The sequence below is a fragment of the Sturnus vulgaris genome, chromosome 8 (genome assembly GCF_052056855.1).
Source record: "Sturnus vulgaris isolate bStuVul1 chromosome 8, bStuVul1.hap1, whole genome shotgun sequence".
In the NCBI taxonomy this organism is placed as follows: Eukaryota; Metazoa; Chordata; class Aves; order Passeriformes; family Sturnidae; genus Sturnus; species Sturnus vulgaris.
In genome coordinates this window covers 30,213,547-30,332,893 of record NC_142250.1, presented here as the reverse complement: position 1 = coordinate 30,332,893, position 119,347 = coordinate 30,213,547, and the positions used below count along the sequence as shown (strand labels likewise).

At 42.9% G+C, this 119,347-nt stretch overlaps 2 protein-coding genes across 5 annotated transcripts; one reads left to right on the top strand and one right to left on the bottom strand.

Annotated features, from left to right (window-relative positions):
* The first annotated feature begins 4,731 nt into the window (after nucleotides 1–4,731).
* On the top strand, nucleotides 4,732–40,294 carry CCDC186 (coiled-coil domain containing 186). The gene is made up of 16 exons (XM_014872532.2): nucleotides 4,732–4,843; nucleotides 18,531–19,221; nucleotides 21,474–21,600; nucleotides 23,610–23,738; nucleotides 24,664–24,876; nucleotides 25,735–25,854; nucleotides 26,398–26,502; nucleotides 26,835–26,933; nucleotides 27,684–27,770; nucleotides 28,522–28,664; nucleotides 31,041–31,296; nucleotides 31,881–32,070; nucleotides 33,120–33,200; nucleotides 34,211–34,421; nucleotides 35,473–35,692; nucleotides 36,390–40,294. Exons 2-16 carry the CDS (start codon nucleotides 18,548–18,550, stop codon nucleotides 36,471–36,473), a joined length of 2,739 nt encoding a protein of 912 aa, XP_014728018.2. The 5' UTR covers nucleotides 4,732–4,843; nucleotides 18,531–18,547; the 3' UTR covers nucleotides 36,474–40,294.
* On the bottom strand, nucleotides 39,085–69,440 carry ADRB1 (adrenoceptor beta 1). 4 transcript variants are annotated; one of them, XR_015805195.1, is made up of 4 exons: nucleotides 68,033–69,440; nucleotides 62,845–65,045; nucleotides 58,764–58,818; nucleotides 39,085–44,909 (listed from the first exon to the last, which is right to left on the bottom strand). XR_015805195.1 is itself a non-coding variant. In XM_088169353.1 (1 exon), the coding sequence occupies exon 1, from the start codon at nucleotides 69,401–69,403 to the stop codon at nucleotides 68,027–68,029; it is 1,377 nt and encodes a 458-aa protein (XP_088025479.1). In that variant the 5' UTR covers nucleotides 69,404–69,440; the 3' UTR covers nucleotides 66,646–68,026. The 4 variants fall into 4 exon arrangements, 1 of the variants encoding a protein (XP_088025479.1); XR_015805194.1 differs by having other exon boundaries at nucleotides 58,764–65,045; XR_001402808.2 differs by lacking the exons at nucleotides 39,085–44,909; nucleotides 58,764–58,818 and having other exon boundaries at nucleotides 63,285–64,613; nucleotides 64,942–65,045.
* Nucleotides 69,441–119,347: the final 49,907 nt, after the last annotated feature.

Sequence of the window (119,347 nt, the reverse complement as noted above, 5' to 3'; positions counted from 1 at the left end):
CTTCTCTTCTGACAGCAGAACAAGCCCATTTCTCTCTGCAATTATTTCTATGTCAAGCTTCTCAAACCTTGATGTTCTTTGTGGCTCTTCTCTGGTGCCTCTCCAGCCTGTCCACATCTCTGTTGTGTAGCAGGGACCAAAAGTGAACACAGCATTTCAGGTGTAGCCTGGCAAGCACTGAGTGGGGCAAATGCTTCTTTATCTGTGTTGGTGATGCCCTTGTTGAAGCCCAGCGTCCTGTTGGCTTTCTTTGCTGCAGCAGCATCCTGTTCACTCATGGTGAGCTGCTTGTCCACCAGCTGCTTGATACACAGAGCTGCTCCTCAGATGGGTAGATACCAGCCTGTGCTGCACTTCTGGATTACATTTTCCTAGGTGCAAGACATTACACTTGACCTTGTTGAACTTAATAAGGTTCTTGTTAGCTCACTCTTCCAGCCTATCCAGGTCTCCCTGCAGGGTAACTGAGTGTCAGAGGTAACTGAGGAGAGTGCTCTTAGCATGGAGGCTGATCAGGAGTGACATCCCAGGAGCTGCACGAGGCTGGTGTGACTTGCCTGCAATTGTTAGCAAGAGCTTTTGGTTTACCTACGTGTAGGTTCTGTAATAACTGTACCAATGTGTCACAGCTCTAGGATCTAAATGCCTAGGAACCAGCTGAGACACCACTGTACTACATGCTGAAAAAGGACAGTCCAAGCAACATATAATGAAAATAATTTTTTCCAATTGTAACTTACTCAGAGCACTTGAGTGATCACACTTGGGATTTACCTTTTATAGATCAGATGTGATGATGGTGGCAAGCAGCTTCAGCAGAGATGCTGTCCTTACCTGACACGTGGAGGGAAGATGGCGCTTTGTGAATTGTGCTCCCTGAAGACCCCAGCAAACTGTGCTTGCTCAGAATAAAATAGTTACACAATGAAAGCAATTCCCAATGAAGAAAATAATAACTCTTTATGTAATTTTGCCACAGTGTGAAATGCAGGAATCAATTCAGCCCGCAGTTATTACGTTACAACAGACCAGCCCTCTGACAAATACAGAAGATGGGATTCGGGCAAGCTGGACTCTGCTGCCAGCTCCTCCTTGGCAGTGCCAGACATGGCTCTTGTACCCCAGTGGTCTCAGAGGAGTGTGGGGTATTGCCCAGCACATCTGCTGTTTGAGCCACCTCACTGTTTCTCTCTTAAAGTGGATTTGCTAACACTTCTTTAGCTGAAGGCGAAAACATAGGCATGTAAGCCCTTTCAGTGGGAAAAGCTATAGAAATACTCTGGATAATTAACAAATGTCTTCTGGAAACTGCGTAATTAGATGAACACTTCCTTTCCTTTTTCTTATATAACAAAGCATGATCCAAAAGCCAGAACTACAACCTTTTGAATATGTGGGCCAAATTCTTCTTCTGCCTCTGCAATGCAGAGCTTGTCTGCAGCAGACAAGTCTGTTGTAGGACTGTCTGTCTTTCAGATGATAAGTTCTCTCACTCAGGAATTGTTTTCCTCAGCATTTGTACATGCCAAATAAGAGCTATGGCTGGCTAATTAAGAGGTACAGTAATTCATTCTGATTTAACAGGCATGCAAGTTGCCTGGGGAAGGATTCTCTCTGTGACCTATCATTGCCATTCCCTAAGTATCTGTGGCTGCCTCCTGGGGATAAGATACTCTTCAGATGAAAATTTGGCTTAAGCACAGGTATTATAAGAGTCAGAACTGTCAGCATCAGTTCTGGGACTAGAGCTGTGGGGGGTCCAGCTGAGTACAAAAAAATCCTTTTCTTCTGCCTTTAAGGAAGAACTTCACTAACCGGCTCTATTTTCTTAACCTGATTTTAATCCTTCTCTAAAAAAAAATGTCAAGAATAAAAGGCAAAAATCAGATTAAATTCTACACACTAAACCACATACAGGTAACATCAGTGGGACTGCAGACAAAGTGTACGGCAAGGTAAAAGCACAAATCTTAAAAAGACTGGGACCACAGTATACTAATGTCTCTGCAGTTGTCTTTAAAGAACTAGAAGACCAAATATGAAAAGCAGGATTTGGATACTGAAGTGACTGTGTTACAGAGCAGCAGTGTGAACTTTGCAGCTCAGCTGCAGAACAGCAGCAGTATTGGCAAAGAACCCTTTCTGAAAGCAAAGCTTAGACTTGTGCTGCATGGCAATTAGCAAGTGAGTGTTGCATGGCACTGCTTTCTGAAGAGACAATTTTTACTTATCTCTGTTCCACACCTTATTTTTAGCAAGATGGAATACACAGCATAATTTGAGCAAAGCAAGGGCTAGACACTTGCCTTTGAAGTGTTATTTGGAGGTTAAAGTTGAGGGCACGAGTGTTCTCTGCAACCTACTTCCATTTGTGCTTGCAACTTAATGTTTTTAAAGACATATGGCTTCACATGACTGACTCCTTTGCTGCTTTAGAGGTGATGACTAGGACATTGTTTAGTTATCTGAAACAGTATCATCTTTCCCAAAACAATGGACATTGAAAGATTTATAGTTATGATGGCACTGAAAGGTTTGCAGCTTGATTTTCTCTAAGATCCTACTGTTTTAAGGATAGTTAAAATGTTTTGTCCTGGTTTTGGCTGGAATAGTTAATTTTCTTCCTAGTAGCTGGTACAGAGCTGTGCTTTGGATTTAGGATGGGAACAATGTTGATAACACACTCATGTTTTTAGTTGTTTCTAAATAGTGTTTACACTATTGTCAAGGACTTTTCAGCTTCTCATACCCTGGCAGCAAGAAGCTGGGGTGGGAGGGGAAACACAGCTGGGACAGCTGATCCCAGCTGGCCAAAGATTTTTCCATACCAGGTGGCATCATCCTCAGTAAATAAACTGAGGAAAAGGTGACCAGGGGCCACAGTTTGGGAACTGTCTGGGCATCAGTCAGTAAGTGGTGAAAAATTGCATTGTGCATCACTGGGTTTGTATATATTACCATGATTATTATTTTATTTTCTGTCATATTAAACTGTCTTTATCTCGACTCATAAGTTTGAGTCTTCAGTTCTATCTCTTGCCCTGCTGGAAACAGGAGTGAGCCAGCAGCTTTGGGGGGTCTAGTTGCTGGCTGGGTATCTTGGATTGCAAACACTGGAGTTAAACAACAGTTTTCAAGGAGCATTTTCTAGGACCAAATTTGCAGTTGCAGCTCTGAAATTCCAAATACCTAGGAAGAATATGGAGAAAAATAACTTGCTCTGAAATAAGGCTATTAATGTTTGTAAGTGAAGCTATGCAGCACATTCTACTTTGAAGGTCATCCATGAAACAAACTGAAGAAATTATCACTGGGTAGGTGATGATTTCATACATGCAGGTATGTGTATGCTTTTATACGTATATAAAAATAAATTAGCCAAAATAAAGGAACCATCTGATCTAATATCAAAGTTAGCCTTGCTATGAGTAGGGGATTGGACTAGATCATTTACTGAGGTCCCTTCCAACCTGAATTATTCAGTAATTCTAACTTGCTTTTCTATTGTTATGTTTAAGATGTTACTGCAGGAGAGATGCCAGTGTTCATTTTAGCTGAGCTGCTATAGCAAATACAACTGCTTTCACTTACCAGCTTGTCTGCTAAGGTATTTTTTCAATTTATCTTTTATTAAATAAAATGGCATTTATGCCGTGCTCTGGATTCCAAAAAGCTTTGTGTTCCACTGAAAAACAGCTGATCCCAGCACTGAAATATAGTCCAGATTTTTGATGCTCACCAATTTTTTTTTAATTTTTTTTTTTTAATCCAATCAGACTAAGAGACTAAGGAATGAAGTCCCGCAGGTGCTAAGTGAAGCTGTTTATTAGCATTACTGGATTGACTCTTGCATGGCATGTGGGTGGAGAAGGTTTTGACACTATGTCCAGGGGTTGGTCATGGAGAATGAGATGCTGTTTACTTAAGGGAAAATATTCTATTAGTCATTACTTAGATTACTTGTGCACTGGATCTTGCAAAAAGGAGAGGCATTTTCGTAACCATTTCTCTGAAGACTGCTGGGGTGAAGAATCCCTCCTCCTGTAAGGCAACTGCTCAGGGCTGTGGTTTTAGATAGTGCCATGAATACCTGACATGAGATCCCTTATTTAACATAATCATATGTTTAAATGAGAAGAGAAAAAACCCCACATAGATTGAAAAATTATCTTGTGTGAAATCATAGCATCAGTTACGTTGGAAAACACCTCTGAGATCATCGAGTCCAACCTATGACCCAACACCACCTTATGAAGGGGACTAAGCGTCACGTCCAGGCTTTCCTTAAAACACCTCCAGGGACGGTGACTCCACCACCCTCCTGGGCTGTCCGTTCCAGTGTCTAATCACCCTTTGTGTGAAGAAATTCTTCCTGCAGTCCACCCTAAATGTCCCCTGGCGCAGAGTGCACTAATAGCCCAGCATTGTGTCCTGTATCCAGCCGCTCGGAGGTTTTAGCACCGTCCGTGCATCGCGGGCTTCGGGCGGCGCGGGTGGGATCGCGGCAGCAGCACGGGGCCGAGGGAAGGCGGCGAGATGGGTCCCGCGCCACCTGCTGGGCCCGGCGGCTGCCGCGACCGTCCGCTCTCCCCCGGCCCGTCCCGAGCGGCACCGCAGGGACTACAAGGACCGCAAGCACCGCGACCCCCGCGGGGCTGGGCTGGGCCGGGCCGGCCCCGCCGCCCGGGGCTGCCCCGATCCCGCCCCGCCGCCGGCCCCGCCCGCCGCCGCCATCTTTGTTGATGTGTCAGCGCGCCGGGCCGGGCGGCCGGCGGGGAGCGGGACGGCGCTGTGCCCGCCATGGCCGCGCTGTCCTCGCTCCTGCCGCACGAGTAGCCACCGGGTGAGGGCCCGCGCCACAGCAAGGGCGGCCGGACAGGGTGGGTGGGGTGGATACTCGGAGGCGGCGTCCCTCAGCTGCGAGGGCACTGCCGGGCTCCTCGAGGGGCCGGCGCGGCCGAGGGCGCCGGCGCTCGACGGGACGGGACGGGACGGGACGGGACGGGACGGGACGGGACGGGACGGGACGGGACGGGAGGGGAGGGGACGGGCGCTGCCCGGCGGGCTCGGGAGGGGCCGCGGGGCCGCTGATCCGCTTCGCTGTCAGCGGGCGATAAAGCCTGGGGGACGCGGCCGCGGGGGCGGGGGAAGGACGGGAGGGAGGCAGAAGTCCCCCGGGTGGCGAGGGGCTCTCCCCGTACAGGTGGGGGCACTGGGCTGGCAGAGGTCGCGCCAGGGCCGTGGGCGAGGCGCAGGAGGAGGGAGCGAGGTGACAGCAGGGCCGGGGGTGAGGTCCTGCCATGGCAACACCTTCCCGGTCAGACTCCGAGCGGGCAGCGCAGGCTCCTGTGCTGGCTCGCAGCCTCTTTGTTTCTGTACAGCTTTCTTCTCCGCGGTATTAATTAGGTTGTGCTGTTTCACTGGCTGCGTGTCGATTTTGCTGTATGGGTAAATAACCAGATAACAAAGCCCAGCAACTGTTACGAAGGTTATTTTTTAGAGCCGGCTGCGGTGTTGGCAGCAGGGTACGTGTCCTTGTTTTTGCAGATGGCATTTGTAAAAGCTGCTTGACCTTCTAGGTTTGAAAGAACTTCAGCAAAATGATTATGATGTAGGCTTGCAGATTTTGGCTCTTATCCTGGAAAATAGTCTGCACAGGTCAGTCTGATACATGTATACTTCTAGTGAGACTCTGTGCAGACCAGAAGAGGATTTCTTAGGGCATCGAAATCTGTGTGTAAGATGAGAAGTATGGCATTCCGGCTTTAGTGCTGGTTTGCTTTATATTCTTGCAGAGCTGCTTTTCAGAAGTTAAAATGTTGTAAGTAGACTGCACTAAAAATCCAGGTACGGCCACTGTCCCAGTATGTATAAGGAAGTTGTTGAAACTGTGGGCCACAGCTGTGTTTCTCTGTGGGCAAGGAAAGGTAATCACTGACTGCTATGAATGCTTATGTTGACACTGACTTTAGGGAGGAGATGGTTAAGCTCTGGAGTTACGAGAAACTGGAAGTATGAAGATGTTTCAGGAGGCTGTTAGATGACATTTGAAATGTCATTTGTTTTATATAAAGAAAATAACTAGTTCTAATTGCCTTTGAGCTTATCTTTTGAAAATCTTCAGTCAATTCTTGTCTGGTTTTAAAATAGTAGTTTTCTATCATTTTATAAGACTCAATTTGGAGTTGTTGACAGTTGCTTGTTGGCATTGTGACGTTCACTGTTTCAAACTGTTGAGAAAAGGACTGAAGAACCAAATACAGAGAGTGGTTAATTTGGTCCTAATTAGCAGCTCTGTTGCTTAATGCTACCTGAAGTTAATACTGAATTTCCTGAAGCTCGCTTTTTAAAGAGCTATTAAAAATAGAAAGGCAATGTTTTTCTGGACTTAATAGTGTTATTAGGCATGTTAAATTAGTAGATGTGGGCTCCAGGAAGTAATATCGTGTACTTAGTTTATGAATTTATTTTCCAATTGCCAAAGACAATATTGGATAACCTTATGGATAATACTTACCTTCAAGTCATAGTCTAAGGCCCTGCTGCCTCAAATTGAGGGTGAAAATAAAATCCCATCAGAAGCAAGTCAGTGTCAGACTAAAGGGGAAAATCATGACCCTAATTTCAAGAAGTGCATGGAATACTGATACTGTAATAATGTTGTATATAATACTACTTCTTAGATTAATTAAGAAAAGTCAGTATTTTGTAGAGCTCACAGTTGACTTTTTCACATCCTTAAAGGTTTGAAGTGTTTACATACTTGTTTCCAGGGATACTAGAGGAACTCTAGGAAAGTCAGGTTTGAAAACAGTAGAACTCTACTATCCCCACAGATAATATTTTTCAGTGTGTAGTGACCATACAGACAGTAATTCTGTGGCTGAATTTTACAGCCTTTTGCATGTTCTGGAAACAACATTTGAAAAGCAAACATGCTGCAATCTGCAGTGCCAAATATGCCAAGATCCATATCTTACCAATGCCATGACACTGCAGGTTGCTAAGAAGGTCTGCCAGAGCTCTGGCTTCTGAAGTGTGAGCAAAAGTTATGGCTCTGTTACAGGTGTAGAGAACCTGTCATAGAATGTGTGCTTTGCCCAGGTTGTGCAGTCAGTCATAAATTTGATTTCTTCCCCTCCCTTAAGCCATTCTTCTTTGCACAGGTGATGTTATCAGTGTCAGAAGGTGACTATAAGCAGGTTCTAGTAAGGACAGAGCTGCTCCTGGCCTTGTTGTAAGCAGAGCTAAAGGCAGGGTGCTAAAACCTGTAAGGGCACAGTAGTGGTATTGCTGTCATTGGTTGCTGAGGTGGAGACTCATTTTATTGACTTGGAAGAGAAAGAGTTGTTCTGTGATGAAGACACACAGAAGATTGCAAGTCTGTCTGTAAACCCTGAAGTATCCAAGCCTTGTGTGATGTTCACAGTAAAAGGATGCTGTTGCTACCATGTTGTTTTCCCCTCGTACAGGACCTTCCAATGTTGGGGCTCCTATGACAAAAAATTACACTCTCAAGGTTACCCCATGACTTGTGTTATGATAGGAACAAATCCAGTCTCACTTGTTAAACCTTAACCGATGAACTTTATTTTGAAGTTGTGCTGTTGACTCCAGATATGGAGTTAATATGACTGTAGTATTAACCATGTGCATGAGTTTGATAGAAAATCTGGTGCTGCCTTGAAGTAATTGTACATTTCTGTTCAACTATCTAACTTGTGATGTAAGCAAAGGAAAGCAGATACAAAGTTTGAGTAAACCTTGTCTTCTAAAGTACTTGTCTAATGTTCGAAGAATTAATAGAAGTGCTGAGCTCTGCACCTTGGCACTGTCATTGGTATTTAATGAAGTCACATTAAAAACCTGAGAAGAATAACTGAGTTGAAGTGTTAAACTGATAAAAACAAGGAAATTCTGCAAGTACCCAGTGTGTATAGTCACTGTTCCACTCCTTGCCTTTGAGCACAGGCATCAAAGCAGGTTTTTGTGTAAATTGAGTCAGAAGCTGTGTCAAGTTCTGCCTGGGCTGGAGGACTTCATGTCCCAGTGACAGCTAGTTTTTCCACTTTTATTTGATCTTGGACAAAAGTGAATTAATATTGGGACACCTAGTGTGGGTGAGACTCTGGTATGTTTCTTTTGCTTCCTATATGTGCTGTCTGTAAATACAGGATGACTGAGAGTGTGAGACCTCATGGCCACCTTCATTTTTCTATGGAGTACAAGCAATGGTGATCATCATCATCTCTTCTTCAGCTCAACAATTCTGTCTTTTTTCTTAGGCAGTGTGATGCTTTCCAATCCAGTTCATCTCCTTTTAGTGTGTTTCATAACTTGGGTGGCTTGATGCTCTGATTAATCTTGGATGTAAGCAAATATAAATATATCTTGGAATTGTAAGTAGATATATAAACCTGGAGCCAGAAGGACTTTGAAATTCATCTCACATTAGATTATGTAAAATACCTGTGTTTTGGACCTTTTTATCCCAATCTCTTTCAATTTAGTTCAAACCTTTAATTTCTCTCTCTACACAGCTGCTAAACAGTAGAGCTGCATTTTGTATCTTATGTAAACCACAACTTCTTTAGTAGAATCCTTTTTTTTTTTTTAACAAACTTCAGTTGAAAACAGAGCTCTCTCTAGTACTTGAGCTTCCCTGTTTTGCAGTGTTACCTGGTGATGTAGTGCTTAGTCTGAGAAAGCCATTTGTGACAGTTCTTGGGAAAGATACCATACAAAACACAGGTAAGCTGGGTATTAACTGGAAACAATAGGAAGGTGTGTTTTGCTGATCACTATGTTGACTAGTAGACAGTAGCTATGGAAAAAGTAGCCTTAGGAAAAAGAAACCAAAAACTTCACCCACTAAGTGAAGTAGAAAGGTGTGGTCAGTCTGTCCAGATTAGTTTAGGTAAAAGTATTATTAGGATTACGGTGAGCTAAAACAAACTATAAAATTTCTCTTCAATTTTGTTTTTAGTCTTATTGTCATGTAAAATTGTTACCAAGCGTTCTGATGCAATGATAGGTTGGCACTGACTTGGAAAAGCATTTTAGTTTGCTGAAGTAATGATTATTGTGTAAAAGTTCGTGAAGAGAGGCATTTAGGTTTTGCAATGAGCAACCCGACTTGTAAGAAGCTAGAAATCTTTTCATACCCCAGAATTATTGTTTAGCAGTCTTGTTGGGTTGTCATTATACACATGGTAGCATATAAACTGTCTAAGAGGTTCATCTCTTACCTGAGAGTAATAGGTTGGAAATTGAATTTAAATGGCAGCTGATTATAACACGTGTCTGGCTGTTAATGGTTACTTTAATATCTCTGGCTTAGGATAATGTCTTTAAAGATAATAGAAAATACTTTATTTTTCAGTTGTGATTCTTCTAAGATTGTATTTCTAATGGAATATTTTATAGCATGTTAGCTAAAAGAGACGAACAGACCTTTGTGGAAAAAACTGTTCAGGCAGTTATTCTTTCTAATAAATGCTGGGTATTTGTGAAGCTTTTTTATATTGGGTTGCTGGTTGCTTCGTCTGTGTGTGACTTATCAAGAAAACTCTACAAATCATTATTCTCTTCAGTATTTTTCAGCCAATAAATTGTACCTAAGTCTTTGAAATACAAAGTCCATCTCTGGTGTTACACTGGATTATACTGCATCTCATATTAACTCTTGAATTTGCATTTGACCTGGCTAAAGCACTTGTACTCTCTTTTTGTTGCTCAGGAACCTGCAAGAGGGAAATGGGTCTGTAACTGTTCAAATTGTGCTCATGTGCAGCTTTTGCTTTTAGTGAGGTCTTCTGATGAGCATCAGAGCTTTATCACGAAAATCTTTTGACTGTTGACATTCAGTCATATGTCACTTCTAATGCATGAGTGGAAATGGAAGGCAGTACAAAAAATCTCTTTAGCATAGCCTTTAGTCTGTGCTGCAGTGATTGGGAAAAGAACCAACCAGTTATTGCACTATAAATGATAAATGTGCTTTTGGTAAAGTTATGTATTTATCTTTGCTTCATGAGCTTCAGTAGCTGCATACATGAAAAGAGGTGCTTCCAAGATGGGATTCTGCTTAAGTGTAATGAACCATGTTTAAAAATCAATCTGTGGATTGGGATTTAATATTATATGTTCTTTGATGTGAATGAATAGGAGACAGAGTAGTTTAAATGGTGGAGTGTATATTGATTCTGAGTTGGTATGTACGCTAGCCTCCTTTTAAAAACCATAATTATTGTTGAACAACAACTTCCAAGGGTTAAATGTAAAACTGCTCTCTCAGGGTAGATTTAGGGCATTGCTGATCTTTGTAAGAATTTTTGAAAATCATGTCAGAAGAAAGGTATGTTTTGAAACACTGCTCAGTATTACTGAGTAAAAGACAGCCCTTGCTTGCATGTGAAATAAATGTTAGATTCCATTCCAGCAGAGAGAGCCGAAGTCTCAGCTCACCTCCGAGTTGTTGCTAAGATGGAGAACTACTTGTTCTGGGTGCTTTTACAGGTCAGAACGCTATAAGACATAGTGGACGTTTCATTTGTAGCTGAGTCCAGTCCACAGGTGTGTCTGGGCAGGTTGCTGAGAGCTTGAACTGGTAGTTGAGGGCTGGAGTAATGGGAGAGTGATTTACAATGTGACTTGAGGTGTAAGTGTAAATCTTCAAAGTAGCTGTAAAATGCACGTAACTTCCTCTTGCAAATTCACACGGCTGCATTTTAATTTGCTATTGGATGATGCAGGAAAAAAAAAATCCATGTTTTCTTTGCAGTTAAAATTTTATGAGGATAATGCTTTTTATTGTAAAAACCCAAATCTGTCTTCCAGTTTTAGATTTAGCTGGTGGTTTGGAGTTTTTTAGTCGTGTGTGTGTATCTTGGCTTTTTAACATTTATTATTTTATTATTGGATAATTGTTAAAAGATTGTACAGCTAAATTAAAAGTATTTCTTTTTTTCAGCTATAACACATATCAGTGAACAGGCCTCTTGATTGGAGGGCTGTTAGAAAGCCAGAGTAATAAAAGTGAACAGTTCCTGGTATCTCTTTAGACTAGCTACAATTTCAGGTGCTTCAGTGCTCTACTTTGGTTTCTGAAGTATTGCAGGTGAACAAACAGGGCAGTCACTGTGAAAGCATTACATTTCTACCTGGTTTAGCTAGGGTATAGAATTTTCTGTTCATCTAGTACTGGGCTATGTAGAGAGAAACCCCACAACTTTATATGTAGGCAAGCTGTATGTCTGCTTTCCTAAATTCAGTTTTACTAAAACTGGAGTGATTCATCCATGTCTGAATCCAGCACCTTCAGTATCAAAATGGAGCTGTCTTTACCCTTCTTGCTCCCATACACAGGGATCAGCCAGCAAACAAAAATCTCTGTAAACCCATGAACAGGAAATTTTGGTGGAATTGGAGAGAATGACGCAGAAAAGAGCAGAGATGTTTGTAAGATCAGTTGGAATGTGTTACAGAGAGCAGTAACAGTGCCTGGGACAGACAGCTGGTTATTTGAGCTATGTGTTGCTGCCCAGACGTTTGGCGTGGTACTAGGGAAAAAAAGTCAGTTTGCTCTCACTGGGGAGTCTGAAGGTGTTGAAAATAAACCCCTTTTCTAGTTGTCTCCATAAGAAACTCTCCAAAGGACAAGCATCCTTTCTCCTGGTTGCTGACACTAGACACTAAACCTGAACTGCAGAGTTCAGAAACCAGAACCAATATGGAATGATAGTGAGTGTTAACAGAGCATTTGAAGAGATGACTGCTTAAGGATGTATGCTTGGATTTTTATAATGAATTTCCAGTGGAACTTATCTTCAGAATATGCCATCTTGGAAAACAAAGAGTAACAGCAGCAATTTTGTGAGTTATAATCCAATTCTTGACAAAGAACCAGGAAGTACAGATCACGAATTACAGCATTAAGAGAATTGCTCTGAAGCAGTTCCAAAGGCCTTATTTTCTAGGTAGGTTTTTCCTGTAAATACCTGGACTTTGTTTAGAGGTGTGCAGTGATTCCTTAGCAAGTTTACAGCACACACTGCAGTGACCGAGCAACTCTTGAATCCTGAGGTGACATCAGTGTAGGAGCAGTAGGGACTTGTGGGAACTCGGGCTGCTTATGTTGGTGTCACCAGGCTTTTCTGTCACTGAGCTGCTTGCCAGGCTGTGTCAGGGTCCTTAGGGGACACTGCTGAGTGTTGGAGTCATCTGCTGTGACTGATGGAGCACTGCATCACTCCTTTCCTTGTCCCCCACCTGCTCTCTGAAATGCATCACAACTCTATGGCAGCTTTGAGTAGTTTTGAGACTTCAGTCTATTGCTAAAGGAAATGTGAGTACTCTGTGTGACTGATATGAAATGGAAAGCTACTTTGTACTTCTGTTTAAAAATGAACTTGCTTCATATCGTATAAAACCTGTCTGGATGCTTTTTACATATCCTGAGGTAAAGAGGTCTGAGCTGATGTGAGAACTGCTTTTTCACAGTTTTATGGATTGCACATGTAGATTTTTGGAGAGTAGATGATTCCCTCTTCATCTGTGACAGTGCTACAAGGCCTTTCTTAGGAGCACAGCCAGGTGTGGAAAACATCTGTCCAAAGATGATGCAAAAGCCTTTCTTGTTGAAAGGAGCTAAAATAATTGACTGCTACTGGCCATTATATTATGTAATATGTAGTTGCATGTGTCTGGTATCCAGTAAACTGCATTTGCTGTATTAAGTTCTTATTACTCCCCTTTCAGAAGGTTTTGTTCCTCAGAGTCACTTATCTCAATGCTCCTCACTTTGATTTCAAGCCTGGGTTGAATAAGGTTTTGTATATGCACACACCCGTGAAGCATTATTCCTTCCTGCCCTTTTTGCCCTTCTCTCTGCAGTACGCTTAGGCATTGCAGTATAAATATATCTTTTTTTTCTCTTGAAGCAGTGATTTTTGTTTCTCAGGACCTTGACCTTAAGTTTGCTTACAGAACCACCCCAGGCACACACTTCTGTCATTCTTTCTCTGCTTATTGTAAAGAGCCCCATTGTGATAGTTACTAGGTGACAAGGCACACTTTCTTTTTTTCCATTATTAGTGGAGTCTTCTAGACAGCCGCACCTCAGAGAAAGTTTCCTATAGTTACCATTTAATGTGTTTCTTTAGCTGTCATCTCACATGTATTTTGAAATTGGCTGAAACAAAATAATTTCCTCCTTCTTGAATATTTACAATATAAGTGTTGAGAGTTTGGATAAAATTCTATCCATTTTATGAAATTAAATGCTACTATTAGTAGTGCATCCGCTTAGGAAAGGCTTTTGCAGTCAAGAATTTAAAAGAATCACATTTGCATTCAATAGGAAGATTGAAAAGACGGGCTGTTTGAAATGCAATTATATTGAATTAAAACACACCAGAACCTTGGCATTGGCCTGTACTCATTGGATAGCAGGCTAGAGCTGGGAAAGATGGTGTTCCTAATTGGAATTAACAGTACTGCCACGGTGGGAAGGATTTTCAGGCAGTACAGTGGATGAACAGGCAAGGGATGACGGTGCCAACATCTTCCTTAAAAAGTTAGGAGTGTACGTACTTCCAGCAGAGGAAAGAGGAGGACTGAGTGTTAGAGAAACTGCTTTTCTCTGTGCATGGACTCTGAAGTGAGAATTTGCTGTTACAGCATAAGCTTTTCTGGGCTGCTGCTGAAGGCAACTACAGGAAATATATATTTTTTCTTCCTTTTGTTGGCATGTTACAGGAGTATGTATTGAGATTTTTGATGTTCTCCCAGGATAATCGATACTTTCATTGTGTCAGATACTTCCTTGAAGAGCTTAAATGACTCATTGTTGCATTTGTTCTTATTTTTATCATTTGGTTAGCAGTTAATAGATGATGTTTCTGTTGTGTAACAGAAAGTGAATTTAAAAATTGCTATTTCCTGAGTCTCTGCATTCCCTGACACACCTGGGAGACATTTGTATTCAAAAGCTGGTGGTGCTCCATTGGCAGGCTCTCTGCTCCCTGCCTCTGATTCCAGCCAGTTGTGCTATCAGCAATTTAGCAGATAAGCACATCTTAGTTTAAGTAGTGTGATAAATGGTTTGTGATCCTTGCCAGTACCAGCCTTTAATGTTGTGTGTCCAGCTATTTAACTACTTACTCATTTTTAGATGTTACATTGGAACTGATGCTGATGCAGATTTAAACTTAGTTTTGTGAATAATGATGAAAAGTATGCATGCTCTTTGTGTCTTTGAAGAGCACATCTGACGAGAATAAACAGTGGCTGTTAAAAAAAACAAAGGCAGTCTTGGTTTTGAAGGGTACAACTTGTATAGGGAGATGTTTGGAAACGTGGCTGAGCTGTGCTCCTGTTCCTCATTCCTGCTGCTCTCATCACCAGGATCTGAATTGATGCATTTCCACTTGCATGGCTTTGTGTCACTGCACTGGGTGAGAATACAGCCAGCTGTCTCCTCTGCTATGGAACAGGAGCAGGAGCATGGGGGGATGTGTTTGAGTGTCAGAATAATTCTGAGCTGTAAAGCGGAGGAGGCCGACTGGTCAGACCAGTTATGTGAGTCCAGTCACAGCAGAGTCCTGTCACAGCTGCACAAAGTGTCACAAGGCAGTGACAGAGCTTTTCACGTGCTGCCCTAAAGGGAAGGCAGTCATTAATGGCATGTGGGCAAGCAGGCTTGGGCTGGACCACTCCGAGTGCTGCCTTGAGAAGTTCCTGTGGCACGGGCAGCAGGAAGCACTCACGTTGCGGGTGAGACACACATCACAATATCACACTTCTGCCTTATGGTCGAGATGATCAGGCCTAAGGAAGGAGCAGAGCAGGTGGTTGAAGGTGGAAGCTTTGCTAAACACTGCAAGAACCCAGCACTTCGCTGTCACTCAACACACTGTCTGCTTGTTTGATGTTTAAGCATATCATTACATAAACCAGTTCACTTGCTTCAGTCAAGATTTGCTTTTTTTGATTGTTTTTGATGCCTTCTGAAGACATCATAAGAAGCACTAAACACTTTTGTTTCCTTAGCACAACATACATAACTTTAGTACATCGCTGATTTTGAAACAGTAATTTGTTAGGATGAGTAGGGTAATACAAGATGGATATTAAACCTGGAAAGGCGTGGAGCTCCTATCAGGTGGTGGTCCAATATTAGCTGGAGCTTGATGGACTTGTATGTTTGATGTGCAACAATCGAATATTAGCACGTTTCATCTCAACTGGCACCTGCTAGACTGGCAGCATTGATTCTTTTATCACACAAAATGTTTTGTTTACAAACCATGAGCCTTTTCTTTAGTGACATCACTGCAGTTTTCTGTCTCTGGCATTATATAGGAAGTATGTTATATTCAGTAGACAGAACAAACTTTGAATATTCAAGAGACATTTGAATATCAGTATGAATTTGCATTGACAGCTGCTCTGAATGAGTTCTTTGGACATTTCTGGTGTGAAAATAAACTGTGATCTTGTGATCAATTATTTAATTTCTGTTTAAGAGTTAGTAATTAGAATGTAAAAGCTAATATTATTCAGTGACAGTAGGGGGCAAAAAATCTGTGTCTGTCATGAACAGGTGCACATCAGTGAAAGTAGAAGACTTGGGCAGATAAGGCTAAAATCCAGTGTATTGGAATCATAAGGACTGTGAACTTAATGTGGCAAATTATATTCTAGGTACCACTGAAAATTAAAGTATGTCTGCAGGGAACACTGAATCATCATAATTTACTTTTCATGCTTTAACTGATTTGTATAATCATTACTCAAATTCCTCATGTATTTGATATAAAACCTACACTTTATGATTAATAATAACTAAGTTATTATGGATATGGAGTTAATGGCTTTTTTTTCTTTGTGACTGAGTTGTGCAAATAATTGTGTTTCTGCTTCCATGTAGATTAGTCTTTGTAATACTAACTCACAGTATTATTTACAGAAGGAAGTAACATAATAAAAAGAAAATGTAGTGACCTTCCTAATGTACTCACTTAACAGGGCTGTATTTTTCACTTGTTGCTCCCATATGGAGATAAATACCCTCCAGTTTGCTGTCTGGACTGGAAATCGTACGTATAACAACCAGCATGGAAGTTCATATACCTGATTTTACCACTCCGTTTCTTGTGGTAAACGTGAACTGCAGCAGTTGGGCAGTCACAAGCAGGTTTGAGGCAGTAGTACATCAAACAACTGCACATTTTGAAGTTCTGTAACACTTCAGAAGGTACTTTAATAATAAAGGCTTAAAATGAGGTAAAAAACCCCTCTGATTGTTCCAGAGAAAGCATCATCAAGAACTTGGACTGGAGTAACTACTAGAGAAAAAAAACAGTTCCTCAGCTTTATACTGATACAGTGTCTTTTACAGCTGAGTGTGTGGATTATAAACTACTTTTGACGAGAGGGAACCCGTACTAGAAGGTGAATTTTTTCGTCCATCTTAACTGCATCATTTGCAGATTATCTTACAGTTATTGTTTAAAGTGCTAGTCTGAAAGCACTGGTTTTTAAGAGCATTTTAATTAAGTAGGAGCTAATGTGTTCTGCTACTATCAAACTGAATACTTTTTCTTGCAGTTATTTTCACTTTTACTTTCACATTGAGACATTGTTTTATTTCAGAATAACACTAGTACATTGTGAACTTTTATTACTAGCAGAAGTTATCAAAGGGTAGATGGGTTCCAAAAGAGAATTTGTTTGTACTGCACAAACCAAGCGGTGGGATTTGCTGGTTTCAGTGTTGACCTAGACATAAATCTTTTGAAGCAAAGGGTAATCAGGGATTTTATTAATACCAGAGAAGATATTTTTGTAGAATGGGGAATCCTTGTCACATTGTAGAGACTCTCTCATTCCTCATCTCTCTGCTTGTTTGTACCTGTCCTTTACCACTTGTGTTCTGGTTCCCACTGATTTGTACTGGGTTAGAGGCTGTAGCTTTGAGGAATTTTTTTTTTTTTTTTTTTTTGGAAACAAAAAAAGGAAAAGTTGCTTGCTTTTACTTAAAAAATGTGTGATGCTTATTTGTGGCTCTTGTCCAGTTGTGATATGTTGCCTTCCATACTCTAAGATGAATGCTCAGTTTCCCATGTGCTTCCCTTTTGCTGATTAAACGCCAGTTACAGCCCAGCTGAGGGTTTCAGGTACTTGCAGGAGGAGTTTTGTAGGATGGTGTTTCCTGGTAGAAAGGTCTGGGCTGGAGCTGCTTTTTGTGCCTAGCAGTGAAAGGTGACAGTGGTAACAGTTGGTGACAGGTGTAATGGGATTCATAAACCCCTCTGTTTTGACAGTGTGAGTCTCAGTAGGAAATGTTGGTTAATAAGGCAGCATTCTGGGGGAGTGGAGGGGAGCCAAGCAGCACAAAGGGTTTTCCTTTCAGGCTGAGGCAGAGGGAGGAGCATGGAGCAAGTACCTGAGTGGCTCAGATGGTGTGGCTGTGCAAGGGAGAGCTGAACAAGTCAGAAAGCAAGGATGGAAACAGGCTTAATGTGGCAAGTAAGCACTTCCTTTGAGATAGCTCTTGGAATAGCAGAGAAGAAATTATAAATGAAAAGTTTGCCTTGTTTATAAATAGCTTAAATTACCTGGAGTAGGAGGACAGGGTTGCATATAAAAGTTAGGACTGCTGTAATGAATTTCTTCTAATGGAAATAAGGGCTTCCTGTGCATGCTAGAAATGCCAGTAGTCTTTTCAGATGCAGGACCATCTGGGATTCCTCAAAAAGAAGATACATTATTATACCCAGGCTCTTCCATAATTATTCTGGCTTTTTGGATCTCAATATGGTGTCCTTTCTAGTGCTTCTAGAGAGGTTTTACTGAGCTTTTTAAGTCCTTGCTCTGCAAGCTACTGTTTGAGACAGCAGATCTGCCACAGACCATCTGTGCTCTTCAACAGGGGATTTTGGTTGCTTGAAAACAGATGCAAAAAGAGGATCTCACCCCCATCCTCCCCCAGTCCCTTCCCTTAGTTTCCTGGGTACAGATGCATCTTACTGTATAGATGCTCAGTGAGGACATGACAGTAAGGAATTGGATATTCTGACTGGACCAGGGAGTCACCCTATGTTGTAAAAATGAGTAAGTCAAGACATACTGTTGCTTTCAAATCGTGTAGGGAAGTGGAAGGTGTAAGGCCCTGGATGCTTAATGTTTTTATTGTCACGAAGTATTTTTTAGAAGTGATTATTTGGAATTTTTGTGGATTAAAATGGCAGAATTATTGATTCTAAAAAGTTCTGCCTTTTTATTGTCTTGGCATTTACTATCTCTCTGCTTCCTGTTCGCTGTCCCTGATTTCTCACCTTCTCTTAGAAAAACTTTGTATTTTGAAGCGTTTTCTTAAAAGTTGGGCTGAACAATCAACAAATTCTGTATAACATGTATCTAAATAATTTTGCACTTTTAATTTTACTTTCTAGTAGCCTTCATTTCCCCTATCTCAATGTCTTGATATTATATATAATATGTTGTAATATGAATTTTCTATCTAGATTTCCAAAGGAAGATTATGGAGGAGTATTCACCAGACATGCAGAGCACACTGGAGCCAGCCAATCTGTCAGATGATGCCTCTTTCAAGTCCCCAGATAATGAGAAGGCTGATAAAACACCTGGAATGGAGGAGTGCCCAAGCATCAGTTGCACTGGGGGTGATGCTGGTGTCTTGGAAAGGGAATTGAGTTCCTTGCCTTCAGATCAGGATGCAGCAGCTGTTGGCATCAGCAGCAGTGGGGCCCCAGAAGAAGGACAGCAGCAGTGTGGAGGAGCAGATTCCTCTGCCAATGCCTACTGTGAAAGAAAGGCAGAAGGCTCCACAAAACCAGAACATCTACCTAGTGAAGAACTTGAACAACACAATCCAAAATCTGTTCAGACAGAACAATCATTAATGGAAATATTACAGAACCTAAGGGAGGAATCTGACTTCGTGAAAAAATCGAGTGATAAAATCTATTCAGAAAGCCCTTATGACACAGACTGCACAAAAAAGCTTATTTCCACAATACATCAGACTTCCTCACAGGAGGATTTGCTACAGGAAATAGAGTCTGAACTCTTATCCACGGATTTTTCAAAGGAACCAAAGCTCCCCAATGGTGTACAGAAGGGTGAACGTGCCTTGGCTGTGTTTGAAAAATGTGTCCAAGATAAATACCTGCAGCAAGAGCAAACTATTACAAAGTGAGTATTTGAGTATGTGTATCACAGCTGGGGGTGTGTGCTGCATGTTGTGTGCACCTGCATACAATATTTTGGTATGAAGCAAGTTGTCTGAAGTTGGTATGAGGATAGTTAATGAGCTTTTAAAATTGTTTTTTAAGCGAGGAATCATTTTTATTTGTGATACTGTAAACAAAAGCGTGCTTAGATGTCTGAATTCTTGCAGGATTTGGCAGGAGCTGAATAGCCAACTGTGTCATTCAATAGCTTGCCAATGTCTAGAATTACTTAAATACTGCAGCAGTAATGGAGATTTAAAAATAGTCCAGGATTCATTCAGTCCATATGTGTCTGTGGAGAAATTAATTTCTGAAAGTACTAACTCCCACAATGGACATTTTATTTATGGTTAAAATTGCTTGTTTCTTTTACAAGTAGTATTCAATCTCCTGTCGTCATCCAGCAAAGTTGTTCATCAGATTAGAGTATTGTTTGAGTTGGAAGTTTCATATACAGATAAACTACTCTTTGCACATTTTATAGGAGGACTTCTGAAATGCATGGCTTATAAGTTGTTATAATGAACTGGGTTTAATAGTTCTACCAGGCAGTATTCAACATTAATATTTCTCTTCATCAAATGCCAATTCATTGCTTGATGTCATGATTGCTTACTTGGCATTTAATACTTTGTTGCCTCTTTAAAAATGTTTTTTTTTTTTGCTAACAAAATGTAGCCTCTAACTTAATATTTATTCGTTTTTGCAGAGCTGGAAATGAGTGTCCTACTTTTCATGTAAGGCTCTCCAATACCATGATACAGGAGGACATCAAAGGAAGGGAAACCAGATAGAGGGAGAGTCCCAGTAGGGAAAGTATTCTCTTGCACTTCACTAGTTAACCTTTGACAGAAACCATCCATGTGAGGAAAGTCAGTTGATGACAGGAAAGCTCAAGAATGCAGTTAGATGTTCAGAAGTTACAGAGGAGTGGGGATCTGAAATGGTGGGTGTGTAGAGAGGAGTAATTCCAGGAGATCTGAGGTAAAGAGTTTTACTTATTCATGGTAAACTCAGAGGCAATGCAGTGTTTTCAGTCATGGACCAATTACTTCCGTAGAGACAAGTGTTTTTGTATGTGTTACATATATGTAAGAAGGCTTTATGTAAAAACATATCTCTTTTTTTGGCCAGCTGCAACCATTTGACACTTGGGGACTCACCTCAGGAGTGTGAAACTGCTGTGGAACATTTTGTTTGGTCCAAAGGGTATTCTGGGTTGTGTTTGTTTTGTCCCTTTATGATCAGCAGAATTTCTTGTAACATCATCTGAAAATAGCCCAGTTGTCTCCTGTGATCAGATCTAAATAAATACGTCAGCAGCTGTGGCGTGAATTAAGAGTTTGTAATCCTGGAATATTCCTTAATACATTAAAAAACAGATCACAAGTGCTAAGCTCTCTGTAACTGATGGTTTTGAATTACTTATAATTTAGGAGACTAGTTTGTTCAGAGATTTTTTTTTTTCAACAAAGAGGAGGAGATAAAGGGATATTTAAGTATCTTTTTCAGGTAAATGCATGCCTCCCACAAATTCTGCAATTAGTGGCCTTAAATACCCACCATGTAATAGTATCTGAAAACATGTGAATACATTTGAGACTGTTTATTCAGGAGTCACTTCTGAGTTTTATGCTAGAATGACGAACTAGGTCCGAGTTGGCTTCAAGCAGCTTAACTGGAACTATTGCTAAAAATTGAACTTTATAAGGAGTCAGGGCATGGATACCTGTTACCTACTTAGCACTTAAAAATCAGGATTCTGTTTCTTACCGGGTTGTGAACTTCCATGGGTACTCTGAGAAATCCATGAAATTAATAAAACCTCTGTAATTTGTGATAAATGACTGGTGAAACTATCTGACTGGAAGTTACTGTCTTACATTACCTTACAATTATTAACATCTATAGTTTTGTAGTTTCATAAGATTACCAAATGTTCCATGTTATTATGAACCACAACAACCCTAAAAAGCTGGAAACAAGGAGTTTCCTCACAAGGAGGTGGCTCCTTACTGTTTTGGAGTTAAGTTCCCCATGCACGTTATTCTTTTTTTTTTTCTTGTTAAGGTTTTAATGGATTTTTTTAGGGTTTCTGGCTTCCAATAAAACTTGGCAGATCAAAGAGCAAAAACCATGTATCTCAAGATTGAAAACAAGCAACCAAAAAATCCAGTACTGATATACCTTGTTGATAATTTTTTTTCTTTACAGATTGATTAAAGAAAATAAAAAGCATCAGGAACTGATTTTGGAAATTTGCTCAGAAAAGGACAACTTAAAAGATGAGTTGAAAAAACGAACAGAAACAGAAAAGCAGCACCTCAGCATTATTAAACAGGTACAGATAAAAGAGAAGTGCTGGTTAGTATTTCACCTGTGTATAATGTCACTGTTGCCACTGTTGAGCAGGACATCATCCCTGGTAGCACAGAAAAGGTGGGGATGCCAATGCTTATTATCCTAAGCTTTTTAAGAGGATAAATCCACTCTTGTATTCCTATAAATTGTCTAAAAGCTTTTAGTGAATTTGGATAAACCAACTTTGTAGATTCACATCCCTTGAGTGTTCTGTATCTGGAAATCTCTGCTGTGTAATAGCAGCTACTAAATACAGGCCTTTTCTCAGGGGACTGTTAGAACCACAAGGAGAACCATGGTGTGTGCATGGTGTAGGCTGGTTTTAGTGTGGGAGGAAAATATTTCACACCAGGTGTCATTGCTTGGCTGCTCTCAGCCATATGCTGATGTCCCTTCAGCTGGCTGGCCAGCTTTATAAACTGATTACAGGTTATATCTTGGAAATCTGGCAAGAGAAACATTTAAAATACTAATCTCTGTTTGTCCAAGTGCTGGTGACTAGCCTGCTTGTCAGGTTTCTTTGTTGGTGGCTGCATCACGGAGAAATCTGTTCACAGAGCAGGGTGTCAGGCTTGAAGTTTTCTAGAGGAATATATTCATGTAATATATTCATATATTCATGGTTGATTTCAGAGAATATTTGAAAATCCATGATGTGCTTGAAAATTGAATTGGAAAGTGTTATTTTTAGGCTACAAATTGGAATTGCTTGTGCCTGAATAAACCAGTATGAGCAGCTCCCCCATTCATTCTTGTCTGTATTTCCATGATAGCTCTGTCATGAGTCATGTATGATTTCATGAAGCTCTGTCATGCAGCAATTGCTTTATTCCATTCTGAAAAAGTATTTGAGAGGGTGTTAGTGATACTAAAAGAAGCTTGCAAGTGATTTCAGAAAGTGTTTTTTTGGACTGTAATAGTTCTGTATGGCTGTTGATAGCACCTGGAGCTGTAAGAGAGATTGCAGTGAAACACTTGTATTTTTTCATTTGTGATGGTAGTGTTTTATTGTTGGAATTTCTGTATTAGTGCCTTATGGTAACTTTTAAAAAAAGGAAGCTTGGCTGCACTCACAGCTCTGAACAAGCTGTACCTGCCTGCTTGTACATGTGAAGCTTTTTCTTTGGCAAGTGATGCATTTGCAGGGCTGAGCAGAGTGTGGTCAAATCATGGTGTGGTAACAGAAGTAAATTGGGTGATTCGATTCTTGCCTCTTACACAGCAGCTTGAGATTGCAGAATTTACAGTACTGATCATGAGCTCCTGCCCCTTCTCCCCCAAAGCAAACAAAACCCCCTAACCTGGGTGAGTTGGCTTTCCCCTGGGACAAGGAGAGTCGTGAGGCACAGTTTGAACAATGTTTGGGCAGTGTCACAGCCTTTGTGGCCACTGTGCTGCTCCTGCTGGACTTGCATGACTTGGCAGGGAATACACTCTGGGAAGTGTTCCAGTTAACACTGGGGATTATTCTTCAGTTGGATCAGGTCTCTGACTTGCTTCACTAGGTGGCTAAAAAAAGTGCCAGCACAATGACTTAAGCTCATCTTTATTTGCTGAGTGATTTTTCAATGAATTAATTCCCAGTCCAGTTCAGTATGGATGCATGGCTGCTTTGCTGGCATGGTGAAGGATATGGGACAAGGATAGAAACAAAAGGGTGGAAGGTGGAGCAACCTCAGATAACAGCCAGCTCTGCTCTGGCACCTCAGTATTGCTGTCAGTCTGTTATTTGTGTAGTAAATTACTGTGCCTTGTGTTTTACTTGAATTGAAGCATCTTCACTCTCACTGAAGATGAGAATTGACATCTTTCATGCTTTTACTAGTCATGCAAAGCTAGATTTTGATATGGGTGGTTGCAGCTTGACAAGTGTAAAATGCAGGTAAATATCTATTGAAGCATGTAATTTAATGTGAAATAGGCCTGCCTCTATGAAACATGACCAAAGAGTTATTTTCCTTATAATTATATCATGATGTTGTATTTTAGCTGGAAGCAAGAATAGAAGAGCTTAATAAAGAAGTGAAAACTAGCAAAGACAGACTTGCAACTCAAGATGCAGCAGCCAAAAATACTATTCAGCAGTTGCATAAAGAGATGGCCTTTCGAATGGAACAGGTAATATGGAAAAACTTACACTATTGAACATCTGCATTATTGAGCATTATTGGTTCTTGTAGGAAACATATTGGATTGCTACGTAACACAAAATTTTCCAAAACTGGAATTCCCAGTGTGCAGTTATATATGCATTTTTGATAACTGTCAGAATTTCCAAATAGCTGTTAATGCTTCAGAGTGTCTGATAACTCTTTTAAAAAACCCCTTTTTTAATATGTATTGAATTCAGCCCTCAAGGAAATCTCTTTTTTTTTACCTGTATGCTGAACTTGATTCAAAAGGAGCTAAAAGCTGGCAGTAGCTTTTTTTCGTCAGGCTGTCAGAAAATTAATATTTTTTCTCAATTCCAGCACAAAGCTCTTACTTTTTCTTTATGTATTACTGAAATCTGGGATTATTTTTTTTTCTTTTTAGTATCATATTATGTCAAGTATTTTCTCTGTTGCATGTATTCTAAAGCTTAGTGGCTGATTTTACTTTTTTTTCTAATATGAAGCAGGAGTTGTTAGTGCTGGCTTGGGGGGGAATCTGTAAAAGTAAGCTACTGAAAGGGAGCCAACTGAAAAAAAAGCTACTGGATAATGATTATGCAGTTGGCATGTGAATGAAGGAAGACAGAGTACCAGTACTGAGTATTTGCAAAATTATTTTGTTCCTAAACTTCTTTCCTTCTAAACAAGAAATTACTAATGTATTGATAACTCATTTGAGATGTTCAGCTGTGAAGATGCAGCTGCTTAGATACATATTTGCTGTTAGGAGTAGGAATAATTTCAGTGCTTAAGAGGGATTGAGTGTTAGTCTTTGTCAAACTGGAGCTTTTGAGTCTTGCCCTTGCTATGCTACTCTACTTCAATACTAAAAATATCCAGTAAATTATGTAATATAAGGTTTGATTCATTGTGTTTTGATCTTTTCCAAGGCAAACAAGAAATGTGAGGAGGCTCGCCATGAAAAGGAGACGATGGTGATGAAATATGTCCGGGGGGAGAAGGAGTCACTTGACCTCCGAAAGGAAAAGGAGGTCCTTGAGAGAAGACTCAGAGATGCAAACAAAGAAATGGAAAAGCTTACAAATAAAATCAAACAACTTTCTCAGGAAAAAGGAAGATTGCACCAGCTCTATGAAACTAAGGTACTCCAAGTACTGCTGTGTGATTTCATTAAAAGCACTGTCAGAACAGCCTTATCACTTGTTTGCTGTTGTACTTGGTAAAAGAAACCTATTCTCATTCAGCTTTTGCTGCACAGCTGTGAAAGCCCCTTTCTTCTAAGGGAAGGGGCAAAAGTTACTCAGTTCTCATTGCAATCTTTTTGAAGTTCCTTTAAATATTTCCCTGAATATTAGTTTGTGAAACAAAACATTAGGGATTTTCTTTTTTTTTTACAAAATTGAGAAGACAGCTTGTTGCAGATGTCTAGATTTTGAAGTAATTTCTAGCTTCATATTTATCTTAAAGACTGCAATGGCATTACATTACTGCAGTCTTTTTAAAATTGTTTTTCTGATTTTCTCTTTTGTGCTACTGAAAATTGGTGATAGAGTTTTTAATCCAAAGCAATACAATTTTTCATCCAGAATTTTGCCACTCGTTTTTAGAAAGCAGTAGGAGATTAAGTGATCCAAGTATTTTTGTATAGTTCTTCACAGCTGTATTTTACAATCCTATGTCATGTGGAAGATGCAAAATTAATAAATTACTAGAAACTACACCTCTGAAACAAAAATCACCTCTGTGATGCTTTGTCTTTTCACAGATATGTAACATTAACATATACTAACAGTAATGCAACCTTACCTTGCTATTCAAAGCACAACACTAATGGGTTTTTTCCCCCTGAATTAAGGCATTATTGGGCATTCTGAAATATGTGCATGATTCTGCAAAACCCAGACATTAAGAAAAAAACCAACGTGATAACTGTATAGGAGTTTTGTTGTAGAAACACTGGATCATTTAATTCTGTTAAAAAATCTATGACATTTTCTCAGGATGGTGAAGCCACTCGACTGAACAGAGAAATAGAAAAATTGAAAGAAGAAATCAATTCTCATGTTATCAAAGTAAAATGGGCTCAGAACAAATTGAAAACAGAAATGGATTCACACAAGGTGCGTGAAGTGGTGCTGATATCATTACATGAAAATATAGTCAGAGTAATGTAGTTATAATATTTATTTCTAGGTACTGTTTCTAATGTGATGTTTCTGTGTAAGTTGAATACCTGCAGCAAAAGTCAGAATAGTGCTCTCAAATAGTGATTCTAAAATGGAAAGGTGTGAAGGGAGAATGTATTGGGGGATTCTCTTTAATTTGGTCATAAAATTTTAGTTTGTTGTTAAGCTTGTTTTTTTGGGGAGGTTATTTCATTGAAATAACTGTTATCTTAGTTTTTAAGTGGTAGAGTTAAATCTGCTGTTTGAAAACGTGCATGGCACATAAACAAGAGATCCTTTTATTGTGCCTTCAGTGTTGGGTCAAATGGAATTATATAAATTTACAGTTGAATGGAAGCAAGGGGAAAAGTAGTGTTGGACTTCTTGTTTTGTTAATTCTTTTCAGACTGAAAGGGATGTTGTTTTATGAGAAATGTGCTTCTCAGATAAACAGGTTTTACTATGTTTAACCCATTCTTTTAATTACCGTTTTTGTAGGAAACCAAAGAACGTCTCAAAGATGCAATGACAAAATTAAGTGAAGCGAAAGAAGAAGGAGATCAGATAAGGAAAAACTGTCAAGAAATGATAAAATCCTATCAAGTAGGCACATTTTCTCAAGAGGTCAAATTATTGTTTAGTGCCTGAGTAGTCTTTTTAATTTCTTTCTAGCTTAAGCCGTAGTAGAGAAGAATTATCCTGTGCAAGCTCCAAAGCTGAGATGAAGAGTGACTGGTTTTTTTACTTTACTGGAAAGTAAAAATAAAAGGGAACATGTTTATCTTGTTTGGCATGCAGCGTGGGGTTCTTTCTTGGTATGGTCATGATTATCAGAGCTACACTTACAGGAAAGACTCAGTAATGTGAAAAGCTGTCTGTACACTCATAGAATAGAAAGGGAAACATAAAACTCACATTTTTTTCCATCCCCTTAGGAGTCAGAAGAAATCAAATCAAATGAATTGGATGCAAAATTCCGAGTAACTAAAGGAGAGCTAGAGAAACAAATTCAGGAGAAGTCTGATCACCTGGAGGTAAATATATGGTGTGTGGAGTCCATTTTGTGGTTAGGAATTCCATGAGATCATAAATTTGGAAATGTTATTTTAAGCTGCTTATAGTTATGCCACGTTCTTTGGGTTTTGTCTTTTTTTGTGGTCTAATACCAAATCCCAGGTGTCTGCCCTCCAGCATTGCTTTTTTGGAGGATGTGTTCAGGTACTACCTTGGATTCACTTTTTAAAAACAAAGTTAGGGGGAAAATATGATATAATTAAGGTGAAATAACTTCTTTCATTTATAAACATGAATGTTGCTGTAATTAAAAGCACAAATTCAGTTGAGTCAGGCCTCTCTCTGACCAATATTTGGCCAAGATATATGTCAAGGAGAGCCAAGGACCAGCCTCTGTTCTTTGTAGAGATTTGCTAGCCCCAGAGTGAAATTCTCTAATGGTATATATCTGCTCACAGCTCATCGTGCACGTCATCTTCAGAGGTGACCAAGTGCCAGAGTTCCCAGAGATTTCCTAGGGCCTGTTGTGCCATACCTAAATCCAGAGTGTGCAGTCTCCCTTTTCTTCTCAGTTCTCCTGAGACTAAAGAAGATTTGAGATTTTGCTTTCCTTTTTGAAGAAATAAACCAAGCCTTTGGGGTGCCTGTTCTACCTCAAGCCCTCTCAACTGTTGTCATGGCCTGTATTGGCCTAGATGTTTTTTTGGTTTTTTTTTTGAGGTGCCAATGTACATTTCGTTTTCTCAATGAGCTTCTTACCCTCTAAAAAGGTGCATCATGCAAAAATAAAAGAACTGGAAGATTTGAAGAGAACATTTAAGGAAAGCATGGATGAGCTTCGAACACTGAGAACAAAGGTAAAGTGTGCTGAGATAGATTGGAGTGGGGCTGAAAGCACAGTGCTGGGTTTTTGGAACAAGAATACATTCCATTCCTAATTGGACTTTTGTTTCTTCAAGAATAAACAGTGTAATTAGAGATTGGCTGGCATGAGACTAGAAAGGATACCTAATTGTAGACTCTGGATAGCCTTTTTTAGGGAGTATGAGCTGATCTGTAACACAGCAGTGTTTTGCTTCATGGTGTGCACCTCATTTGGCTGAAAAGCTGGGAAACATTTTAAATTTGTTATCCTGCAAATATTTTAAATTTTCTAAATTTAGTATAAGTAAAATACTTGTAAAGCTTTTCCTGCCTGTGAAATGAGTTTTGACCTCTGGTAAGGAGCTTGTGCTGTCCATAACTTGAGGGCAGTCTGTAGAATAGCCTGTCCCTCACTGTGGATAAAGGGAGGAAGACATAGTAAGGGGTTGCCTTGATAACTGGGGAAACATCATATCTGTGGACCCTGATCCGTTAGGCTGCTAAGTTTGAGCCTTTGGACAAAACTAATGTTAAGCACACTTGTTGAATTTAATTTTTTTTAAATTTGTTTTTCTGAATCTATTTGATCTGAAATATTTTGGGGCACTGTTCTAAGTTACTTGGAACCACCAAAAAAAAAACCATGTGAGCTTTGTACAACAGTCTAGACATATGATGAGAATAATTTAGCTCTGTAATTTGTGAAACTAATTGGTTTCTGGTTTTATCTTTTTTTGCATTTAGGTAAAGTGTCTAGAGGATGAGCGCTTAAGAACAGAAGATGAGTTATCCAAGTATAAAGAAATAATAAATAGACAGAAAAGTGAAATTCAGAATTTGCTGGACAGAGTCAAAACTGTAGATCAGCTGCAGGATCAACATCAGAGGTACAGCTGTGCACTTTGAGTAATGATTTAAAAGATTATCTGAGATGGGGAAGGGTTTGTTTTATTGAAGTTATTGATGCTTTAAACGTATTTAATTTGAAGAAATGTATGTAATCTGAAGAATGCTTGTCCTGACTTAAATCAGTGTTCCTAATACTGAAGATAACCTTGGTTGCCTCTTACAGAACAAAGAGATTGAGATTGATAAATCTAATTTAGTGTTTCTCATTACTAGAATAAGTGCCTGATTTCCAGCATACTCTACAGGAAATTGTCTTCTAGGTGTCTGCTCAGTGCTTGTTTTGTTGAAAGATGGAGGGGAGCAATTAAACTGGAAAGATAAATTGCTTTAAAATCGTGATGGATGAATGGAAGTATTTAATAACAGATGCTGTACTCAGACAGTATGGGGCACTTGTCTTTCTAATGGACTGGAATTCATTCTGCTGTGTCAAAGTTTGCTCATTTAAGAATGTGAGGAAAATAATCTTAGGGGAGGGCTAGGCTCATGCCCAATTCAGGAGTGTCTGAGCACTGTGTCTGTGTGGTACATACGGACTGGGATATACAAATGCTGGCCACTGCTGGTTCCAGAGCAGAGTTGTATAAATGGAGTCAGATACATTTCAGATAGGCAGAACCACCCCTGTATCTGTCCCTCTTGTGCTGGTAAACAGTTCTTATTTATCACTGAATAGTATTTCTGTAGTTACAGGCCTTCCTCAGGGTTTTAGCAAGCCAACCACTTCCCATTTGCTGTGTGCTGGTCACCTGTATTGTCATGGTGTCCTCAGCCTTTCCAGAGAAGCTGCCCTGTGCTAGAAACTACTGGAGCTCACACTTGGATCAGTAACAGTTACTTGGAATCTTGCCAAATGAATTAAAGTGACTGTGATCAAAGTGTGAAACTACAAATGTGTTTCCACTTATCTTTTTCTCTCAGTAATTGAGACATGCTTAAATATGTCTCTCATTCCTATTCAATTTGAATTTTTTTTGTCAGTATTCTTCCCATACAACATTTATTATCCCTGCATCAAATTTCATATTGTCTTTTATTTCAGTTTCAATCCAGACATCCTGAAATGTATAAAGGCTGTATTATAAAGTGAATGTTCAGCTATCTTTGTTCTCTGCTGGAATATGATTTTAGGCTGAATGCTGGGAAGAGCTTCATGGCTGAACTGGATACTGATCACCTGCAATGTTCCCTGGTCTCCTCCATTTGCAACTTTTTAAGGATAAGCTAGACATCTCTTTTAGAATGGTCTAAACCTTTAATTTTGTCTGATCCAACCTTAACTGCTAGGCAGAGGCTTCTCCTTTCCTAATGAAACAACATATTTGAAAATATAAAATACAAGCATACCCTTCTGGCACAGGTTTTTAAATGGGAGCTACAGGTGAGATACAGTGCAGCACAAATGACTGGGTCTCAACTCCTCTTGGAGAAACATTGTTGATTTAAAGTGAATTGATCCTTCTCATAATTACACTGTCTGTTAGGAAATTAAATGAGATGTGTGCTCTTAGTGTAATATTAATTTTATTTTAAAATTTGAATATACACACCCTCTGTGAGAAGGTAAGGTTTTTTCTGCTGATGTTAGAAAGTAAAGTTTTAGAAAAGGTGTATAAAATTGAAGAATTAATGAAATAATGTTGCAAGAGCAAGTAAGAGGGAGGTTTTTAGTCTGTAACATTTTTAAGAGGTATTAAATTTTGAAATTAATTTCAAACACTTTCAGTGGAATGTTCATGATAACTGAAGATGTAGTGTTTTTCACTCAGATGGGTTGGATGTGGTAGATCAAAAGTCTCCTAATGGGAGTCTTTCAGTAGAAACAATAACCTGTTTTGTAGTGGGGAAGGACTTGTTTTTTTGGGGGAAGCAGTGGAGTAAGACAAGCTTTTGTTTCAAAGCTGCAGGGCTTGGATAAGGATGTGTCAGGACTCGCCATACTGCTGTCCTAGAGAAATCCAAATTGGAGTATTTCCCTGTTTCTTAGAGAGAAGGCCTCATAGAGATTGGCCACCTTTGTTGGGTTTGCAAACCTTCCTCTTATCTGCCTTGTTTGTATCCTGATCTGAGGGTCATATGGAGAAGTGGAATATGGAGAGATGGTCTTCCTTGAGGAGCTAATGCCTGAGTGTCCTGTGTGGGATGCAGAAATCTGTCATTTCAGCACTGCAGCATGTTGTGAAACAAAGTGAAAACTCCCTTGACATTTAAAATGATCCAGTGACTAACAGATAACCCAGGGTCATTAATTTTTCCCCTGCCTTATTTGGACTTGACCTGAATGCTTTTAATGCAATAAAGCTTCATATCTTTAAGCTCAGGTTATCCCTAATGAGATACAATTGTTTTGACAGAGATGAACAAGAAATCAATGCTTTAAAAGAAGAGATAGATGGTTTCAATTCTCTGGTGGCTGATCTTCAGAAGGATATTGAAGGTAGTCGGAAAAGAGAATCTGAGCTGTTGATGTTCACTGAGAAATTAACCAGTAAGAATGCACAGCTTCAGTCTGAAAACAATTCCTTACAGAGCCAGTTGGATAAGCTTTCTTACAGTGAAAGAGAGCTGCAGAATCAGCTGGAGTGTGTTCAACAGACTAAAGATGAACTGGTGAGTACAGTGGGCAGCTTGTTTTTGCTCTAGTAAGATGTCTGATGCAGATAAAGATGTAGCACATGAATACCACCTTGTATCTTCACTTACTGACTGCAGTTTCTCCTTGAATTTGCCATTACTAGCAGTAGGATATGAACACCTCGTTCTAAGCTGAAATAAATACTGTGGCACGCTGCACTGGAATGAGGAGGTGTCACGGTGTTGCTCTTTCTGTTTTTTTGGGAGCAGAGAGTTGTTCTCTGTGCAGCTGTAATTGAAACAGACAAAAGGTTCTAATTTGCCTGTGAAATTTATTACTGTAAACTGTTCCTCAGGTCCTGTTTGTACTATGAGATAAATATAATTTTTAATAAACTTAGTGTGTCATGGAAGGTAATGTGACTTTGTACTGTATCATGTAGAAGTTTTGGAAGTAGTTGAGGAATCTTACCATCCATGTGAAGTGCTACTGTTCATCCTAAATAATAAATGTAAATAAATGATACCCAGGTGAAAAGTGCAGTTAGGGGTGTTGAGCATGCACTATGGTTAGGCTAGAATTTTTTTGTGTATGACTGAAAATAAAATCCCAATTTCAGGCCATCAGGTTACAGAAGGAGGAGGATCAGCGAAAGTCAGAGGTGGAGACCCTGCAGGCTCAGCTGTCCTCAGAGCAGGAAGAGGTGTCAGCACTGAAGACACACGTGGATGAGCTGAAGGATGACCTGGCTACCCAGAAGCGCAAGCACGCAGCAAACCTGAAAGACCTCACAAAACAACTTCAGCTGGGTGAGATTGTTTTCACTTATGAGTCAGCCCCATCTATGAGCCCTTCAGTGTCTGGTAGAGGCTCAGGTCCTGTCTGTGTGTGCTCACTGCTTGAGTGTCATCCTGCAAGCTCTCCCTGTCCCTGAAGACAATGAGAATGAGCAAATTAGACCTTGTGGAAACTGCAGGCCTTTGTGTTAATTTTCAGTCTAAAATGTAACTTTTCAAGTGGACTTGGACATAAAATGAAGTATTTATTTCAAAAGAGCTTTGTCTTTGTTATGATGTATCTGACTACTGAAATGCCACCGTAGGTATATATGGCTCTTGGTCTGTGTAGGAGTATATTCAGAAGCTGCCAGAAGTTTCCTAGTTGCTGACTGTATCAGGAATTGCTGGTGACAGTTATTTTTTTAGTACATTAAGCAGAACACTTCAGTTTTTAAAGCTGGATATGGAGAGACTGATGACTAATTTTCTCTACGAATAGAAGTCATCAAGTACCCACCAGTGCATATGCTCTGAATGCAAATAGATTTGAAGATGATAATCAAATGTGTTTGAAAGAAGAGATCCTATTGGCACTGTGCAAGACAAGTTCCATGTCCCTTTTTGTGCATATAAGAACAGCTGTGTGCTTTCCTTTTTGATCCCTACTGAGTGAGTGGTGCTTCTGGCACAAGTGCTGCTGTAGTGATTCAGGTATGAGATTCTGGAACAGAGTTGCCAACATCAGTAGTAATTTACATGGCAGACCTAATCAAAAGTAAAATCAAATTGAAGTCTTACTGGTCCCAGTTAATCCTGTATATGACAGTATCCCTTCAGCTGGCAACTACAGCAGTGTGTAGGGATCATGGTGGGTGTCACATCCAGGTGCTTCATGGCTGAGGCCGGAGAGAGATAGGAAGCTGTTTGGGTTTTATTTTTGGTTGCTACCATTGTTTTGCAGTTGTCACCTCAAATTAGTGCAGGTCAGAGATGATTAGAGGTTCTGAATGTTGGGTAACACTGTAATTTTTAGTTCTTACTCTGCTATTGGTAATCATAATTTTGTTAATACTTTTTAGCACGGAGGAAATTGGATCAGGTGGAAAATGGTAATTATGACAAAGAAGTCAGCAGCATGGGGAGCCGTTCCAGTTCATCAGGTAATGGAGCACATAGCAGGGCTGCCAAACAGCCTTTCAGTCTTAACAAGGTTGCTACAGTGTGCTTGCTCTTTATGTGGTTTGTGCATATGCAGTGTGTGGGCAGCCTCCCATTAAAACTGACAAAATAGCCTCTAAGCATCAAAATGCACTTGACTGACTGCAGTTGTAGGTGCTTATTATGAGATTAAAGTATAATGTTTATGATGTTTATATATTTTGGCTCTTTTTAAATACCTGCCTTTTTTATTTCCTTTCTTTTATGTTTGGAGGAAGCTCAGGAGGACTCCAATTTATAGAGGACCCTTTTACACGCTGCCAGAGGCAAAATAAAAATGAGCAGTGGCTTCCAACATTGTTTAATTGCCCTATTGACAGTTGCCACTGTGTAAATGAGAAATCAATTAGCATCATTACAAACATCAGTAGGTTTATGTAATATTCATTACTTTCTATCCAGTTAGAACTAAAGGAGTGATCTTTAGCACTGAAAGCAGCGTGTTTCCTTCCTCGATATCTTTGTGTTTGAAGTTGGGTTAGTTCTGTCCAGTTGTCCTGTAATTTCACTGTGTGTGAGAGGCAAATGCTTGGAAAGGAAAGAAAATACTGCAAGCTCTAAGTAATAAGTACTGCAGTGTTTATATGTAGGGCTTTTCTGAGTCTGTACAGTTTTCATAGTATCGTAATTTTATTTTACTCCAAAACACACATTTAAAATCAGCTCACTCTTGTGCAAAGTAACTGAACATGAAGTGTTTAAGTGGGAATAAGCATTCCTGAAGGGAGCACACTTAAACCAAAGGCAGTGCACCCACAGGGAGGGGACTGCACTGCACAGCGTGTCGCATTTAAACACTCTAAGGATCCTTTAGAGAAAACTCCACTAACATAAAGGGAAACTGGCATGCTGGAGAAAGTATCCTCAGCTCCTGACAGGTCGTGAGTGCTGGGGGCACTTCACCTGATGCAAGATCCAAAGGATCTTTTTTACAAAACTGATGTGTTGGCAGGGTCCCTGAACGCACGGAGCAGCAACGAGGATCGGTCGCCTGAGAACACGGGCTCTGCAGTGGCTGTGGACAGCTTCCCTGAGGTGGACAAGGCTGTCCTGGTTGAAAGAATACTAAGGCTTCAGAAGGCACATGCTCGAAAAAATGAGAAGATGGAGTTTATGGAGGATCACATTAAACAGCTGGTGGAGGAAATCAGGAAAAAAACAAAGTATGTTCTGTGTTCTCTTCATGCAGATTTTCAGTGTTGAGCTGATGCACTAGATAAGTATTCTGGATTTTATGTAAGAAAAGTAATTGTATAAATGAAAATGTTTAAAACAGTAAAAATATTGCAGTGACAGTAAGATTTCGAAGATGGGATTAGTTTGGGGTTTTTTCCTTTTCCCAGCAGTTACAGTAACTGCCAAGTTTTTGGCAATTAATACCATTACTAAGTTTTTTCAGGAGGAATAAACTGGCACAAGTGGGTCTTTGGTAGCAAAATGGTCAGCAGGTGGCTGATTTGAGGTGGATTGCTGCCACTGGCTAACAGAAGAGTCTGTTCTCCTCATGTGCTTGAAAGGGTGCTGATTGTGTTTGTTTTGGAAGGAGAATCTGCATTATTCCAGATGGTATTCTGGTATACATATCAAACAAATGATGTATCTGAGCCAAAGGTGGTCAGTGGTTAATATGTGAGGCAAGATTCCACTTCAAATGAAAATCTCATCTTACAGGATGATGTCTGGAACTTCAGTTAGGAGGGTAAAAAATGCTAGCATAAAGCTGGTTCTGGAAGGTGCAGTTGCCTGTTAAGAACAGCCCTTGCTTAATGAGTCCATACATTTATGCCCAGCTGGTACCATTTCACAGAACATGATCACAGCTTGGGAAGATTCTTGAGAAGTGACTTCGTAATTTGTTTTTGCATGTGTAGAAAGCTTAAGATTCCATGTCTGGAGTCCTTCAGCAAAGAAAAGTAGACTTTTAAAATTGCCTTTCTTGTCCCAGTATCTTTTCAGAATACTTTTAAGTAAGTAAACCCTGCACATTGTAGCCTCTTGGCTTACCAGCATTTCCTATATCACTATTGGCATCCCAGGTTTTCCTCTGACATAGAAAATGCAGGAGTAAATTTTTACTGCTTTTTTGGTAATACAGTATTGCTTGAAAATAAAATTACTCATGTCAGGAATCTGAAGTTACTTCAGTGTCTGACTCTTCTCTGCCTTGTGATGCTATGATGATGTTTTTCTGTTTTGTTTTTTTTTATCCTCCAGAATTATTCAGAGTTATATTTTGCGGGAAGAAGCTGGAACGCTGTCCTCAGAGGCATCTGACTTCAACAAAGTACACTTGAGCAGGCGTGGTGGGATTATGGCATCACTGTATACATCTCACCCTGCAGACAGTGGGCTCACGTTGGAACTCTCCTTAGAGATAAACAGGAAGCTTCAGGCTGTGTTAGAAGATACATTACTGAAGAATATTACATTGAAAGTGAGTAGCTGTGCCAGTTCTTCTGCACATTCTTGTGGTTCTCAGGTGCTCCCTTCACTGCATGCTGTTAAAGGCTTTTCAGAAGCCAGCTCATGGTGGTTTGGTGCCACTGATTGCGTTGGGGTTAATCAGGGAGTTAGGTGACATGATGCCATGTACCTCCATTTTAGGACCCTCAGAGTATGCTGTGCTAATGGGCTGCTGCTTGAAATGAGTTCTGGAGTGCCTGTGCTTTCAGCAGGGTGGGATCTGTCTGTGCTCTCCCCTGGACATGTGGAGCCAGGAGTGCAGGCTGTGCCTGCCTGGCCCTCTGAGCTCCTGGGGCAACACATCTGCTGCCAGGGAGAGGTGGCAGGCTGGAAGATGGTCTGCAGGCTGCCAGCTGAGCTGCAGGGTTCTGCACAAGCTGGAGATCTCTTCCTGTAATCATCATTCACCTTGAATGCTGGGGGAACTAGCATTCTACCTTCTAGACATCCTGTAGGATGTTGTAACTGCAAAAAAGGACTTGCCGAGAGCTTTAAGTTTTTTATTGAAATGAGCTTGGTTTTTCTGTCTCTAATCATTTGCATTTGTTCTGGATACTTGGAAGTATCAACTTGCTGACATAAACAATAATTTTGACTTATTAGTGCATTTTGTGCTGATGGACTCATTTCACTGTATAACTAACGTTAATTTTTCCCCCTCCATAAAGGAAAACCTGCAAACTCTAGGAACAGAAATAGAACGACTTATTAAACACAAGCATGAACTGGAACAGAGAATAAAGCAGACATAACTAAAACTTCTGGGGACTAACCAACGTGAAGATGCAGAAAAGGCAGGGGCTACAGACCACTGTGTTTTACATTCTGCCTGCCAGCACAAGCATCTGGTTTTTTGCAAAAGAAGCCTTTGGCCACACAGGCTCACTCGTGTGAAAAATCAACAGGGTTTGGTATTCATGTGGTTCTGTCTACCCAGGACCAGCCTGAGGCACTGCTGAAATTCACTGCACACTACATTTATCTGAAACTTCTCTTTGAAATACAGACACTTTGCAGTGCAGACTGTTTGTAGTGATTTGCCATGAGATTCTAATTTCTGCACTGTGTAATTAATCAGTCTCTTAATGATGGAGCTTGGAAAAAAAATAAAGCCAATTATGTCTTAGTTGCTATTGAACATATCCAGTGTTACTGAACTTTAAGGGCTTTCAGACATTTATTTCCTTTCTTGCATATTATTTCTGATCTTTGGGTTGACTAAGCATTTTTGACATGTGCATGGAATAATGCTTTGTTACAAAATTTTGGGTTTTAAGTGGCGGCCATGATATTGCATATTTTCTGCTTTAGGTTAACATTCAACTGGTCAATTTCTTTATTCCAGAGGAGTGAAACAACAGTAAAACTAAGGAATTGGAGAGTGTTCTGATTCAGTTCTTGAGTTCATGTAGCTGAAACCCGTGTCAGATCAGCAAATCTTGTAAACCCTTGATTCTTAGACATGTGGATCAAGAGAAGTCTGATATCAGATAATTGGTTAATAAAGTTCTCTGGGCTTCTGCATAACTAACAGCATTTAAGGAGTTTAAGCTGCCTATTGTAAATCTATGTAAGTACATGTAGACATGGTGATTGCATCTGCTTTCAAAGACAAATGGAAGCTAATGAAATTTTATCATTAGCTGTGGCTAGACCAACTAGTGACAATAATGGTAAGAAATAAGAAATAGTTCTAATATTTAATGTATTGTTGGACTGTGAAAGTGGCACAGAAATCTGTGCAACTTCTTGATTTTACTGTTGTGAAGAATTAGTTGGTCAAAATAACTGAAAACTGTAACTTAGTCCTTCAGTGGCTGAGAAGGGTGATGGAGGAAGAGTATCAAGATTTGGGTTAGTCACAACAGTCATGTTCACATTTTAATTCCAGGATAAGTAATATAGAGGATCTGAAATACTTTATTCCAGCAGTAAATGCGTAGTCTCTGTATTACCACCTTTTGACCAAAATCAATTGATCAGATCACCATGTAAATACATACTTCAGGTTTTTATTATGTACTTGAACTTCCTATTGCCATGAAAAAGAGAGTCGATGTACATTTACAATAGCAATGCTTTAGCTACTTTAATCAAAAAGGGGGATGTGGGGAGAATCTGTCTTACTGCAGGTATTGTTTGCATCGTACACAAAACCAGGGAGCTGAACTTGGCAGCACAAAAGAGGGTAATTGATCAGACATCTGGGTGACTTGGGGGTGTGAACTTCATTTTCGGATGCCACTGAGTTGCTTGAGCTTTGTAATAAAACAAATGGAGCAAAAGAGCCTAATTTGGTTTGAATAGTTTGGTTCTAGACAGTAAAACTTCCTTGTTAGTTTAAAGATAGGCATCTCTGAAAGTCCTTGTGGGATCAAGACCTGGTTTGTGGTCCAGAGAGCTTCAAGAGTCTGGGATGGCAGGTCCCTCCAGTGTCAAAAGGATTAAGTATTCCTTTGGAAAGGAGAATTGGGAGCAAATTGTTTAAAACCTGAGCAAGTATTATATAGAAACTGTGAGCCTTTAATCTGGGTGGGTTTTTATACATCTATTTTTCTAACTCCTGAGAGCAATGGTTATCTGAAATGTTAGGACATTTGGGCCAGTCCAGTCATGGGACTACTTCTGCTTCAGTTTTGTTTAAGTGATGTGAAGAGGAAAATACCTGGCTCTGCTGAAACAGATTTGTCACAGCTTCCAGGAAGCAAATAGACAATTGTTCATGACTGAGCTTGGATCTTCTGCTGAGAGAAAGTACTTTAGAACAATTTGCATGCTAAAACATAGCTTAGCTCTTGTATGTTTGTGTTTTCATGCTTTAACGTATCAGATCTCTGGATGTTTTCAGGCATTCAGCTGAATGACTCCAGTATTTTAGATACCATGTTAATATTGTAATCCTTTAATGTATGTTCTCCAGGTGTACAGTGTGAATGAAGGAGAGGTGTGTTGCAGATGGAATCAGTGCAATGGCTTTGTGGAAATTCTGATTTCTTTTTGGCATGATTGTTTCTCCTTTTAAGTTGAGAAACCTAGTTAGCTGTCCTCCTGCCCTGCTGAAAATGCTGCTTGCTCTTTGTAGCACTAATAATTTCTCAGACTTTTTTTTTCCTGTGGTTATGGAGACACACAAAGCAGCCAAAATACCACGTTGTTTATTGTGCACGGCGTTTTCATGGACCAAAGCTGTCATCCACAGGGGTTATTTTAAACATACCTGTTAGAGATGGAAAAGTCATTCTGGTTTGCACATTGGCAAGTGACTCTCCAGTCAGCCTAGGGTGTGATGAGTACCTGATGGGGTCAGCCAGCAGCTTGGCATAAGGATGCTCCTCCTTTTTGAGAGGCAGTGATACATCAGCCATAAAATGTTGCTGGTCCTGTTTCAATGGGGTAACTTGTCAGGAGTGTGATGCTGCTGGTGCAGTACCAAGAACGCTTTCTATGGAAAGGGGTTTCTGTGGGGCAGCTCACACAGGTGAGCACCAGCTGATGCAGGGTGGGTGTGAGGCTTGTGTAGCGATCTTGTCCCACCTTATCCTTGTTTTGGAAATTGTATTATGAACCTGAGACTGAAAACTGTCCTCAGATAAACTGAATTTTAGAGACAAACTGGTAAATTCATAAACTAATCATGAAGGCAGCCTGGAGCATGTAGCTACATGCCTGTCACTGAAATTCAGTGTCCATTAGACATATCGTTGCCACAGGCTGCTTTTGAAAATTTCAGGCTTGTGGCTGGTTGTGTCTTACAAGCGTAAACATCTGTTTCTTAAATACTCAGGGTGCTCTTTTAATTCAAACATCGCACAAACAGATGTTGTTAGAGGCCCTACAAGAAAGCTGCCTGTGCTTTTCCACCTTCTGTAAAATCCAGCACTGTCATTGTCAGAAGCCAGACCCTCTGACCTGAAGAATACCATTTTATGCTATAGAAATCACTGGCTTGCTGCCATACAGACTTGTGCAATATTTTTAATTATAATGTCCAGAAAACTGGAGATTGATTTCTTCCTTGAACGTTTTCTCATTATCTTCACTTGTTGCTGGCAACACCTGTAGTATCTCTTAAAATATTTTAAACTGCAATGTTTTGCTTCATTACTAAAAAAGAAAGGATTAAAAACGGTATGTCTGGCTTCCAGTGCATCAGGTGTAAAGCTGAGTGTCCACATGCTGCAGAGACCTGAATCTCAGGAGGGGTTCAGAGGGCAGGGCCTGTCCCACGGGACTTCACCCTTTCCGTGCCAGTCACTGTGACGGTGAGCACCAGCAGCAGGTGGCACAAGGAATCGGGTGTACCCTGTCTCACCTGTCCAGGGACAGGCAGCTGCGTTGCAGAGGGAGCTGGGTGGTATTTAGAGCTTTTCCAAATTGGATGGGTGTTTCCTTCCCATTTTCGTGTTCTAACTGAAACTGTTGATTCTTCCAATCTATGTGTGTAAGTCCTATACACAGAATGTCTGTTGATTTAATTTTGTAGATACCTGTTTCTGTATAAAGTTTTCCAAGGTATTGCTATACCTTATGTATATACTGTACTTTGAAATAATAAACATACAAATGTATGAAAGCCTGTTTTGGGTCTGATTTGTCCCACTATTTGCTGCTGCCTGGCTCCAGTTGTGCTGGCAGCTCTCAGAGTGCTTAGTGCTCATCGTTGTGGAGTGGGAGCTCGTGGTGTCTGTAAACAAACACTGGGCTAGAAGCAGCTGGGCTGCTGTTGCCACCACCAAAACCCTTCTTGTTGCCCTCGAGTGGCTCTGACTGCAGGCAGGGAATCTGAGCAGTGCTGCAGGGTTCTGCCCCTGCCTTGCTCGCTGCCAGCCCTGCTTGCCTGTTGCAGCCGGTAAACGGGAGGTGGCAGTGCCTGTTCTCCGGTACTGCCGGTGGGAGGAAGAGCCCAGCCAGGGAAAACACCTCTCTGCTGTATCCATCCCTTGGGAATGGCTGTGCTGCAGTTAAGGACTGCAGTCCCTCTAAGTGCCCTCGGTGCTTTTTCCCTTCCATAACATGAATTTTGGGAATCCCACCATCCTAGCAGCAAGGACTGGCTCCTTGGCTGCATCTCCACATTTGCTCCTCTGATTTATTTGTTCTCTTGTAGAGATATAACGGTTTGTTTTTTAGACGTGATAGTATTTTTTAATAAAAATAGTAAGTGATCATGTCTGGTTGCTGGCAGTGCTTATATTAAAAACCTGGGAATGGGATTGGTACGGGTTTTCCTGCCCTTGCAGAGAGCCAGAAAAAGGGGGAAAGAATACCGTGAAGGTGATAATTTATGGAGTTTATTCTAGTATCTCCCAGAGTACCTTAAATGAGAAGGGGGTGTCCTATCTTTTGCTGAAATTTAATGGCAAACAACCTCCCAGGACCAGGCCCAGAGTCCCAGTGATTTTTCTGATTACAGTTACCTGCATGATCCTATGCTGAAACTGTTTTGCAGCTCACAGTTTTTCTTCTTGCTTTTTCCACTGATAGCAGGTACAGTTGGTGACAGATGTGACCAAAAATCGAGGTTTATTTGTGTTTCCTGAGTATTTAACACTGCTGCTTGGAAACAACAGCCTGAAGCTAAGCTTCCTCAAATGCTAATTTTGGCTTTGGTGCTATTTGCAAGTGGCAACTTGGCAAACAGCTTCCCAGCCCTGTTTTTGGGTCTGTCTGAGCCTGACCCAGCTGAGCTCTGTGTGCACAGGAAGGGGTTCTCATGGCCCATGTTAAGTGCTCGGTGCTGCAATACACCAGGCTGATACTGCAGCTACTTGTGTGTTAAATATCTAACCAAATCTAGCAGTTCTCTTCTCTGGCTGATTGTGCATGAGGAAATCATCACTGCTATTTCTCTCTCTCTGTGTGCTTTATTTTACGGGGATTTTTAATAGCGAGCTCTGCTGGAGGTTTTCTTGTTGCGGTTGTTTTTAGGCTATTTTGCATCAAACCACAGTGGGTCTGTGCCAGATTTTTGCGAGATTTTTGCATGCATAAATGTAACTGTTGCAGTATCAGAGCGCTGCTGAACAAGTTGTTCTCATCTAAGGTGTGTAAGTATGCTGTTAGATGTGTTGCTGCTCTGCTCCAGTGGATGCCCTATTGTCAGGAAATCCTCTGGCCCTTGGGTTTCACTGGGCTCTTGACCGTGTGCAGCTGCCCACTGATCTTGGCAGGGCTGCTCAAATGCCTCAAGTGAAGCACCTTGCTCGCTAACAGGCTGAGTACTATGAATGTCTAAGAACTTCTTAAGAAGTTTCTATTTTAAAATAATCTCTGTGTGTGGAATAAGGAAAAGCAGCAAATGAAAGCATGAAGTCTCTGAGCTCTGACCAAAGTATTTGACACAAGGTGGGTGAGCACAGCCTAGCAGGCACTGCTACTCATCCTGGGGTGGTTGGTGTGTCCTTAAACACTGCCCTGGGCCATCCAACCTTCAGTTCTTTGGGAACTGCTGCTGCCTTTGGAGATAGATTGAAGCAGGGTGCAAATGCAAGGCAGTTTATTCAAGCTGCGATCTACAGCCAGAAAAGGGTTTGTGAGGCTGTACTGTGAAAGGAAGTGGTTAAAAATACTCTGAAAATGATAGGTCTTAAATTATTTGAACTCTAGTCAGTGCCTGGCACAGGGGAGAGGAAGAAGGTGAGAATTACTTATATCAACACTGTGGGTAAAAGCAGCATATGCCTGACAAAACAGACCTTATGCTGGTCAGCCTAGATCTGTGTTGTGCTCCTGCAAATTCTCTGAAAACTTTTCAAGTAAAAGAGGTTGAAAAATCAAACTTGGGCTCAGAGCTCTGACCTGTTCATTCTGTAAGTGGCTTGTACTAATCAAGTGCCCTGGCTTCCCCTTAGTAATTACATTATCAGAGAAATATTGATTAGATGGACTCTTGAAAATATTTAAGGGCTTCACCCCTCTGGAGAAGGGATCTTCATCCATGAGGTAAAATGAGAAATCGGAATGAGCTGCTGTCAGCTTCTCATGGGCTTAACATGTGGCGTGACACAGGCTGCTGACAACCTGCTCCCTTCCCCTGGTCCCTTCCCCTTGCCACGTGTCTGCTTTGACCCAGGGCTTGCTCAAGCCCATGGGGGTGGCTGGCACAGGGGGCAGGATGTCCCACAGTGAGGTCTTTGCCTGTCCACCTGCTCCCAAAACTTGCCAAGCAGCTCCTGGTGCACTGCAGGTAATGGCTCAGCCTTTTGAGGCAAACAAGGGTATTTGTTTTCCCTGGCAATGCTGCTCTGTGACCTGCAGGTTGTCCGAGGTGGTTGCACAGCCAGAGTGCCTTGAGCGAGGCAGGACAGCTGGCAGTGAAACCCATCCACAGCTCCAGGTAAAACCTCCCCCAGAATCCACAGCCCCTTGTTTTGCTTGGCTTTAATCAGACATTTCTGGGATCTAGAAAGATCCAGCTAGTGCCAAGCAGGTGTTTTGCATCAGCAAGGACTGGCAGAGCAAAGCCTCTGCTTCATAAACCAACCTGCTAAAGAGAGCAGCTGTCAATCTGGGTACCCGTGACCTTGGATACTGTGCTTGGGAGCCCTCGTGGGTTTTCTTGGGCTGTCCAACCTCAATACCAAATGCATTAAGAAGGTCTTCTGCCAGCAGGGAATGACTACCATATAGGCACTTCAAAAATACAGGTACACCTCTAAACCAGGACCTGATCAAACACAGGTTGGATGGAGTCACCTTTGCTCTCCTCAGGCAGGTGAAGCCCTTGGGAAGGAGACGTGGCAGATTTGGCAGCAGGCCTGTAGCACAAGGCTCATAGATCACTTTCTTTTGTTTACCTGAATTTTGTCAAACTATTTCCCTCTCTCAGAATTTCCTTGCAGTCTTCCAAGGCTGCTTGTTGATGCTGAAAGATCAGTCAACTATTTCAAAGTGATTTGACCTTGCTTGGGTTGGTGACAGAGCCCAGGCCTCGAGGGTAGTGCTCACCTTGTAACGCCACAGCCACTGTGGTGTGTCTCTCATTACAGACAATGTTCAGGCAACTGCAGGCAATGCCAGGGCACAGTGGCAGGTGAGCTCCCTCCCATCACACTGAAGAGGGTGTGATTTAGCTTCCCTTGGCTTTGGTGGCAGCTGAAACAATAGAAATGTCCCCAAAGACCAGGACTTGCAATCCAAGGGATTCTCTAGAGAGCAATAAATGGAGGTACTTACGTTTCATTAATTGTGTATCAGAGCAAACACTGGAAAAACACCAACCAACCAAAACAGTGATTTTACCACTGACTGCTGGGGGGAGGCCTCTGCCAAGAAAGCAGCCTTGGATCAGAGAGCAAGGAAATGAAGTCCTTCCAGAGGATGATTCAGAGCAGGCTCACGGGCTCCTGTGCTCATGGGGCACCACTGTGCTGGATGAGGCATGGAGGAGTAGCTCCTGTCTGGCCACCATCCTCTGTGGGGATGCCTTGGGACCAGCGATGAGCCTTCCTCAGGCACAGCTGCCAGGGAGGTCAGCTGGGGTTCTGATCCCTCATATCATCGAAACACAGGATCATTTGATTGGAAAGGGCCTTAAAAGCCATCTCTTTCCAAGCCCACTGCCATGGGGACACCTTCCACTAGACCAGGTTGCTCCAAGCCCCATCCAGCCTGGCCTTGAACACTTCCATGAATGGGGTATCCACAACTCCTCTGTTCAACTTCTGCCAGTGCCTTACCAACCTCACAGTAAACAATTTCTTCCTAATATTTAACAAAATCTGTCCTCTTTCAGTTTGAAGTCATTCTCCCTTGTCCTATCCCTACAAACATTTATAAGAAGTCCCTCTCTATCTCTCAGTACCTTTAGGTACTGGACAGTGCTTCAAGTTCTCCTGGAGCTTTCTCTTCTCCAGGCTGAACAATCCCAACTTTCTCCACCTATTTTCATAGCAGGGGTGCTCCAGTCCTCTGAGTATCTTTGTTGTCCTCTTCTGAATTTTCTCCAATAGGTCCTTAGCCTTCTTCTGCTGGTCCCCCAGAGGTGGATGCAGCATTCCAGGTGGAGTCTCATCAGAGTGGAGCAGAGGGGGAGAATCTGAGCTGCTGGCCATGCTCCTTTAGATGCAGCCCAGGACATGATTGGCTTTCTGGGCTGCCAGCACACACTGCCAGCTCATGCTGAGCTTCTCATCCAGCAGCACCCTCAAGTCCTTCTCCCGGGGATGCTGCGTGTCCCCAAAAAAGGCCTGAAATCAACATAGAGGGGAGAGGAAGGAAAGTGGCTAGCTGGTTAAAGACTGAGGGATGGGGAGAAAGAGAAATATTTTTTAGAAAGGCCGTCCTGGCACAAGAGCAAACCCTAGTTGCTTTTGGAGTGTCATGGCTTTCCTTCTCCACAGAATGAGCTCAGGGTGCTGCGTGCCCAGATCTGGAGTGCAGCTGACAACATGATTTTAACTTCTCTTTGTTCAACCCTGGGGCATCCAAACATGCACTTCTCAGTGGCTATATGTGAAAGAGAAACAGGAAAGTCTCCCTTTGGCAATGTGGCACAGAAATGGCTTGCACAATCGTATTTACTTTGGAGCTTCCTTCTGAGAAGCATCTGCCTGTTCTGGTCTGTGTGTCGGCTGGCAGCCCCATCAATTTTCCCTTTCCCTCTTTCCTGTCCATGCTTCTGGGAGCTCACTGCCTATGTGGGAGCCAGGGACCCCAGCCCCTGCCAGACCTCACTCAGCTTTGTGATTCCTGACATTGTTTCCTCCAAGGATCAGGACACAGCAGTGCAGGGACCATCCCTGGGCAGAGAGCACAGAAGTAGAAGTGCACAGGCATGGGGAGAGAAAAGGAAGATGCAGATTCTAACTTTTGATGGGTTTAGAGGAGAAAGAGGTCGTTCTGGGGGGAGCTGATTGCTTTGTTTTTCTTTTACAAACAGCACAGGCAAGAAATCTAATTGGTAATATATAAGAAACCACAACTCTCAACTGGCAGAACATACATGTATGATTTGACTGTCAGCTCATTCAAGGAAGGCCAAATTGTGTTATAACAGTACTAGGAGTAAAAACCGTGAGGATTTGCATGAATCCATCAAGAGCCCTGCATTACTGTTTTAGGATACCTCTGTTGTTGGAGATACCTTGAAAGCAAAACTACCAGGAATAAGGAATGGCTTTGCTGAACAGCCTAGCCCAAACTCATTCTGTTGGGAAGATGTATCCAGAAAAAGACAAGCCAAATGTGACCACTCAAAAGTACGAGGATATCCTTCCTGATTCCTCTGAAAACCCTGTGCACAGCTGCTGACAAAGGTCTGAAAAGGACTGATGTCAAGCATATGTATCTATCGTGATGGGGAACATTGCATCATCATTTCCTGATGATCCTATTTTCCTGTCCTTATCCCTTTGTTGTCCCATGTGAAGGTTAGAGCAGAGGCACTTGAAGACCAGGAATGTTGGGTTTTGCCTGTGCAGAACAAATTCTTCCTGATCCTTGCAGGCATCTTCCAGGCACTGCTGTCATTTATGAAAACTTTAAAGATTTCATGTCGTACAGTAACAACTTTAATCCAAGTACTGACACATGAAAATGCAGAGGGTGTGTTGGCCACTGTGAATGGGCGAGGGAGGAATTGCAAAGCCAGTCCTTTGCAGTTTGGTTTTGCCGGGGTGAGCACAAGGTGCGCGAGAGGGGAAGCGGCGTGTGCAGCTATCGAGTGTCCGTGTCTGCAGAGATGCCCTAAGTGCAAGGCCAAGAAAATCAAACCTGCAGCCAAGAAAAACACCATTAAAATGATGCAATGACATAAGCTGAGTGCCGCTCGTGGAATCCAAATGACACGCAGAACAATCAAGAAGGAAAACACCGACGACATTCGCTTGTGTAACAGGGGTGTCGACCTCCCGGCTGGCAGGCAGGCAAGGGCGCAAGTGCAGGCACAAGTAAAACCAGTGTTAAGAAGACCTGGCCTTACTGAAAGCATCAACCTTCAAGTAGGGGAAATACTGCAGTAACCACAAAGACTCCAGGTTTGTATAATTTAAACTGGTCAGTTTAAAACCCACCGCATTTAAAAACCCCACTAGGACAGACCCACCTGATGAGGAGGGAAAGGCAAGAAAGCTGCAGCTCAACACCACGATACTGCCTCTTGTTCAAATTAAAAGCTGGATAAGGAAATGCTTAGCATTTATTGAAAAAACAAGAAATATCCTTTGCCAACAGATCTTTGAGACCTGTGTCAAGAGGGGTTGTACCTGTAAGGTAAGTACTGGTGGTTGCACTGCAGGTAGGACACAGGTGTGGGGTATATTCTCTAGATTTCTGCTTCCTGTCTTTTACAGGCTCTGAAAATGTCATGATGCCAGCACTATGTATACTGGAAATGCAGTCAGGTTATAGAATAGCCATAAGAAAACGCAAATGTAGATCCACACAAAAATAAAAACATTCTGGCTCAGATCCAACACTAAGTTATGCTAAAAAGCAGCGAATAAAAATTTCTCGTTCAGGGAGTAAAAGACATTTTATTCATTCCTCACCCCTTATTAATGGGATGTGCTTCTGGGGTATCTACTGATGAGTAGCCTTTATTGTTCATGCTTCACAGCTTCATGTATATTTTAGACTTTAACATAAGCAATATGATCCAACCCCTGATAAGCGGGAGAGAGGAAATAGATGTACAACACAAGGTGTTCCCATCAAAATCTCAGTTCCTCTAAATGCACAGAGAACCTATAGGACACAGTGTTCCTCAAATGCAAACATCCTACTCAAGAAACACGCCATCAAATTGGGAAGGAGAGGTCATCAGGTGCCTTTAAACACAACCTTCGGTTGCCACATCCTCAGGATCTCCTGGTGACTGCTGGGCTCACCCTCAGACAGTGGGATGCAGCTGCAGGCTCATTTGAGGCCATTTGTGCTGGACCCCAGGCTGGATTCACAGTGCTGCCCTCACCCCACACCATGCCAGCAGCTCTACAGGGAGGCTCTTGCAAAGAGCTTTGAGTGCAGCCTCCCCACAGGCTCAAAACCACAGATAAGCCACTTCCCACCCTGCCCTCCTCTTCCCCTAAAATGCTTCTTTGCTTAGGACCTAGGTCTGTGAGTGAGAAAGGAGTAGCACCCAGATTCATCAAGCTACATAAAGTCCCCAAGAACAAAAGATTAATTTAAATGTCCTGGCTTCGAGCAGCCTTGGCCGTTAGCTTCAGGAAATCTTCATCAGTTGTGCGGAGGAGGAAGCACCTGGAAATCACAGAATTAATTTGATCTGAAGAAGTTGCTTTCTGGAAAAAACATATGTCAGTCCTCATTACTCAAGATTGCAGGGGCAGGGATGGGACAAGCCACACATGGTATGTGAGTATGCTGGATGCCAGTCCAGTGACATCAGCTCAACCAGGCTCAACCAGATTTCCTCAAGCCAAAGGGCCAGGTCAGCTTGGCACCAGGCTGGGCTGTGCCTTGCCTGGGTGGGCTGACATGGAGCAGGGAGGGGAGGGGTGAGGTCAGAAATAACCAGGAAAAAGGAAAAGAGAAGGTCTGGAAGGGAAGTTCTGAGCTTCTCCATGGATGGGGATCCCAAGTGAAAGGCAAGTCCCATGGGAGACAGCCCCACAGTCCATGCATGAGCCCGGCAGCTTGTGCTGCATTTGGCATAATGGGGAGCAGTGCAAGCCTGGCTGCTCACTGCACAGTGAGAGCAAAGCCACAGGGTGACAGCTGCAGTGACAGCAGTGACCAGCCAGGGTGGAGCTGGGTGTGCAGTGCCCTGGGTGTTGGGCAGAGGTGTTTGGAGGTGGCAGCAGACTCTGCTGTGTCACTCTCACTTCACAACCACTCTTAAAAACACTGGCTTTCGAGATAATTTACCCTGAACTCTCCATACTGAAGATGCTGGCCCTGACCCCTTTTAAAGGGGATGTATCCTGCCCCTTTTGCTAAATTTTCTTGAGTCCTTGCAGCCAGAATGTCCACAGGTCTCCTAGCTCACATTCAGGATGTTTGCAGAGGCAACTGCAGTGCAGCAGATGCTGGAGAGAGCTGCAGCCTACCTACCATGGCCAATATGCTCCTTATTTGAGTGCCACTGAGTTGGGAGCTAAAAGAACTCTTACGTGCAAGATTCCTTCTGTATTGATGGCTTGGAAGAGAAAATTAATTTGATCTATTCTGTCTCCACAAAAGTTAGAGACTATATTTGGTTGTGTGACTAGCTGATATGAGACTTCACAATGCCTTGGTGTCATCTCTGCACACTCTGCCCCAACGAGCTGAAGTGCAAAGCCAGGACAGGGTTTGACTTTTGTTCTCAATGCAGAGGATCCCAGGAACAGCAGATTTTGGGAAATGAGAGCCAAGAGATTTGTCTAAAATGGGCTAAGGGGCTGTGTCCCACTCATGATTTCAATGATACTCAGAAGACAGGCTAGTGGCCAAGTCCAAACTAGGGCAAGGAAGAAGGTTTGATTTCCCATTGCAAAGTGGGAAAACATTGCAGACCACAAAACCTCACTTTTAGTAGGGTTGAATGCATAAATGCCCCTCCCAAGCCTTGTTTTGGCACCCTGGTGTGCCCAGCAGTGCCACATTCCTGCATGGAACCAGTCAATGCTGCACCTGCAATGGAATTAAACACATCTCAACACATTTGAGTGCCTATAAATAGGATGTGCATTAATTCACACAAACAGGGTGACAGGCTCCTAACACCATGGGGTCATGGCCTGTAGCTGTAACTCAGTTGTACTCCTGGCTCTCCCTTTCCTGGTGTGAGAGGCTGCCTTAGTCCATGGCTGCCAGTGAGAAAGGCCTGTGGTTACAAGTCTGAGGTGTGCCCGATACAGGAAATGTGAAAATTCCTCAGTTTATCCACAAGGCCAATTTCACCAGGCAAACTCTCATTACTTGAAGGACCACCTCTGTGCTGCAATGGGCAGGGGAGGCAGAAGTTTTCACTTTCAGGTTTTTGCTGCCAGATGGAAGGACATCCAGACCAGGGCTGAGACTGCCTTTCCTCCTCTCACCCCGGGCTGTGGCCCCAGAAGAGCTGAGCACACTGCACCCATCTAGTACATGGTGATGGGGGCCCAGAGAAGGGCAGTGCTGAGATGGACAAGTGTCTTCTCCCACCTGGCACAGCTCAGAGCATGGTGCAGGATGCAAAGGGGGCTGGTGAGCACAGGGAGCCTCTCAGGCTGCTCTAACCTGAGGATCTGTCTCTCTCTCAGAGCAGGAGCATTTTATAAAATGCAGCCTCTACTTGAAGTGACCCCAGAGGCATTTTCAGTTAAGTGGTCATAAGTTTTGAAGCAGTTGGACAGTTATTGGAATAAGTGTATGATAAAAGCCTTCCTGCCCCCATCCCTCCCACGCCTACATTTGGATTCCATGATCTCTTCCTTGTTTGAAATGATTCAGCAGTAGACTCTCAGATAGTCTCCATCTAGTTAAAAATAGTTACTTGCCTCATATGGCTTTAGCATGGTACTGTCAACTCCTAAATGTTCCACCTTCCAAAAAAGTAGAGTGAAAAATGAAAGTGAGCTTTCACACATCATTACTCTCCACAGTTAGACCTCCAGAGCTCATTCCAAACCCATCAAAGGAGGAGAGGCGAGCTGGGAGGGCGGGCAAGCAAGATGCTTGTGGTACTGCTTGGTGCCCTGAGGGTCCTTGTGAGGCTCTGCCCTCTGCACACAAGCAATCAGGAAGATGGTTTGCTCATCTCCCAGAACAAAACACCAGATTATTTTCAAGAAACATTTACTTGTCCGATTTCTGGAATGTAAGAAGGGTTTAGTCATCGCAGCTGGATGTCTCCTGATGTCAGTTGGGGGTCAAGTCAGTCAGTTCCCTGCTCCAGCAGGGAACCAGTACAGCCCAGTTAGCTGAGGAACATTCCACAGTCACCCCATAACGCTGAGGCAGGAGACCATGAGAGCCAGAAGTCCTGTCAGCCATCTCACAGCTCTTCATCTCTGTAAGCATGGGGACCAGTGATGGGCTTGCACAGTGGCCAGCTGTGCTGAACTGTGTGTGTTTTGGGAAAAAAATGGGTGACGTTGTGGCAGTAGTGGACAAATGGTGAGGGTGGGTCATTTCACTTGGCTCTCTGGGTGCTGGAATCTTGACTGTGTCTACAGCTCTGCAGGGTGTGTGGTGGGATCCTTCTGCCACAGGGGTGTCACAGGGAGGGGACACTGAGGCTCTGCAGATAAATGGAAAGTGTGTCAGGTCCAGCCCAGGAGGGGACAGACAGCACCTCTATAGTGCCCTCAGCAGCTCCTGGCACTCCCACGCAGAGGGGGAAGCATGGCACAGAGGGAAAGGCTGAGCTGCAGTCTGCCCCAGGGCCCCTGGACAGAGGTGGGGCAGCAGCCCGAGCTGTTGTGCTCATCCTGGCTTCTCCCATTGCTGAGCAGGGAACAGCTTGGTGGTATCCACCTGCTCCCAGTGCTGAAGAAGTGGCCTCTCTGAAGCCAGAGGAGGTACAGAAGCATCCACTGCTTTTCACAGCACACTTCACAGCATCAGAAACTGACTCTAGAGGCTGTATGACAAATTGCTGGTTAATACCCACATTAATTCATTTTTTCCCTCAGAGTTACATTTGCTGTGCCTGCAGAACCATCCTCTGCTCATTTCCTCAAGGTGATATGCTAAATCCTGCTCCCTGGACCATGGCAATCAGCTCTTGCTGGAATGTGATCAAGCTGCAGATGTCAGCTGGGGGAATCACAGGGACTCTGCACTGCTGAGCACCATGGCCACATCCTGGCCAGCTCCAGTGGGGTAGGATTTGCCCCAGACTCAGCCCTGTCACAAACACCTGAGTGAGCCAAGTGCTGCAGCCTGGCCATGGGGTGCTCTGAGCACCCATCTCTGTCTCAGGCAGAGCTCTCAGGTGCTGCTGCTGGATCTGTGAGTTCCTCAAACACCTGTCACACTGCCACACCACCTCATAATGGTCACTCCACCATAAGCCTTTGCCCTGGATCACTCTCGACAAATACAAGGGATGAGTCCAGGAATTAATTACACCTACAGAAAGGGAGAGTGTTGAAGAAGAGCAGAAAGGGACCAAGCTTCCCCATTTAGGATGCCTACTTGTGTACCAGACCACAGCTGTGTTTATGGGAAGAGACATTTTCACATGCCAATGATTTTCATGCACACCAGGCCTTGTGAAATTTTTTTTCCATTTACAATATTATGTGTTTTATATGATAAATTTGAAGTGTGGCTTTCGTGCATGAATGATACAGTTTCCATAATATTTTTTCATATGCAGAGACATTTTGTTTTGATCTCATGGGGCATGAGTCAACTCCTATTTTGAAGCCACTGGAGTCCTTCCAGTGACTTTCTCAGAGCCTGGCTAATCGGGAAGATGAAGCCTGATGCGTTGTAGGTGCAAGCCAGCCCTGTCAAGGGTCAGGGTAGCTTGGTAGAGCAGCTTAAACAAAAAAGGCTCAATTTAAGATTCAGTGTGAACAGCATTTAGTGTGCTTGGTGCAAAACCAGAGTCTCTGCCCCAGAAATCCACAAGCTGCAGCATCATGAGCCCCTTGGAGAAGTTGGCAGCAGTGAGTGTTCAGCACTGCAAGATGCACAAAGTGCCCATCCAGAACAGGTGCCAAGTCCCTCAGCCTCAAGGCTGCAGGAGTCAGAGTCAGCTACAGAACTCATCTGAGCGGGACAAACATGACCCTGGGTTTCCTGGATTGCCCAGGCCAGGCTCTGCACCCCCACAAACTCAGCAGCCCTGTGACCTGACCTGTGTGCCCATGGGTGCTGCCTGCATGGTGACACTGCAGGGCAGAGCTGGGGCCAGCCCTGCCACCATCTCCCACGGGGAGCCCTAAACATGCAAGGATGTTCCATGAAGACTTTCCAGACTCCCCATGCAAGTCTGGGATCCCACACAAATTCAGGCATGTGTCCATCCAGTATACATGGATTTTATTCCCCCTTTCTATAGAAAGAGTAATTTGGTTTTTAGCAGGAGTTGGAAGAGTCATTTTGGTTTTTCGTAGGAGCAAGTTTCAATGGGGAAATAACAGGTTCCCCAATTCAACAAAATTCTATCAATTTGCCTCAGCTCAGAGAGATGACCCTGCTCTGTGGGGTCAGTAAGGAAGAGAAACAGATTCTGGAAGACATAAAATGAGCAAGAAGCAGGTCAGGTGCCCAAAACTACTGACTAAGCATCCTCACTGTTGACAAGGCTTACATGTCCAGAGCTCTGTTGGTGACACAGGGGGCTTTGTGCCATGCACACAGTGCTCCTGCCAGGCAGCAAGTGGCACTGTGGAGAGGTTTGAGCAGCAGTCACCAAGGAGGGCCCAGCAGGTGGTAGCCTGTGCCTGGCTCTGCTGACAGCTCTGGCAGGGACCTGGGGCTGCTCTGCAGGACACTGGGCTGGTGCCGTGTCCTCCACTACCAGCCCTGCTGAGGAAACCTGCATGGTTTGGAAATTAAGTGTTTTGTGTTTATGAAACAACTCCTAAGAATTTGAAAAGGGGATAGTGGTGTTTACACACAAGCTGGACAGACTCTAACACAGTGCATGCTCTGTTGTGTCAACTCCTACACCTGCATAAGAGATTTTAAAATATCCCCGTGAAATGAGGGAGCCAAACAACTGTGTCCAATCAGCCCTGCCCGTGTTCCCACTAGAGCCACACTGAACATTTTTACTAATGGATGCTGTGGAAAACCTGCTCTCCATAAAGTCTTTGTTCCTGTCTGAAGTACAGGCTGCCCAAAAGCCGGGTGTGGAGCTGCAGGGGAGCAGGTGCTGGAGCAGCCTGGGTGCAGAGCTGATGGAGTGCTCCCCCAGAAGGGGGGAGACCTTGGGAGGAGCCCGAGTGTGGCAGCACTGCAGCCCACTGCTGGCACAGGGAGAGCAGCAGCTCAGCTCACACCACCTTCATCCCCTCTCAGGCAAGGAGAAGGCTTGGCCAAAGGAGAATGAAGTTGAAGCACATTTTCTTGTGCTTTCCCAAACTACCAGAGTTACCAGTGTGCTTCTCATTGTGTGTTTTAGTTTCCTATGCCAGAGAGTGCCTGGTCCCATTCTTAGCAACACAGGTTCTCTTTTTTGTACCATCTGCAGAAGGTGCTGCCTAGCCTGTGTTTACTTGTGGAGTGGCACCAGGATTGAGTCCATGGAAGGTTGTTGACCTGGGAAGAGAGAGCTTCTAGAATTTAAGGGCTGGGCAATTTCTTGGAAACTGCCTTATCAGCACGACTGCAAGCTGGAGCTTTAACAGCCCTGTACGTCCCTGGTTCCTATTCCTGCAGTTCAGTGTCCATATGCTGTACACATATGCTTATTTTGTAGTTTGCTATTTAAAACAGCCTTGGGCCCAGATTGTCACTAAACCATGAAGCCAAGATCAACTGCATTGCTGATACTGAAATCAGGGGTCAGGGAAGTCCCAGAGCAAACCAGTAGTGGGGATCTGGTGTCTGTGCACAGAGGCTGTGTGAAGGCTGATTCCAAGAACCTCACGTGCCCTTCCTTCACTGGTGGGGAAGGGAATCACACGGGGGGGTCAAGGGTTGTTATCAGAGAGCAAAAGGTGGTGAAATAGGATCAGGGAGGCATTGGCTTTGCATGGCAGGGGTGGTCACCATGGTGCAGGCTGATCCAAGAGCAGTGGAGCTGGGCTGAGGGAGGATGGATGAGTGCAGCACTCCAAGGATTTAAAATAAAACCTGACAACACATTAAAGTCTGCTGGAGGCATGAGCCTGCATTTTCACAGGCACAGAGCTGCTCTGAAATTTCGCAGAGTCAGGACAGGCTGGGTCACTGTGAACCCCCAGGGTGTCTGTAGTGCCTCAAACCTTCCTGGCTAGAGAAAATCTGGCAGCCCAGGCAGAGCTGGCACCCCTTGTCCTCCCTCAGCTCCTCTGCCAGTGCCTTGGCCCAGCTAGGTTCTGGGACAATGCAGAGCTGGGCAGCCTCCATTCCACACGTGTCTGGGGTTCTGGGGAAGGCGTCTTCCTGGGAGAGCTGTAGAGAGCAGGAACTTTGCATCTGGTATTCAGCCCCCATCCCTGAGGGACAGTCTGAGTGAGAGCCCAGGGAGCAGCCAGCCAAGGCCACCTGCCTGTCCCTGCCCTGAGCAGGACAGGCTGCTCTGCAGAGCCAGCACCAAGAACTGCACCTCCTGCATGGCTGCTGTGACAATCCTGTTTGCTCTGTCTTAGTGACTGAGGGGAGCCATAACCAAGGAAAGCAGCAGGATTATCCCCCAGCACCTGTTCCTGAAAGGATTATCACAGCTGGCTGCATCAATGACATCCTCTGGGTATGACTATGAAAGCAGCCTGAGTGACACAGCAGCCCACCAGAAGACCTCTCTCCCTCTGCATGCCCCTTTCCTGAGCATTTTCACCTTCTGGAAGCTCCTCACAGACAAAGGCCAGTCCACAAGTGTCAGTGCTGTCATGTCTGCAGAACACAGACTTGCTCTCCAAATAGCTTCACCTCTTGTTTGTCTGTCTAGCAGGGAGGCAGTGTGAGAAGTATGGGCTGTAAACTGCAGGGCTGAGAAGACAGACAGCAGCTTTAAAACACTTTAAAAACAAGCTTTTTTTTCCCTGCTCAACATTCCTTGTGTTTTTGTTGTTCCAGCACAGTACCTGACCCACTCACCTCACAACATGGTAGGGCTCTGTTGTGCTGCATTTACATCTACAGTACAATGGCAGCTGATGTAAGAGCTATTTACTGCAGCATGAAAATGATAGATTGCAGAAAGAGACATCTTCCTCAAAGCTGTTTACATGGGGAAGCAGGAAAACTGAAGAGAGTCCAGAAAAATTTTGAAGGGACTCAGCTCATCAGTGGATGAGCAACAGGAATGCAACCCACCTGTAGATGGAGGACTTGTGTTTAAAACTCACCTTCCAGACATGAACCCTGCCCCACTGTGCCCTCTGGGCTGTCTTAGGGGGTCACCTGAAACACCAAGGTTTGTTTAATCACTGGGAAATTGCCAGTGGGCTTTGCACAGTGTCCTGAGGGCTGGTTCTACCTCAGAGAGGTGCTGCAGCTGCCCCAAGGACTCTGTGACATGAGCTGACACCTCTTTCCATCAGTGCTCTCAAGAAAATCCTTCCATCTCTTAAGCAGAGGACTTGGAGAACAAATTACCACAGACACAGGGTTTTTTTCCTATAATGGAATGCAACATTAAACAAAACACTGGAACATGGAGAAAAACGAAGCAAAAAAATGCAGGGAAATAATCCTTAGCTTCTAATGATTTTTGCAAAACACTGCTGAAATTAGGTTTTATAGAGAAAAAATATATTTATCTTATCTGTCAACACTGGAAAACTATGGTTATATTAAAACTTTATTTTAAACTCTGACTATGATCCAGCAGTGATATGAAATTTATAAATAGCTTATCATACACCACAGTATAAAAAGTACATTTAGCCTCTTGTTATTGAGAAAAATTCATTGTTTTATATGAGATGGGAATTAGCTTTACCCTTCTGACCATCAAAACAGAGGAAAAAATTAAAACCACAGGGAGAAGAGCAAAAACAACCCACACATCAGAGTCTCCTGTGAAAAGGACCATAGGAAAATGGAAAAGGCCACCCTGATGCTTGTCCACATCTGGGCTGAGTCCAGGCAGTACCAAGCAGCAGAGGTCTCTGATCCCCACCGTGGTGCACAGGATTTCAACCTCTGACCTGCATAAAAGCTGTTCTCAAGCCCTGAGCCAGCCAGGTCCCCAGTTTAAATCTGTTACACTGGGCATGGGTGGCTCTTTCCAAAGTCTTCACCCTGTTGTTTTTGGCCATGGCTTTGACAGGATGGCTGCAGACAACTCCTTGTGCCAGCTCAGCTTCAAAGCAAGAGAAGTGCTGTGGCCCTGGTACCAAGTGCAAGGCACTCAGAGACTCTGCTGACACGGCTCAGTGACACTGGATATAAACTGGGTATTGAGTCTGACTGTGCAGCTGTTTCACTTGGCCAGGAATTTCCACATAGCTCATGATGCTGATGCCTCTCCTGTGTTCTTGTCATGCTCCCGATGCTTCCCAGTAGTTCAGGTACCAAGCTCAGCTACAAAGGAGTAGAGCCTTTTTTAAAGTTTTTTTTTTTTTTTTAAACCTTAAAAAAAGGGTTTTTTAAGCTGCTGGATTTTTAAGGTGCTCCTTGAGTTCTCTAAGCAGCCCCACGTCAGTGGTGCCTCTGCCAGAGAGGACCAGCAGCTTCCAGGTGGGAGAGGATCAGAAGTATTCTCCTTGGATATTTCAGTCTTGGAACCTCAGATAGAGGAGACAGCATTCCTTTATCCAAGCTTCATTAATATCCCATAAAAAAAGACAAATGCTCTTCATTCTTGGAGCCAGGCAGAGTCAGTGTGCTCTGCTCTGGCTCTGGCCATGTCCCAGACTCTGTACGTGTGTGGGGGGGATGCAGACCATGGGCTGTGACACAGCAGCACAAATGCAGCCCATCAGGATGCTGGCTGGCTGCAGAGCATGCAGCAGCACAGGCCTGCAGTGCAGAGGCCATCACTGAGGTGGCAGGGAGTCTGTGACCACAGGGTGGCTGTGGAGAATGCTGTGGAGCAGCACACAGAGGGAAGATGGGAAGCTGGTGGCAGGAGGCTCCAAGCAGCAGCAGCCAGGAGCCAAATTGTGACATGGGGAGATAAGGCTCTTGATGGATAGACCTCAGAAGGTTTGAAGGTTTTTGTTCTGCTTGGATAAGCAGTGAAATATTCACACAGATAAGCTTCAGAAATGCATCTGATCTGAAGCCCTTTGTGTCTTAAAAAGCAGGGCTGGAAATAGAACAAGAGAATTCCTCTGTGGCTTTTGTGGCTCCTGGGCTTTCCTTCCCCGGCACCAGGATGAGCAGAATAACCCACACAAGCAAACCAAGAGTCAGGACAGCTCTGACAGCCAGATCTTCCCTGAACCTCAGGCACTCAGCTGTGCCTGAGTACCAGCCTGGATGAGGGCTGGAGGCAGCACTGAGGATGGCCAGCAATTAACCTGCACTTGGAATTGCAGTGCTTGAGTGGAGTGCCTTTGGAGGGTGCATCACTTCCTTGGAAATAAATTAGAGTCCTGTACTTTACTCCAGCAAGTTTCCTTGTACCATAAGTTGTTTAAACAGTTTGTCATTATGCATTTCCCATTCAGACAAAAAACAGACCACAAAGCCCGAGGCACCAAGGCTGGTAGGAAAACGGAAATCCTGCTCCAAGTGGGCAGAGAGCAGCTCCCTGGCTCTGGGCAGCACTGGCAGACCCAGAAAAGGTTTGGGGCAGGAAGCAGCAATTTCTGGCTCTGTAGAAACCTTTCAGGTTCACCTTTGAAATATGACTCCCAATCAGTTCTGCAGAATTTCTGTCTGAGCATCCCCCAACTTTGGCATGCCTTGGGGAGGAACCAGGTCCAAAACCCGAGGTCAGAGCAGCAGAGAGCTTCCAGCAAGCCAGAGAGTCCATTTAGGGTCCCTTTTAGGATAAGCTCATCTCTAACCCTGTGTCTCTCCAAAAATAAATTTGCCATTTTTTACTTTGCCCTAATGTCTCCCCATTCACCCCCTAGCTTTAACCTCTTCCCTGCCAAGCCATGTCTGCAGTTTACAGGAGAAAGTTGTTTATGTTAAATAGCTTTGTAGTAGTTTCCTCCTCCGCCACCTCCCTTCCTTCCCCAATAAAAGCCCTACGGCATGTTTGGCAAAGCCTGTAAACAAAGAGGAGGGTTTGGAGACCCAACAAATATTTGGTGAACCCAGTGGGGAAATAATGTCTTTTTTGAAGGACGTTACAGCCTGAATTCATAATAGAAGGAAACTAGTGTCCACCCTAGGTAAGGAATTGTCTACTTGAAGTGACCAGGCATAAAATACAGATGCCCATGCAGCCAAAAGTCATCACTGAGTGCAGGGGGTTAACCCTGTGTTTTCTTTCCCAGTCAAGATGGTGCTGATGGCAGCAAATCTATGCGTTTGCTAATCTCCAAATACTTGAAGTTGTGACAAGTGGCAGGGAAAGGAGAACACAAAAAGGCAAGAGTGTTTTGACTCACCTAGGATGATGAACAGAAGCACAAGGCAATGAAAATCCATTAGCCTGACTGCTCCCTGCAGAGGAAAACCAGGCACACAAAATCCAATTCATTATTCTCTTTCTTATTTAACGCTAAGTAAGTCATTGAACTTTACTACTCTATCTATCCATTTTCTTTAGTAGTAGGGCTGCAGGAAATCTTTCTCTTCTCAAAGGGGGTTTCAAGTTTCTCACTGATATCATGTAAAAAATACTTGGGAGTGTATGAGCAAAAAATAACTGCATTTCAAAGGGAGCTTGAGCCATGCAGATAATGATAATTTTTCTTCTCTGAAGCACAGAACAGAAGAGTGGAGGCCCCTGGGAGCTGGGAGCACCATTGTTCTTCTTCCAGGCCATTATCTGGAGACAGGCTCTGAGATAGACTCCGATGAGGCCATGGGAAGGATTATCTGCTCCAAGTGCTAATGGCATGCATTTGACAACATCAACCATTTAATTTATGAGGTGCCTTGTAACCTAAAGGCAAAGAAATTCATACCATGCAATAGCCCAAACACATCCGGTGCAATTAAAAATTGTCTGCTCAAAGCCCAGCCTGCTCTACAGCCCCATTTACCTAATCACAGCTATGTAGAAAAGTTCCACCTTCCTAAGAGGCACCTTACTGGACTTTGTACTATGATGGCAGCGTTATATAATGAGAAATATATTAATGGAAACTATCCAGCACTGAAATCATTCCAGTCTTTTTATCACCACATTCCTTGCTCCCACATAAGTGAAGTGTGCAGGAATAAAAGCAGCTAAGCATCATTCACTAGCAGACACACATGATGGGGATTGCTCACAAGCCCCTAACAGCTCAGTGGTGCCCGTGAATGTTGGGATTCATACATACACTTTGGGCAAACAGAGCTGCTCATACTGGGGAATTATTTTTCAACTGCCCCTGGCTTGTGGCCATGTGACAGTCTTGCATTGGAGGACAGTTTAGTCCTGTGACCCACATAAGTTGCTCTTTCAGCTGCCCTGGCCCCAGTCTCTGTCACAAGTTTGTCCCATGCCCCATGCCCTGGTCTTGGAAATAATCAGACTTAAATAATTATGTTTTTCTATTGCACTAATATTTGTAAAAAATTAAATTTATTTTGACTTCTCACATACAGTGAGAAGCTTAATGGCTTAGTCACTAAGCCTCTGAATAGAATATTCAGAGCAGCTTCTGAAAGGTAGGAAAGGCTTGGGTGGCAAGTCCTCCTTTTTCAGCACCAGTCAAGCAAAACAATGGGTCAGAGAGGGCTGATCTGGGTCTCAGCTTCTGCAGCATCACCACCAGACATGAGATTTGGGATCACAGTGATGGATCTGAATCAGGGCTGCTACAAAAACAGAGGACCCCTAACCCATCACTCTGCATCTTCCTATGCCAATTGTTACCCGTATTTGTGCATCCTGCTGGGTCAGCTGCAACAAGCCTTGTCTAAAAGGGTTGGATTTCAGCCACAGGAGCCCCTGCCCATGCAGCACCACAGGCAGCAGAGCCAGGCTGGGGAGCAGGACCTGCAGTGGGAATTAAGGGCTGGGGAGCACAGGGGGCAAGTACCAGCCCTGGCTTGGATGGGCTGATGCTGAAAACCACAGACAGGCATCCACCTGTTGCCAGACAGCTGGTAACTAGCTGGCACTGAAACAGGAACAAAAACTCTCCTGTGGATGTTCTCAAGGTGCTTTAGAGCACTGCTACAACACTTGTCACTGGCAATTACTGCAGCAGCTCCCTTGTGCTGCATATTAGAGAAAAGCTCCAAAAAGCCCGAGTATTTGACACAAGCTGTTTTGTGAGCATCCCCACACATGCTCCTGTGTCAGATCCAGCCTGGACGCACTGGTGGCGATGGGACCCTGCCAGGGGAGCAGCGATGCTTCGGTCGGGGCTGTGTGTGAGCAGGAGGTCCCGCATTGCCCCTCCTGCCATCCAGGGAGGATGGAATGCTGCCTGCCAGGGAATGCTGCCTGCCAGGGAACGCTGCCTGCCAGGGAACGCTGCCTGCCAGCGAACACATCTCACACCGCCCTTCGCGTCCTAAGTGCGCTAATTGAGATTTTATTTGACGGCTCCCAAGTGAGCTTTTAGGGGAAGAACAGACAAACAAAACACCCCTGGCTGACGGCGGGGAGCTGTGAAACAATGGGAGTTTTGTAGGACATCTCCCAGTTTACCTGCTCCAGGCCAAGAGGAAGCGCTCCGCCCTCCGCAGCACAATGAGGGGGTGACACTCACCTTCGTGTCACCTCTGGGGTCCCTTCCGACCCTCAGGTGAGAGGGGCACACATTACACACCGAAAGGGAGCAGAGGGAGGTGACTGGGGGCGCCGGGAGCTGTCTCTGGGCTGGCTGTGGTGGATGGCAGTGGTCCATCACCATGGCTTGCACAGGCTGGGCAGTGGCATCTGCAACCCTCACTGGAGCAGTCAGTGCAGAGCTCTTCATCTGCACATGGAAACTTTCACCCCGAGTGCTGTTCTCCCTTCCCCACTAGGAATTCCCACCAGGGGCTTTTCTCAATCCCTTCCTCTTAGCAAGAGGTCTCTAAATTTCAGCAGCAAAGTGCTGTTCAAATTTTACCACCTGGAAAAATCTTTTGTGATGAGCAATTGTGCTGTCCCTGCGGTTGTTCCTTACAGTGGCAGGGTTCTCCTCTGATGGAGGGCAGCTTGCAGATTTTAAGGGGCTGCAGCACTCACCTGGACCCACAAAATTGGCTTGTAGGTAGCTGAAATATTTATACACCTAGCAGCAGCTGAGATTTTGAGCTCTTTAGTGTCTCTGCTTGCCTCTTTGGTGTATACACCAAGAATCTGCCTTTCAAAGCATTGTGCCAATGGGCTTAAGATCAATTACCAAAATAATTTTAGTAGGAAGAAGCCAAATATCATGGCTTTGAGAGAGATGCTGAGCCAGGCTTGCAAAGGTACATCACTGCCTAGAGACATACAACAGTTGCTAATGGCTAAGGCACTGAACTAGTAGAAAATCCTCATTTAATCTCATTAAGGACAACAGGATTCGGTGCATTACACAGGATCAGATGGGAAGGGTACACCATTACATCTGAGATGCTCTGCTAATCATGGCGATGGCAAAAGTCTGCAAATGGTAAGTTTCTGTTTCCTTCTTTAGGTTGTCAACCTGGAGGTCAGGACTCGTTTTGATGCCTATTTGGCTGGGAATTTTGCACTCTGGTGCAGCCAGTATTAATAACTCTGAGCATCAGTCCTGAAAGGAATGGGTACAACCAAACCTAGAACACTCCCAGCACCTGGTGTAGTTCATGTTTGGATTCAAACAGCTGCCAGGGAACAGACAAAAAAACTTGTGCTGCTGGGTGCTAAGGCCAAGCAGGCAAACATTACCATGAAAACCTGGAAGCCAAGTGGGGCAGGAAAGAAAGAAGTTGGCTTGTGAAGTAAATGCTGCTGGTTTTGGTGAACCAGGAAGCTGCTCACCAATTTACATAACAAACCCAAACTCCATTTCCAGCACGTTCTGTGGCTGGCTGGCAGGAGAGAGGATGAGTCAGGGCAGGGGCATGGCTGGCAGGCAGTGCCAGCACACCCGGCACACCCTGCAGCACTGCCACCCCCGAGGCCACTGGGCACCTCCTGTTTGGCACAATGCAAGAGAAGGCTGGCTCCAGACTGGGGGATGGCTCCAGGTCCAACAAAATTCAGCTGGAGCCACTTGGAGAGGAGAGGGAGATGCTGAGGAGGTCCCAGGTGTCCACGGCTGGCCGGGGAGCTGCATGGCTTTACATCAGCTGCAAGCTGCCCAGGTGTGCTTTGTCTGCTGCTGTTATCCACAAAGAATAACTTCTAGGAATGTTTTAGGCATATTTTAGCTGCCAGTCCTTTGATGGTATGTTCCTATATGGAATTGGCTGACCTCTCATACTTCTTAACCTGTGTTTCTACAGTGCCTCTGCTTGGTGTACCCCTCTCCAAACCAATTACACTTTACCAGTAAAAGACAATACCTACAGCATGGCCAAAGATACCCTAGTTTTCCTTTTTGCATTGACAATCCTGTGTTTACTCACCAGCATCACATTTTTTTTCCCTTTTCCCATCTTGGTCACTTTTCCCAGCAGAGTTTGACAGGCTGAAGTTACTCAATTGCAGGGATAAATCACCTGCTGTTACCATGGGCGGCTGCTCCTGGTGGATGGGCAGGCATACAAACATCTCAGAGAAAAAGCAGATCGATTTCTTCTGCAACATGATTGTCACAAATATTGTTGATCTTACATTATGCGTGATTGTTTATATAAAGAGAAAGAATCTTTACTTCCTCCTGGGGCGTTTGGGAATTTGGCAGGGTGTGAAAGCGACTCAGTGGTGCATAGGGTAATGCTCCTCAGAGAGAGTGTGCTTAGTACTTTTGCAGGAGATCACATTAGTGCTCTTGACAGAATCAAACAGAAAGTCCCAGGTGAACAATGAGTTTTTAGGATGAAAAGTAAAACGTTAGGAAGGTGTGTACATCGCCATGAATTTGCTTTATCTTGCTCGTTGATGTGGTGGTAACAGAACTATTTTTAGGTATAATCCTTCAAACAGAACATAACTTCTCCTTTCTGATTAGTACAAAGCTGGCTGCTAGTCAAAGGATAATTATTTCCCAACACATCACCTAACACACACCAGCAAACAAAACCCTCATTATTTGAACTATCCAGCACTAACTGTTGTTTAGCAGTTAACATTTTCTTGTCGGCTTTAAATAGGACTAATTGCTGCAGCTTCATTAGCAGAGGTCATTTGCTGTTGGTAACGATACTTTTCTGGAGATAGTCTCTCGTATGAGATTAGATTATCAGGTCAAATTCTGCTCCCAGTGGCAATGATGCCTGACCGCATTTGGCCTGACAAAAGTCTGCTCTTTGCAGCTCACAGTTGCCCAATTTCCAGCCCTGCAGCTGATATATTACATAAAGGAAGTAAGTGCACTCCACCAGACGGGAAATTACAATAAATTAGGAAAGTGTGCAGCACAATGCAGGTTTGCAAAATAGCCACTTAAAAGTTATTAATAAAACCTAAACCTCAGATAGAGTTTAGGAAAAAAAAAAGCTGGTAAAGAAGTTGTCCTTATAGTCGAGGACATGTGGATGCCCAAGAGGGAAAGCAGCATCTGCGTAAGAAACAGTGCATGCAGCAACTCAAACATCCAGCTGATGCTGTCAAATACACAGTTCAGATCATAAGCCACCTTTTTTGCACAGTTCTATGCTGCTTGGAGCTATAAACAGTGGATGCTGAGGGTTGCAGTCTCAGAGTGGAGAGGATTTGCAGGAGGGCTTCTGTGCATTTCTCACTGGTGAGGAGTTCTGCATGTCTAAAACAGCCTCAGCTTCCCTGAGCTCACAGAAAACTGAATCCAGTTCTTCAATCCGGTCTATTCCCATTTAAACACGTGAAGAGAGGCAGCCTTCTTTCCAGAAGTGCTGAGCAAACACTGCACAGAGTGTGGCCGGCGCCGTAGAGAATCGGGCGTCTTCCATGTGGAAGTCTCCAGGCATCCTCGCCAAATAATTCTGGTCCTGGCAGCTGCAGGACATTTTCTCTGAGCGGATTTCTGGTTTACCTGTGTCTCCATTCCCTGCAGGCCCGTGGATCTTTGCTGTTGCTTTCCTGCCCACGTACGTGTGCAGCCGCATGCCTACCACCTTTTCTTTCTGACTTGCAGCTCCAACTGCTAATCCATGTCTGGTTTTCGTCAGAAAAAAATATTCATCCTGAGCGTTTGACTCATTGCCTCCGGAGTATTTCAGCTGCCCCACAATGCTTCTCAGAGTATCCTTCTTCCCTGCAGAGAACAGCCTGTTCTGAGTGTGATCCACAGCAGACTGCTCGCCAGCAGCCTCCCCTTCCTCGCACACGTGTGTGCCATATGTCCTGCTCTGCCCTCACTGTTACTGTGCCACCGCCTTTTCCACGCCGTGCAAGACGGACTGGCATCCCCTGTGCAGGCTGCCAGTGGGATTACTTCAGCTGTCTACAAAGGCACTCAACGTGTCAGCCTCCAGACTCAACCAGCAGGTCCTCAACTGGCAAAAATTCAACAGCAGATGAATCCTGACTGCTTTGCTGACACAGCTGGCCCTTCTGAGGTCAGTGGGCTAAACTCATCCTACCTCAGTGCCATTACACTTGTCCAGGAGATGCATCACCCAGTACAGTTCTTCAGCAGGGCAAGCAGAGCAAGTTCTGGCCATAGGTTTCCCACCTAAGTTGGACCCTGTTGAGGCAAAATTGTCACCACTTTTTAAAATCTAAGGACAGGAGTGGTTGCATAGTTAAAACTGAGTGTGTGAACTGACTTATGAGATGAAGAGCCAAGTCCATTATGCTGTCCTGCTCCATGCAGTAGGCACTGTGCTTCCCCAGGATCCAGCACCCTGCTGAGGATGAGGGCTTGACAGCCACTTCAGTTCCCAGCCAGGTGTTGGGATCCTGTCCTGCTCTACCCAGCAGGCAGTGACCTGGCCCTGCACGGGCCCTGTGATCTACAACGTGCACAAGCAGAGCAGTGCTGTCTCCCCATCCCATCCCATCCCATCCCATCCCATCCCATCCCATCCCATCCCATCCCATCCCAGACATGCACAGCCAAACTCTCACTGCAGTTGCTGACATCAGATATCATCCAGTACACCCTTTTGGTCCTGTTGTGTTTGCTGCAATCAAAGATAAAACCAGATTTTTTTTTCATCATTTGTTGTAGAGTGGCAAAGCCCACTTTGCTTAGCTCCTGATCTGATATAACCCCAACATTTTAAGGAGCCCATTTTACTGTTATCAAGAAAGACACATTAACTGCAGCTCACATCACATTCCAATAACACCAATGGAAAAGTATTATTTACTTCTCCAGTCCCTTTATTTTGTACTTGCATAAAAAGAGTAACTTTTTTTCCCCCTGAAAATACAACATTAGAAATTGCAAAGGACAAATTCCTTAACTTTGAAAACAAAGAAAAATGAACAACTGGTTTCCAAAACAAACCGCGAGCCACCACCCTGAAGAACTCGCTTTGGGAAGTGCTGCTCCTGGGAGATGATATTTAATTAAACTATACTCTTGAGTTTAATAAAGCTAAAAATTACTTCACTTTTATTCAGCACTGTCTTTTTGTTTCTCTGTCTGTCATGCACTCATTTCAGTAATGAAAAACTTTATGAAACCACAAGGGTAGAGCACACCTTCATAAAGCAATAAATGAACACAATCTTTTGGAGCAGGGGGACAAAACTGCAGCACTTCTGCTCACTTAACTCCTTATTTAGATCAATGAAAAGTGTAACATTCAGTTATCATGACCTGCTTGGGCAGGATCAGGCCTGCTGTCAGCATGAGGTGGACCTACTTGTGGGGTGGCATGTGATGCTTACAGAGATTTCTTTCTACTCAAGACCATTTTAAGTTTTCAAATTAAGTGTCCTCTGTAATGTTAAATATTCTGGTCTCCTGACTCTCAGCCATGTCCTCCTATGACAACAACAACAAAAGAAAAAAAGAAAAAAAAGAAAAAAAGAGAGAAGAATATATTCCAAAAAGGAATAGTTCAAGAAAATGAGTATTCATTATCAGAGTGGAAACACCTTGTCTTTAGTCATTAATTTAGCCATTAATTTTTTCCCATTAATAAGGGAAGTCAGTGGACCTCAGTGCAACAGGAACACAACCATACTGGGTTTCAAACAGGTTTCTTACAACACTGTGTCAGGAAAAGCCATTAGATCAAATTGTATTGGTAATCTGAGCCATCTTTGGAGAAAAACAAATGCTGTTCTTCCCATTACAGGTTGGTATTGTTTCAAAACCTATAGAGACACACTTGTTTGTGCTGCAATGGTATTTATTGCACATAGACCAATTACTTACACAGTAGTAAATTGCACCAAAGTATAAATATGTTATAAAACACACACACAGAGGAAAATAGAAATGACACACAAGTGCTAAAATAACAGCAGATTCACGTGAGCATTTGGAAATAAAAATAATAGAGTCTCTTAAGATATTTTAATTTATAATATGGATATATTTACAGTACCTTCGAAAAATAATATTTAAAAAGTCACTCTCTCAATAAAACTATAACAGATCAGACAAAACCAGAAATCAGGTTCAGGGTCGGTGTTACTGAAACCTCCGTTTCCTCTTCAATCTGCATGTGTGTATGTGTGTGCAAGTAATATCTTCAAATAACTTTACAACTCTTTAACACTGTGCAAAAAACGACTTTGTCGCCATTTTTTAAAAAAATGTGCAGTAAATTTTGGTTGCCAGGATTCTCCCCCCTCCCCCCGTTCATCTGTAGTTACAATGAACAAGCTGCAGAAGGTTCCTCATCCCCCCTCCCCGGCCCTTGCCATAAAACCCTATTAGTGGTATGTAAATATGCTGTTTAATATAAACATGGTCCGTTCATTCCCCTGTACAATATGCACAGTTTGAGGTAGAAGTTTTCAGCCTGACTGCTATTGTCTGGCCGAAGGAGATAAGCACAGTAACTCACTGCTGGCTGATGCAGAAGGAATAAGCACAAGAGTGCGGGTTGGGTTGTTTTACCCCCTTTCCAAATATACCAGTGCTCCTCACTGCTCATTATTTTCTCTCTCGCTGCTCTGCAGACGAGGAGAGCACGGCTGCTCCGAGCTTTAAACTCATCTTGCCGGCAGGTCTCGGTCTTGCCGGCCGCGCTCTGTGCCCGAGCACCTGCAGCGCCGACCCCGCGCCTCCCAAAATCCCGGTGCCCTGGGAGAGGGGATGAGCCCCGGGTTCCGGCGGGGGTGGCCGGACCCCAGCTGCGGCCGAACTCGGCCACCAAGGGCCAGCAGCACCCGCTGGTTCGGCCAGCAGCACGGTCCTGGGACAGGCACCCGAGCGCGGGCGCTGCCGCCGCGGTCCCCGCGACAGCGCGTCTCCTACAGACAAGGTGGCTGTCTCTGGGATGGGCTGTTTATTTATTTCCTTTGTTCTCCGGTCAGTGGGTTTCCTGTTTTCTGTAGTTTAGGATGAGGTATTTCGTACACCAGTTCACCTGCTTTTATTCCTAAGTAAACACCCGCGCTCCCCCTGCCAAGGCAGGGATCGTTTTGCTTGGCGATAGCAATACACCATCAGGCAGCTGCCGGGGATCTCTCTGCTCCTGCGTGTCTCCCTGCCTGCCTTTCCCCCCTGTCCCGGCTCCCATGCCGCCCCCCACGCCCCCCCTATACCTTGGACTCCGAGTCGGAGGCTTTGCTATGTCTCTCCTCCAGGCTGGACTCGCTGCCGCCCCGTGTGCCCCCGTTGCAGTCGGACCAGGTCCCGGCCAGGCTGCGCTCGGGGGAGCCCACGGTGCTGACGAAGCCGCCGGGCAGCCGGGCCAGCTCCCCGCCGCCGCCCTGCAGCCACCGGTCGGCTTTCCGGCGGCAGCAGAGCAGCCTCTTGAAGGCCTTACGAAAGTCGGGGCTGCGGCAGTAGATGATGGGGTTGAACGCGGAGTTGGCGTAGCCCAGCCAGTTGAAGAAAACGAAGAGCCAGTCCGGCACCAGGTCCCTGTTGAAGACGTTGACGATGTTCACCAGGAAGAAGGGGAGCCAGCAGAGAGTGAACACCCCCATTATGATGCCCAAAGTCTTGAGGGCTTTCTGCTCCTTCATGGCCATGATGCGAGAGGTCTTTCGCTTGCTGGCCCGGCCGTTGCCGAGGATGGGCTGGTGGTGAGGGTGAGCGGGCAGGGGCGTCTGCGGCTGCTCCTGGCTGCCGTAGAACCGGCCCTCGCACCTATCTATCTTCCTCATCTGCTCCTTGGCCTCTCTGTACACCCGCATATACACAAAGATCATGATGAGAAGGGGGATGTAGAAAGAAATGATGGACGAGGCGATGGCGTAAGCCCTGTTGGTGACGAAGTCGCAGCAGCCCGGATCCTGGTAGCACTCCAGCGCCTGGGGGTCGTCATCCCGCCACCAGTGCATCATGATGGGCAAGAAGGAGACCAGGGCAGAGATGGCCCAGACGGTGCAGATGATGCCCTTGGCCCGACCCTTGGTCATGAGGCTTTGGTAGCGGAAAGGCGAGGTGATGGCCAGGTAGCGGTCGATGGCGATGACGCACAGGGTCTCGATGCTGGCCGTCACACACAGCACGTCCAGCGAGGTCCAGCACTCGCAGAGGAAGGATCCCCAGAGCCAGGTGCCCCTCACCACCAGCGTGGCCCCGAAGGGCACCACCAGCAACCCCATCACCAGGTCGGCGCAGGCCAGCGAGGTGATAAACAGGTTGGTGAGGGTCTGCAGCCGCTGCGTCCTCCCGATGGCCGCGATCACCAGCACGTTCCCGGCCACGATGAGCAGCACCACCAGGGCCATCAGCAGGCTCATGCCCACAGCCCACTGCTGCGACAGCAGCTCGGCGGCGGGCAGCTGCCTGTTCCCGGGCGGCACGGCCGTCACCCCGGCCACGGAGCGGTTCGGGGGGCCGCAGTCCGGAGGCAGCCACCCATCGCCCATGGCTGTGCGGGGCGCTCCGGCCGCCGCTCCGCACCGCGCCGCGGGCAGGAAGGCGGCGCCGCCGCCGCTGCCACCGCCCGGGGGCTGCCGCATGGCCCCGCGCCGCGCCGCCGGACGGGACCGCCCCGGGACCGCCTCTGTGCCGCCCTGGCACCGCCCCGGCACCGCCCCGGCACCGCCCCGGTACCGCCCCGACCCTGCCCGCCTCCAATCGGCGCAAGGGAGCGGGACTGAACCGCCCCGCCCGCGCACCGGCGGTACCGCTGCCCGTATCCCTCATCTATCCGTGCCCCTATTCCTGCTCCTATCCCTGCTCCTATTCCTGCCCTATCCCTGCTCTCTCCCTATCCCTGGCCGTACCCCTGCCCCTATTCCTGCAGCTATTCCTGCTCCTATTCCTGCCCGTATCTCTGCCCTATTCCTGCCCCCTATCCCTGCGCTATCTCTGCCCCTATCCCTGCCTCTATTCCTGCCCCTATCCCTGCCCTATTTCTGCCAGTATCCTCCCGGATCCCCATCTTTGCTCCGGCTGCGCTCCCCCTGCCCCGCGGCTGCCGAGCACAGAGCCGCCTTCCCGCACGGCAGCGTGGATGTCCTGGACAAGGGATGTCTGTGCCCGGCAGCCGCAGGGCAGGCGGCGGATACAGGCAGGGTGGGTTCCTACCGGCTTCTGGAGCAGAACTTACTTCTCTTTACCCCTGGAAAAAGCAAAATGCTAGCACTGTCAGTATCATTCTCCACTGGAGAGTGATTGACATCCCCTCCCATTGGATGTCCCTATCACGGACAAACGTCGCTCTCCCAATCCCCCTCCTCTCCCAGCCCGGGCAACCCCAGACCCCCATGTAAAACCCGCTTAAAGGGATGATGCTGCCAGCTCCTGCGGCTGTCGCTTGTGCCCTGCAACTCCCCGATGCGAATCCTCTTTTCCCCATCTCCTCCAGCCCTGCCAGCGCAAGCCACTGCAGCGTTGGGAGGTGAGAGTTCCAACTCCCTTTTCTGGCTTTTCTCTGCTCTATTGAACATGTCTCTCTGGATTTTTAAAAATGCATGCAGTAGCTTTTACACAGTCTGGTCAGAACCACTGAATCTAGGGACTGCTCTAAGTATTAATGCTACTAGTACCATTATTTGGTAATGAGCAGTAAAGTATGTGAAACATCGGGAGACTGCAATGCCCAGATAACCAGCAAATCCCTGCCCAGGTCCCATCCCCTTCTGTGAAACCTGCTGCTTGGAACTTGTTTGGTTAGATTTTCATTTACCTGCGTGGATCTCTGTTCTACTCTGCTCCGAAGCCGTAAGACTGCAGTTTACTGCATTTTACTTCTGTTTTAAACTTCTTAAAATAATGTGGAGCCACCACTGAGTAAATGAGAAAAATGTCCGCTCTCTCCTGCCTTTTAAATCATTGGCATGTCTTTACAGCAGCACCAAATGTTCCCCACAGCACTCTGGGAGCAACTGGAAGGCACATTTATTTTCTTCCCCTTATATATTTATTCTGCTAAGATTGCTCTGCTGTTCCAGCTGACCCATAAAAATCCCTTGTAGGCTTAGGTTTGATTTACAAGGTCACAACCTGGGGAAAAATTATTTATTTATTTACACTCTGTTTATTTAACCCTGACTAAAGGCCACACACCAGCAGGGACCTGCTGCTTGGCAAACCATTCCCTCATGTTCCCATGGACTTTGCTTTGCTACTCGTCATCTGCTGGACCAAAGCATGACCCTCTTTAGTGGGAAGGAAAGAGGGCATGACATCTTCAAGAGCAGAGGGAGACCTTATGCCAAATGAAAAGCAGAAGAGTTGTTTCCAGGAGTATTTGCCCAGGTCTGGTATCTGTAATCCTGATCTAAAAAAAAATAAAATAATATTATGAAACCAGGTTAGTGGAGCTGTGGGATAGAAACAATTTTTTCTTTTCTACATTTATCTGGAACACTTAAAGTAAGTATGAGGCCCATGATGCATCATTGCACCAAAATCTTCACAGATGAGATGCTTGGATGGATTTTGTGAATGTGTACAGTCCATTTTAGCATAAAATCAGCCAGAAAAAATTCTGATAAAATCTTAACTATTTTTCCCAAGATGACACTGAAGCAGTGGTGGGGATACCATGCAGCTGTTTTAGTTGCTATTCCTGGAGCACTATCCATCTGTTGTCTGTCCAGATCCATTATTGCTGTAATATCTTTATACAGTTAATAAATACTGTAAACTAATAAAATGCCAGCTCTTTGCCTGTCAAGCTGTCCTATCAGATCTCCAGCAGGAGGTCTCTTCCCACCATAAGAGATGATAAGCTTAAAGGTTGGAGGAGTAAAGGAAATTATTAGCAAGTATGCAATAAAGCACAAGACACATAATTGTGTGTTGCTTCTCCGTGTCTTTGCTGGTTCCACACGGGTCAAACTGGAATGTCAGATCAGAGCTGGAGCCAGAATGTCTTTGGGAAACAATGCATCTCCAAAGGAAAAAATAAGCAAGTTTACGAATTCTGTACAGAATATCCCTCTGGCCCTTGCAGCACAGAGCAGCCAAATATCCACTGTATGCTTAACCCCTTTCAGAGCATTACCTTTTGCAAATCTCCTTTAACTGTAAATTTCCTTGGTTTTTTTGTTTGTTTGTTTGTTTGCTTGTTTTCATTTCAGACTGCTTTTTAACGTGATTTAAATACTTCCCTTTATTTGCATATTATTTAAGGATGTTATGTTAGGTCAAGAGAAGAGCTTACAACACTGAAATGGTTTATTTCTACTTGCTTTCCAAATCCAAATTTTTAATAAGCAACTAATTTATTTTTTCCTCTGGAAGTCTTAAAAAAAAATTAAAAAGAAAGCCCAAGCTGTCAGTAGTTATTAGAAGAGATCAGTCTTATATTGCATAGAGAATAACAGGTAGATCCGATGAGAATCAAAACGTATTTCATTTGAGGAATCCTGTTGACATGAGCTGTGAAACCTCAGCATTTCAGGAACTGGAGTGGGCTATGTGGGTGTATTTTTAAACCTAGTCCTTTGAGATGCTTTGCACAGCTTCCAGCTTGTCTTTGTGTGCCTGCCTTCATGCAAAACAAATCCAGGATGAGAGTTCTGTTGAACGGGTTCTGTTCCTACCAACAGCACCAGCAGTGGGGCAGGAGGCTGGGACTGACCCCTTTCTTCATCCTAGCTGTAGCTAGGGCAGTGGATTTGCTGTTGCCAGCTCTGGCTTGCTGCTGTAGGCAAGTAGGCAATTCCTGAATCTCCAGGGCTGCTCTGAGCTCTGTGTGCCTTGTGATGCTCCTTATGACCCAGAAGGATCTTGTCTTCCTTGCCCAGTCTTGGTCCAGCCACGCCTTCCTGAATCAAATTCAGGGACCACAATTATTAACACAATGCCCTCTAAAAAGATGAGCTATTTGTTCTCTTAAGGCATTAATCAAAGTCCACTGAAAAGCCTGGAAATCCTCACATTGATTTCTGTGAGCCTCATGTTGTCATTCCTTCTCTGGAGAAAAAGAACCACCTAAAAGCAAATTAAAAATGCATTTGCTGTCCATTTTTCTTCCTTCTGTTTTCCTAAATCTCTTTGCAAACTTAACATGCATCTGATAAATCATTTTGTGTTTGCTACCTGGACAGCTGACTAAAACCTGCAGGAAAGCAGGTGAGGAACAACGCTGTGAGTCCTCGTGTGAAGTGATCAGGCTTCACCCTCTCCCTGCTGGCCCAGGAAGAAATCATCACTTGGCTCTATTCACACTGGACATTTGTTATTAGAGAAATAGAGACATGATGGAACACTGCCACAAGATCCATGTCTCTTGTTTTTAAAATAAACATCTTGGCTTTGACTTGACGTTTATTTTCCATAAATGCCTCGGCTTCAATTTGGCATTTCAGCAGCAGCGGGAGGCTGTTATCCTGTGACAACACGCAATTCCATTGACATTATCGCCTGAGCACATGTGACAGCGCTCCAAATACTGTATGTAGTTGATTTTAGTTAAACAATATCAGGAAAATATAAAACAAAGGTATCAAAGAACAGAAGTGGCCCTACTTTCCAGCCCTATGCTCTGTGTATGACACCATAATTCCGTGGGGAATGCTGTGTACAAGTGTGAGCTATTTCAAGAAGCACATCCTGAGACTGAATTTGGGGTTCCAAAGCAGTGAATGCTTATTAATTCCTGTTCACTCAAGGGCTGTGGCTTATGTGATGGTTCGTGTGTGCAGGACTGAGCATATCAACATTTTGAAAAGTTCCAAACCAATCTGAACACACATAAATAAATCCTGACACTCTGGAAGACTCTGTCACAGCAACCCAGCCATTGTTTAGAGTATTTTTGTCATCAGAAGTCTGTCTTACAATGATGCTGATTCATTAATTCCCTTCAGGTGATAAAAGAGATGCAATATGTCTTTCTGTCTCTCTCTCACACACTGAGCAAAACAGTGCTGAAGAACAGCCAAGTAATGTTTCTTCTCTCCTGAAATGTGTGTTTCATTGCTGCTAAAAAGTCAAAATTCAGAAAAAGGCTGAGTTTGATCAAACACCATTCAATTCTCCCAGAACAGACTTTATTTGCAATCTGGACTAATATTAATCTGGAGCAATAACAATGTGCTCAATTATCCAGATTACAACTGACTTTAATGGCTCAAGTTGCCAGGTCTTCCTGTCTGCATCCCCCTATACTTTCTTGACATCCCAACTCCTCTACAGAGACACTGGCACTGTGAGAAAAGGCTGCCTCTTTTTTAAGCATCAGCAATTCCTGTGAGAGGGGTGGCAAAACATCTTACAGCAGTCCAGAAAACCCTGCAGTGGCCAGAGCCTTTGTTTTTATGGAGAGATTGTGGTCAGAGATGACAGCAGAGGAGTGATGACTGAGTCCTCTGAGATTTCATGCCATTCCTGCTTTAACGCATACTGGCTGCAAGAAGTTGCCTTATTTCTCCATCCTGATGCTTACCCATCAATAGGACGACAGTAGCATGCTTTGGGAACCTCCATCTCATATTTTACCTGGGTAAAAACTGGTGCTTTAAAACCACATCTTGGGCTTGATGAAAAAGCACAGCAGCAGCGTTTTGGTGTCCAGCTACATGCTGGGTGGTGAAATGTGGAATTCAGGGACCATTTCTTTCCCCTTCACATAATGGATAACTAGAGCACATAAGTGCCTGGAATGTTCAAAAAGGTTCATTCAGTATTTTTGGATGTGTATGAGATCTGTATCTGTGTTCTGAATGGCAAAAGACTGACCTGAGCAGCGTGGCTGAGGGGTCAGCTCCAGCTGGCTGTGATGTTGGGTGATGGTTGTGATGGATTTAGAAGTCTGGTCAGCCCAGTGCTGCTGGCTGTCTCCTGATGTAGCACTGAGGCCTTGGATTCTGTAGGGACATGGGTTAGGGCTCCCACTGCGAGAAAATACATTCTGGATATTTTTAAGCAAGAAAAGTCAGTTGTGGCTCATGCTAAGTTAGGGCAGTACCATGGGAAAGATCTCTGAAGAGTTGAGATTGTGTCACTACATGTGAAAAAGATAAATAGTTGTTCCTTTTTCTGTGGTGTTAAGAGTGCTGTTAGAAGGTTTTGGGGGATTCTGAATTGCAAATTTTAATTTTGAAACCTATCTTTTTGGCAATATAAAATATTCAGTGACAGGCTTTTTCAGCGACTGCTTTTATGTGGTGCAAATAAATACAGGATTAGCTCAAAGAGGAAGAAATAGTAGGATGCATCAGTGTTAGATGGGGATCTTGCAGAGCCATGTAAGGCTCCTATCAAGTAGCATAAGAAAACACAAATATTAACAATAATCTTAGAAAAATATATTGCAACAAATTTAGTTTAATTCTGTGTTGTTCTTTTTCTCTGAACCTGTTGCTTTGTACCTCTCTGATAAATGTCTTTGATACCTGCTTGTTTTTGATAGCTGCTTTGATAACTGCTGAAAAAGTTTAAAACTCCTTAACATCAACTTCAGATGTAGTCAATGCCTATCACTGAGTGAAAACTGCTGCAATCATCACAGAATAAATGGTTGACTTGCACCCACCTTGCATGTGGGTGAGCTCACCCCTTACCAGTTAATGCACTGCCCTGACTGACTTGCAGACCAGCTGAGCCTCTGGTAAGCAGGGAAGGAAAAGTGCTGGAATCCTGTGGTACTTCTTTTTAAACACATTCCCAGTATTTAAAACAATTCTTACAGTAACACGTCTACTGCTAATAACCTTTTCTTGCTGTTTACAAGACACCTCTGCTGACCATTTCTTGGTGGAACTGGTATTGCTCCTTTAGATTAAGCTTTTTGTCTCTGTATCTTTTACTTTTCAGTAATTATGGACCAGGGCATGCACCTTTTTTACTTATTCAGTCTATCATGAAATCATCATAAGATGGTGATAAATTGCCTCACTTTTCACCTGTTTGCCTATCAATTTGTAATTACAAATTAAATTATGATACTCCAGCTCTGCAAGTAACATTTCTGGTGGCAAATCCCCTTTTAGGTACCACCCGTTGGGAAATACCTCTTCAGTCTTCATCTGGCAGCAGACCCCTGGTATGGTAAGGTGAAGTGCTCAGCATTCCCCTGTTTCCTGGGGGTAAAGTGGATAAACGTGTGTTCTGTACTCGATGCAGCCTGGTAGTGCTAGGTCGGATTTACACAGATTTGGGGAAGATTAGGTAGCACTCAGCCCCCTGCAGGATGAGGCCATCAGTGAACTTCCCCCACACCCAGCAAAGCCTTCCTGTCAGAATCCCCTCTAGTTTTGTTCAGGGTCTGATGAAAGTTATTATTGAGTCTTATCTCAATTTTTATTGTAAGAGCCTGGTTTTGAAGTCACTTTAACCAGACCTCCCTTTTCCCCGTCCTCTTCAATCAGCAAGACATTTAGTAATATACAAATACCACACTATGGCTTCAAGCTAAATTCATTTATGACCAAGTAACATGAAGGACACTTGCAAGAAATTCTTGATATGACTGCTTTTTATATACAATGTTTTTGGACAAAAAAGACAAAAAAGGAGATTAACCTTTTTTATTATTATTTTTTTAAGGTTTTCCCTATTAGCTGTTAGACTTAATGCATATAACTCCCTCGTATCTGAGTAGCAAAATCTTGCATCTGCCAACAAATTTGTAATGCATTAGTAACAAAGCCATAATTGTATCTAATAAATACTCTCTTTGCTCTCACTGGGCTTTTGTGAGTCTGAATAGCTGTGAACCACTTTGCAGTCCTCATCTGAAAGGTCTCCTACATACAGAATATTATGACTATTTTAAATAGAAAAGCTGTTATGGAGGCACCCCTGTGTTCAAGCTGTTCTTGACAGTAACCACAGGCTGCTCACTGCAGCCTTGCAATCTGAAACTGCTAAGCTTCTAGTTAGCTTAGCTATTGTCACTCAGCAAACACCTTGTTCCTTATGATTTATTTATCCTTCTGTTCTGCAGACTGTCCAGGAATGAGTTTGGGACTTTTTACACATTAATTATTCATAATGATTCAGGGAGGTTGTTTATGCAAACCCATTTCAGGCCACAGGCTCTCTATGAGCTCTTTGCTTTCCTGATGTCTTTACGTATTTGCTGTTTCTCATGCATTGTCCACAGAACTCATGGATCACTGCAAACCATATCATGTGGCACTGCTTTTGTTCCCCAAAGGATGAGTCTCCAACCCGTGAGAGGCACTTCTGGAAGGAGCACAGGAGGGCTTCTGATGTGAGCATTAGGGCATCTCACTGTTTTCCAGTTCTAGGCACCCCTCATTCAGCTGTTCCTGAAATCATGTATTTTTGGAGACTGAGTTGGGCAGCTGCCATTGCTGCCAGCTTTTTACTTTAGTTGGTATTTGCAGTTGTACTACAGAGGGGTTGGTAGTTTGGGTGAGGTGGGAGAATGGCTGAATCTGGCCTGGAGTGCCCTCCTGCAGACTTAATCACATTCTTTAGGTCAAAGTTAGGCAGGGAATCAAAGGGACAGACAGGAGAAATGACTTTTCCCAGAAGGAACATTGCAAGGTCGGATTGTAGCTGGCAACTTCAGCATCTCCATTAGTGTTTGGGCTGTGGGATTGGTACCTCTGGTTGCAATGAACTTGTCTTTTCCTCTTTTATGCCCATTTCCTGCTCTTATTACTCTTGGCACCAGTTACCATACCATGAAAAGACATTCTTGTGGGAGCAGGACTAAGAGGGCAGGGCTCTTGTTTCTCTCTCAGTGAAAAGGTTTGATAATCCTGACGTGCTGCAAGGCCTCTGGGGAGTGGTGGCTGTGCTTGCACAATCACCAGGAGCAGGAGTTACATGCAAGACATAAAGTAATCCCTCTGCTCTATTGAAAATAGAGTAGCAAATAAACACCAGGCATTAGCCTACTGGCAGTGCCTGTGTCCAGGTTTAGGTGCCAACTTTTAAAAATATGTGAGCCTATATGGCATGATCCCAAAAGCAAGCAATGAGAACAACCAGAGGCCTTGACACTGTAGCTGGAGTGGAAAGACTGAAAGAACTGGGTTTGTTTACTCCAGAAACATCACTAAGGGGACACAATGACAGTGTAAAATGTTCCTGCAAAGAAGAGAGGAATAAACTGTTCTCTATTTGATACAGGAGAAGAAGGAATGGACACACATTACAGCAAGAGCCATTCAGGCTGCAGTGGGGACAGCTGGACTCGAGTCTGGGATGGCTGGGAAGTAACTTTATGCAATTAAGTGAGGCCTCAGGTTAGAGGCATCACTGAGTTTTAGTTTAAACTTCTCTTGCATGTAGTAAAGAGAAATGTTAGTTCTGACTGTGCTTCAATCCTCTTTGAAAAAGCTTTTTTCTCTGCATTGTCTAATGAGGGAGCCCAGCTTCCCACATTAGCCAATTCATTTAAGTGCCTGAAGTTAAATGGGATGAATCTGGGCCTCAGTGCCTGGCCTTTAGCCTATGGCTCATCCTCAGACCCTGTGGGTCCTGTGTCATGGTCTCCAGTTTCTGCTTTCATCATTGCCTTTCAACTTCTTTGACACAGTGAATCTTTGCTTCACAAAAGCTTGAACAACCTTAACATTACACATATTTTCTGTTCTTCAGGAAAGCTAAGCATTTGTTTACTGTGCCAAGCTGTTTAATTATTTGCCCGTTGAAAATATAAACATGGTTTTAAAGACTTTATCAGCTAAATCATTTTCCTTCTAGAATAATTGATAATGAGTAACATTTGGCCTACTGGGTCATATTCTAGTGTAAGTGCTAAAAAACAGGTAAGGGAAAAGAGGTTTTAGTCTCAGTTTTCAAAGATTCTTTAGAAATACTGTCAAGTAGTATAAAAAAAATAGAAAAAAGATGCCATAGCAACACCATAATAACCTGACTATCCTACCAGGTCAGAAGATGTAGCACTAACAAAAGTTTATTTATAACCTCGTTACTGTGAACTAAGGCAGGATTGAGGCATTGTCTTGGTTGTTTAACACCAAACAGTGTTTTGTGGCAAAGATGCCCTTCCCAGAAAAACCATACTGACCTAAAATTCTTGAGGTTTTACATTTAGAAAAACTGAAGTCTTTCTTAAATTCTCTGTATTCTGGGGTTTTTTTCTGCTTGTTTGTTTGCTGGCTACTTTTTTTTCCTTGAGCTTTTAGGGTGTGCTTGCTTTGCTTTTCATGTTACAAGCCTGCAAGAAAAGAAAAGGTGAAGGTCTTCAATGAACTTTGTGGAGCTGAAACTGAAAAAAGCATGGAATTGATATTTCAAAACACTTGCATTGGAAAAGCTTCTGCAGCATGACAGAAAGTCTGTTACATGGCATATGTTATATCCATGTTTCCATGGTCCATTCATGGCAGGAATGAACACTGATGGAAAGACTGCAAAGCATGATGATGAGGATGAGGATAATGATAATGATTCTAACCTGTCTTTTCAACTCTTTCCTCCCGTTGTCTAATTTCAAATAGAAAATTCAACCAGCTGACAGAGGAAAAAAGATCTCTAGTAGAATAAGTTCCTATCAATGTTAATGAAAATACTATTTGGGTAGAGTGAAGAAAGCCTACCAGTGCCTCACTCACAGAAAGGCAGCTGCAGAGCTTCTTCCAAGCAGATATCCAAGAACCCACACAGCAGAAGTATATTTGAAATGAAGCTCCCCACAGTTTTAATTTTCAGAGGAGTAATTGCTTAAATGACACGTGGTTGGAATTATGGCACTTTGAGACTCTCAGTTGCTCTATTGACACCTACTCCTCATCCAAGTATTTTGAACCCCTTTGCATCCTATGAACAAATTAAAACTAAAGTTAAAGCACTACCTGGGAATTACATTTCTCAGTCCTGTGCTTGCTCTCTACAGCCAATCCTCACTTCATACTCACTGCAGTTATTGTTACAAATCAGGACTCACTTTTTAATTTTGATTGCCATCTCAACCAGGGCTGCTTGATCCCTTAGAATCAAACTCTGTTTTTCTTCCAGCTCTATAAACAACGAAGCTCCTGGGCTCAGCTACTGCTCTCACAGTGCTGTAAAGGCATGAGCTGTATCAGAGCACAGCTTGCTCCTGCAGCTGCCTTGGCTCCAGAGGGGTGTTTGTGTCACTGAACTAATCACACATGACTTGGACAAGAGGCAGGCAGGAGCAGATAAGGGGCTGTTTTTGCAGAGTCCGTTCTTTGTCCATGGCCGTGTTTTGGTGAATGAAATCATTGCAGTGCAGACAGCAGTGTGGCTGAGCAGGAAGGGAGCCTGGTTGTCCCTTAGTTACAATCCCCACTTGGTTATGTGCTCACAGCCTTGGACATTTAACCCCTGTGGGGCTTCTTCTTTAAGCAGTAAAATTTTTATGAGAACAGTGGCGTGTTGTCTACAAGTAGTGAACTTTAATACCTTTAAAAACAACATGACTTAACAAATACTTAGGAAAGAGAAGCAAAAACTTCCCCAGCATTTTCCTCATATGTGTGGCAGAATAAGAAGAAATAGCACTTTTTCTGTGCAAGATTTGTCCCTCCAGCATGAGTGGGAAGCCAATAACTTGGATATTTTTAGTCCCAGCGCCATGAGCTGATTATGACACAGAATAATTCCAATACAAAATTATATGCTGTCTCTCTTGCTTAAATGCAACATAAATAAATCAGTAATTTCTTAGCTAGGCAGTTCCTACATTTGTTGGTTTGGTGAGTGGAGATGGTTTGTCTGTGGGTGCTGCCCACCACACAGGGACTTGATGCCCAGCAGGAGCCATTCCCAAGAATCCCAACTGGTGAAATACAGTTTGCTCTGCTGGGCTTGAAAGCAGGTGTGCCTTCAAGGGAGGACTTGGTTTTGAAATTTTAATTGACTGCATGTGTTCTTAATTTCACAGGAAGATGATTGCAGGAAGGAAACGGCCTGAGGTGAGCTGTGAGGGGAAAGAAAATAAGCGCTGTGAGACAGATAACAAACCTGGTGTGCTGCTGGAGAGGATTGCTCTGAGCATGGATGGGGAACGACTTCTGTGCAAGGGAGAGTGTTTAGCACATAATGGGAGATGTCCTGAGGAATGACTTTGGATAACACGCTTGAACATAGCTACAGCAGCTGAAGAAGGAGGAATACCAAGTAAAGCTTCCTGCTAGTGTGATCTAGTAGGCTGTGGAGAATTCTTAGAGAAGCAGCAGAGATCCTGAACAGATCACAAAGCAAAACAAATGTGATCAGTTGTGCTCAAGCAGAAAGGTACAGACTATTCCTGCCTTTGGAATTCAATATAGCAAGGACTGTCTCCTTTGAGAGAGATGACACTGAGCCTAGAAAAGACTAGAGATTTTATTTTGTGTAAACAGAAGACCCATGGATGGGATGACCCACACAGTTCACTAAATATGTCAGGCTAGACTCCCTTACTCCTTATTGCTTAATATGTCTTCCCTGGAAGCTCAAAAATATGTCTCTTTATCAATTAAACAGTGCTGAATGGAGTTTTAAAACCTTGCTCAAGAGACACATCCAGAAACTCAGGCAGCTGGATCTGAGCCACTGAGTTTTGATTTGAAAACAAAGAAAACCCTTCTATGAACTGAGAGATCTATTACTATCAGTTTGTCTTTTGTCTGAAACGAACCATTATCTGTTTCCTTAGGATCAAAGGTAAGTAATTCACGAACACAAGAGAGAAGGAAAAAAGGATCCTTCAGCAAGAGAACAGCCCATTTTGAGGCAGCCTGTTGTCAGGTCATGGCATGGCATTCCTATGTCACTGATCCAAACAGTGATAAGGAAAAAAGGTTTAAACAGGGGAAAAAGGTTTAAAAAAAATGAATGAGCTCAGATTTTTTTCACAGACAGCCTTGTCAGTGATGAGCACACAGGGTCTTCAAGCTGTCACTGTTGGATTTGTCCATTGTCCCTTCAACTCACCCAGCCGGAGTGGGGAGACAACTGTGCTGTGCCTCACACTTAACATGTGCAATTATGAGCACTTTTAATGTATTCTCTTCTACATCTCCCAATTTCTCATCTCTTTTACATTCTCATGGCATTAGACTGTAATATATGTTTGGTCCACAGGTTCTTCTTGTACCTTTCTTGTTGGGATGAGTTGAGTGTGGTGTTGCAGCCATGCAGAAGAGTCAGTTTGCAGGTGTCAGGTCAGGCTGGAATAGCTGAATATTATATATAGTAGGCTGAATGGAATAGTTTACCCTGTACTACTGTCCCTCAGTACAGACAGGAAAGTTTGGATCATCTCAGCAATAACAAATTACTCGTCACTAATTATGTTTCAAACTCTGTGCTGCCTTGCTCCTCAACACAGTGAACTCTCTCAAGTGTTTGTTGCTGCCCTAGTTACCTTTCCCTCACTGCATCAGCCATGCAAAGAAACCCCCATTTTTTATCACACTCATCGTCATGACACCACGTTTGTGTGCTGCTGCTTGTCATTTTATATCTCTAAAGCTGAGGAAACAACATTGCTGAACTTCAGCCCAATGAGCCCCAGAACTTCATGCTCTTGTTCTGCCCTGAGCTCTTTCCTGAGCTCATTTAAACTTCTGCTTACTTCCCTTTCTCTAGGGAAAACAGGAGGAAGGGGCCAAACTGTTAAAGCATGGGTGATGTCAGGCTGGGACAAAGGGGGAATGAAGGGAAAACAAGAAGAGAGATTAAAACTGGAGACAAACCTCCTCTGCTGAAGCACTGATATACAGGATAATTCCCCCCATCCTCTCTCCACTTCGAATTCATAAACACAACAATATGTTTAGGTAAATCCATTGTCTTTTAGTTTTCCCTTTGCTGCAAGACGTTACAATTTCATGGAAGAAAGGAATCCTACTTTCTAAGTAACTTTTTTTTTTCCCTCATCCACAGATTCCCCATTGGTAAATGAGGAAGCAATTTTAGCCTGCTTTAATATGGTGTTTGAGACAGGGATTATGCTTCCATGAGCAGGGGGTGTCTTCTGATAATGGGATCCTTGCCAGCACAATATTCTAGCTGGTGTTCTTCTAAGCACTAAAGACCCCATCTAAATTATAGAAAAATGCCAGTGATTATGTTGATAAATAGGACAATCCCAAAGGGTTTTAAATAGCACTTCATGGCTTTGACAAGCTGCCTCAAAATTTCCTTGCAAATGAGAAAGTTAACACCTGGCTGGGAAATTTATTAAAATTGCAAACGTTAATTTGCTTCTAGCTTGACTTGGATCACTCATCATCAACAAGAAAATTGCACAGAGAGGTTTGACCCAAAACAATGAATTATTTGAAGAATACTTCCATCACAAGAGCATCTGAGTTGGTGAAAATGTTACTGGAAATAATTATGTTCTTTAGACTATATTGATCAGTGCTTACCTTGATGCTACAGAACTCTCCAAAGTGGTCTGATGGATGTCTCCAACGACTTTATTTGTAATCATTGCATGGAAAGTTCCTGTTACACAATTATACTTCTTTTTTTCCAGAGAGAACTAGTGCCTCTCCTGGCACTTGAAGTGCCACAGCAAAAAGCACTTGAGACCACCTTCTGTGGCAAAATGAAGTTGTACTTGACACATAAGGATATGTAATTGGAAGTGGAGCTATCCCTGGGAAAAGAATATGCACCCTTAACCTTCCTCCCAAGCCATTCACGACCATAGAACTGTTTCCTGAATTACTAAACAGAACACGAAGATTTGTGTTACTTTCAGACCCTGGCAAGTGAAAGGGGACACATGATAAAATCTGTATTTAAGATTAAGATGGATGGAGTGTCCTTCCTTTGGCTTGATCCAGTGAGGATATAAATCAGCCATGGCTCTGAGTTTCTTTAACCAGTCTGGTACCTCCACCCACAGCTGCTGGGTTTGGGAGGATTCTGGGGTGCAGTAGGACAGATCCTGTAGCTGTCCTTACCCAGCCACTGTGGCTCACCAGGGTGACAGAGTGGAGTAAGGCAGGTGGATTGTATTTTATGGTGAGTTTCTTGCCATCTCTATTTTCTGTAATTTTGTATAAATGCAGCAGGGTTTGGCCCAGTACAACTATCTGGGTTTAATTTCCCCAGCCCACCACAAGTCCTGTCTCTTCAGGTACATGACCTAATTTGTTCCCATTCCCCAAGGACACACACATCATCCCAGCAGATCTGTTTGGATCTCTCCAGTTCCATCCCTCTGCTGGGTGAGGCCATTTGTGTTCCAGGACTCACAGATCCCCCCTCTTAGCAGTTGATATTACTTCAGCACGAAGAAAAAACAAAGTGGGTTAAGCTTGATTTTAATTAAACATTTCCTGCTTTCACAATGAAACTGGAAAACACATTTGGGTGTCTCCTCACACAGTGTGAAGGACAAAACAATGCTCTATAGGAATGGTGTAGATGTTAAACCCTTTGGCACATCTTGTCCAGCTCACTTTCCTTTGAACTCAGGCTGGGAGGATGTGCTTAAAATGTTTCCCTCCCGTGTGTGTCATAGAGCCCTACAGATGACGAGGAGAAATGAAGATTCATGCAGGCTCTTTCAAACAGAAAGAATTCTTCACAAAAGTGGTTTGTTTCCCCTAGTTCCTAGCCCTGTAAGGAAGGATAGGATGTGGAATATAATCTAGATTCAGTCTCAGAAAGAGGTGTGATGCTTTGATTTCAGAATGGCTGTAGGGAAACAATAGTTTCCTGTAACTCTGGGTGTACACGTTGTAGAACTTCTACCTGGGCAAAACACTCACAATTGCAAGATTCCTCTTTTGCCCTGCTACACTCTTGCCACTTGCCAGTATTTGGGACTACACCCAAAGGTGCCTTTCTGAAATAAACTGATTTAGAGGGAGATGCTCAGGGGAAGTCAAATTAGCAATCACAGCCTGATTGACTAGATGGGCTACAGATATGACCTGTGTGACACTTTATGGGATTGCCAATCTCATGGAAGTGGTAAGGAACTCTCACATGGAAGTCTGTGTTTCCTAAAAGATGAGGAGTTAGTGGCTGCATCTATTGCATTTTTGGCTTAAGTCCCATAACTGAACCCAAACTCGTTGCTCGTTTGAACTGGCAGTGCTCTGGCACTGGGCTGGAGTGAGCTGGCCCTGGAGCAGAGGGATTAACTGGTGGCACTGAAGGTCATTCAGGGATGTTTTCCTTGGAGTGCTGCCTTCCTCTCTCTGTTGAGCAGCCCTGTGGGCAATGAATTGAAATGAAGACACTCTGAGCAAGTACATGGAAAACACCCTGTTCTGCACAAGCCCTGACCCTGCAAAACTTGTGTGGATGCAATTGGCTCTAACTCATTTTGGCTCTGAGAACTCAGGCCCGAATTCCAGCATTACAACCATGGAAAGCAGAAGAGGAGGCCCCCTCTGGCCCATGCCCCTCCTCCAGGACAGAAGCAGCTTTGCCTTTGCCATCCTCACCCATTCCTCATTTGTTCTGCAGAATCTCTTTTCATGCAGATTCCGTGGCATCCTCTGCACTGCTTCCCTACAGCTTCAACCAAAAGGTTTTCCCTGCTGTCTGGATTTCCTATGTTGCAGCTGATGCTTCAGCTCAGATGTTCCCAGCCCCATCTGGAGAAGTGTCACTCCCCCAGCCCTAGGACCCAAAGTTTCCAGCCTGGACAGCCCCACCTGCTGCTTCAGTTTGCCCCCTTTTCTGCAGTTAATTTAATTATTTCTGCTCTGCTGTAGTCCCTCCAGAATTATCTTATTTTCCTACACTTGTGGGGAGTTTTTTCCTATCTGCCAAGATATTTTGGCATTTTAACTGTGTTTGGTTTGCAGCCCCTCTCAGTTTAGTGGCCTCTGCAACTTTAGTCTTTCTTGGTGGAATTGTGAGGTTTGGAATCATCTGTATAGCAAAGCTCTGAAACTGGAAGAGAATCTGACATTCAAATTGTGCAGCTCTCCTAGAACCCAAGGGGTTTTGGCTGAACTTAGTCTTTTAATAGCTTGCATTAACATCAAGGGCTACAATTGTGGCCTGACACAAAGCTATTGTTAGAGATGTTTGCACTTTCCTAATAGAATATAAATGTTCTCAGAAAACAAAGCTCCAGCAAAGCTTCATTAGAGCAGGCAAGTGAAGCTCAGGGGATGGAAAGAGTCACCAAAGGCTTTCAGGTATGAGCCCTTTTTCTTGTCTGCTTGTAGTTTTATTTGACTGCTCATATTATGATCTTGGCAGAGAAAAAAACCCATTTGTGTGTTATCAGGAAGCAGTGCTTGCTACCTCATTGTTGGACTCTGCTGCAGGGCACAAAAGTATATTTCTTTCTTCTACATACAGACAGATATTCCTGAATAAGGTAGATGATAATATTAAGGAAATCACTTCCAAGAAGAATTTCTATCCTTCCTGGTACTAATCTTGATTTTACTCTCTCTTTAATTTATAAAGGCTATTTACTATTACTCTGACAAGGTTTGGTGAGATGTGCAGCCCTGCACTATCAGGAAAGAAGAGTTATTGTGACAGCACAAGCTCTAACACCATCCATCCATCCCATCCATCACGTTTCCCAAAACACCCAATGAAAGAAAGCAGTATTCTATCCACTTCCTCACTGTTTTTGCTCAAAATAAGCAGAAAAGAGGTGAGACTTTGTGAGGCCAAGCAGACTGAGTCAATGCAGTCCTGACTGCAAGCTCCTTGCCATGGAGCAGATGATGGTGGCATTATGATGACATTCATTCCTGTCAACAATGCCCTGCACTTTCATTCTTGTTCCCTGAGCTCCACTTTCCCTCTCAGTAAGGCAGGTCCAAGGGCAGGGACAAAGATCTGAATTCTCCTCTCAGGTTACCCTCATGCCTTGTGGGTCTCCTTGCCAAGTGGCTGAAGAACCTGACTCGGAAAAAAATTTATCTGAGCTCTGTTGATTTCGGTAAAGTCAGGATAAATTGTGCCAGCAGAAGCTTTCTCAGGACTCTTAAGAGGAAATAAACTACAGGATTACTGGGAAAACTGTGCTGATATTCACAGAAAGGGCTAATCTTGAGTATGACTGGCTAAAGGAATTGCTGGCACTAGGGAGTAGCAGAAGTTAAGAGTCTGGCATGGAGAACAATCTGTCCTGGCTCATCTTGCACTGGTTATCTTGAGAGCTGTGGGCTGGGGAGATGATGCTGACCCAGTCCCATCTGGCAGGGCTGGCCTGGCTGTGGCTTAGTGCTCTGGAGACAGCACTGAAGGGGTCAGCTCAGGAAGCCCATCTGCTCTTTCAGATCAACTTATCTGCTCTCCCTTGGGCAGTCTTCTCTTCTGCAGAAGGCAGCAGCAAATAGGTGGAGGGAGGAGGCAGAAGATGTGTGGCCCTTGCCCATGGCTCATCAATGGTTTTAGTGAGGCTGAGGAACTGAGGATGTCAGGGGGGCTTGGGAGGACACAATGACAGCAGAGGAACTCTTGCAGTTTTCATTAGAGTAGGGCCCACTGAGGTCAGTGTAACACAAACACAGGCAGGGATAGCTATAGCTCCAAATTAAGATGGAAAAACAAAGGCTTAGTAAATGTCCTGAGATACCCCAAGTCCCATCAGAACTCAGAGGCAAAGCCAGGAAGAGAACTTTTCCAATGATTGATGGTTCTGTTTATTTTTAAAAATTATTAAAATCTCTCCAACTCCCTACCCCACAAGTTTCTGGAATTTGATGTAAAGAAAACATTTCATTTCAGATTCAAGCATTGTAGGATGTTCTAAAACCTATTTTCTTGAACAAAAGGGAATGAAATTTCTAAATGAAGACCTATTTCCAGCTGGAAACCAAATGTTCTGGCTGGAGTTGCCAGGAGGAAAAATTTCAGCTTTCACCATTTATTGTGGTTTGTTATTCATAGACAGTTGGATACAACTGAGACAAATTCACAAAACGTTTACGTTTGCTGGCAGGTCTCCTGATACTCTGATGAGCCCCATCATCAGGGGCTCCTTCAGCTGTGGCTGAAGGACAACTTGTGCCAGGACAACTTGCTTAATCTACTGTTCTCCAGTTGGCACCTGCCTTTCTAATATTGTCACTTGTGGCCTGTATCACTTGACCAAGTCCCTTATCCCTCTCCCTATCCCTGTCCCTTATTCCTGTTTCTGTCCCTGTGGCAGGACAAAGACAGGAGTCCCTGTGTAGCACCTTTCTAGACATGGGGGCTCTGGAAATCCAAAGGGCTGTCTGTTCTGGGTGTGTATTCTGTAGGGCTTGTCCCATGTGAACTTGGGCTGTGCTGTAACACCCATGGCAGCACTGCCCCAGCTGTGCTGGCTGTTACTGCCTAAAAATGTGCAGCACTGGAGTGTCTCAGTCAGAGGCTGCTGTTGTGGTCAAAGCTGATTTCTGGCCAGGTGGAACCTGCAGCTCAGGAAGTCTTGAGTGTGTCATTCCAGGGGCATCTGCAGGTTGGGCTGCCCACAGGCTAATTTAGCAATGCCACTACCTATTCTGTATTCAGTGAATGTTTCCCAGGCATTCAAGAGCCTTCAGCTTCTCAATCCAGGGAAAGGAGAGATTAAACACTCAGTAACCCATATCTTTACTATCAATTTCATTATTAAATAGTTTTTAAAAGAGAACATGAATTTTTGCCACAAAAATATCCCCACAGTGCTAACAGAAACTTATTATTCTGGATATTTGAGTAGAAGGAATGTTTAGCAACTCTTTGCAGGTGCAGGTGGCTTGACGGAATTAAAAATGACATAAAACTGTCTCCTCCTTTGGACAAATCTTAAATCTATTTATAGCTACTTATCTATTATGGTGTAGCCCTTCCTGGCTGTTTATAACATCATGTAGGGCACCACTGGCAGTTACCATGGTGCTTGCAGGGAACAGAACACCAGGATGTGGGTTCTGGTACCGTTTCCATTTTGCAGCACGCTCGTGCACACACATGCAGCGCCAGTTGCTTGCCAGTACAAAAGAGCAAACTCCCTGGTGTGCCTAGAACATCACCCCTTCACATCAGCAGGGCATTTGGTCTCTGTGATTTATGCCATGCTGCTGCAGGCGAGTGCTGGTAAGATATCTCCTGCAGAGTGGAGCGAGGAACCCTGCATGACACACAGCAGCTGCGAGAGGATGTAACAAGAGTGCATTAAAGTTTGTATCGAGCTTTCAACAGCTTCAAGGATGTTCTGTACATGCTCCTGGGCATTTTCTTGTCATAAAAAACATCAGAAAATTGAATGAAACAATTCATCTCTGCAGAGAGAGCACAAAATCTTGAAAAAGGGGAAAATGGGTTAAGTTGTATGTCCAACAATTGTTTAGGCTGCTCCCTCTCCAACAAGAGGGGAAACACAGACTTATACTTTTAAACATGGACATGGACATTTAGTTTGTTTACTAAACATAGACATTTAGTTTGTTAACATACCGTTTTTATTTTTTTTCCTCTTTTTTTTTTTTTTCTCTCTGCAATGCAGAAGGAACTTAAAACAGAGGAATTGAACCTGCTGTGGTGTCCACTGTTGTTTTTCTTCTCTGACCATTTTGGGCAATGAAACAGATAAACAGAATTCACTGGAGTCTGGGTTTAAGCTCCTGGCTCATGCTCCCAGGACTGTTGCCAATTTAATGAACTTTGCCCCGAGTTCTGTTTGGAGTTTTCACCCATGATTTGACAAAACGTGAAAGGTATTAATGATCTGATGGCTCTGTGCTTTTCATCTAAGATGCCAATGTTATAAGATGAAGCTCCATAAACAAAGGACCAGATTCTTTTTATATTCCAGGTCCTCAGCACACGAGTCAGCTTTCCTTGCACAGGAGCTGCATGAAGGTTGCTGCCATATTCCTCTGATTCTGCTCCTTCTTGTGTCAGGCTGGTTCACCTGTGCTGCCTTTGAAGTGTCAGAGCTGCTCCATCTTACACTGCCCTTCAAAGGCAGCAAAAGGCCAGAAAGGATTCAATCTATGAGCAAGCAGAGGCCATGCAGTTCCCATAGCCTCCCACAGAATAGAAATTCTCATTTTCCTCCTACACGTCTGGGAGATCATCCTTTCCCTGAAGCGACCCACACAAGGCTAGAGTCGTAGCAGAGAGAAACTATGGCTTTACACAGGAAAATCTAATCTTTTTTTTCTGGGCTAATTAAGAAATATACTGATATTTCTTTTAAAACTCATAGGGTTTGGTTAATAAATTAGGCTCATTATTTCTCAGCTTTATGGAACAGGTTGTACACTTGGTTAACCCAATGAGTAAGCAATCTTGAGTTTGCATCTCTGAAATGTAGTTTGTTTGGGCACTCAGAGACTTGCTTTCATGCAGAATACTGTGGTCTTTTGGCACTTGCTGGAAAAAATGTCTGTTAACATATTACCAAGGGGGCAAAATCCAGGTACATTTCTCCTATAAGGGGCACATGTTCTTATTTTCATTGACCAGTCAAGTAAAGAGCTGACATTGTCCTAAACATTGGTCACAGCTACTTGGAAAACTTTTTATTCCCAGACACATTCCTTGGATAACATTGCTGTAATTCTTAATAATGCAATACTCTCAAAACTTCTCCTGAGACGTGTAACACAGGAAAATCTTACTCTTTGCTGTCGTAGATAAACCTGGGAGCTAAAGCCTCCTAAACATCTGGAAATTACCACCATAAGGCCTTGTCCTGCCTTTTGAGTGCAAGGAAATGGGACCTGCAGTGGTTGATGCTCTGCTCAGGTAATTCAAATCAAAGAGCTTTGCAGGAAAGCCTCTTCCTAGGCAACAGTGGCATTACAGTGATCCAGACTTATATTTTTTTTTCTTTCCTTTAAGGTAAAGATGATTCAAAGATATCCTGGTGTGTGAGAATAGTTCAGAGACGTAATGGATCTGTGAAATGTTGTGTGTGGATGTGGGGAAATTGAGACTCCTAAAACCAGCAAAAGCTGGTGTGACACGAAGCCCACGCTCCTGGCAAGAGTTCCAGCAGCTGCAGAGAGCTCTGGGATGGGACATCCCCATAGAGCCCATGGAGAATGATGCTGTCTGCTCTGTGGGACACAGCTAGAAAGGGAACTGCTGTGCTCCATGACAGATCATTGATTTCCTGCTGGATTTCCCAGCTTATCTGAACTTCTGGACTCTCTTGTGTGAAGAAAAATGAGGAAAAAATACAGTTGACACTTTCTATTTGTTTCACCATCACTTAAAAGAAATACCACATAATCTCAGAATAGTAGAAATGGTATCAGAAAGTTTACAGACAGAAGGAGCTGTCTGTTTTAGGCCCCATTACATTTAAGTGGATTTTTTTCCCTAAAGCAATTCACTCTTTACATTTTCTTCAAGCTGGCTCACAAAGTGGAGGTGTTTCCCCTGTGCAGCACAGAGAGCAGAGGATGCTGAGAGCTCATTAGCCCTAAATGCTGTGCAGCTCCACATCCATCAGTGTGCCAGGTGCTTTCAGCAGAACACAACTGCACTGTCAGTCAGGAAAAGGAGAGCTCATCAGAAACTAGCAACTACTTAGGAAGATGAAAAGATAGCATATTAAATTGGGGATTGAAATAGGACATAAATGCTGTTAGATATGAAGAGGTACAACAGATATTTGTAGAGAAAGGTTTGGAAGGTCCTTCCAATTAAAAGTCTCCACAGAGCCCAGAACAAAAGGGCCACAAGACCCAACTGGGGACTGTCATTGCTAACATAACTCTTCCACCAAATACAAGATTCCTTGTCGAGTTCTCTCACCTCCACTCACACTGTCTTTATATAAACAACACTTTATGCAAGCAGAAAAGTGTGTTGTTTATTAATGATTATGTGGGTGGTGAAATTTTTACCAGCATCAAACATCCAACTCAAAAATTTCCCTTTCACAACAGGTTTTTGCTGCTGGTATCTTCAAGTTTTTCTTCACATAATGTTAAGCTTTTAATTTCTTTCATGAACTAATATTACCCAAGTTTATGTAACATCAGCAATCTCAGGTCTTTACAAAAGAGCTTGAAAGGGTTTTAAAAGCAGGACGTGGCAGAGAGGTAAGTCTGATACCCTTCAAGTCTACAAACATAGAAGTTCTAAGAATGCACACATATATTTTCCATTCTTACAGCACTTCCCACCTAAAGCTAAACTCTGCCTGACTCCCTTCTGTTAATGAAGGGTTAATTCCTGGCACATATTTAGATCCATATAACAGTAATAAGTATCACTAATAACAGCCAGGTCTAGACCTATTAAGCAAGATGAACAAAGAATTAAGGCTGTTTCTATGCAGAAGGAGTAGAACCCATGATTCTTTAACCATAAATCTAGATCCAAGCACTTAGAAAGTACCATGGATATTCTTTTGTTCTGTGTTTTCCATGGAAAGGAAGTAGGTACCACACTTGCTGTGGGGCTAATGGCTGAGAATTAGCAGCCTTAGCTCACATTTTTATTAAATGTGCAGTGCCAACCATGCAAGATGCTTTCGGTGAACAAAAATTTTTTTAAAAAGTCTGTCCCAAATAGTTTTCTGCCTTAAGCCAGCTTACAATGAAGAGGAGGAGAATGAACTCTGAATTCTGCAGTCACTCTTAGCCAAGTGTGGCTGGGAACCTTTGGTATTAAGGATCACAACAGTCATTGAAAAACAAGCAATCACAGCCCTTCCCTAAAAGACCACATCTGTGAGTTTTTGGATTGCAGAGAAATGTAAAAACATCATCTATGAAGACAAAATATAAGGTTTCTAAAAATACATTTTGATGTTATGTCAAATTTTTTGATGTGCAGGAAGTGTGAGGGGAAAGCAGCACATTTTCCTGTGTGATGTCTGTATACTTACTGTGCAATTAGGGGTGTTTTTTTCATGATAGAATACAAGTCTACTTGGAAACATTTTTGCAGTTTCTGTTGAATTTGTGAATTGTGCAGTAGAAACTGAGTTACAACAACCTGTAGATCTTTGAAAAGCAGCAAGTGTGTTTTTCTGATCCAGTTCTATTTATAAGAACAGCCAGCAGCTGGTGGAACATGAAGTCTGTGTCTCTCACACTGCCCCAGAAGTTGTGAACAGCAGCTAAATGCAATCCTGACAGGCCACAGAGATGCTGTGAGCCAGAAGCTGCATCTGTTCACTTCTACCCTGTGAAATAGATGAGTATGAATGCAGGGAGTGGGAAATCTCTTCTGGTCCTTTCTTTGCCATGGAAGTGATAGAGGAAAACTAATTTCCTTAAACTAAAGAGGGCATTTTGAAGGTAGGAGTGTGACAGGACTGATTCCCTTCTTTCTGGCTGAAGGTTTTAAGTCTTTGGAGTGGTGCTGCAGGAAGCTAAATTATTTCCACCCTTGCAACACTGAAACAAAATTAGAACATAATTCAGAAGCCTTAATTGGGATCCCAAGTGGCTGATGCCCACACAGCTTCTTCGAATTGGCAAAGTACTCAGAAGAGCAGAGGAACACAAAGCAGTGCAGGAAAGCCCATAAGGTATCAGGAAGATGCCTTTGGTCTCTGCCTCACCTCCTCCCCCTGCAAAAAAAGGAAGTTAATTTGCATTTTTAATTTTCATTAGCTAGTGACTGTTTACTACACTTAATCTGTAATTGATGGCATGGATGTTGCATTCTGCAAAGTTAAAATATCACTTATTTCACTAATAACTGACTTTGCAAAGCTTTACAATGTCACTGCCTGCCATTTAAAATATATACAGGTATCCTGATTGTTCCTTCAGAGGGAAATCTGAAAGTCTGTGTGGAGTAACAGTAATATCACCATCATGATGTTTAAACTGCAAGACACGAGAAGTTAGAAGCAAACCCATTGCCCTTCTCCAATTAAAAAAAAAAGTTAATATGAGTTTATAAAAATCTCACATGACTCACTGAAGTGCAGGGCAAAATTTATGCCTCGCAGACAGGATATAAGAGAGTTTATGACATTGCAGTGAGCTATTTTCATCTCAGTGATTCTTCTTGCAACCTGAGCTGCTTTCTGCATTCAAACAGGAGCTGGGGAGCCTGGCATGCTGTCACTCCATGGCTTCCTGGGTGTGCTGCCAGGTCTCCAGGGTATCAGGATGTATGGTTAGAAGGCTAATGTGATAAATACAAGAAAACTCATGATAAATAAAAAACCTGTGGCTGACACTGTGGCCTTGCCTTACTGTACAGTCCTTGTGCCAAATCCCTGTTTGCCTCTCACCTACTCACCACCCCTTGGATAAGATTTTTATTAACTCACCTCAGCTCTGGCTCTGACAGCTGACAACTGCTGTGCCAGCTGCAAAGGTTCCAAAGGCATTTTTGATATCCAGAGCTGGCAAATGCACACAGCTGTGCTGTGCTGTGGGGAAACATCACAGGGAGGTGATAGGGACCCACTCCTTTATGGGTCAAGGCTGTATCAGGGTGAGCTTAGACTGGACATTAGACAGCTTTTCTTTAAAGAGAGGATGGTCAAACACTGGAACAGGCTTCCCAGAGAGGTGGTTGATGCCCCAAGACTGTTAATGTTTAAGAGTCATTTGGATAAAGCCCTTAACACTCTTTAACTGGGTCAGCCCTGAACAGATCAGGTAGTTGATTGGGTAATTGTTGTAGGTCTCTTTCAACTGAAACTTTTCTATTCTATTCTATTCTATTCTATTCTATTCTATTCTATTCTATTCTATTCTATTCTATTCTATTCTGTTCTGTTCTGTTCTGTTCTGTTCCGTTCCGTTCCGTTCCGTTCCGTTCCGTTCCATTCCATTCCATTCCATTCCATTCCATTCCATTCCATTCCATTCCATCCTATTCTTTCTACTCTTTCTTATTCCTGTATGCCAAATAAAACTAAAAAGAGGCTACGAAATCATGATTAAATATATGTGGAAAATATATTTGTGCTCATCCACTTATGTTAAATAGAGAAATTTGTTCTCATCTGGTTACCTGACATCCAAAGTGCTCATTTTCCATTTTCCACTTTCAACATGGAGACTACCTTCTCTTTCCATTAATTGCAGTTGGCTTCATGGTGTCTTTTAGTTATCATTACTCACAACTAAAACCATATGAAGATGCACAGTGAGATCCTTTCACAGCTTGGCCTCCCAAGGATTTATTACTGAGCTGTGCTGACACGTGGGATGACTTCTACTCTCTGAAGAGCTGAAGACTTTTGGAGCTCCAACACAGATTTTCCCATGTGCTTCTGACACATTTAATAGTGGAGGGTCCATCACCACAAGCTGTAATTCCAGCCAAGGGTGGGATGCTGGTTCTGTGTAAGGGCCACACTGGCAGCTCAGGCTGCACCAGCCCTGTACAGCCTCAAGATGCCAGAGGAAATATCAGCTTTCATGTTGAGTCAGTGTCACCTCAGGTTGTGCCTCTCCATGAGACTTCACCAGGAACCAGAAGTAATTTCCTTGCAACTTCGTGTTATTAAGGCAGTACCAAGTCAGACTGACTGGGTGTTAAGCTTTGTAATTTAAGGCTCCAGTTTACAAATGCACTTGTACTGTTTTATACACACAAATCCCTAGGAAAGAAGAGCCAAATCCTCCTCTCCTCCAGTGTAAACCTTGTGCCATTCAAGGTGCCAGAATTCCGTTTTCTTTGGATTTGTACTACACAAAGCACTATTTGTCCAATGTTTTGCCTTATCTGAGAGTTATTTCTTTCTCCTGTTTGCTCCATCCATCTTTGGTAGGAGTTTAATACAGTAAACTAAATAACAAAAGAAAAACAGCTGCTACCCCAAACTACTCTAAACACACCAAGTGTCCTAATTCCTTCAACATCTCACTTACAGTTCCCTGTATGGTAATATTAATAAGGGCCAACTCCTAGGAGCTTAGAAGGCAATCAGTTTTTACCAATTAAAAGAAAATTAATTTTTCAAGTGGGCTGACAGGAAAGTCAATCCCAGCAGCTCTGTAATCCTACTAAGGCAATGTCCCAACTCTGTGGCAGCACTAATAATATTGAATCTGCTGAGTTTATTACATTGCTGGTATGTCAGACTTAAATAAAGAAGGAAAAGAGAATAGAAATTTATGTTGGCATCTGCTTGCTAAAAAGATCAGCAGTAGAGATTAGGCATTAAGGAGTATAAAGGAATAGAAAATAACCCCAAATTGATATTGCCTGGATTGCTCATTATAATTCAAGAAGCTCCCTCTGGCCTCCTTAAACCTCTCCATAAAAACCTGACACATAAAAAGCAACACACCTCATGGCTACAGATGATATTCTCCTAGTACTGCATTTTACTCCAGAACAGGAAGGAACCTGAAGAGACTGAAGATTTCTTTGGCATTTAAGCAGGCTTTTAAACTAAAATGGGCTTCTCTGCAGTTGAACCTCCTGAAGATGAAGCTGAACTTGCTTCTTTAAGGTTTTCTGAACTCTTCTTTTGGGAGTGGGTGTCATTTGGAAGTCCTCATGTTATAATTGTATGAACACATCCTCTAGTTATTCTCTGATCCCTCTCAGACAGAGAATGCTTCTCTTCCTCCTTCAAGGAGAATTAAAGGTGCAGAGGAATAAAGTTACTCCTCTGGATGACCCAAGGAATCCACGTAGGAGTGGGAATGGACCCCACAATTCAGCACTCAATGCATTGGTCTGGATGTTATTGTTTTTTTCTGGGATATAATTTTTTTTAATGGAGCAGCAATGAAATCCAAAAGCAGTCCATCCCAAATCCCAGCTACATGAGCCACTTTGATGGGAAAGAGAGGATCTTTATTTTTGAGACCTCTGCCATGCCAATAACCTGGGGTATGTCTAGATCTTTTCATCTATGTGCCTTGATTTATGACACTGTTTTCAGGCACAGGAGTTTCCCTACCTAAATGAAATATTACCTTGAAGCTGTACTTCCTATAAATGGCAGAAATTGCTTCATTCATACAAGAACTAGATTGGTTCAACAAGGTTTCTAATATTTCAGCCCTCTGAAAAGTACATTTTGTCTTTAAGAGAGAATTTATAGCAAATTTGTGATTTAGTCCTCCCACAGCATCATATATAACCAGCTGCACATGGGAAAATTCTCCAAAGGGTGACAAATCTTTTTTTGTGGTAACTGGGAAATCTTTAGCTTCTTAGCATTAGAAGAGAAAAGTTCAGACAGAGATTGGCTTACTGATGAAAATTCAACATCTCCTCGATATTTGATGCAACTTTTTGCCCGTCACTGGGATGTTTTGGATGGGAAAATAAAGAATAGAATAAAATCACTCCAGAAGCACTATAAATAGGCATACAGAAAGAATTTCAGTTTGTGTAGAGGGATGTTTCCTGGATGAAGACAACTTGTGCAGTGCTGCAGATGATCTATGAGAAGAACCAGAGCCTAGACAGATCTGGAGACAGAAAGCAGGGAGCTTTGGAGGAACAGAAAGGCAGGTATCAAAGCAGGCAGCCTGGGAACAGAGAGTCCCATGCTGAACAACTCCTTGTCTGCTGGGCTGGCACTGTGGGTGCCAGAGCTCTACCAACACTGGCAGTGAGCACAGAAAGGCTTGGCATCCCTTTTCCTTTACTGGGGAGGGATATCATGTGGAAATACGGTAAAAAAATAGAACTGTAGGCAGAAAAGAACAAGCCAAATCCTGAAATACTAAGAACATTTTCCTACTGAAATTTAAAAGTGTGCCATAACTGGAAAAAGAAGAAAACAACCTTCAGCTGATCCAATGAATGATTGGAAGGAGTGAAGAGCTGCAGAGATACTATTAATTTTCCTTCTGTTTTTAAAATATAATTTAAAAATTCATGCATATCTTTAGAATTTGCTACTAAACCAGAACATAAATATATCTGACACTGCAATATTGCTACTTTTAATCATACTAGAATAAACACAAGTCTTAGGTTCTTGGGGAAATGGGGACTTCTCAGAAACACGGAAGGGTTGGGGTTGGAAGGGGACTCTGGAGGTCACCTTGTCCAACCTCCCCTGCTCAAACACAGTCCCCTAGAGCAGGTTGTCCAGGAACATGTCCAGGCTTCAAGTGCCATGTGAATTTCTGTGATGGGGATCAATACTGGCATAAGAGTTTTCATCCTGTTTCTCACTTGAGCCTTCTGGTCTATTTGTGTATAAACTCTGCTGAGATAACCTGATGTTCTAGATCAGCAGAAGGAACAAGAATGACAGTGCACGTGAATGATGTTTTAGGACATGAAAGAAAACACAAATCAGTTTTTAAAGTCATTACCTCTGAATTTTCAGCATGTAAAGCAGAGCATGCTAGCCCTCAGATAATTTGTTAATTTGTTCTTATAAAAGCACACAGAACATTTAATACTGCGTCAGCCAGTCCAACTTGCTCCATTTACAGCATCAAAGGGACGTGAACTTGAACCTCAGCTGAAACAGAGACCATTCTAGATAGTGCCCCAAGATTAAGCAATGTTTTGAAATCAAGTTCAACCTAAGTCTTCTGTTCTCTGTGGAGCAAGTTATCACTAGTTCTGCAAACAGAAGAAAATATCTTATGTTTCCCAGAGTAAGAAGGGTCTCACAGATGGAGAACCCAGCCAAAGTCAGAACAAGCTCACTGTATATCATGTTTATTTCAGCTGTATATCTTGGGCTAATGAAGTAATCACTTTTGCATTGGGCAGAAGCACAATATTTATACAGTTTTCAGGCAACCCTGTATTTATGATGTTACTGTAGATACATACATCTTTCAGAGGCAGAAAACATACAGCACACTGAATATTTTTCCCCACTTGAAACAAGATGAAAACTGAAGAGGCTGAAGAGCCATTGTATTTTAAATACCATGAAAAGGATCGGTGCTTTTCACATCTATATTTAGCAACAATAAACATTGCACACAGAGATTCATAAACCTAAAGAGGGTACTGAAACCCTTTTGTGCTTTTGTAAGAAATACAGCAATACCTGTTCTCTTAGCAAGGAAAAAATGCAGCAACTGTTTAACACGAAGCAGGAGACGTAACAGTTCCCCAGGAAACTATCTTGTGGTTAACACAAGTATTAAAAGACAGGTTTAATTCATAAATACTGTTAGAATCCCAAACATCTCTTCTTTTTTATTCTAAAGGTCATGATATGAGTCAAAATTTCTTCACATTCTTACTCAAGTTGAGATAATAGTTGTCCAAAAATCATGAGCCAGAGGTTCTTTTAAGGAAGGGGGACCCCTGAGCTGCCTGCCCCTGACACCTGGCCTGAGCCAGATCACTCAAAGTCTTGGACAATGTGCCAATTCATGTGATGGGTCATTATCTAACGTGCTCCAACTCCCACAGATCTCAAAAAATGGGTGTCCAAACACCTTTGTTTTGCCTGGATGCAGATGAGGCACTTCCTTGCACGTCTAAATTAGTTAAAGGGGAACATAAAATCACACAGGTGAATCAGCACTGCCAGGTGTGGTCACTTGTTTTTTATCTGCAGGTATTCAAGTGAATACACAAAATTCTGGACATGCCTCCCGATGTTGTTGTCAGAGTAAAGGAGTTGTTCTGAGTAACAGCGTGAAATAAAATCTTTTACTAAATTTAACCATGCACGTTATTCAGTATTCTGGCTGCTTCACCTTTGCCCATGTACAGAGGTATGACCAGTGTGCCTGGTGACTCACACCAAGAGACCAGAATAGCACCAATGAATTACTGGAGTGTTTATAGCAGAACTTGCCAGAAAGGTGCCTCATTCCCAATTTTAGATAAGGCTCCGGCTGCAGTTTGTAATGTGATATCCAATTGCTCTGAAACCTGAAAAACTGTGACTTTATTAAGCTTGTCTCAGCTAAAAGTTGCTATTTCCCTATCTTACACTAGCTGAACATCCACACGGGTCCTATATTATTGCAAGACTGTCAGAAATCTCTCAGCAGGAGCAGCAAATGCCAGCGAACTGTAGAAGTGAACCATCCATTTCTAATAGCATGCTGAAGGAGTGTGATAACTTGTTGAGTAGCTTATCAGGAAACTTTCTTACGTGATAAATCTCTTTAGTCATTCAAAAATATGGAGAGACTGAAACGGTCTGGAGAAAACAACTTATGTAATGCAGATCTTCCCAGAACCATCACATGTTTCAGCAGAGCTTTTTCCTCTTTATTACCATAGCATTGCTACAACTCTCCTGAGAAGACTCTGCACACCAGAGCTATGAGCAGAATCATTGTGAAACAAGGGTACCAGTTTAAATGTTCTCCATTGTTACAGGTACTGGAATAGCAAGTTTCCTGCAGAGAATATTCTGGTTAGATGCAAAGACACTTTGTTTAGACTTTAATTTGAAAAATGTTTTAAATTAAGCTGAGTATGGTGGTAATAATCCTCTAAAAAGGAAACGGACTGAAAGTTATTAAATCTGTGAGCATAAGGCCAGGTTTATCTTTAGGCTGTTTCTTAGGGAGGTGACACCTGGATTTCTCTTAGAAGGACAACTGCATCCACATAAGAAAAAAACTATTGAATTCTTCCAGAAATCTCCAGAAAAGTGTAAAGCACCTATCTGACATTCCTAGTGGTTTTAAAACACACAATGTGCCCTTGTCTTTTTTGCTTCTCATGGATTATTATGAAAAATAAGTTGCTTTGAATAAAAATTGATATGATAGAAAGCTGTGGGACCTGCAAGAAGGCTACTCTGTGACTCAGTGTTTATAGGCACTTTTATTGAGGGATCCCTAATTGCTCTCTGCAGCTACCTGGGAGGAGGTTGTAGTAATGTGGGTGTCAGTCTCTTCTCCCTGTAGCAAAGAAATGGCCCCAAGTTGTGCCAGCAGAGGTTTAGATTGCATATTAGGAAAAATTTTTTCCCAGAAAGGGTTGTTGATCAGCAAAACAGAATGCCCAGAGAAGTGGTAGAGTCACCATCCCTGGACGTGGGATGTGTGGATCTGGTGCTGGAGGATGTGGGCTGGTGGTGAACATGGTGATGGATAACTGATGAACTTAAAAGCCTTTTCCAACCCTAACAATTCCATGATTCTGTGATTCTAATGTCTCCATGTTTCCTTGATCTGAACTGCTCTACCCAAATTTATCTACTGGCAGGAAGGCTGCTCAGGCAGAACTGCACAGGTTTGTCCACGTTGGCCAGGTAAGTTGAACCCTTCTTTTTCTTTCACCTTTCCTGGCAAGGCCACTGTGGAGTTGCTGTTCCTTGTGACCATTGCATGGCTCTTTTGAGGTGGAAGCAAAGCTTACTCATCCCTGAGCCTGCTGTGGAACCTGTGGTTTCATAACTTAGCAACTTCAAACAGAAACAGGTATGGTCCTGCTCTTGTACCTCCAGCAAAGTAAACAGCAAGTGCCTGAATGGGCTGGGACTGGGCTGAGACAATCAGGTGTCCTGGAAAAAAACTGTGTCCTCTTTGCAGCCTTTCATCTCATTCTTTGATTTCTCAATCCCATCCACATTTCTGTGTTGTCCAAGATCAGTACATTAAACAAAATATTTTATTTCTTGTGGATAACCAACTCAGAGAATAAGATTTTGAGTGCTGTGAAAGATAATAGCATGAAACAACAGACTCACCATTCCTGACATTTCTACAGTCCTTAGCTACCTCTTGTCTTCCTTTGTTTCTGTCTGAATGCTGGCTTTTTTGACAATCTAACAAAATTAGAACTCAACTCCACATGTGCTTTCCAGTACTTCACCATTCTTAAGTGCCCAATCTCTTTTCTCTCACTTTTCCTGATTTAATTTTCAGTCAACCCATGAGTGTTGCTGGACCAGTAAAGACTAGAATCCCCTGTGCAAGTACCACATCCTCAGCTTTTAAACTCCCCCTCTGCCTTGGAGCTCTTAGCATCTACATACACGAGGCAGATAAAGGAAAAGAAGTGGACAAACAGTGAGCTCTGCAGTATGGTAGGATCATGTGGGAATCCAAGTCCTCAGTAGATCATACTTATTCTAAAATCCATTTTATTTTATTTATCTTGAAAGACTTTATCCAGCTCTGATGTTTTCAGCTGACTGCAGCTCACTTTGAGTGTCTTTGCAGTATGAGTTGAACAAGTGGGAAGACCTAACCTGAGCTGAGAGAAAACTGTCAGCAGTGTCAGTGATTCACACAGACATAATTTGCATTTCAAGCTGACCTGGTGCATTTAGCTGCTTCTTAATGAGAAATTTGCTGGAATGATGCTGTGTCTGCCTACCCAGCCCCTCTTGGCTGATTGCATTGGGGATCAGGGTGAGAAGCTTTCTGCTGCATGTTGAGATTCTTGCTACTTAAAAGAAAATGAAAACAAGTCTGGGCTTTTCAATTTAACTGAAAAACATTGTTCCACAGAGGAAAAGGAGCAGTGCTGCTGGTCCTCAGAGCACATTTTGCTATCATTCTTATTACCCTTATCCTGCCCCTCCAGCAGCAGTGAAGCAGCAGGTGGCCTTAGATACTTCAAGGAGGAAGGCACTTGGTGCCATGAAGTCACTGCATTTGGGAAACAAGGCTCCCATTTCCCAGAGACTGTGCTGTCAGGGCAGCAGTTTGGATGCCACCCCCTTTCCTTATGATCAAGAGCTGTCTCTCTGAGACTTTGCTGGATTTACATTAATTCTTAATGGCTGGCTGGCTGTATTACAGAAGATTTTTAACAAACATGCACTTTTAGCAGAGGAGCTGCAGGAAAAAGGGCAGGAAAACTGAGCTACCCTGTCACCTCCTATTGGCATGGGTTGGGGCTGGGGTTCTCAGGTGGTCCCAGGCAGGTGCAGCAGCAGCAGCAAACCTGTGCCTCCAGGGCTGGTCACTCATCACCCCCAGGAACTGCAGCCACCCAATTTCCTCCCTCGGGTCACAACCCACCGGGAGTGTGAGACACTGAATTTGCACCTCTGAGCCTTGGTGGCACACAGAGATGTGAGGGAGGGCAGGCACTTGCCTTGAGTGTGCCAGTGCTTGCAAAGGCTGAGAGGGGAGGGAAAAGGAAGAAATCACAGGGGCCAGGGATCCAGTCTGCCCCTACTTCTGGTTCACAGCCGGGACAGCTGTAAAACAAGAGCTGTAAAACTTCAGGAGGATGGTGCCTGAGGTATCAGACAGTCAGCACCTATTTCTGGAGCAGATGGCTTTCAGGGAGACTGCAACTTGTGTTGATTTAGATTTTACCTCACAGCTGAAAAAGGTGACCAGGCCTCTTTTACTAAATGTAAACACATTTTCCTTTGACAGGTTTTTAAATGAAATGTTTCCTCTTGGAAGTGGTGAAACATTTTTTTTATTTTGATGTTTTCCAAATTAAACTCACCCTTTTGAAAAAGCCTACTTTGCTAAAACTACATTTAAAACTGAATGTCTCAATAGAGAAAATTGAATAAACTCAATTCTTAAAAAAATAAGTTTAAAGGGGAATGAAACAAAATGTTTGCATCCCCAAAATATTACCAATTTAGTTTTCCCGTGATTAAACCACTTTCCTCTAACTTTCTTTTAGAATTGGGATACTGGGTGAAAAGACTTTGCATTTCACTACAGACTAAATGGCACCAATAATGCTACAGAACATGAGTGGAGGTTAAGCTGAGCTGAGACAGATGGCAGCAATAAGCCTTTCCAGAGACTCCTGCAAAAGCACACCCCTGCCACTCCTAGATCATTCTGTTTGAGGAAAACAAAGTAAAATGGCTTGGAAAGATGATGTGCTGTGTGTCATTGGCAGTAGGAGCACGCAGGAGGAGATCAGCAATGGAAATGTTCCTGCAGAAGAGGCTCCATCTGCAAGGACTCTCTTCTCCTCACAAGCCAAGTGTTAATCAACACAGCCAGTGGAAAGGGCTTCACTCTCTGGGGTTTCGTGTAGTTGAAAAACTTATTGTAGTTGTGAGGCTGACTTGAAAAATACACGGGGAGGAGAGGGATACAAAAAGCTCTGTGTCGTTTTTAAACTTACTAACTTACCTCGGAAGTTTCTTTCTCCCAGATTTAACTGTGCATTCAGAGAGTCAGACCTAAGCAGAATTTGCCTTTTAATTAACCCTCAGCAGCAATAAATCATATGTAGAGAAAACTGCAAGCTGAAGGCAGTGGAGCTGACCTGAGCAGGGCCAGGGAAATCCTGGGAGTGAGCCAGCCTGGCTGTGCCGTGGTCACATTTTAGTTGGCTGGCTGTGCATGTCACATTTCAGTGAGAATAGTAAGTGATAGACCAGGAAATCTAGGATGGTACTATAATTAATAGCACATGGCTAAAATTAAAAATTAAGCATGGCCAGTATCCATTATATAGGAATATAGGTGGTTTAAACTGTTTTTCTTGCCAAAAGAATTAAATCACAGCGAGCTGAACAGTTTGTGGTTACTTGACAGTGTAGCTTTCTCCAGCAGAAACCAAAGGAGTCTCTTTTAACTGATGTCTGCTCCCCAGGGAAGAGTGTGCACTCTCCTAACTCTTGGATCACACACAGCCTGAACCAGACCACCAAGCACCATGAACTTTGGCTGGTGGCTGACATAAAAGCAGCCTCAAATCCAGATCTGTAAATCCAGGAACAAGTTCCACCTCTGTAATTTGTCAGGTTCCAGCAATCTGAGAGTGCACAAGCTTCAAAGCTTGTGAAATTCCATTATTTTCCCTAAAAAACCTTAACAGGAACCTGGAATTTAAACACTGCTTCAAATATACAGAGTAATGCAGGAGTAAACAGATTTCAGGAAGAGATCTCAGACTGATCCTGACTTCTTAATCTTTATATTGACCTTCCTCTCAATTTGCTTTCTGTAATGAAAGAGAAAAAAAGATAAAAGCTCATCTTCTGATCTGAGAACTTCTTTAGAACATAAATGGGGGTATAAATGGGGAGATGGGCACAAGTTCATCCTTGCCTGGCTTCTGACTTAAATAATCTGTTCTGTAGATGCTCATCAACATGCAAATTCTTCTGAAATGCAATGTCTTCTTGTGAAAGGCAGGAGAAAGGAGCAGCAGGAGCAGCCCAGAAAAAGCCTTCAGAAATCAGGTTAATTTCTCACTTGAGCTTGCTTTCAGCCTCAGGCTTTAGAAATGTTATTGTCAGTTATACTTTCTTTTTCCCAGACAGAAATGGAGAAGAAAATATGGATAATGATGGGATGAGCTCTTCAGCCTCAATAACGCAGACCCCCACCCTAAAGAGAGCAGGTGGGGGCAGAAAGCTCCATTCACCCAGCAGAGTACCCACACACAAAGGGGGATTTTATTAAGCCTCAGAATCCATGCCTGGCTGAGATGGAGACAGCTCATGCTTCTCGAGTTTTATTTCTTCTTGGCAGAGCTGAAGAAATGCCTCATCAAGCACTCAGTCACTCCAGTGCTTCTACCTAGATAGAGCCTGGGGAGGAGGAACCCTCTCCATTATATTCAGGTTGTCTTTGCAACACAAAAGGATGTAAATTATTACTTCAGTTGGACTCTTCAGAAGCCACTGGAGAAACATTAGTACGGCACTATCACTTTATCAAACATGCACACCATGAGTACAAATGGCCAAACAAAAAAGAACAAAGAGATTGCAGAACTCGCCCAATAAACACAAATATGTATGTTTTATCAGGGTGTTTAGATGCAAAAAACAGTAAAGAGGAATAAGACCTGGCTTTTCAAAAGGATTTAATTCAGCCTGTAATGGTTTGCAGACATATCCAGCAAATCTCCAGATAATTAAGCCTGTCTCTGGCATACCAAAGCAAAATGTTTACATCTTTTTCCCTTTAAAATCACATTATCTGGAATGCTTCCATTGATAGCAGAAGGATGAAGCTCAGAGGTAAAAAAATGATTTGTGCAAGACAACACAGTTGTAACAGTGTTTTCCATTCATTTCTGTGAACTTCATCCTTCTCCTTGGACAGGCTGCCAGGGACCATCAGGCATCTTTCAGCATGTGCATCACCTACCCCTGCTGCAGCAGCAATCTGGGCTGAGAAAGGGCAGCTGAAAAGGTACTGAAAAGATCTCTGTTCTCTCCCTCTGCCTCCTCAAAGCCCTCTAAATGTATTGTCACTGCCATTACTACCAAAAAAGAAAACACACAGGGCTTTCCTGCTCATAGAAAATTAATGTATTCCCATCTATCACAAGCCAAGCCAAAATTAGCAAGAACTTCATTTAATACCATGCTGAGAGGGTTTTATTCACTGAGTCTCCTTGACTCAAGACATACTGCTGCCTTAGAGCAGAACTCCCACACATCCTGGTTTATTACCAAAGCTCACATTTTATAGGCAATTCTTAATCCTCATGTTATTTTGTTACTCAGACGAATTTATCTAAATCTATCTGCAAATTCTTGCAAATACAGACTGTGCTGTCTGAGGATGGAGAAGTCTGAGACTCACTGCATAAGGGAATACAAAAATCATGGTTTTTATTTCCTTAGATGTTGCAGGCCAAGAACCTCATTAAGCTGCTTGAAAACTCCCTTTGCTGCACTCATGGAGGCAAAGTCTGGCAAAATAAGGTCTATGAACTCCACACCAGCTTAATTCTCATGACAGGAATTGCTCTAAATTTATAAAAATGGAACTCCTGGTCTTTCTTCCCTACGGTCACTTTTTAATTTTGGAAGGAAGTGCTCAAAATTCTTTATTACTCAATTTTATTACCTCTAAAATGATAGATCAACATGCATTTTTACCCTGTACATTGACCACCTCAGATGCAGAGCATGTGACTTAGATGTCCCTTTGATGTATGTGGTGACTTCTGGCTGATTTTCTCAGTTTACTACAGCTGGATCTGTCCAAAGAGGTGTCAAAGTTTTTCATTATAGCTCTTCCTTCACTAGTAATGCATCATTTAGGTGTCTCCTTCTGTTGTGCCTGAAAGAGGTTAAAAATTCTATAGAAGGATGCAGGAAGGGGGTGTTAAGAACAGATTTGATCTGCTAGTGTGCATTTAAAAACTACCCAGAATTTCTTTGAAGTCTATCAGAAATGTTGAAAATTCTGTCAAAGCTTGTGGAGATATTTGAAGTGGAAGGCTTTCCAACATACAGATAAATAAATAAATAGGCAGTGGAGAAAAAGAGAACTAAACTATTGCTTCACATATTTTTCAATGTCAACCTGCAGAAGCTGCTCTGAAATTAGTGGATTTGCACCTGCATGACTGGAAGAGGAATCTAATTCTCAATCTATAATTTAAAGAGGGATCACACTGGTATCTTGCTATTTTCCACATTTTGGATTGCTCTAAAGTGCATTCTGAATCTTTAATGTGCATCATTGATTCATGGAAAAGGCATCATCATTAAAGTAATTTGTTTCAGACAATTCTGTTCACCTGGAAGTTTCTATTCTTCATAGTCAGTGGAAAGAATAGAAAAGAAAAAAAAAAGAGAGAGTGTCTGGAAAATCAAAGGCTTGACTTTAGCCATCACTTAATTATAGTGTGGGACTAACACATCACCTTTCCATCCCAGGCTTGTTCAAAAGTGAAGCTGTAGAACAGTGGGAGAAAGAGGGTATGGTAAAAATAAGAATCTGTATTGCAGATACTGTCTTGTAAAGATATTCAAAAACAGTTCAGACATGGGTTTGTGTACAATCTATTAAAAACTGCATGAGGGAATCTCAGCTCTAAGTAAATGACAATGCTCTGGGCTTTCAAAATCTCAGAGAATTATTTCTAGGCTTACATGAAAGTAAACATAATTATCTTTAATTTTCAAATGTGAGACACAGAGGTTAATCAAATGATACAGCTTTTAATTTTCCTCTTTTAAAATCTCTCTACAGTGCTTGTGATTTGCTATTTCATCTCTAACAGTCTGCCCACTGGGAATTGCTGCTGTGTAATGAGAGGTTGAGTTCTCATTTTCAAACTTTGGAGTCACCAAACACATATACAGAAAAAAAAAAGCTGTAAAAGGAGAAATAATCCATCTGGTGCTGCTGCAGGTTTCCAGCTCAAACTCTATAGAGATGAACCAAGAATAAAAATAGCATGTAATAACTAGTCTGGACTTAGAGTAAAGAAAGGAGGAAGTTCATATGAGTGTTTGAACATCTAAAGCCTTAGGCTGAACTGTGATAAACTAGAAACAATTGAACCAAGTTTAGTTGCAGTGTGATGGAGAAAAAGGAAGCTCTATCTCCTCTTATCAAACTCTACTTGCTCTTGTCCATTTTGTTGTTTATTGAGTTGCATCTTAGTAAAAAAAATTTATTTTAATCATCCTCTATGACTGCCACAAAGGGTAGCATTTTCCTCACGTGCACTCATACATTTCTGATAAAAAGACTGATAGGGCAAAAATATGGAGTCAGTTCCTAATTGACATTATCCTCAACTCTTTCATTTACTGCGTGTTGTCCAGTGATGGCAGTGGGGGGATTGCTCCTTTAGGAGGAACCAGCCATCCCCTCAGACACACAGACACGAGCCAAGGAGCCCTGACATGGGCACAGCCTGGATGCTCCCCCAGCAAAACAAAAGATCACTCTGGCAAGTTACAGGTGGCTTTAAGACAGAAAACCCGTGGGGTGGGCCTGTCCCAATTCCAAAACGGATGTCAGATATCTCCTCTAACTGCTGATATTCTGAAATGCCACTCCAAGCTCCCACCTTCATGGACCATCTGCCTGCTCCTGCTGGAATCTCAGTGAGCGCTGGGCCAGGGGCAGGAGCAGCCTCCCAGCTGGAGCACATCAGCTCCCTGCAGCCGAGAGAAAGGGCCAGGAATGTTTTTATTTACAGCAATCGATACTCAGAGGGCAGGAATCCTATGTGCAAACAGGCTTCTGGATGCAGCTCGGTGGATGAGCAGACCAGAAGAGCAAACAGCCCTTGACACAGGTAATGAGTCACTGCGGGCTGTGTAAAGGACAGGGGCTTTGTGGAGCTGCTGTTTCACAGCTACTCTACAGAAGATAAGATCTGCATTAAGCTATATTTCTTTTGTTCCACGAGTCAGGGAAAGAAAAACGTGCAACAATGAAAGGAAGGGCTGGAAAGGAGATAAGGATTCCATTCTGAATTCTGTTAAAACCTTTCTTCTTGTGAGACAGTTATTTTCTCCCTCCACAGCTCAGTGCCCGAGGTACACCCCTCTGAGAGAGCTATACCCAGGATACAGCTGGAGTTTGATGCATTAATATTTGAAAAAATATTTAAATAGGTGTGATAATAAGCTAGTAATATTTAATTAATAACTAATAATAACTTAGTAATAAACTAAGACATACACACCATTACTGGGTTGATTATTATGTTTTGTACAAAAAAAGAACAGTATTTGTACCATATTGTTTAATGAGACTATTCTGTATTTCACTGTAATAAATAAAATTGAGATTCCATCTTGATTAAAAAATGACTAGGAATGAAAGGATATAGCATCTAATTCTCACTTGGTATAGAGATACAAGGTGTGCCTGTAGAAGAATATCACTCCCAGGAAACCTTTCAAATGCACGATTCTGGGAAACTCAAACTTCCCTTTGCAGCCACCTGAATGTGTGTGCTGTTATTCTTTTGGGGTTTTATTTGGAGCAAAATGTCTAAGAAAATGTTGTTGGTGTTCATGTGACCTATAGAACTGAAGGGCAAGCCTTAAAGCTGAATTTAAGAAAGCCATTTTCAACTTGGTTTATTCTTCCTTAGAATGGTGCCTTAGGTGATTTTTCCTCCCAAGTAAAGTTGTAAAGCTCATATTTTTGGTTTGTTTGTTTCTGCTTCCCTTAATGACATTGAAGGAAATTTGAGAAGAAATCATGGCAAGTTCAAGAAGAGAGGTAAATATTTCTGTCTGGGCTGGAGAACCATGGATTCTTTGGAATGGCTAGCAACAAGCCAGCAAATCCAGAAGCCAGAGAAAGAGCAGCAGTTTTACAATTTCTAAGCAGCTCTGACTATCCCTGGTAGTCAGCAATGTTCTCAAACCAGCAGAGGACGGAGAATAGAGTGACAATTCAAGAACCTTTGGCCAAGACATTCCTCTCAAGATGGTAATGACCCACAAGTAAAGGGAAGATGCAATATTCCAAATATTATGAGCAAACATCACACAGAGCTTTTTAAAGTGCTGGTGTCATCACTACGAGGCCCAGGTGAAAAAAAGAAAGGGAACAAACCAGCTGTAATAAAAATGCCCTGGTAATTCTAAAGAATGCACTGCTAACTTTGATGTGAAGTGACTCCTAAAATGTGCACTGATAAAACTTATATCTTCAAAATATACTGTATTATTCACTGTTTGAAGTAAGACCTACCTGGAGAAAAACTCATTTCACTGGTGCCAGAAGTCAGCAATGGAAATGAAGTAGATGTCCTTGCATTAATCAGTATCATATTCTTTTGTATATTTTCTAATGCTTTGTTTAGCTTCATTTGAGCAAAGTGAATTTCCACATTACATTCACTTTCATACACCTCAGAAACAAAATACTTTCACATCTAAAACCATGTTCCAATGACAGAAAGAAAGAAACCTGTAAGTTTAATAGAAAATGTCTCTAGTGTCTAAAATATTTAAATAAAATGGCTACATTAGAGAGGTTAATAAGGTGCTGTCCTGTGGTCCTTGTAATGGAAAGTATATTTTTAGGAGGAAAAGAAGGAGATGGGGGGAAAAAAAAGGCACAGAGAGAAATAAAAAAGCCAAATAGTTATAAAAAAATAAAAAAATCTATAACTGAGCTGGCAAAACTGCATGCCAAGTTTCAGCTAAAGACATCGAATTTCAGCTGACTGGTTCATCTAATTTACTGCTTTGTTTTGGACATCAGGTTAAAATGCTTCAAAGAAAAGCTGGACCAATACAGCTATGTCCTGAATTTTCCAAGTGTGATGAGCTCAGTTTGGAGAAGGGACTGAGTATTTGACCTTACTGTGCACATTTTGGGCTCTCAATTTTCTTTCTTCTTTATTATTTTTAAAAGGGTTATTAAACCATGTATCTTATCAAGAGAATAGCTTTTCTGGGCAAAGGTTTAAAAGCTCAAGGGAGACTTCAGAGAGCATTGAAGTGAGGACTTGTGCTTAAAGGTGAAATTCAGCCTGTGACCCAGGTGCTGTGTAAGTCTGGCCTTGGAGAGCAACCGGACTGCCTGACCAGAGGAATCTGAACACCATGTCCAGACTGGGCTGCAGAAATATCTACGTTCATTTTTAGGCACCCACACGTGTTTGTGAGGGCCCCAGCACTGAGGTGATGGAGCTCCCCTGCTCCCGGGACAGCAGCAGTGGCACAACAGCCCAGCCCTGCTGGGGGAGAGGGTCCCACTTAGGCACCATTGGCCTTTCCTAAGTGTATGGAGATTTGGGAATCAGGAGCCCAGGCTCTTGCCTCTCTGCTGCTCATTCCCTTGTCACAGCAGCCAAGATTTTCAGCTTCCAATGTCATACCCAAGCCATAGCCAGCTGCTGCAGGACCTTGCAGCTCCAGTGACTCCTCTCTGCAGCTGATGTGCACCTCGCACAGGCTGGGCACTGCATCCTCTGCCCAACTCCACCAGCAGGGCACAAAGGCAAAGGAAGTTGCTCATCCAGTGATATTCTCTGTGGCCATATGTCCTTAGGTGATGAACAGAAAAACCCGGCTGAACTGATTTGGGATGCTGCAGCATGACTGAAGAGCTCAGCACCAGGGATTTCTAGTAACCAAATAGCAAATGATGCTGCAGATGATGACTTAGATGAGCTGGCAGAACAGCCTAAGGTCTGCACACACTGTTGCCTAGCCACGTTTTTAAATCATTGCAGTTACCAAAATAGCCTAGAAAGTCTGCTCTGTCTTTCACCTTCCCAACATAAATAAAGTAATGAAAACGTTGGCTGGGTTTGATTTGTGTGTCTTTGCTTTCTGCACATTCTTTCTGGTTTGGAATAGAGAGGGGCAGTCCTCCCATCCACAGAACAGCTCCAGTTGTGGCAGAGCTTTTCAAGTTTAACAAATCTGGGGATGAAATGTACTGCATAAAAATGTCTCTTATTGTCTTTTCAGCGCTATGCTTTAACTCAGTTCTGGAAAGACCTGCTAAAAGGCACTTCCCAATTTCCTCAGTATTTATCCTTTCTGCAGCCAGTCAAATGTCAGTCAGCTTTGATGACACATTTCTGGAGGCTGCCTGCATGACAGTACCTATAATGGGTATTATATAGCTGTGAAATGGACAATTCTTGTTTGCTTCCTACTTGGGAACCTTCTGGCCAACAAATTTCTGATTTCTGAACAAGCAAACATGTGCTAGAAATAAACTGAGTGAGAATCATATCTGTATGAATGAAATTCACAACATTACCCCTTCCAACTCGAAATATTCTAATATTCTGTGAGTGTTTCTGTTCTCCCAAATGCCACAAAACTCTCAGAAGTTTTTGTTTTACTGTTCACAGATATTGTTGCATATTTGCTTCAAACTCTGCAAACTTTGCTTATGGTCTTTCACTCAAGAATTTCAAGTGTGGTGATTGAATCAATTTCTGAATGCCATACCCAGTATGTATTTTCCCACAGCTTCAATATAAGTCTTTCATAGCTGGATTATTTGCTTTTTTGTCTGCTGTATAATTTTATTGGTGTCGTTTGTTGAAGAAGAAAAGCAGCAAAGGTCAAGCTTTAGTTGCAAAGCAATACAGAGTTTTTGAGGCACTTGTCATTGTTAGGGGAAGTAATATCAAAGGACACAGTGAAGTGAAAATAATTTTTGGATTCCGAGGTGTCTAGAATTCACAAATCCATTCAGGTAACTTTGTTTTTGTTATTCCTGCCCCTTGAGGCTGTGGTTTTCTAGCCCACAGCAACCATAAAGTAATATAAGCTATTGTGGCTTTCACTCAGATAACCCTGCTGGTGACACAGGCCACAAAATGTCCAACTGATCTTTTCAAGTTGCTGTAATTTGACTTAGGCATAAAAAATTTTAATTTTTTTTTTCCTGAAATGCAGCCCTGATGTGCTGAGGGCTCCAGTTAAAGTTTGGTCCCTGTGACACTGACTCAGAGATGTTCTCAACACACACCAAAGCTCCCTCTGTCACATTCAGCACTTCAGTGAGGGGCAGGGTGACACCAAACCCTCACTGTGCAGGTGATTTCCAGCAACCCCTGGCACTTTGGGGCTCACTGGAAGACATTTCATTATTGCCAGTGACTTTTAGTTCCAGTCTGAGCTCTTCAAAGGTCCCCCACAAACTGCTGACCTATGAATGTATAAAACTACAGCCATATCCATTCTGGAAACTATTGTCTTGGCTGTATAAGCAGATTTAATAAAATCACTGACAATAAATCTTCAGTATTTCCTTTGTGTATAAGGTGGTATCTCCAATTCTCATTTTCCCCTCATACATTTTATTCTGTGATTTATATCCCATGCAGAAGCAAAGCTTTTTAAAATATAGAATACCTGACAATTCCCAGCTGCTACAAAGGGTTTCCAGTTAAACTGTTGCCTCAGTTTATAGATAGCAGAAGATGAACAGCCATCTTTTGTTAATTAGATCCTTTGAGGAAACATTAAGTTGAGAATCTCAGAATTGAGTGCTTAAATGCTTAAGCCACTTAAAAATATTTAGAATGGAGAGCTCACCTGACAATCTAGGAGCAGTAAAGTGCTGGCAGGATTTGCATGGATAAAAGGCTTTATGGTAAACTAGCACTGCATTGCCAGATTCCTGCTTGATACATAATTTAATTTTGAACTTAAAGCTGCTTAGGTTATTTGATTTTTTTTATTGTGTTTATTGAGGATTTGCTCTGTGAAAATGTTCATATGCTTTAAAATCAAAGGAAAAGAAGAATTCCAAGAGATTAAAGATGAGAGTGTGTTAACCCCTGAGATTTAGGATGACAGAGCATTGTGCAGCAGACAATATCTTGCTTACAGGATGGAGATGTGTACTACCAAGCTGGCATGCATAAAAATCTGACAATCAGCATTAACCACCTGGCCATACCATTGAAAGAATCTGTTTTAAGAAGCTGTGTAAATAAACTTTGATAGTTTGCATAACAACATATTCTTATCATCTCTGAAGCTGATGAGTTCAAACAGCAGGACACAGAGATTAGCAGCAGGAGCCTTTCTTTGGAAGTGAGATGCAAATTCATCTCTCCTTTGAGCACTGGAACATTTTTTGCCACGATGAGAAGCTCTCATACATGCATTCCAGACTTTTTCCCCCCATTTTTTCCATGCTTATTTTGTAGGATAAATGGTACCTACATGCATAATTCAGGGCTTTTAATTCCTTTTTCACACTGCAGAAAGTTTTCATTAACAGCACAGAAAATGTAGTGCAACCTCTTAAATATCAGGCTAAGGAAAAAAATTCTAGGAAATGCTTTTTATGACAGGGCTATTTAAATATAATCACATATCTGTCATCATACAGGCCTGCTTATAACGGGCTGTCAGTTCTCTTGGGCGGGGGGGTGATCTGCAGTCAAAGGTTTTAAATAAGGAAGTGCAGAATTTTTAAACTTCTATAGTGGGCATCCAAGAAAGAATATTGATATTCTGGGGCAGGGGAAAGACAAGTGTACTAGAAAGAAGTATATTAGTAAGCTGGTACCAACAAGGAGAGTGCTTATTTATGGTTGAGAGGGTAAGAAGGTGATACATAATCACTGAGCACTGAGTACTCTCTTCTCCCACTGCCATAAAGGACAAGACCTGGCTTGGGCTCCCTTGTGTTTTATGACAGCTTTGGTTATGCAGCCTTACATTCTTGACTAGAATATTAGTTGCATTAACTATAGGTTGTTTATTTTTTTTTAATCTTGAAAGGTATATATGTGATTCTCTTCAGACTGTAAAGGAAATAAACCAAAGTTAGGGGATCTGGAAAAAAATTAAGATCCTAAGATAATATCTTAGTTTTGTTGAAGAATTTTTTGGGTCTTAGATGCTTCTTTCTTAAGTTAATGTCATGTATTAGGTGCTTTACACTTCCAGCCCCTCCATTTTACAGAAAAGGAAAAAGAGTACATTGTTCCTTCCAGTATTTTCCTTAGATACTTAGATAGGTAATATTATATTACCTTAATAGAAAAATCCACTAGGGGAAGGTGTGAAAGAGTTAAAAAAGCAGGTTTTATTGAAGAGCTGAGCTCAGGATTCCATACATACTGGAAAGAGGCTTTGCAAGTTAGTTCTAATAAAACATCAGAAAACAAGGTTAGAATATCAGACAGGAATTCTCCAGGATTAAAGGTAAAAATAAACCAGACCAGGCAAGAAGATTCATGTATCATTGCAGAAGTTCCCCCAGAAAAGGGCTTTTGACCATCCATCTGTCAGGGTGGTTCCACTGGTGGTGCAGCTGGAATGCTCCATGGCTCCTCACTGACACGGAGGGATCACACAGCTCCATCTCGGGGCACAGCTTTCCACCTGCTCTCACTGACCAGGACACATCAAACCTGGCAGATTGCTGCTCTCAGTTATAAATGCCTTTGTTTCCTCCTCCTGGGCTGCAGCTCTGCAACACTGGAGGTGAAATCATCACTTACTCCATGAACTGCAGCGAAGTCCTGGCAGTGACAGCAGCAAATGAGAGGTCACCACATCTTCCTTCTCTGCTGAGAAAGGCTTCCCATGGAAGAGCGCTCTCTAACCGGGGCTTTGACTGCTGCCTTTTCTCAGAACAAACAACCTGTGGTCCAGACTGCCAAGAGCCTCTCCCTGCCTGTACCACTGAGCAGGAGCAGTGGGAGCACACGCAGCAAAGGTCATGGGAATGATGGGAAGCAGCCTCTGAGTATGGAGAAGTGTGAAAGAACAGCCTCCTGGCCGAGGACATTGAATCCTTCTGCCCCAATCTTAATCCTTCAAATTAAATCCAGGAAATTGTTCGTGGGCTTCCAGATGTTCAGTGCCAGAAAGCCAAGTAGGTGTTAAAACAAACATTGATCAGTCACTCAGATCCCCACATAAGGGTAACAGCCAGCAGTGCAGGGAACAGCCTGGTGGCTTTCCCAAAACCATGGACTGTAATTCTATGGGAATTAAACACAGCCACAAAACTCACCTCCCAAAGACTCTGCAGATGTGCCCTTTGCAGCAGCCCACAGTGGGAAGGCTCATCCCTTCCCTCACATGTGTAGGATCTGCTGTGTTTTGGAGAAGTCAGAGGTCACACTGCAGGATCAAACCCCATGTGCCCTGCTCCTGTGTTTTTTATCTGTTTCAACCATCTCCTCATCCACTAGAGGAGAAAAAAAGCCAAGAAATATCATGAAGGCAGATGCATCTCTAGCCAACTTCAACATCTTTTCAGTATGTGATTAAACATCCCTATAAAAAGCATGATAAAATCTTTGGATCCTTTAGGATTTGAACCTGGACAGACATCCAGCTCAGCTGAACTCCATGTGCCCTTCTGGAATTCCTGGACTAAGGACAAAATTTCCTCAGTTCAGGAAAGTTCTTAAAATTTATTTTCCTATACATTGCTTAAGCTTCAAAGGGACAAGCAATGGGAGATTTATCTACAAACAAGTAGGCACAATCAAGACATTGGAATGATGGAAGCAGAAATTAAAATTTTGTACCAGTCACCTATTTAATTCTTCTGGCTCCCAAATCGATTTTAAAAGCTGTTTTACTAAGATTAAGCACTGCCAGGGAAATAAACCTGTCATACCAACTGTTATTACCATTTATATTACCACAGTTCTCAGGAAAACCTCTATGGCACTGAGTGCTGTGTAAACACATGAGGAGAAGAAAGTCCCATGTCCATGGAGAGCTTACACTGAGGAACAACACTCAGGAACCAAGGGCACAGCACAGCCAACAGCCAGAGTCTGACAGCAAACAATGAGATATTATTGGTGTAGGAGTGAGTGATCTTAGTCCAGGAGAGCCTAAAATTTCGTGACATTTCAGTGTTGTAAGAAAGGCTTTGCCAGTGTTGATGAGGAAATCCTTTTGAAAAATTAAGGGAAGCCTCAAAGCCTAGCTGTGCAATATTTGCAAGAATAATAGTGGATGATGGTGCAGAAAGATTAAAAAAACCCAGAGGCTGGTGTTGGTATCTTGAAAATTAATAGAATCTCACAAATAGGAAATGACCAGGCTGAGAGGCACGGTTAAAAATATGAGAAGGGCAGCATGTGAGCAATATCAGCAAGCAGGGAGAGCTGGCACCTGGATTTTGGAAAGTCGTGTTTCAGCCACCAGCCTTTGGACTGTGAAATCAACACCTGACAGAGTCACATTTGGGATAGGCAAGAGCAGGCCAAGATTCTGTAACTAACATAGTGTATTGTAGAAACTGAGACATGAGGTAGGAAACATCAAACAAGTGTTCAGATTAGAGAGAACAGTGAAAAGGTGGAAAAAAAGCTGCAAATATTCAGATACTGTCCAAACGCAAGGAACCAGTGAGCTTTTAAATTGAATGAAAGCTGAACTTCTAAGGCTTGTCTGTAATCAGAATAATAAATAATCTGTAACCAGATTAATTGTAATCAAGCAAAAGATTGCTTGCAAAAAGAAAGGAGTAACATGAAGGAGTAACAAGCAGATGTTTAGGAGTTTTCAGGTATATTGTATTTTATAAAGTCAAAGGAAGATAAATGGTGAGACTTCTTTAGTGTTTAGAGGCCATTCTGAGGAGAGAGGGAGGACTCTGATTCCTCAGCACAGGTGGTTGAGGAACTTTGTACCATCCAGAGACAAAATGTGCAAAGGGAGCAGGGAAAGAAGGGCAGCAGTCTACAGAAATTCCCACCAAAAACTGGAGATGAGAAAGAGCACTACTCAACCAAGGACATGATGAAGGAGCAGCGTCCAAAGTATGTAGAGAGTTGGAATAAAAGGAAGTACAGAGGCAAACAAAATGAAAATTTCAAAACTAGAAGACTGTTTGTGTCCACTGAGGCAACTGGGAGGCCAAGAAGACTGAAGATGGTTAGCAATGGATAATTAGAAACCTTGCTGAGAGCAATTTCAGTGGTCAGCATGGAGACAGCCACATTAGTGGGATGTGGTATAGAGATGAAATAGAGGAAGCAGAACCTCTTGCAAACAACAAGAGATTAAAAAGAAAAGGCAAAGGGATGTACAGGGTAGTAGTAATTTTTTTCGAATACAAGAGAAACTAAATTGCTTTTTGTTCAAGAGAAAGGAGCTACAAGCAGATAGTTACTGGGCTGCAAGATTTGGGAGAACTAATTACAGAGATGAATGGAGAGTGAAAAGGATCACATGATGGTCATTAAGAAAAAACTCAGCAGAGATGAACGAGAGGAGCACAGCAATAAATAAATATTTATGCAGGGATATATGCAGGGATAAATGTATCTATTTGCTGCCTGAGAAAAATGGATAAACTCCACCACCTAGTTAGAAGCAGGAAAATTTATTCCACCTGAGAGTTCAGCCTTCATGTGATTTATATCATAGAGTCAAAGTTACCAGTGAATTGAGTCTCTTCCCAAACTGAGGAGAACTCAGTAGGCTTTAATGCTGAGATGTGCTATTGAAGTGCTATGCTGGAACACAATTCTAGAGGACTTTCCTCACTAATTTCTTTAGCTGACAAAATAAAAAAAAAAAACAAACCAACAAACAAAGCTCTAGCAACAATAACAACAACCAGAAAGTATGGGATTATAGAATCATAGAATGACTTGGGTTGGAAGAGGCTTTCAAGATTATCTCATTCCAGCCTCCTGCTATAGGCAGGGACACCTTCCACCAGGATACATCACTGCTTTCTGCAGCCCTCACACTGTCAGGGTGGCAAGTCAGAATTGCTTTGGGATAACTTGATTCCTCCTTCTGAAAATATCTTTGCTTGACTGCAAACATTTCTGAATTTAAAATATACAAGTTTTCTAGGTTAACTTGCTGGGATTTTTTGCAAACAGCTAATTATTTCTTTCCCAGGAGCACTTTAATTCTAAATACAACTTTCCTGTGAGACTGTGAGAAGTTGAGCATGGATTAAATCCTGGTAATTTTTTGCTTGTCACTGTACAAGGTAGTCCATAAACCTTCTGCATGTTAGGAGAAGGTGGAAAACAGTCACTCTGACAGGTTCATCCAAGCTAGGGTGCTCTTGGAAAACAGATGCATGCCTCCTGTCAGGTGCCTGTAGCAAGGTAGTCTCTCTTGTACTGTCAAGAAAAAAGCTGTGATATGCAGTCCCAGAGGGTGTCAGGGTGATCACCATTGTGTATGTAAAAGCAGGAAAGACCCTGTACCAGGTGTGTAAGGAAAACACACGATCTTGTGATTACAGGTGATGCACTCACATAGACCAGAAATGGATCTCAAAGCTGTTGAGACCTCCATCCACTAACATTTAAACAAAAGTATTGCAAAAAAGACACACTTCTATATAAAATAGGCCATGCATCCTATTTCACTTCTCTTGGTAAAGTTATGTATTTTTCTCTATTTTATGTACTTCCATGTAATCTAAGCCTCCTGTAAAGAGAATCGTTCTGTTCAGCAGCCTCAAGTAAATGAGAATTTTAATCCCTTGCTAGTTTAAATTCATAACTAATCCAGTTATGATTCGGTAAATGTTTCATTTTACACTTAACAGTGAATTTGTGAGGCAAATTTTTGTCACTGTCTGCTAGAGACTCCATTATACCCTCTGCATCTTCCTCATAAGCTCTCAGAAGTTCTGCCACATGCACGTCTGATTTGAATCAATGATAACAACAGCACTTTATAGCACTTC

Bases quoted from the DNA above. Each gene is read 5' to 3' on its own strand.
- CCDC186 (XM_014872532.2), top strand. From the start codon at position 18,548: ATGGAGGAGTATTCACCAGACATGCAGAGCACACTGGAGCCAGCCAAT. The intron at 25,855-26,397 runs GTGCGTGAAGTG...CCGTTTTTGTAG, and splicing joins CAGAAATGGATTCACACAAG to GAAACCAAAGAACGTCTCAA. The intron at 32,071-33,119 runs GTGAGATTGTTT...AATACTTTTTAG, and splicing joins CACAAAACAACTTCAGCTGG to CACGGAGGAAATTGGATCAG.
- ADRB1 (XM_088169353.1), bottom strand. From the start codon at position 69,403: ATGCGGCAGCCCCCGGGCGGTGGCAGCGGCGGCGGCGCCGCCTTCCTG.